The sequence below is a fragment of the Oreochromis niloticus genome, linkage group LG16 (genome assembly GCF_001858045.2).
Source record: "Oreochromis niloticus isolate F11D_XX linkage group LG16, O_niloticus_UMD_NMBU, whole genome shotgun sequence".
NCBI classification, from domain to species: domain Eukaryota; kingdom Metazoa; phylum Chordata; class Actinopteri; order Cichliformes; family Cichlidae; genus Oreochromis; species Oreochromis niloticus.
The window spans coordinates 33330551-33452908 of record NC_031987.2 but is presented as its reverse complement, the minus strand read 5'-3'; the positions used below and the strand labels follow the sequence as shown (position 1 = coordinate 33452908).

Below are 122358 nucleotides of genomic sequence, written 5' to 3'. Positions count from 1 at the left end.
TTACCCAAGTGTTCAGAACATATGGCTGCAGATCCAGTGACACAAAAACAATCAATTAACAAAAGCTGTCCAGGTCGAAAAAATGAGGCAAGGAGGCAAAATGGTTAATTTAAAGAGTTTTATTAATGCTTCTATTAAAACTGAACTAAAAGAGACAGTTAAAGCCGCTATCACCATTTAAAGAGACAAACCAAAACTCAGGCATTGGTCAGTAAACTGAAAAGTAAGTATAAAAACAGAATTAGTCACCAAACACACTCCTCTCCACCAAGCAGGAGCAATCAATCACCACACACAGCTCACTAGCTGCAACCACCAACATGGCTCTCTGGCACTAGAGCTCACCTTTCTCTGGCCTTAAGTACTTTTAATTTCTGATGGGAGTCAGCTGTACAAAAAAGGTGGACACACCCACACAAGGGCAACTTCAGGAGGAGGCCCTGCGAGGGCCGTAACAACAGTCAGATGACCCCCTATGAGCAAGTACTTTGGAAAAAGTAGAAAGGAAAAGCTCCCTTTTAACAGCAAGAAGTCTTTAAATCTTTAAGAGCCAAGAACCCATTCTCCCATCTGAAGGCACAGGAAGACAAACCTCTCATCACCTGGCAAAACCCCCAGTGTTCTGGCAGCAAGCCGAGAGGATACAAGAATACCCACTCCTGCCCATTTGCTCTCACTGAAGGCAACTTCAGACTAGAACAGAGTCTAGCCCCTCTCCAGGAGACTGGTTCCAGAGCCTCAGCTGTGTATAGATGTGAGCCCGATTATCTCTCAACCTCTCGCTCTAACTCAGGCTCCTTCCCCACCAGAGAGGTGGTATTTCATGTCCCACTGACCATTCTTGATAGCTGGGGATCAGCCTGCTAGGGCCTCTGCCCTTGACCATCGTCTGACACCCATTGCATCCAATAAAGCAGTAAAAATAAAGAAATAACATTAAATGAAAAGGTGTGTCCAAACCTTTGACATATGTATTTACATACATATGTATGTATGTGTATATATATATATATATATATATGTACTTGTACATTTATGTATACAAGTATAAGAAAATGGCCATAGGGATAGATGTAGCTATACTTAGGGATGGGAACTGCTAAGAATTCAGTGATTTTGATTCCATTATCGAATTCACTTATCGATTCAATTCCTTATTGATTCTCTTATCAGCTGTCACTGGGTTCTCATTGGCTCCACGATTGCTATAAAGAATAAAGAAATTAAATTCATGCAAATTATTTGCATGCTTTGGGGTCAAATGTTTGCACATGTTTCTTGAGGTATTTGATTGATTGATTGATCACACTTTATTCATCCCGAGGGAAATTGGATTAAGGCTGCCAGCCGTGCCAGCGCCATCTTACCCTCCGACCATACATACATTACACAAACATCACATGGGGAAGACAGGTCAGAGGGGCATAACATGGAAAAGCACAACATGAGGAAAGATAAGGAGAAAAAAATAACTCCCCCCCAGACTGAGCTCCAACAGGGAGATCAGTTTGAGAACAGAAAAAAACACCTCTGCACATAGCACATGAAAAAACTCTAATACACCAAAGAAACACATGACAAGCAACAGGGGTGGCTAAAGGGTGAGAGACAGCCAATGTAGACAGTACATCCGGGCCTGCAGCCTATGCACTGGTCTCCTTGATCCACCGTCAGCATCGGAAGGGAATAAGCGTCGAAGGCGTTTGGAGGGGGAGGGGGGATGAGTGTACATCTGCATGTGTATATATGTCTGTGTGTGTATGTGTGTGTGTGTGTGTATGTGTCCAGAGTTCAGCTGAGACAGTGTCCTTCGCCCTGCCAGGCTAAGTAAACAGTCTTACAGCCAACCCAGGTGGCCTTGCATAGAATGGGAAGAACAGTCTAAACACAGTCGTTATCAGGGTGTTGTTGTTCAGCTCCAGCCTTGAGACCGCAGCTGGCGCCGAAGGGGTCTCTGCATGAAGTGATGGTGGTTTTAACTTTACTGCGAACAGCTCATATGAATTTCAAAGCTGTTCTAACAGTCCAACACTGGTCACTCAATCTCCCGTTGGAGAGCCGCGAGCTTCTCCATGATGTTATCAACCTTACGCTCCGTGATGTTGTCATTCTTGTGCTCAAAGAGCCGATTCTGAGAACTCACGACCGCAGTGCGCTTCTCCAAGATGTAATCCAGCTTGTGCTCAGAGGTCTTGTTCGGAGTATTCACGGCAGCCGTGCGCTTCTCCAAGATCTTATCCGTGCTGCACTCGATGAACCCATTTTGGGAAACTCACGCCTCGTCCCATCGTTTCAATCCCAGCGGGCAGCCTTGTGGGGGTTTGAACAGCCGGTTCTGCTTCCTTAATTCTTCGATAAGTCAGGGCCAAGCCAGCTCCGATCAGCAAGAACCCTGTTATCATGGTTCCGAATAGGTAGATATCTTCAGCACTCAGGCTCACCCGAGCCCAGACTTCTCGTTAAGAAAAGGGTGTCAATAGCAATCAGGGACCAGTTGATCAAATCCATAATTCCTCTTTTAGGTTTTAGAGAACAGACTGTGAGAGAGTGTTCCAGGGAAAAGTAATACAAAAAACACGAGACTAGACAAGGACACAAGAGGCTAAGCAGGGAAACTAAGGGAGAGGAGGAGGAGGAAAAAAAGTGCGACCGCCTTCGCCGAGAGCAAGAGCAGTTTTCCCCTCTTTGTTATGATCATTGTTGGAGTTGTTACTCAAAAAGGTCATTATTACACTTAATACACAGAACACTTTTCTTAAAAGTAATGCAGTACGTTACTTAATTACTACTCATTACATTGCTTTCATGTTACTCTGTAAAATAGCTGAAACACTCTGTCTCATAATCACTATTTAACAAAATAAATTTGAGGCTACAACCGACACACCAACACAAATCCCTAATGAGGACACACATTTCTAAGATCTTTCTCTTAATAGAATACAAAGCTGACCGCACAAAGCAAAGATGAAAACCAGCACAAAAAAGCGATCACCACAGTGATCCTGCTTTAGAAACATGAACAGGTAGGAAGGGAGGCTGCAGCCTGACTGCTCATCTGCTTGTTACCTGTTGAAATTAAGGGTTTGGATGCTGGGGTCGGCATTCACTCAGTTTTCACACTGGGTTCTTGGCTAGCTTAGCGTTAGCATACTGTCTTGGCAGATGGTTGCAAAGCAGTTATGTTAGTAGCATAATGTGGTTGCTTCTGTCCCAGCTGCAGTTTTCCACTTGTGTTTTTATTGCACAAAACGACGAGATAAATGGTGATGTCTAGACTGCGTAGCTATTTCCTGTAAACTGAAAACAAAGTGAAATCAGCTGAGTGTAGTGCGAGTTTATGAACGGATAAGCGGGATTGATAGGCAGGCAGACTAACAGTTCCAGGGAGTTAGACTGCTGGGAACTGGTTTTCTTCAAGAAACAGTTTTTGATTCCCTAGCGATACTGAGTGATAGCAACATCAGGAAGAAATATACCAAGGGCTGAAAGAAGAACTCGAGAAGATGTGGAGGGTAAAGGCAACAGTACTTCTCGTGGTAATTGGAGTATTCCAGGGTTAGGGTTAAGGGGGCCAGTACGTGACTGCAGACTGCAGACCCAAACACAGAGACAGCTGAATGAATTTCTCACAGGCTTTATTTAAAACTATAAACAAAGGTTTAAACACAAGAAGGCATTTGTGATGTGGCGATCTAATGTAGCGAGAGCAACAGCTGTAAACATGCAGAGGGACTCGTGCCGTGATGATCTTAGCGTGCTGTGAACTGTGAACAGAGGAGAGGGTAATTACCATACCATAATGTATTTATATAGCACTTTAAAAACAACACATGGCCGACCAAAGTGCTGTACAGCAGAAATATAAAAAAATACAATAATAATAATAAATACAATAAATTACAATTAGCGGTGTCATGGTTCGTATTTGAGGAAGAGACAAACGACTGCAAGGTCCCAGTGTGTCAAAGCAATGATTTTATTTACACCCGCGTGTGGTGGAGATGAGCTCTGCAAAACATCAGCCTCGATCTCCCCCGAACAATACATCAGCAGTTGTATTTATAATATAACACTGATGACGGGCATCATGCGTCAAAGCAGATAGATAACATGCATCAGTTCCAATAATCCCAACCTTGGACACATTCAAAAAGAACACTTCCTTCCTCTGTTCCTCTGCCAGATGCATCTTGTTATTTCACTTAATGTCCTTTACTTTGGAACTAACTGTCACGTATGCAGGTAAAACAACTTTGCAGTTTCGAGCAAAACAAGTTTAGATACTGTGTATGTGTGCAGGCAAATGATGTGTGTCTTGACCTCAGTGCATGACCTTACTCTGAGTCATCTGTTGCCAGGCAGAACTCCAATGGAACAGATTGCTGAACACACAGGCCTCTATTCAGTTTCTGAGTTATGTGTGATGTATTGTAAGCATGTATGCAATTCTTTCATAACTCAAGGTCACTTTACTCAATAGATCAGTCGGACCTCGCGCCGCTGAAGCTTCCGACCATCAATTAATTGACCGAGGTTCAACTCTTTAATTAGCACAAAAATGCAATGTGTATAACATGAATACAGTTACACCTGCAATGAAAGATTATCATGTGATTAAGCTACCACCTGAAATACAGACTTGAAATAAGCAATGTCACTCCACTCGTTATATCTCTATGAGCTCAATAGTGGCCAGCTAGTGAGCCCCCTATTAAACTATTCCATCAACATTGCATCTCTTATTTGTTTTCTCATATCACTTGTCTATTTTCTACCGAATCCTCCACATGCACCCTTAACAAAAGCAAAACAAACATTAGCAACACACATGGACCGTCCCGGTGGCCAGGCGTCGGTTGCCAGGTTCCCGAGGTGCTATAAAAAGACCATAAAGTCAAGCCTCCTGTAAAAGAGTGACACTGTTTTCAACACAGAATGTTTCTCACAATATATTCACTTCCCTGTAGTATTCAACATTTTCCCAAGAACACAGTGTAATCGCATCGCCAACTCATAACGTATAAACACAGTTTTCTTCACACATAAGCCCTGAAACCCTGCAATAGAAAAACATTAACTACTTGTCCTCTTATAAATCACATGATCAAACCACATCAAGAACCGTAATGCTGTAGAGAAGAAAATGCAAATGTTAGCGCTGCGCAGATGTATACACACTTTCTCACAGTATTCTCTGTGAGCAACACACAACACAAACCCATGAATAACACACCCCTGGTAGATTCACAAACACAGAAAGTAGCACTTAAGAGTTAAATCGGTACGGCCAAAGCTCACGCAACCTCGGATGTTGCTGTCATCTTTCTGCTCCTGTAAAAGAAACACACATAAATTCATCCACCCTTTTGTCCTCTCTAGGTGGAGGTTAACCTTGAGTCGTGGTCAAGTCTTGTCAGCTTTTGTCAGCTTTTACCAGTCAGTCAGTTTGTTTTTATTTCCATTCATTCATTCTCTCTTTCTTTGCTGATAGTGGAAACCATCGTCGCATTTAGATTTCCCCCCTTAGCAAAATGACGTCATTTCAAAAAAGAAGAACTTTAGATCGGATTACCTCGCTGAATCCTTTTAGGCAGGGACTTACTTTCTAATTGTCCCAAATAAGTGGCTTTCTCCAGAGCCCATTCTAATGTGGAGAAACTCACTTGCAACAATTTTCTTGACGACGTGTAGCGCTTTTAATTCCCGACGTGCAGATCTGCTTAAAGAAAAGAAATTCACAAACAGAAATCAGTGCACTGTTCAAAAAAATAAAAATAAAATGAAAAATAAAAGATAAAACTGAAAAACAAAAATAAACAAAAGATACAGAAGCCCGGTCTTAGGACTTGTGACAGAATATTCTTTCTCTAATAGGTGAAAAAACACTAAATCTAAAACTTGGTGCCATGGTAAAACCTTCCCCATGCTTCAGAAACAAAAACAAAACAAAAACAAAAAATCTGCTAATTTCACTCATTTAAACTCTGGCTGCAGGATTCTGTTCACCCCTGTTATCATGTTCCCCAAAATAATACTAATTCAGTCGTCTATGTATCAGTTTTCAACCCACTCAATAAACCAGACAGGATGATGGTAACAGTATTACCTACTTAAAATTGTGTTTGATCCTAATGAGCTTCCTTACATGTGTGTGTTTATGTTAGTAAGGTTAATACATTTTCTATTTCTGTGGGTTCTTTATGTACCTTCCCCCTTTTTCTGAAACAAATTCTGTTCACTCCAAATTTCGTTTCAGAAACATCTAAATGAAAACCTCTGTCATAGTCAGGCACAGCTAAACCCCAAATGCTTGCAGGTTACCATCGGCAACCACGCTGTATGTTATTAACCCCTTCTACAAATACCCTCTCTTAATGTGTAACACTCTATGTATGATTTTGTGTTATCTCTAGTACATATTATATGTATGCGTGGTGTCACCTCCCCATTTTCCTAACAGTACACTTGCATACCTCAGTGCTTGTCTTCCTCCCCCTTTTGTGGTGGTCTGGACACTTTGTCAATCCTCCACTTCCAGGCAGTCGTCTGTCCCCCTGGAATCCTTAACCCAATTTGATTCCCCACACTAAAACACCAGCCTCTGTCCTCACCTGCTCCATTCTCTCCATTCTTCTCTCCCACTTTGCAGTCCAATGTCAGTCAGTCTTCTTCAGCTTTGTCCCGTGTATCTCTTTGTCCCACTGTCTCTTTCATTGCTCCAAACATGGCAAATGTCAAACTCAGACAGTCTTCTCAAAAGTCCTTCACACACAGTGAGGTTGCAGCTTACTGGAAACGCATCCCCATCCATCCAATCTAGATGGTGGATCTTCTCTTTCAGATGTCGTTTGCCCATAGTGTTGCTGGACCTCTCTGCTCAGGTCTCTGGTATTGTCTCTTGGACTTCTGTCCACTGTTGATGTTCATGCTCATGCTTCTGGAACTGCACTCCGTGTCTTCAGGGAGAGATTAGCTTCCTTGGAGCTTGCTCGTTCAGGATGAGAACGGGAAGCTGCAAAACAATTCAGCCAAAAACTCTGGCTGGGTGTTTTCTATTTTTTTTATTTCTAATGATTTTAACCTATAATTTTCTTCCGACTGCTGCCCGTGGAGAATTGATCGAGGTCCGTTCCCCACCTGTAATCGACAGACTGAGAGACTTTCATTATGCACTGTGACCACATATGTTTTCATCACTCCTAAAGCAACACATCTCTACTTATTTTGTTTTGAACTCTACTAACTTTAAACCACACATGTCAAATTTATTTGGTCTTATCCGCAAACACAAAAAATCTTGTTTATGTAGTTATTAGTTATTTTATTCACAACACCCCAAATTATGTTTTCTTTTTGTGTCCCGCAGGGGAATAAGGTGACCTCTACTATCACTGCTTCACCCAGTTGGAGACAATTTCTCACTCACACTTCCACACTTTTTATTTTCTTTGTTTTCATCATTTTCTTTCTCTTTTTCTTTCTTTTTTTTTTTTTTTACACCCACACATTAACCTGTGAACTCACTCTTCCAACCTTATTTTCCTTTCACCCCAACAGCTCTCATAGAGTCAGCAATCAAATTCTCCATTCATCCTTGAGTACTTGATCACCTTTAAATGTCACTGTTAATTTTATCAATTTATTTATCTTTGCCTTAACACTAATCCACTGTGTTAGTTTTCTTTATCTATTTTCAGTTCACTTTCTCCTATTCGATCACTAGGATTTCTTGACTATTATTATTTCACAGAAAATCAACTAATCTACTTTGTCTCCCTTTTTTGTCATCCAGTAATTCACACACATGCACAGGCTGGTCACTCGGCCCCCACCTTTCTTCCTCTCTCACAGACACACACACATTCTACTCCTGTGAACCCACCCCTCGAGGCTGGCTCACACACCCTTCATGCTTCTTGCAGTCCCATTCAAACTTTCTGCGAGACACTTCCTCTGCTGATTCAGGACAACGCCCTAGACGGCACACAGAGCGGGTGCCATCCGCTCTTATGCACCTCACAAATTATTCAAACTGCGCCACAGACTCGATACCGCAGTTTCTCTCCCTCTAAAAAAATATAAAACACAGTTTACAACAACTCGTGACAGAGCCTCCTGCCGCGATTTCTACACACCACAAACACACACTATTTTGTTTAATCGTCATACACTCCGCTTCTGTATTAAATCAGTTTCACAGCACACCCAGTTATAATCAATATAAGCAATTCACACAGCCAATTCACACTTTATTTTATATACACAGGCCTGTATCAACATGAAAAAACACCAGATGCCAAGACAAGTTATTCAACAGTTCCTTATTCTTCTTCTTATCTTTATTCTTGTCACTTATTCCTATTAAAACCTCTGTAGCATTACATCTAACTTTTCGACTAATTTAAAAGCCTCTAAGCCCAGGTCCAACCTTGCTGGCCAATTGATTCCGCTTCGGGAACGCCGTCACCAACAGCGGTCAAATTTCTAAGCCCTAATTAATTTATAACCGCTCCCCGTGGCTCGACAGAAAGCTCCACATCCAGCATCTAAGTATCACACTTGCGCCTTCAGCTATACTTAAAGCTCACCTGTCAGTCACGTTTCATGAATACGGCCGAGTCTAACTCTTTCATTCAAACAGCGCAGTAAAAATGTGGTCCCTGACCACTTTGGTTTTTAACGGGTGTCCCAAGTTTCCCGCGAGCACCACCCGGGCTAAAAAATAACCATGCGTCCACGGTTACTGGTCGCTGCCACACGCTGAACAAAACTGCGCTCCTCGGAGTCCAACTCCGGTCCTAGATTAATTTAACCACTTTTAAAAGCATCAGTATGGACTCCAAGCCCCAACAGTTTATTATCTGATGCCCGAATCTAATTCTACTGCTCAATTCGGGAATAAAATCCCTTAGCCAAATACCGTAATCTAAACCTTGCTTGGCTGGCGTCACGGTCAACAAATATAACACATTAACTTAAGCACTTAAAATATTCACTTAGACACATAACCTATTAACTTAACATTCACCCCAAAATTAACAGTAATAAATTTTGTCCGTCAAATATTCCCCAAACTTTTACTTTTATCACTAATTACCCAAAATCACCCTGGACATTTTCCCAGGAGTTCTACTGAGTGAACATTTAATTTAGCTTCCTTTCCCATTCAGCACCTTTGGATATTATTTTAATCAACAGGTGGTGCCTTACCTCTCTATTCAGGGCCCCCATCACTCAGTCGACCTGCTGGACTCCTGTCCGTCCGTTTGACACCACTGGACCCCAGCCAAACCACCTCACAAAATCCCTCCTCAAACCGGGTTTTCGGCACCAAAACTGTCATGGTTCGTATTTGAGGAAGAGACAAACGACTGCAAGGTCCCAGTGTGTCAAAGCAATGATTTTATTTACACCCGCGTGTGGTGGAGATGAGCTCTGCAAAACATCAGCCTCGATCTCCCCCGAACAATACATCAGCAGTTGTATTTATAATATAACACTGATGACGGGCATCATGCGTCAAAGCAGATAGATAACATGCATCAGTTCCAATAATCCCAACCTTGGACACATTCAAAAAGAACACTTCCTTCCTCTGTTCCTCTGCCAGATGCATCTTGTTATTTCACTTAATGTCCTTTACTTTGGAACTAACTATCACGTATGCAGGTAAAACAACTTTGCAGTTTCGAGCAAAACAAGTTTAGATACTGTGTATGTGTGCAGGCAAATGATGTGTGTCTTGACCTCAGTGCATGACCTTACTCTGAGTCATCTGTTGCCAGGCAGAACTCCAATGGAACAGATTGCTGAACACACAGGCCTCTATTCAGTTTCTAAGTTATGTGTGATGTATTGTAAGCATGTATGCAATTCTGTTTCCAACATGGGTAATTTGGCGAACTGTCTGAGAAGAGACAGCTCATAAATACCCTCCCGCAAATTGCCAGGGATTAGTCTCAGGTGAGTCGAGAATAGTTCAGAAAATGATGACTCTACCAGGGGTGGACACGGGAAAACATGGCTGTCCAGGGCGCTCCTCAGCCCTTTTCTAGGTGGGTGGCGGGATTGCCCCTGCAGCTGTCCTTGAGCTCTCAACCTCTGGGGGGCCTCTGGATGTCTGGGGCCAGGATCTCCTTCATGTCCTGGGAGGGCAGGGCTATGGCTCCCCACTACTATTTGAAACTTACAAGGAGAAACTTTATGAATACAAGTACGCCCACACACAATTCAATTTATTTATACAGCGCCAAATCACAACAGCAGTCGCCTCAAGGCGCTTTATATTGTACAGTAGATACAGAGAAAAACCCAACAATCATATGACCCCCTATGAGCAAGCACTTTGGCGACTGTGGGAAGGAAAAACTCCCTTTTAACAGGAAGAAACCTCCGACAGAACCAGGCTCAGGGAGGGGCGGGGCCATCTGCTGCGACCGGTTGGGGTGAGAGAAGGAAGACAGGATAAAGACATGCTGTGGAAGAGAGACAGAGATTAATAACAGATATGATTCGATGCAGAGAGGTCTATTAGCACATAGTGAGTGAGAAAGGTGACTGGAAAAGAAAAACTCAATGCATCATGGGAATCCCCGGCAGCCTACGTCTATTGCAGCATAACTAAGGGAGGATTCAGGGTCACCTGGTCCAGCCCTAACTATATGCTTTAGCAAAAGGAAAGTTTGAAGCCTAATCTTGAAAGTAGAGATAGTGTCTGTCTCCCGAATCCAAACTGGAAGCTTGTTCCACAGAAGAGGGGCCTGAAAACTGAAGGCTCTGCCTCCCATTCTACTTTTAAATACTCTAGGAACAACAAGTAGGCCTGCAGTGCAAGAGCGAAGTGCTCTAATGGGGTGATATGGTACTACAAGGTCATTAAGATAAGATGGGGCCTGATGATTTAAGACCTTGTATGTGAGGAGCAGGATTTTGAATTCAATTCTGGATTTAACAGGAAGCCAATGAAGGGAAGCCAAAACAGGAGAAACATGCTCTCTCTTTCTAGTCCCTGTCAGTACCCTTGCTGCAGCATTTTGGATTAACTGAAGGCTTTTCAGCGAGTTTTTAGGACATCCTGATAATAAAGAATTACAGTAGTCCAGCCTGGAAGTAATAAATGCATGAACTAGTTTTTCAGCATCACTGTGAGACAGGATATTTCTAACTTTAGAGATGTTGCACAAATGGAAGAAAGCAGTCTTACATATTTGTTTAATATGTGCGTTGAAGGACATGTCCTGGTCAATAATGACTCCAAGGTTCCTCACAGCATTACTGGAGGCCAAGGTAATGCCATCCAGAGTAAGAATCTGCTTAGATACCATATTTCTAAGATTTTCAGGGCCGAGTACAATAACCTCAGTTTGATCTGAATTAAGAAGCAGAAAGTTAGCGGCCATCCAGCTCTTTATGTCTTTAAGACATTCCTGCAGTTTAACTAATTGGTGTGTGTTACCTGGCTTCATGGACAGATAGAGCTGCGTGTCATCTGCATAGCAGTGAAAATTTATGCTATGTCTTCTAATGATGCTGCCTAAGGGAAGCATGTATAATGTAAACAGAATTGGTCCTAGCACTGAACCCTGTGGAACACCATAATTGACCTTAGTGTGTGAAGAGGACTCTCCATTTACATGTACAAACTGGAGTCTATTAGATAGATATGATACAAACCACTGCAGTGCAGTACCTGTAATACCTACAGCATGTTCTAATCGCTCTAATAGGATATTATGGTCAACAGTATCGAACGCAGCACTGAGGTCTAGCAGGACAAGCACAGAGATGAGTCCACTGTCAGAGGCCATAAGAAGATCATTTGTAACCTTCACTAAAGCTGTTTCTGTGCTGTGATGAGCTCTGAAACCTGACTGAAACTCTTCAAATAAGCCATTCCTCTGCAGATGATCTGTTAGCTGTTTGACAACTACTCTTTCAAGGATGTTTGATATGAAAGGAAGGTTGGAGATTGGCCTATAATTAGCTAAGACAGCTGGGTCTAGAGATGCTTTTTAAGTAAAGGTTTAACTACAGCCAGCTTGAAGGCCTGTGGTACATAGCCGATTATTAGAGATAGGTTGATCATATTTAAGATCGAAGCATTAATTAATGGCAGGACTTCTTTGAGCAGTTTTGTAGGAATGGGGTCTAAAAGACACGTTGATGGTTTGGAGGAAGTAATTATTGAAGTTAACTCAGAAAGATCACTGAGTTAACGTCACCTGTGTGAACACTCGTGTGTACACACAGGTGTAAAAACAGGTACTCACAGACACACACTTTCTTGGTTGGCTGCTGCCTCTAAACACATCCTTAGTCCTGTATCCTGCTCAGTAACCTTCAATATCTATTATTTACTGTTTCTTAAGCTTATGTCGGTTGTTGCTGTGTTTTCTCTACTGTCTTGTTTGCTTTTTGCTTGGTTTTTTTTCAGCAGGTGATCAAGCAGATTTTCACTGTCTTTTCTCTTTCTATCCCTCTATTTTATTTCTTTAACTCTCCTTCTGTGAACTCTCTTCCCTACTTCTCTTTTCTTCTTTCTTTTTGCTGTCCCCTGGTCCTGTCCGTTGTGATTGCAATAACTTAAAATATATAATATATATAATAATAACAAAGATAAACTATGACAGTCAAGTGGACCAGCTTACAAAAAGTCATAATGGTTTACATGGGAAAATAAACCTGTTGGGCATTTTTCTTGGCCTTCAGAAAATAATTCTGATTGCTACAGTGATGGAGGGTGGGCAACTGGACAGGCAAAAAAAATGTTTGGACACGCCTTCTCACTTAATGGTTTTTCTTTATTTTTACTACTTTCTACATTGTGGATACAACCTGAAGACATCAAATATGTGAAGCAAAAGATATAGAATCATGTAGCCAAGAAAACAATGCTAAATAACTCTAAATATGTTTTATATTTTAAAGTCCTGAGAGTAGCCACCCTTTGCTTTGTTGATAGCGCTGCAAACCCTCGGCCTTCTCTCAGTGAGCTTCATGATGTCGTCACCTGACATGGTTTCACCTCACAGGTGAGCCTGTCAGGATTCATTTGTGGAATTTCTTGCCTTCTTAATGATGTTGGGACCATCAGTTGTGCAGCAGTCAGGTTGGTGCACAGCTGACAGCCCTATCTGACAACTGTTAGAATTCATATTATGGCAAGAACCAATCAGCTAAGTGAAGAGAAACAACAGCCCATCATTACTTTATGAACTGAAGGTCAGTCAGTCTGGAAAACTACTAAAACTTTGAATCTGTCTCCAAGTGCAGTCACAAAAACCATCAAGCACTACGATGAAACTGTCTCACATGAGGACGGCCCAGGAAAGGAAGACCAGGAGTCCCCTCTGCTGCTGAGGATAAATACATCCAAGTCACCCGCCTCAGAAATCGCATTTTAACAGCAGCTCAGATCAGAGCCCAGATAAGGGATGGACATTAGACCAGTGGAAATGTGTGCTTTGGTCTGATGAGTCCACATTTGAGATCTTTGGTTCCACTTGCTCTGTCTTTGTGTGATGCAGACACGTTTGAATATTTGTTCAAGATTGAAGGCACACTGAACCAGCATTGCTACCACGGCGTCCTGCAGCAACATGTCATCCCATCTGGTTTTTAGTTGGACCATTATTTCTTTTTCAACAGCACAATGACCCCAAACACACCTCCAGGCTGTGTCAGGGCTATTTGACCAAGAAGGTGAGTGATGGAATTCTGCACAGTCACCTGAACTAAACCCAGTGGAGATGGTTTGGGATGTGATGGAGCGCAGAGTGAAGGCAAAAGGACCAACAAGTGCTCAGCATCTCTGGGAACTCCTTCAAGATTTCATGTGACGACCTCATGAAGCTCATCGAGAGAATGCTAAGAGTGTGCAAAGAGGAAAGCAAATGGTGGCTATTTTAAAGAATCTAAAATATAAAACGTGTTTTGTGTTATTTTACACTTTTTAGCTTACCACGTAATGTCATATGTGTTCATTCAGTGAGAATCTACAATGTAAATAGTATTAAAAATAAAGAAAACCCATTAAATGAAAATGTGCATCCAAACTTTTCACTGGTAGTGTACACACACACAGTCTCCTCTTGCCCTGCGATTATTTGGCATGCAAACAGGAGGGGATCAAACCATTAACCTTCCAGTTGTTAGATGACCTGGTCTACTGCCTGAGCTACAGCCGCCCCAGTGTATGCGCAACAATAAAGAGACATAAAGATTTTAAAAAGTCAAGTACAGACAGTGGCTGCAGTGGATATTTTCCTTGTTTTAACACTAGGTTTCACTTAAACACTTTTTTGTTTTCACGTTTACCTGGAGCTGGCTGATGGACCAGTAACAGCACGAGCATCGGCAGCCCACAGACAGTTGGACCACATAGTTTTGAAATGACCCTTTCTGACAGCAGACTATTTGCAGGTAGACCAACAGTCTATAACTGCCCACAGTGTTCCAACCAGCCACCACCCCTGAACTAAAATTTCCCATAAGATGTCAGGAGATGTACACACCGAGAAACGGGACAAAATAGCTATTAAAAAGGAACGGCTGTGGTTCGAGAGACCTGCTGTACCCATCGCCAACAACTAGGTGTCGCCCTGATATAATTTTTTTTCCTCAGAGGTGGACTGCTGAAATGTTTCTGCTTTAAAGATAGAGACCTATTTCAGTAGTAACATTAAAATCACAATAATAAAAAAAAAAATGGTGAAAGTGTGTGTGTGTGTGTGTGTGTGTGTGTGTGTGTGTGTGTGTTTCTGTCACTCTGTAAATTAAGAATTCCTCTTGGCATTACTGCTAAATGCCCCCCCCAAAAAAAAACATGAAATAAAAATGTAATTCTCATTTGTTTCTAACTGCTACAGTGTTTTTAGATGGTTTGCCATGAAATTAAAGGTAAATTATAATTTTAAAAAACAGCTTCATGAGGTTTCCTATACAAGTGATTTTATTATTATTACTATTGTTGTTGTTGTTATTATTAATAACAATAATAAGAACAATTATAACAGCCGAACATCGTACGTTTTAATGTCTGTCCGGAGGTCTGACCGGCAGCTCCACTGTCCCGCTGTCCTCTGTACAGGTTCAAAGGCACCGGCGGGTGATCCGTGGTATTTCTTAGCGGATTATATAAAAACGGGTTTTCGCTTTTTGTAGTTTTAATGTTTCTTTTGATTTAGTTTTGTTTAAATAGCAGCTCTAAGCAGATTATTCTGAAGCTACGATAATGTACAAGTATATGTTTAATGGGGTACAGCACAGATATAATTATTAAGAGTTTATCAAATTAAACGCATTTCTTTTTTAGTCGATTTTTAAAAAAAATAGAACTCAAAAATGAAAACACAGAAGTTTGGATTTTTTCTTTTTTAGCCACACTGTATTTTTATTACAGTTAGCATATTATGTCATAGCGACGTCAACGAAAAAAATCTAAACATGCGTCTGTTCTGTTTGTGTTCATATTCGATAGATTCATTCATTTTCATGTCCATTCAGCCCCAGGGATTCTTGTGTTATTGCGTTCTCTGAGCCTATCTTTTTCTGCAGTGTCACAATCGTATTATTAGGTTAAATCTTAAACTTGAGGATAAGGGAATTACACAGGTCTGTGAGGAAAACAACCAGCTCTAAATCATAACGCGTACTGACTGACCGAGAGGAAAGCCAGAAATAAAAGTAAATGATCGCAGCAGTAATTGTAACTGTGAAATATTCAAAGTCAAACATTTTCAATAATCAATATATAAAAATACGACTCATCATAGCTTGTTATAATAAGGCTTATTATAACAACCAAAACTATTATAATGATTAAGAATGGCAAAATGATTCGTAAACATTTTATAGTCGATGATATAGAGTTGAGTGAAGCGCTGTATTAGTTATTATCGGTTTATTTAATGACACGACTGCTATGAAGTCTACTCCTTATTGTCGTAAAGGAACGAAGAAAAGGCAATAAGTAGTCAAGTTAAAGGAGACACTGGTTTATAATCACACTATCAGTGCTTTTTATGTTGATAAAACCACAGCCTATTGGAGAATTGCTGTAGGAAGACTAAACTCAATTAGGGCATCTTAGAATGTAAAACATTACAGATCAATATTATTATTATTATTATTTCGTGTAAGACATCTACTCAGGCATCATTTAATATGAATTATACCAATTAAGTTGTTCCTTCACACAACCTCTCAGTATTCCGCTGCACAGCAGCTTTTCTATTAACATCTTGGCAGTCGGCGCGCCTGTCTATTGTGCGCATTTCTGGTATTCTATCGGCTCACTTTGCTCACACTTTGATGAAGTGTTTGGCAAGGCGACGTTGACGGAGACTTTGAACGGCTTTTCTCTTGCAGCCAGGTGATGAACGTCCGGCTCATCAGGCGGAATAAAAAATAATTAAAACCTATAAATTATCCCTCGGCAGCTCCTCTCTCTCAAAAAGAGATAAGAGCGCGCTATTTCAGCGAAAACAACACACGCTAACAATGGCCAGAAAGAAGGGGAAACAGCAGGTATGTGTGTGTGTTTTGATAGGTGGTGGTATCTAACCTGCAGCTGTGTGCAGTTAGATACCACCATTCAGAGGGAACGGGCGCATATGAAGATGTAGAAGGCGTGCGCTTTGGTTTGGATAAAACATTCTTGTAAGTGGGGAAGCAAACCCCCAAATGTCATCCTATCTATTTACGCTATGGCCCAATTAAAAGCATTTTTGTGTGCACTCGTGGCTCATGGTTTAACTGGGTCTGAGGCCCGCGTGTGTCTGTACAGTTCAAAATAAAGTAGAGGTGCGCACTTGAATTTTATACAAAAACAACAGTAACCAGCCAGTATTCTTCCGTTCATCAGCTGTATAGATGTAACAGCACAGCGTAACGAGACTGAAGGCGAGGAGCAGCGATAATCTCTTGTTTGGTTTCTCTGTGAAGCCTGCTCCCTGCGCCACAGCTCTCCACTTGGCTCAGAGACTCATGACATTATTGGACGTCGTCACACTCTGTTCCAAAGTGTCCCGGTCGGTGATTGGCCCGATACGTTTCATGCGCCTCTAGTTTGTGTGTGTGTGTGTGTGTGTGTGTGTGTGTGTGTGTGTGTGTGTGTGTGTGTGGACTTTGTGAAGAGTGTCACACAGCGGTGAAAAGCTCTGGGTGTGTGGGAGAGGTGTGCAACAGCGACCACAGTCAGTCTTATAGTAAATCAACGACCATGACCCTCTGGAGCGCCTTTGCGCAGGGAGGATGCCCACAGTTTCAGAATAATGACAACAACCAGCATCATTCCGGTGAGAAAATAACTATGTTTTAGTGCTTCCCGTAGTCATAATTTGGATACAAAATTTACCCACGCAGTGGAAGTGGATTAAGAGAACAGAAACCAGGTTCTTCAGAGAAGCACCGATGGAGGAGCAGCGGGATCTTAACAGCTCGGATAGCAGCGAGGGGGAGAGCGTTTCCCCGTCTCCCAGTCTGCCCTCCCCGCCTATATTGCCTCTACAGGTCGCCCAACAGGCCCACAGAACCACCAACTTTTTCATCGACAACATTTTGAGGCCGGACTTTGGCTGCAAGAAGGAGCACGGCCTTGGCCTGCGGGAGAGGGCGCAGACCTCCGGTCGGGAGCGCGTCCACCCGGCGATCAGCAGGCCGAGCCTTCCAGGGACGCCGTGCCAGGACTCCAACTGCAGTACTGACAGTAGTTCGTCCTCTGCTTCCTCCGCTTCTTTGGCAAGTCCCAAAAAGAGCAACGTTAGCGGCGGAGGAGCGGCAGCCGCTCCCTCTACCGGTAACGGCCATGGTGTAAAAGCAGAGGGGAGAACTGGCAGTGGGGCCGGGGAAAACACCTCGTCTTCGCTGGTGGTGCTGAACGGCACCGCGGCGCCCACACCGGAGACGCAGCCACTGCTCTGGCCTGCCTGGGTTTACTGCACCCGATACTCGGACAGGCCCTCATCTGGTAAGGCAGTAGATTCGTGAAGAAATGCAACTGTGACCGTGCGTAACTGAGGATTATTTCCACCTTAAACTCACTTAACAATTTTATTCATCAAGACTTTTTTTTAAACGTTAATATTCAACAGTTTCAATGCAACAAATGAAGAACCAATTTTCTAACAAAGCAAAGCACGAAATAAAGTTTCAGAACATTTTCAGACCTTCGTTTAAATGTTCTCAAAAAATGAAGCTACACTGACTCTACTCAAGTCTAATATCAAACCCAAATCGTTTGTTGGTTAGCAATATAATACTGGATATATGTTATTATAATGTTTCCATTGCCACATTAATTTATTTTTAAATCGTCTCAGGATTTCATGCCTCGTCTTTCCCGCTCGACACAGCACCACAATAAAAAAAAGAAAGAAAAAACCCGATTAAGACAGAAAACAGTTTAAAATGCTGGTTCATGTATTTATTTATTTCGGTTCAAAAATATTATATATTTAACATTTATATATTTTGGGATCAAAATATAAAATTCTTTACTAAACAGCTGTAACACTTTGGTGCGTTTGACGAGCAAGTTTTCTGTGGATTTCTGTTCGTTTAAAGTTTCACTTGCAAAATGAAAAAGGATTAAATAAATAATCATAAGAGCTATTTTAATTTTAATTCACGTGCATCAAAAAACACAACCAATGCTCGTGCGGCCTGTAAAAACTTCTCCCCGTTTGAATCATAATCGGTCCTGTTAGATTTCCATAAGCAGTCTTCCAGCGTTGATCCTGAAGGATTAGGATTGTGTAGCTGACAACGGAGCATATTTGACACCTACTTTGGCTGATTCCAGGAGATATTTTCTTTCCACAAAAAGCGGTGATGGCGTGTAATAGCTCCTGTGACCCGGTGTGTGAGCTGCCATCAGTAAGGTGGAATAAAACACAAAGGAACTGAAGGTAAATAAAGTCTTACAGCCTCGCGAGCCTGTTCCTCTGTACAGAAGACATTTTGAATTTATTAAGCTCGTGTTCAAATTTTACTAAAGCAACTATGACGCCGAGCAGATGTAAATAGCTAGAAGACACGTGCACACTCATTAATAAATATTTGTGTGTGTGTGTGTGTGTGTGTGAGCCATATTATTTGTCACGTGGACTTCAGTATTTCAAAGCCTAGAAGTAAAGACATTTAGTACTATTTTAAAAAGTCAATTGTACCCCAGTCACTTACACCAGAGGATTATTCAAACGATAGTCTTGTGTGGGATCTTGTTAATGAATTTAACTTTGTTCAGTGTGAACTGAAGCTTCTGTTCCAACTGGCATTATTTGTTTTTATCGTTTAAAAGGAAAAAGAGAAAAGGCCGTAAATGCATGTTTTTCTATGCACACCAAGATCTGTGCGGCCGAATATTCTAAAACATTAAAAAAGACTAAAAAAAAAAAAAAAAAAAAGGAAAATCTTATTGTCGAATATTTAGATGACAGATTATTGTGTGATAAACACCTAAACGTACGTGTGTTCGCAGTGATGTCAGACAGAGGCTCAGGCTGCTGTAGTCATCCGTGTAGGCAGTAATCAGGAGTGTGTAAGCGCGCTGATGCTCTGAAGACACCACCACACAGACATGTGCCACATAACGTTATTCTGTAAATTAAATAAAGAAATAATAACAATAACAATAACATAATAATAATAATATAATAATAATAATAATTATTATTATTATCATTATTATTATTATTATTATTATTATTATCATCTGTCATGTATCTATAGCTTGCAGGCTGGATTACTTAGAACTCCAACTCACTGGCCTTTGTTGTTTTGCGTACGCTGCATATTTATGTTTCCGCTCTCTTCTTTCGCCCTTACTGCAGGTCCAAGGACACGGAAACTGAAAAAGTCAAAAAGCGGCAAAGAGGACAAACGGCCACGCACGGCCTTCACGGCCGAGCAGCTGCAGAGACTGAAGACAGAGTTCCAAGTGAATCGCTACATCACGGAGCAGCGGCGCCAGTCTCTGGCCCAGGAGCTCAACCTCAACGAGTCCCAGATCAAAATATGGTTTCAGAACAAAAGGGCCAAGATCAAAAAGGCCAGTGGCTTCAAGAACGGGCTGGCCCTTCAGCTGATGGCGCAGGGACTTTACAACCATTCCACCACCACCATCCAGGAGGACAAGGAGGACAGCGACTGATGAACCCGACTTCCTCCTTACACTCACTCTGTACATTGTAAATATATAATATCTAATTTAACGTGGAGGATGAGGAACCGAGCTAGTGTTCGCCGCTGTCCTCTTCCTCGTCTCCTCCTCTTCAGAAGTGACTCTAGAGCAGAAGATTCGAGCAGACTGACCTGCCACCGCCAAACCAAAGATTTTATTGAAAAACAGACACTTTCAGAAACGTTAATAAGCAGCAGCACCCTTGATGTTAGACTGAAGTGTACCCTCACCCATCCATTCCTCCTCACAGCCATAACAGGCGCACACCGGCTGATGTTCTGGGGCATTTTTACTTCACTAATGGTAGTTGCTTTCGTTCTGGAACGCGCTGCTGACCACTTCCAACAGCCATACGCCTCTAAAACGAGTACTTTACTAATCCTGCGGTCAGTTTGAATAAGGTGCAACACACATTTTGAGTACCAAATGTGAACAACGCGGTTCTGTCAGTTAAAAAGACACAAGAAATCCCTTTGAATTTGTTAGGAACGTCACATGCAATCTGTTACAGTAAAAACACTTGTGGGATCTAATATAAATAGAGGATTCTGTATGATACCCTTTGAGAAACCACACAGAAAATATAATTAAAAAAAAATCAATATTATAAATAATAAGTTAAAATTGTAATTCTTGAGAGAAAGCCTCAATAAATGCCCATAGTTAACATTTTGTGAATATTTTATTGGTACAGCAGAGCACATAAAACGTGTTGTAGTCCTGTTTCAATTTCAGACATTCGCTGAAACTGAAACAACGTCTTCACACAAACACAACATCTGCAGCTTTGCCACACTCTCTGTTTGTGCGTCACTTCTTTTATCTAGTCGGCCGATCAATAAAAAGAAATAAACAAACGAACAAAGAAATTCAATTCAAATCAAATCTACGTGTGACCTGTACTCTATTTTCATAACGTCACCGTGTGTGTGCACCTGCAGCGCTTTCTTTAACGGGAAATAGTCGAACATTTTAATTGTGTTTTCTGAGCTTAATATCTCTTAAACGGACCCAAGGATTACTACAGTGCTTCTGTGCGCCATTTCCTCTGGTGTAAAGCGGCCTGAGACACTCGGCAAACAGCATCACACTATTTGAAATACATTATGTACAATTTCAAATAAACACTTTTATATTGGAACAGACCCAGTTGTGTGTGTGTGTGTGTGTGTGCAACTGAATATTCAATTAATAAAATAAAATGGAGGTGTGGCTGTCTGTGGAGAAGCTGGGGGTAAGGGGACGTCGCAGCTCATTGGTTCAAGTGAGTGGGGACAACTGAATCCATATTCATAGGTTTTTGGAAAGGAGGTGAATTTACACTGCAAGACGCATCGCTATCACGCCGTTCAAAGCGTTACAGAGCATGAAATTGCCTCTCCGTCTTTCTGTGATCACCCATTTCATCAGCCGGCTCTCTGCACAGCCTTAAACAAAAATACCAAGGTGTTGAAGGTAAACGCAGTGTGAGCCCGCCTGTGTGTGTGTGTGTGTGTGTGTCTCCGAGAGACAACCAGCAAATCGACAGGTCAAGGCACGGCCTACAAGCAGCACTAAAATAACACAGAAAGGCACAGATCAGGCAGGTGAGAGAGGGAGGGCGTATCTGATTTTTTTTTTCATGCAAATGGTTAAAAATCATACAAAGAAAATGACTGTTACATGTTCCCTACATTTAATCAGTTCGTGCGTTTCTTTATCATTTGAGCAGCCTTATCGGGTATTACTAAATACAATCCTCCCCAAAAAACACAGTTTTACTAACCCACACTCGAATAATCTTTGGTTTGGTTTGTTTTTAAATAAATTCTTTCATGTATTATTTTTGGAGTATATTTAAAAATCATGAAATAAATAAACTTTAAGGTTTTCTCGTTTGTATACAAGCTACATTTACAGACTATCGCTCAAACTGATTTTTTCACAAGATAAAAAGTGTGTTTGTTTAAAAGAAATAAATGTATCTTTCGGCCAGCATAACCTCACTTTCTTCGCTCTCCGTCCAGCTGTTGTTTTCATCCAAAGAAATGTGTTCTTATCGCCATTCTATCAGCTAGGTAGAATAGATAAATGACCTCCGGTTAATCTGACAAGTAAAATGAACCATAATTCCTTTTTGTTTGGAGGAAGGGGGCTTTGTTAGACCTTAGAGAAATATATAAACATAAACACCTTAGATCTGCGTTATCAGCTACTGATAGCAGTCCACTGTGTAATTATTTTGGACTAAATTAAACAGAATGAGTATCTTGGAAAGGAAACCAGTTATTTCCTGTAGCCTGGAGGTCATCTGTCATCTGGAGCTTCATAGTTAACCTATGGTTGTCTCTTCAGAGCCTGTCCAATGAAAGCACTCCTTACTCCTTATAAAAGAAAAAAAAGAAAGAAAACAGGCTGAGATCAATTTGTCAAAATCAAAGGTAGATGTTGTGACAAGTTGTATGGCCCTCTGCCTGTACCTGTTTTCTTCCACTCTTCTGCTGTTGCTGCTGCCAGCCTCAGAGGAAGTGGAGGGGATTTGTTATGATTCTCATACAGGCCTTTGGAATATCTATACCTATATATATGTGTGTGTGTGTGTGTGAGGGAGACCGGTAAAGATGCAGAGGGACTGAAGAGTGCAACCAAACAGCTGGTCCTGCGGCTACAGGAACAGCTTTCATTTACATGCAAATGAAGGTAATAAAGAAAGCCTCCCTGCTGATATAGAACTTTATGAATGTACATTATTAGTACTGCTGTTATTACTATCATTATCATCATCATCATCATCATTATTATTATTATTATTATTTGTATTATTATTATTAATAATAATAAAATAATAATAAATAATAACTTTTATTGAATAGAACAGGAGTCTTTGATAAACTGCTCTGTGAGCAGCAAAAAGAATTGAAAGTCCTCATTTCTCATAACAAAAAGTACACACAGCAAACCAAAAACTTCCAAAAAATTGAAAATTCCAAATCAGCAGATTGTTGTAAAACACCTGCTATGATCCAGTATTAATTAAACAACCAAATTACATTTCAAGTCATAAAATGACCAAATTTAAAACCTTCTTACTAAACAAAAAAATTTCTTGAGGAAGTGGCTGAAGAAAAGAAAAGGTGTTAACATGTGATACATGTTACATGCACAAGTGATACATGAAATTTGAACACACACGGATTACCGTGGTGTCTAATTTATTTGAATTCACAGGAATGCAATTCATGGCCAACATTTTTTCTGCTGAAATTCAAAATCTTCACATTAAAATTTGGGGGAAAAACCCACACTGTTATACAAACACACATGCAAAGGCTTTATGTATGTGTCTCATACACAGTGGTGTGCAGACTTTAACTCTGCATGCCTCTCTCTGCCTACAGTCTGTCAACAAGTGAACTGTGAGAGCCAGCAAAACAGTTGTGGCACAAATGGCCACGGTTGTTTTATCATGGGTGAGTAACAAAAGTGGCATTGAGTTGTACAGGCCTCCCACACTGTTGCTGTACACTGGGTGTGTGTGTGTGTGTGTGTGTGTTTGTGCTAAGATCCATAACTCATACATGGATTAACTGTTGGATGTTAGATGTATGTGTGCATGTGTGTGCCCATCTGCTCGGAAGAATTTGTTCGATAAGGATCACTCAGTCATTAAATGCCACATGTTGACTGCTCACCTCTGATACTCAAGATTTTTTCACACAGACTGGAGCGAGTGAAATGTTGGGTTATATTGTGTCATAAGATAGAACATATACCAGCAATAAGCCGATATATTCAACATAGAAGGACTTATCTGTAAACCAACACAACAACATCTAACTTTATTTATATTATGATTATTATTTTAGCACGGTTACAGTTAATTTTGCACATTGTGTTTACAAAAAAACAACCAAACACCTAAACACACTTTCTTAAAATGACCAAACACAGAGTACAAAAAGAAAGCTGTGTGTGTTCCCCTCAATCACTGTTAGACTGTCACTACCTCTGTGACGGTGTTATTTTAAATGGCCGATGGCAAATAGCAACTGGAACAGAAAACAATGATATAAAATTATTAGAAACAAACTGATAAACAATGAGATAAGACACCCATGAGATATGACAACAGATGCTTTTCTTATATTTCACACAATTCCTCTGTGTACTCTAGTGTATTCTGGTCGTCTGGAAATTAATGAAACTGGAATGAAAAGGCGTCTGTTTTGCATACATGGACACAAACTATACTTTGTCAGTAAGAATTTGAATCAGTAGAACTGAAATCCACATATTTATTTCCCACAGATCTGTGACAGGTCTTAGACTGAACCAGAAATGGTGGTTTGTTACGGTGGCGTGTTTGTAAACCAGCTCTTCTAAACAGTGTTGATGCCTAACACTAACCAAAGAGCGAATACAACAAAACCAAAAGAAAGACGTGTGAACATGTTGTCATCGTGTAACTGATATTATCAGCACAACTTCGCTTGTGTCTTTTGTATGATTGTGCTTTGTGTTTCTTTGTGCGTGTGTTAGAGCTGGACTCTCAACACGCCTGTGAAGTTTGGTAGAGGCTGAGTAATGTGTCTTTGACTTACAACAGTTTCGTGCTTCACGTGATTGATCGAAACTCGGCGCGTTGCTATGCCATTTAGTTTTCATGACAACTCTTTAGAGTCCATTAAGTGAAGATCATGTTGATCTCATGAAATCCCTCTGTGTTTGTAAAGGTATGAGGCCTGAAATTGGCAGAAAATGTGGCCAAAATTACACATTAAATTCAAAATGGCAGATTTCCTGTTGGGTTGAGGATGAGACTTTTTTTGTGTATCTTGATATCTGACATTAGGATGCAGAGTTTCAAATGCATAGATGAAACAGTGCAGGGACTCCTTTAAAATTTTATAGGTGGCATTGTGGAGCCATTTTGCAATATTCAATGAAAAGGGTTAGAAAACAGGAAAGCCTTCATCACATTTGAGAGTCTGCCAGGTTTGACGGCTGTTCAAGCTTTCCAAGCTCTGTGAAAACTACTTCCTGTTGATGGCGAATTGCTATTCCACCAGGGTGCGCCGTTAAATGAAAGCTCACAATTTTCACACTGAAGCATCATCAATTTCTGATGTTTATTCAGGCAGCTTTTGAGGTGTATGGGGTCAACCTGGGAGGAGCAGTACATCAAAGTATAAAACATGACATTTCCTTACAACTAGGTGGCGCTGTAACTATTGCTTACAATGAACATATGCTGTTCAGAGAGGGACTCTCATCATGCCTTTGAAGTTTGGGAGAAACTGGACAAGGTGTCGTAGAGTTATAGCAATTTCGTGCCTCATGGCAAAACACCAAAATTCGCAGTGTTGCCAAGGTTACAGGCTTTGATAAAAACTCAGTTTTCAGTGTATAAGACCAACTCAAAATTTGAGGTTGCTGGGGTCAGCTGCCTTGAAGCTGTACTCCCAAAGTGTAAAACATTACATTTCCTGTTCCCACTAGGTGGCGCTGTGAACACTGTAAAATATTGCAGTTAATATGTATTTGGGGGCGGAGCCTGATGACATGTGAGACCTTTGGTTCAGACTGGACAAAATATGTCAGCCAATTAAAATTTCACAGCTAATGATCGAAATTCCCCCACAAACACTCTGCGAGGAAAACTCAAAAGCTCAGCAGTTTAATATGGCCCACGTCAAAATATGAATCTGATAAATGATCCAATAACATCCCGAGGAGTTCAAAAGTATTCACTGGACCCGATGCATGTGCAAAATTTAATACTTCCTTAGTGTTTGAACATGTTAAGGCCCTCAAAAAGGAGATTGAAGATAAAATTAAACAGATCGATTGTAATAGGGCCTTCACACTTTTAGTGCTCGGGTCCTAATAGAAGTAGCTTGAAACTTAAGCTAGCAGCCAGCCATCAAAGCTAGCCGGCCCACCTCCTCTCAGGGTCTGTTTGTTCCCAAACATAGCATACATACAGTGTATTTACATGGTTTCCTTCTGCAGCTCCTCAAATACAACTGCCATTCAAGGGTCTGAACTTGGATCCCCTCATGTCCCCACCCCATGCTGCAGTGATGCCAATTGATTTAAGCCAGCAGGTAAGTGAGGTTCAAACCAAAGAGAGTCTCATAAGCTTTATTTCAGTTGTTTGTGCGGTGGTTGCTAAATGCTTCAGTTTGTGAACAAATGTCTCAACACACATATCAGTTCACTGACAGTGATGCCTTTAAATTACAATTGATTATATGCATAACATTCTTCCCCCTGTGCACCATCTATCACTTGTCTTTGTTTTTCATGACAATCTATATCATGAAAAAACATATTGTGGCCACATAACAGTAAGGGCCAGGGAGCATAAGCACATGCATTTGTCTGGCAATTTGTGTAATCTTTAATTACACAAGACTGGAAATTCACCCATGTAATGCACAACACACTCTCAGCTCTCACACAGTAACAGAACAGAATACCAAAACACACCAGCATTTCGTTTTCCGAGCAGAGCGGTAAAAGTCCTCGGCATCTTCTGAACATCCGCTGTAAAAGGTTACAGAAGTAGTAAAAATGACAACGCTGACATTTCCCCAAATCCTCTGTTTGCAATCGCAGTTATCAACAATTGCCAAACAAAATGGCAGCAGTGCTTACTGCGTATGTGTCTGAGCAAACAAGGATTCTGCACCAGCAGACTACATTACACTTAAGAGGGAATTACACCCCGGGAATTTATTGATGCTGTTTTTTTAATGACATAACATAGATTTGCAAAAAAAACAAAACAAAACAAAACATCAACATCAAAAATAATAATACTAATATTAATACTACTACTAATAATAATAATAAATAATAATAATAATAATAAAATACAATGTAAATGTGTTCTTTATCATTTCAGAAGCATTAAATGTAAGATTTTTGGTATGGGCTCGCAGTCAATAAACACACTAGACACATTAGAAATTAGACCATAAAAACTCATATTTACAAACTTTTTGGCAAGTCTTCAAGCCTATTTTTGCATCAGTTATTGTGCAACAGAAAGTTAAAAATACATCTGCATGTCATAATTTGCAAAGATAATTAGAGCAATGAAGGGCATGGAATCATTAAAAAATGATATCAAATGCAGGTTCTCAGAGAAAGCCTAAATCTGACATCAACAATGTATCCTGAAAAAACAATTATGTGATGTACACATGAATAGCATATTTTATTTACCAGAAGATCAACTAAATAATAACAACAATGTATCACAATACAACAATTAGCAATGAAATTTTATTAATTCTGATATGGAAGAATGTGCAATTTAATAATTAAACATAATTTAAAGGAAGATAGGTGACTTGTTTACTATAATTGTGCATATTCATAAATAAGTAGAAATGCACTCATTATTTCTCAGTTTAACTGACTTACAACATTAAAAGTCAACTCAGTTTCTATAACGACACTGAGCACTGGCCACAAAACAAGTTCTTGAACACTGCACTAATAAATATTGTCATACTAAAAAAAGGGTCACGCGACTAGACATGTAACACACATAACTAAAACGTTTACTTATAGTGAAAGAACCCATGGAGAGTTATTCCATTCCTTACTGTCCTACTGAGTTTTACAATCTTTTTGGCCAGTTGCATCAATCTTATTTAGAATTTCATTAATGATTGAATGATTTTCTCTTACATCTACCATTATGTCCAGAACACAACAATTTGTTGCTAAAAAGTCAGATTTGAAAGCAAAACCGGGCTGAGACATCATAGGCCTTCAGTCTTCCTGTGCAGGCTCATCGTATCCATCTTTCTCTCTGCTCTCTGCTCCTTCCTCTGTCTGTGTGGAGGCGTGGATATGTGTGTGGATTACCCACATCTTCTGTGGCAGGGGCGGGTCTTCCTCTGCTTCCTGCCTTTCAGTCTAGCATACCTGTGATAATTAACTCGCCTGTTAACAATCCTGGATCCTGGCTGCTGTTTAAGGAGAAAAAAGACCTTCTGTTACATATTCTATATGTATGAGGAATGATCCCTGTTTGCGAGGGTGTGTGGACACTTCTTCAACACACTCCGACTTGCCTGGTCATGCCCCACAGCTTAAATACAAAAAAGCTGTGCAGATGTGAAATCACTGGTTGCTTGATCTCCACCTACTGTCGGGTGATGTGTGTGTTTGCTTTACACAGTGTACAGTGTCTGTCCATGACTTTCGTGGTGGGGAGCCTGTCGGTTGGGAGCCTCCCGTGATTGCTGTCCTTTGGAAAAGCAGCGTTTGTTACTCCTGTTTCCAGGTTAAGGCCCTTTCACATAGGAATCGGATGTGCTGCGCTGACTGCTAGACCTGCAGGACTGTTTTGAGCGTCTTCAGAGAAGCCGCAACCACTGATTATCACATAGGCTGGACCAGACAATATACCTGGACGTGTGCTCAGAGCCTGTGCCGATCAGCTGACTGATGTCTTAGCAGACATCTTTAACATCTCCCTGAGCCACGCTGTTGTGCCACAGTGCTTTAAAACCACCACCATCAGACCTGTACTAAAGACAGCTACAGCCTCGGAGCTCAAAGACTACTGCCCAGTAGCACTTACTCCAATCATCATGAAGTGCTTTGAGCGGCTGGTCCTGAGTTACATCAAGAAAGCATACCACTCGGAGTCTGGTGGCGTAGGCGGTCAAGATGGCAGCTTGAATGGGGAAGCTCCGTTGCAGTGGCAGCTAATTTGCTAATTAGACTTAGAACATTACGCTACACAACACTTACAAAATATCACCTCAGGACAGTGGGAAGCTTGAAGACTCTCTGTGAAAGCTCAGAAATGCCGAGTCACCAACAAAAACTTACGCTTCGACGGCAAGAAGGCGCTAGCAAGGAAACGTCGGCGAAAGCTAATGAGGCGCACCCGCCCTCACCTCTAATGTCGGATGCTATTCAGACTGCTACAACTGAACAAATGGCCAAAGACATTGCAAGTATTTACATGCTACTTAAGGAAACCTCCGAGACACAAGAGAGCAAGCTGAATGCTATCCAAACTGCTACGAGGGCAGTGGAGGCTAAGCTAGCGGATATGGCTACTCGAATAAGCAACACTGAGTCTCGTCTGGATTTCCTTGAGGATGCTAGCAGAGCGCTAAAGGAAAATCCTCCTGCTACTAGTGACGAAGTGAACGCTCTACGACAGAAATTAGACGACCTCGAAAACAAAGGACAGAGAAACAATCTGCGCTTTGCCGGCTTTCCAGAGGGCTGCGAGGGTTCGGACGCTCTAGCATTCGTGCGCAACACGATCCCACAACTCCTGAAGGTCGACTTCCCGGGCGGGCTAGAGATTGACCGCGCACACCGCAGCCTGGTGAGACGCAAACCTGACGGTCATCCCCCGAGGGTCATCATCGCCCAATTTTTGCGATTCCAGGACAGGGAACGGATCGTGGAAGCTGCGCGGAGGCTGGGGCAGCTGAGCTGGAACGGCCACCGCATTATGATCTTCCCTGACTACTCCAAACTTGTCACGGACAAACGAGCGGCATTTAATCCCTGTAAACGGCTGCTGCATGAAAGGAAGATAAAGTTCTCCCTACTGTTCCCAGCGGTGCTGGTGCTGAAAATGACGGAGGGCAGACGTGAGTTTACCGACCCCAAAAAAGCCCAGGACTACATTCTGTCTTTACCTTAAGGGAGTTATTTACAGTGAGGGCTTGGATTTAAACACTACCCTTTTTCTTTTTTCTTTTTTTTTCTTTTTTTGCCCTAGCGTTAATTGACACGCCATACACGATATACTTTGCACCTCCTAACTGTTCAGTTTCAATATTATAGGGCTTCGCAGTTTGATTTGACTTTTTCGGTTGTGCTACTTTTGAGAATGCGACACAATCCACTTGGTAGAGAAGCTCACTAAGACTATTAAATTCCTCTTTTAGTAATTCAGTTGTTATGAAGCCCTTTTCAGTTTGTCAGGGGACAGTTCTAACCAACCTGCATAGAGGTTTGTTCAGTTAGCTAAGTCCTGGAACGACTGTTTTCCTCATATTACATCGACTTAATATGCTGCTGCTGCTGGCGACGGGTCCTGTTTATGACTGTTCGACTGGTTAGAGTCACGGACCATAAAGTTTATGTTTTACTTTCTGGGGCTCATAGCCCACCTGAGGGTAACTAGTGTTCTCGGTTGCCCCAGAAGTATCTGTTTAAATGTTTATCAATTGTTATTTTTATTTACTTCCAAACCCCCCCACTTTTCTTACAGCCAGCCTTCCAAATATTGTCCACTCAGCACTGAATTCCTGGTTCTAATAATAAGTTACCCCACTGTTATATGTCTGATACGTATTGCATGATGGCGAATAAGCAACAAAGGGCCCTTACTTTAATGACCTGGAATGTAAAGGGCCTTAACCATCCAATCAAAAAAAAGAAAATCATGACATTTATCAAATCAAAACAAGCTGACATTGTTTTTCTTCAAGAGACTCACTTGTCTCCCCAAGAGTCAGATAAACTTTGCCGTGATTGGGTGGGTCAGGTATTTTTTTCGTGTGGCAGCAGTCAGAGTAGGGGTGTCGCAATTTTAATTCATAAGCAGTTACAGTTTAAATGCACCCGGGTGGTTAAGGACGAAGATGGGCGGACATTGCTACTCTTGGCTGAGATTCAAGGCCATAGGATGATTTTAAGCAATATCTATGCACCAAAAATTGACGACCCCACCTTTTTTGGAAACTTGGAATGCAAAATTAGTGATATGGGCAACTACCCTGAAACATCACAAACATCAGAACTCTCTGCCTGGGAGGGATGTGAGGTGGGCAAATGAACTGAATCATTTCTTCAACAGATTTGATTCAGCCATGAGGCAGTCTCCAACATCGGCTGCAGACTCACCCACCCCCACTGCTGCTGTTCCACCTCTGACACCTCAGACACTTCACACCTCCTCTATTCACCCTGCTCACTCCTCCCCACCCCCAACAACAGCATCCAATACACACTCAACACAAGGCTCCAGCCTGTCTCTCTCAACCACCCAGGTTAGGAGGGAACTGAGGAGGATTAAAGCCAAGAAGGCAGCGGGTCCAGATGGCATCAGCTCGAGGGTCGTCAGGTCCTGCGCGGACCAACTGTGTGGTGTGATGGAGCACCTCTTCAACCTGAGCCTGAGGCTGGGAAGAGTCCCACAGCTCTGGAAAACTTCCTGTGTTGTTCCAGTGCCAAAGACTTCACGCCCCAAGGACCTCAACAGCTACAGGCCGGTGGCTCTGACATCCCACCTGATGAAGACCCTGGAGCGGCTGGTCCTGGCTCAGCTTCGGCGCCTTGTGAGCTCATCACTGGACCCACTTCAGTTTGCCTATCAGCCTGGCATTGGAGCGGATGATGCCGTCATTCACCTCCTACATCGTTCCCTCGCTCACCTGGAGACCGCTGGGAGCACTGTGAGAATCATGTTCTTTGATTTCTCCAGTGCCTTCAACACTATTCTTCCCTCGGTTCTGAAGGACAAGCTGGAGAACTCAGGAGTGGACCATCACCTCACTACCTGGATTTTGGACTACCTCACCGACCGACCACAGTATGTGAGGACTCAGGGCTGTGTGTCGGACAGGGTCGTCTGCAGTACGGGGGCCCCACAGGGAACGGTTCTGGCTCCGTTCCTCTTCACCATCTACACTGCAGACTTCTCCCACAACTCCACCCAGTGCTTCCTGCAGAAGTTCTCTGATGACTCTGCAATAGTCGGCCTCATCACTGATGGGGACGACAAGGAGTACAGAGGACTGACTCAAGACTTTGTGGACTGGTGCCAGCTGAACTACCTCCAGATCAACGCCAGTAAAACCAAGGAGCTGGTGGTAGACTTCCGCAGGCACAAACATCCTCCACTGCAACCACTGAATATCCAAGGTATGGACATCGAGGCTGTGGACAGCTACAGGTACCTTGGTGTTCATCTGAACAACAAACTGGACTGGACTCATAACTCAGACGCCCTCTACAGGAAAGGGCAGAGCAGGCTGTACCTGCTTCGGAGACTCAGGTCGTTTGGAGTGGAGGGCCCACTCCTGAAGACCTTCTATGACTCTGTGGTGGCCTCAGCCATCTTTTATGGTGTGGTCTGCTGGGGGGCAGCATCTCTGCTGGGGACAGGAAGAGACTGAACAGGCTGATCCGAAGGGCCAGCTCTGTTCTAGGATGCCCTCTGGACCCAGTGGAGGTGGTGAGTGACAGGAGAATGGTGGCTAAGCTGTCATCCCTGTTGGACAACATCTCCCACCCCATGCATGAGACTGTGACAGCACTGAGCAGCCCCTTCAGTGGGAGACTGCGGCACCCACGGTGTGGGACGGAGAGATTTCGCAGGTCTTTCCTCCCCACTGCTGTCAGACTCTACAATAAAGACTTTTGCAGCTGATCAAACACACAAACCCACACATGTGCAATAAGACTGCTATACGTGCAATTCTTCTTCTGACGAAGTTGTGTTTTTGTATTTTCCTACTCAGTTGTATATAGTATTTGTATTTCTATTTTATTCTATTGTATATATTATTCTATTCTATTTTATTCTATTGTATATAGTATTTTATTTTATTTTATTGTATTTTATTGCATTCCAGTGTTTTCTAATTTCTGCTACATAACTTTGCACTTTTGCTGTAACAAAACAAATTTCCCACCTGTGGGACTAATAAAGGCCATCTTATCTTATCTTATCTTATCTTATCTTACCCAATCCTGATAGCAGGGGACTTCAATTTGGTCATGGATGATATACTGGATCGAAGCACTCCCTCACAGCGACACTCTAGATCAGCTTCGGTCGCTATAAAAATGTGTAGGACCTTGGGTTTGGTAGACGTATGGAGAGTATTCAACCCATCCACAAGAGACTACACCTTTTATTCTGCCCCCCACAACACTTTTCTTGTGTCAAATTCTATCATGCCCTCAGCATTGTCTTGCTCTATTGGTAGTATACACGTTTCTGACCACGCCTCGGTGCTCTTGCATCTGAGCTCATTTGGTAGCCCCCTCAAGCCTCCCAGATGGAGGCTAAACTCAAGCCTTTTACATGATCCCAACTTTCTCCACTCCTTAAGAGAGCAGATCAATTCTTATATAGAAATTAACCTCTCCACAGCTCCTAGTGCAGGTGTAGCATGGGAAGCTTTGAAAGGTTTTATTAGAGGGTTCATAATCCACCGTGCCTCATATAAGAAAAGAACTGCTCTGACCAAGCAGATAGACCTGGAGAGGAAGATTGCCATAGCTGAAGCCACTTTTAAGGCAGACATGAGCTCAGCAAATCTGACCCACCTAACTAGACTTAAATATGAGTTCAACTCAATTTTGACTCAGAAAATTGAGTTTTCTCTATTTCGGGCTAGGCAGAAATACTTCGAAGATGGAGATAAACCTGGCAAACTGCTTGCAAGATATATTAAACAAAAAGAAGCTCAGACTATCATAGCAGCAATTAGAGCACAGGATGGCACTATGGTGTCAAAACCCTCTGAAGTGAATGAAGCCTTTAGAGATTTCTAGATGCAACTCTACTCCTCAGAAGTACAAGCAAACTCTCAGGAAATTAACAGTTTTCTCTCCCCCCTCAACCTCCCAACTCTCTCTAAGACACAGGTGGACTCCGTGGATGCCCCAATTTCAAAGGAAGAGATCTTAAAGGTAATCAAAAACCTTCCAATTGACAAGGCCCCTGGGTTGGATGGGTTCACAGCAGAATTTTACAGGAACTTTGCAGAGGAGCTCTCCCCTTTACTCCTTCAAATGTTTGAGGAGGCCCTGGATAAGGGCAGCCTGCCACCAACACTGTCGGAGGCACTTATTTCCCTTGTCTTAAAGAAAAACAAAGACCCACTTGACTGTAAGAGTTACAGACCAATAAGCTTGATCAATTGCGATTGCAAAATTTTAGCCAAGGTACTAGCAAACAGATTAGATAAGGTCATGACTTACTTAATACACCCCGACCAAGTTGGTTTTATTCGGACTCGCAACTCTGCCGATAATGTTAGACGCCTAATTGATATTATGTGGGCAACCCAGAATAAATCCCCTACGGGGGACTTTTCTCCAGCTATAGCCCTCTCCCTAGATGCAGAGAAAGCATTCGACAGGGTAGAGTGGCGTTTTCTATTTTGTGTAATGGAAGCATTTGGCTTTGGCCCAAAATTCATAAGGTGGGTCAAACTTCTCTAAAACAATCCAAGAGCATCAATACTAACAAACCGTATTATATCACAGTCCTTCGACCTCCACAGAGGTACAAGACAGGGCTGCCCACTGAGTCCTCTGCTTTTTGCTCTAGCTTTAGAGCCTCTAGCAGCGACAATACGTAGAGACCCTGATTTTCCAGGTATCCAGGTCCACAATGATAATCACAAATTGATGCTCTATGCTGATGATGCCCTGGTCCTAATATCGCAGCCAGAACGCTCTCTACCTGCTCTCTTAAGAATTATTAACCGGTTCTCTAATATATCAGGATATAGAGTAAATTGGTCAATCGTGGCTCAAGAGTTGGGAGTTCGCCTTGTAATCGGAAGGTTGCCGGTTCGAGCCCCGACTCGGACAGTCTCGGTCGTTGTGTCCTTGGGCAAGACACTTCACCTACCGCCTACTGGTGTTGGCCAGAAGGGCCGATGGCGCGATATGGCAGCCTTGCTTCTGTCAGCCTGCCCCAGGGCAGCTGTGGCTACAACTGTAGCTTGCCTCCACCAGTGTGTGAATGGGTGGATGACTGGATGTGTAAAGCGCTTTGGCGTTAAATTTTAATTCCCACCTTCATACTGAGGCCTCCATATGGCTCAATCCCAAACTCTGCATTAATAAGTCTCCGTTCTTCTGGAGTCTGTGGGTCCAGAGAGGGATACTTGTTCTCAGAGACCTGTATCAGGGGAGAATTCTCAAGTCCTTCAATGACCTTAAAGCACAGTTTCAGTTGCCATAGAGTCAGTTCTGGAGGTACTTGCAGCTCCGGCACTTATTGCTCAAAACCTTTGGTTCCTCCTCCACACCACCTCCAACTGTTGAATATCTCAGCTACATCAAACAACTCTTTGGGGGAGGTCGTGAAGTCTCTAAATATTACTCAATGCTTGTTGAGGGCATGAGTAAAGGGCTACCCGCCCTCCGGTTAGCTTGGGAATCTGACCTTGGTGTGGTTTTTACGGATCAGGAATGGACTACAATTTTGCAGAATAGTAAGAAGGTGTCCAGGGAACTTAGAATGAGGCTAATCCAATTCAAATTACTACACCGAATTTACTGGTCACCACACAGACTGTATAGGGCGAACCTCATACAGTCCCCTGAATGCTGGAGATGTCAGACTGGGGTGGGCACATTGACCCATATGATTTGGAGCTGTCCTAAAACCCAAATCTTTTGGACTGAGATACATGACTTTATCAAATCAACTATACGATGGGATATTCCTTTCTCACCAAGACTATTTGTTTTGGGGGACCCATCACTCCTTAAATATGCTCCGCCTAAGGCCGCTGAGTGGGTACAGACTGCATTGATGCTGGGGCGTAAACTCATTATCTCCCAGTGGAAGGCCCCTTCCACCCCACCTATCTCTGTATGGCATATTCAACTAGGGAGACTCGCTGCACTAGAACAACTCTCATACAGACTTCTGAATAAAGTGGAGAGTTTCCACCTGAAGTGGGATCCATATCTGTCCAGAATAAAAGGATCATACTAGAACTTAGAGTGGGACAGACATTGGAATTCTGAGGAAGTGCACTCAGGGATGTCAGAGTGTGGCATGCAGTAAGACCCACGTAGTCATAGGCTGGCTGTCTTTGTTTTTTTATTCTTTTTTTGTTTGGTTACTTATTTATTTATTTATTTTTTTGTTTATCTCTTGCTTTGTTCATCCCCCCTCATTTTGGTTTTGTATTCTCTACTGTTCTGCTGCTATGCTGATGTATTTTTTTCTATGTGATGTAATCTGTCTCTACAGTGGACTGTAGTGTTCTAAAAATACAATAAAATATTAGTCACAAAAAAAGAAAGCATACCACTCAAATCGATCAACGGACGATGCGATCTCATTGGCCACCTAGCCCTATCACACCTGGATCAACGTAACACCCACGTAAGAATCCTTTTCGATGATTTTAGCTCAGCATTCAACACCATCAACCCCCAACAGCTGATCAGATCCAACAACATCACACTGAGCACAGGCGCCCCTCAGGGATATATGCTGAGCCCACTACTCTTCACACTGCTGACCCACGACTGCACCTCCAGCTCCAACAAAAACCAAGTTTCAAGTTTAATTGTCATGTACAGATAAACAGTAGCCACATTTACCCATAATGAAATACTTTGGTTAGATATTTAGAGAATTTAAGACAAGTTCGTATTTACATTTTGTGCAAGAGTATTTACAGGTTATGCAAAACTTGTGCAATGAGCATTTAAGTGGCATAAGCTGAAGTTACAGTGTGCAGAGTCCTGTAATTGTAGTGAGTGTGTAATGGTTTGTATAGAATGTCAGCAGTTCAAAAGCCTGATGGCTTGTGGGTAAAAACTGACTCTGTGTCTGGTAGTGCGGGTCTGAATCCTCCTGAACTGCCTGCCGGACAGCAGGAGTGTGAAAAGTCTGTGGCTGGGGTGGCTGTGTCTTCCTCATGCAGCGCTGTCTGTAGAGATCCTGCATGGCTGGCAGTTCAGTCCTGGTGATGGTCTGTACTGATCTTACCACCCTCTGCAGAGCTTTGCGGTCCAGAGCATTACAGCTGCCGTACCAGGTGGTGATGCAGCCAGTCAGAATACTCTCAGTGGTGCATCTGTAGAAGTTTGTAAGTATTCTGGGGTTCATGCTGAATCTTCTCAGGCACTGCAGGAAGAAGAGCCGCTGTCTTGCTGCTTTTGTGATCACACCAACATGGTGTGACCAGCTCAGATCCTCGCTGATGTTGATGTCCAGGAATCTGAAGCAGCTGACTCTCTCCACCTCTGCCCCTTCGATGTGGATGGGGGTGTTGCCTCCTCTCTGCAGTCTCCTGTAATCCACGACGAGCTCCTTGGTTTTGCTGACGTTAAGCAGCAGGTTGTTGTCACGGCACCGTGATGTCAGGGCTCTCACCTCTGCCCTGTATGCCATCTCATCTCCATCAGAAATGCAGCTGATGATGGTGGTGTCATCTGCAAGTTTGATGATGGTGTTGGAGCTGTGTGTTGCTGTACAGTCGTGGGTGAACAGGGTGTACAGCAGGGGGCTGAGAACACATCACTGGGGGGCACCTGTGCTGAGTGTGAGTGTGGATGAGGTGATGGCACCGATCCGAACCTCCTGAGGTCTGTCTGTCAGGAAGTCCAGGATCCAGCTGCACAGGGAGGAGCTGATGTTCAGGTCACTGAGTTTCATGACTTGTCTGGATGGTATGATGGTGTTGAAGGCGGAGCTATAGTCTATGAACAGCATCCGTACCTATGTGTTTTTCTGGTCCAGGTGAGAGAGGGCAGTGTGAAGTGCAACTGCTATTGTGTTGTCTGTAGATCTGTTGGACCTGTAGGCAAACTGGAGCGGATCAAGTGAAGCAGGGAGTAAGGATGTGATGTGAGCTTTGACTATGCACTCTAAGCACTTCATGGCAATGGAGGTGAGTGCTACTGGGCAATAGTCATTTAGGCAGCTCACATTAGTTTTCTTAGGTACAGGTATGATGGTGGTCCTCTTAAAACATTTTGGGACAGCAGACTGGAGCAGGGAAAGGTTAAAAATGTCTGTGAAGACATCTGCCAGCTCATGGACACATGCTTTGAAAACCCGACCTGGAATGTTGTCTGATCCAGGAGCTTTCCGAGTGTTTACTTTCCTGAAGTGTTTACACACGACTGCCTGAGATATCTGAGGAGAGCAGCTGTCCTCTTCCAGCAAAAGCTCCTGAGTATTATGTTTATCAAAGCGTGCATAGAAGGTGTTAAGCTCGTCAGGTAGAGAAGCAGTTACCACCCTCACTCTGCCGCTGTTTCCCTTGTAGTCTATGATGGTGTTCAGACCGCTCCACATGTTCCTGGTGTTGGAGTTGCTGTAGCAGAGTTCCACCTTTTCTTTGTACTGTCCCTTGGCCGTCTTTATTGCTTTTCTGAGTGCATACAGGGATGTTTTGTATTCATCTGGGTCTCCGGATTTAAAGGCTGCAGTCCGCGCTCTGAGCACTGCGCTGACCTCTCTGTTAACCGACGGTTTCTGGTTGGGGTAGGTTCGTACAATAGCCCACGGTACGACGTGATTGATGCATTTGTGAATAAAGTCTGTTACATACTCAACATAACTGTTGATGTTGTTGTCAGTGGCAGTCCGGAAGACTTCCCAGTCTGTGATGCTGAAGCAGTGATGCAGGGCGCTGTCTGAAAACAAAGACGTTGCAGTTTTTAATCTCCCTTTGGAAAGCTATCCTGGCCCAGTTCATCCAGCTTGTTTTCCAAAGACTGGACGTTCGCTAGAAGAATTCTAGGAAGGGGGGTGCAATGTTTGTCTTTCCTGGCTCTTTTCCCCCTTTTTCTCCATCATTTCGTATGTCCAGCTAGCCAAGGTGAGTCACCACCATTCACAAAAACAGTCGGTTTGTGAAGGTCCGGATTGCGAGTTTTGACGAATGTCCAGGAGAGTTTGTCTGTCATAGGTGATAAAAGCATTACAGGTTGCAAAGAAACTAAGAAATATCATAGCGAACATAAGAAAAACGCAAAGTTGAGGAGAACATCGAGCAACAGCAGCCATCCTCACCAGTGCTCTTTATCTTTATCTTCTCTTTACCTCATTATCAAGTTTGCAGATGACACTACAGTGATGGGACTAATCAGGGAAGATAATGATGCTGTATACAGAGAGAAATTTTGAGAGAAGCCAATTGAGTCCAGTGTCAGATTAAATGCCATGTTGAGGCATTTTTAACATCTACATGGATGTTAAAATCACCAACAATAATTATCCTTTCTGACTTGGGGGTGTTGATTTATTTCACCCGCCGGCTCTAGTAGCCAGGTTTCTGTAAGGCAGAGTAAATCAATTTGTCGATCAATTATTAAGTCATGTACTAACAGAGACTTGTAAGAGAGACACCTAATGTTTAATAATCCACATTTTTGGTGTTGAGGATGCTGTATTTTTCTTTCTTTGTGATTTTTTAATGTTTAAGTCGTTTTTTGCTGATTTTTAGTTTGTTCTTTGTCTGTTTGGGAGCTGACACAGTCTCTATGGAGATGGGGTTTTGGGGGGATAATGGAAGGAGAGAAGCTGCAGAGAGGCGTGCAAGACTACAACTCTGCTTCCTGGCCCCAACTCTAGATAGTCACATTTTTGGGCCAAATTTATTAAATTTGTCCATATTTCTAGAAATGAGAGCTGCTCCATCCAAAGTGGGATGGATGCCGTCTCTCCTAACAAGACCAGGTTTCCTCCAGAAAGTTTCCCAATTATCTATAAAGCCCACATCGTTTTTTCGACACCACTCAGACAGCCAGCAATTTAAGGAGAACATGCAGTTAAACATGTCACTCCTGGCTCCATTGGGGAGGGGACCACAGAAAACTAGAGAGTCCGACATTGTTTTGCCGAAGTTACACACCAATTCAATATTAATTTTAGTGACCTCTGACTGACGTAACCAGGTGTCATTACTGCCGATGTGAATTGTAATTTTACTGAATTTATGTTTACCCTTACCCTTAAATGTCGCCTGCTCTGGCCCCTGGAAGACAATTGACTATGGTTGCTGGTGTCTCTAGCTTCACATGTCTGAGAACAGAATCAAACAGAGTTTGACCCCCGGCGGGTGTGTCGCCAAGTGGGGAAAAAGTGTTAGACACATGAACAGGTTGGTGGTGTACCTGGGGCTTCTGTTTAAGACTACCCTTCCTCCTCACCGTCACCCAGCCGTCCTCTTTCCCCAGCTGCTCAGGACAGTCTGCCGGGGGGTAGCTAGCATAATCTACACTACCTTCGGCTGCACCAGCTACAGGGGCCTGGCTAGCTACGGGTTCTTCAAGGGTGCGAGGACTTGCAGTTCTGGAGTCCTGGCCTCCAGAGCTGCAAACAGGCTACATGTATTACAAGTATCATTGCTGCTAAAGGAGGCTCAGGAGTAACTGCATCTGACACAATGAGCAGGAAAGTGCAGGACGGACTGGGGAAGAGGCCATGCTGCTAGTGAGTCTGCTACGAGCTAAGCTAGTGAAACTCTAAAGACACACTAAGTGAAAACTGTGACTATAAGTTAGCGAGAGAATATGCAGAGTTTGTGCCTCGGATAAAGCATGTGAAGATTACACTATGAAATAAGAAGTCATCTACAAGTTTTTAATTAATCTGCTACACATATAAGCTACACAAAAACACCACTGTGTTGGAACAGGAACAGGAAGTGATACTCTACCTCAGAGAGAGTGAACACCAAGTGACAGTGCCACCAACCTCATCTGGCAGGGCCTGGATTGGTTGGCATGTAAATATGTATATTTGTAAATAGTTTGTTGGGCTGCACCATCTCCTCATGGGGTGTGTTTAAGAGTTACCCCATACATATGGAATAATGGAGTGGAGAGATAGTCCCTCACTCAGAGAACCAAGTTTACAATGTAACCATAAATTCGCGTCTGCACATTATTTCTGAATCACCTTCTGATGTGAGTCACTGAGAGAGGATAGAGTTCTGTTGAACCGCTTGAACTTGATCCCCGTGATTTTTTGACTATTTTTCATTCACATGCATTCATTGTTGAACATTCACTGTAATTAAACACACTGAACTTGATCTCCCGAGTCCATAACTTGAGGCCCCCACATTACCTAAGCTGTTATGTAAAGAAGTTTAGGTGTGGCTAACCGAAGTGTGACAAGCTGGGATGAAGAGTTGTAGCATATGGAGGTTGGGTAACAATCAATAGTTTGGAGAGCAAGTAATAGTTCGGCAAGGCCTGAAGTGTCATAATGTGTTTCTAAGTACAGACTCAGACAGAGAGAGATATGTAAAGAGCAGTGGCTGCATTCATCCCAGGAGTTCAAGTTACAACTGAGAGGAATTTTGGGAATTAAGCTCAGTGCAGACCGTAGCTAACATTTTTAACACCAGGATTGTGTGTGGTCCCTGCTGAACATGTGCATGCGTGTGAGAAATGGATTGCATGTGTCTGAAGATGTACCTGTGTATTTGATGGAGGGAATTTAAGTGAAGAAGTGTAGTAGTGGTCTTTTTGGCTGTAAGCATCTCATATGGTGATGGTCATTAATGATCTCCCATCCATACAAGCTGTATTTCAATCCTTTCTCTACATGAGAGCTTTGTCTGTAATATTCACACTTATTCATACTTCACTGGATGTACTGGATAGCAACTCAGGGTTGTAATCTCGACCAAAGATATTTGGCATACAGACTGAAGCAGCCAAGGTTTGAACCAGTAGCCTTCCAATTAGTAGCTGACCTGCCCTTACCTCCTGGGCTGCAGCCACCCCAATTATCATCCCAGTTACTTTCAGTTACAGAAACAATTGTAAATGCTAAAAAATGTAACGCTAGTGAAAAAACAGAAATGCAGAGACGTGGTTGCCTTTTATTTTCACTTATCTTAGAATTTTAAGTCAGTCTTGTTAAACAGTGCTGATAGCCACAGCAGGGCCGTACAGAGATGTTTACAGGTGCAGGGCTCAAAGTTAAAAAGGGGCACATAGAACCAGGCTGAATAACAACAGCCCACATTCATCAAGCATCTAATAATCAGATCACATCATACTATATCATTATCATCAGGTGGGGACAGTGCGAAGCAAACGTAGCCTATGTTTTACCTGATGGGTACAATGTTACTGCTGCTGATAGTGCAGGGCAGGGCTGTGCTGATCTCAGATTGCAGACATTAAAGGGTCCACAGGAGAGATGGGAGCTGATTAAACAAGTGTTATGAGATAATAATAAAACGCAAAGATGTGTTATTGTGACCTGTGCTCTTTGTAATCCAGCTGCTGAGGGATCCACTGCCTCACACAGCACCTTCTGTCACTGTTTCCTCCTCATTTACTTACAGTGCAAGTCTGGACAATGTTGTATCATGAGTAATAATTAAAAAATCTATAAACATAAAACATGCACACGCATGCACATACAGTGACATTTTACACCTTCTTCAGAATACTGTGTATACTATGGCCACAAGTTTGCTTCATGGTGCTGATCCAGAATCCTTCCTTTAATATTTATTCCTAGTGCTATAATAATAAAGTAATGAGAATAAAAAAACAAAGTAATAAATATAAACTAATATATTTATGATGATTCAATTTGTTTGACTATCCACTCTGTGAAGGCAGAAAGCTTATTAAATGTTTAAACTGTGGAGATAATATAATTTTGCTGTTGTAAAATCAGCATTTTGTCATATTTGAAATATAAATCTAATATAAACTGTCTCTTAATGTATTTTTTAAATACAGTGTTTTTTCATAATTATAATAATCCATGATTATGTGGATATGTATATTAAATAGTTTTTAGTGAAAGGCAGGGAAAGCCCTGTAACTTACTTTAAACTAAGCATGTTTCCTAAAACAGTGGACCGAGCTACAGACCCCTGAAACCCTTTCCCAGTTAGCCAGCAGCTAATGACCAGCACACCAGTTAATAAAAGGACAGGTAATGTTTATTTCAATTAATCAGTAAGCTAATACTCGTGTGTGCTATTGACTACAGTGTACACTGTACACCTGCTTACTGTGTTTTTGTTGCATCAGTCTCGATCTCCCAGTTAATTTATGTTTCTCCTACAGCTCTGCACCGCTCAGGCGGCAAGTGCTCTTTGCAAGCTCGTTCCCTGCTCGTAACCAGTGCCCTGCCCTCTGCCATCAAGGGCGATGGTTAATGGTAGTCACGTGACTGATGCAAACCACATCCTTTTATTTAACAAAACTGTGATTAATAGTTAAATGTTACTGTTGAGTGGCACAGGCAGGACTCCACACACACACACACACACACACACACACACACGGAAAAAAAAATAAAATAAAAATTTGTGTCAAGAAATGGCCACTTGGGGAACCCATCAGCAAAGGGGCAGGTGCCCAAGCCCCTTCCACCCACCCCCACCCACCCTGCACGTGTGGACTGTAGACTTTAGTGGTGCTCATATTGAAGTCATGAAGTGCCAGGCAATATTTTTGGACACCCATGCACATTGGCAGGGGACAGATGATCTTACTTCCCAAAGCTTCAGCAGTCATAAATAAACAACTTGTTGTCAGTGATCACTAATAAACCCTGTACTGCCTGGTTTAAGTCACTAGACTTAAACATCTTGAAATTTTTAAGGAAAAACACCACAAATAAACTGAAAACTCTGCGGGGGGGGGTGTACAACATAATACTGTGAAATAAATTACAGTATGGTGAATTTTCCAGTAAAGTGTTGCCAGTATTTTTTTTCAAGATTTACAGGATTTTTCTTACACTGCTAAATAACCTTTTAACAACCTGATTCTGGGTCGAAGCACGGCTTGCCAACAGACTAACAGTCGGACAGGTGCACACTCCACCAGCACTTTCAGATTAGGATCAATGAGAAATCACCTGGTTAAATGTGTTAAGTTTAGCTGTTTTGCTAATATCCTGTCTTCATGTATTTATTAATATCATCAATCCCTCTCTATATGTTAATAGTTAAACAAATTTCCCACCTGTGGGACTAATAAAGGTCATCTTATCTTATCTTAACTGTGTCATGCAGTGTTCAAGCATTTTAATCCAGGACTTCCTCTGAGCTGATCATCATTGTTCCCTCTTCAGAAAAACAAGCGTCCAATAGGGCGAGTTTCAAAGTGCAGAAGAAAAGAACGTCTTTGCACCTTAACCTTCGATTTTGTTGGGATAGTGGCAAAGGGCTCTCACAGTTAGGATGAGGTTAACGGTTTTAGAAACAGGGCACGTCTGACTATGTCTAATGTGGTACACACAAACAGTAATGGCCTTTACCTGTCTACTGTGCTGGCACTGCAACTGTCAGATGAAGAGAACCCTCCTCTTCTTCACCTTGAACAACAGCAGACACTGATCCTGATTAGTACTATTCTCTCTCTCTCTCTCTCTCTCTCACACACACACACACACTGTACAGTATATTGTTATATCCTCACATTTTTTATATAAACACAAACACTCACAACTCATACATGCATACTGTATGTATGCACAAAACAAACCATAAATATCTGTTTATTCAAACACACATGACCTTCTTGCTGTGAGGCAACAGTGCAGTCTGTACTTTCTTCCTCTCCTCAATTCAATTTTATTTATATAGCGCCAAATCTCTCTTACATCTTTCTCCATCTCTGAGTCATCTCTCATTCTTTTACTCATTACTAAACCAAAACTAACAAGCCTGTCTTGAAAATGTAAGCAGTAAAAAGTACAGATATTTGAGTAAAAAAGTAAAAGTTGTCAGAAGGTGGTGTCATGACCCTGTGCCTCCTCGGCGATCCCTGTATGGCTACAAGTATGTTGCGTCTCTCTCTCTCCCTTCCTGTGCACTGCGCTCTACGGGGCGGAGTCGTGACGACTCCAGCCCCTGGCTCAAACACCTGCGACTCATCAGCTCATCACCACGCTCACTTAAGGCGGCGGCTGAGGAAGCTTCTTCGCTGGATTATTGTGTAACACTCGTCAGTGTCACTGCTAATCACGCCTTTGTCTCGAGTTTCTTTCGTGCTGCGATTTACCTGTTCTTCCCTCTGTGCCAGATTCTCGCCAGCCTGGGACCACCACTGGGTGAGCTAGCCGGAGTCCGAGCCAACCTGAGCCGCTGCAAGGATCGTGTACATAGCCCCTTTCCCTTCTGTGCCTGTGTTCTCCGGAGACCCTCTTCCTGTGCCCCCTCCTCCTCACCTGTATATATTCGCACCTGGTGTCGGTATTGTGGAAATAAATTGTGAACTCAAGTAACGGTCTGCCTCCGAGTCTCTCCAGAGCCTGACAGGTGGAGCCTCAACCTTTTGCAACTTGCAGTTGGAAGCTCCACCTTGAGTACAAAGAGAATCTTTTGGACGTCCCTGATATCCAACAGATGCCCAGTTCGACTGGTATCTGGGGGATTTAGAGAGCAAGTTAGCAGCATGATGCACCGCGTATTCTGACACCATTATATCAGAACCAGAATGAACTTCAAAAATGATTAAGCCTTTACTTATCCATGTAAACTATCACCCATTTGGAACAATCCAGATATTTGTAAGAAAAGGTCAAAACTACATTTTTCATCACATGTTATCCAGACGGAAACGTGTTTCATTTGAAGAACGCAAAAAGAACACACTATAGAGGACAAAGGACGTTACACACTGAAACATATGCACCTATTGCAAAGACAACTCTGCTGAGAACTATATGCATGCTATACGCTCCAGTGTGCTTGTTTAGAGGATCTGGCAAAGGACGTGTGAAGACCTATTGACGAGGTTTAGTTGCTGTATCCCAACCTCATCCAAGCTGTACATTTTAGGGGCATATGCGGATTAGAAATGGAAGCAAAAAAACTCAAAAAACCAACTGGATGAGCTGGTTTCTCTCTGGTCCCTGTGGTGGTCGGCTGTGTGCCTCACAGGTGGATTGCCAAGATGTGCAGCCGCAGGTCTTCTGTACTATTAGAGGCTGCCGATGGCCTGCATTTTGCCTGCCTCAGTCTCCTGGGGGCAGTTATTGCAGCTTCCCGTGCTCATTATCATTATCACACACACACACACACACACACACACACACACACCACAAGAAAATTGCTGATTTATGTGTCTATGTAATTTTAGACTTTTATCTTCCAGGTGCTGCATGTTTTTTTCCCTTTGGGTTTCCTTACAGATACAGTTTGTGATACATCATGCTTTTCTATTTGTGTTCAATCCTTTTATTATATTTTCTTCTACTTTCTCCCCCATGTTTTGTTTTTTCTGCCGGTCAGCTTAGACATCAGGCAGCAGTGGTGGGACGCCATCACATGTAGACAAACTGGAATCTAACCATTGTGTGAAAGAATGAAGGGGGACAGACGTTTCAAACACAGCAAGTGTACAGCAGGTATAAATAACAAACAGGAGAAATATATACAATCAAGAGGAACATATATATATATATAGGAATGTATATATAAATGTGAGTGGCCTTAGTGAAAATGGTCACTTAGACCATGGCTCAGGTTGGTGAGGTGAGTGCAGGGGTGGGATGTGGGGGAATAGTGCTTGTTAACAGTCAGAATGGCCCAGGGAAAGAAGCTGTTTGAGAGTCTGGAGGTGTGGGACCTGACTGACCTGAGGTGCCAACCAGAGGGCAATGGGTCAAACAGGTAGTGGGCAGGGTCACCTGTGATGGCCCTGGTTTTTCTGAGACAGGAGGCTCTAGCGATAGCCTCCATGGGTGACAGAGGGCAGCCAGTGATTTTTTTGGGCACCGTTAATTACCCTCGAGCAGCCTTCCTGTTCTCAGCTGTGGCCCCTGCATAACAAAACTCAGCAATAAACAGTTATTCTGTTGAATCCCAATGCCCTGGCTACTGGGGTGAGAGGGGAAAATACCTGGTTTAACAGGATGTACCTCCAGATCTTTTATTTAAATATAGGGGTATCCACAGAAACGTCAACATCTCAGCTAAAAGCTCACAAAACCATTTCAACAACCTACAAACAGCTAAAACAGCAAATGAATAAAGAGCAGGTAGACAGATTCTGTAAAAAGATGTAAACACAAAGCATCGATGCTTCCGTCATCCGAAGGAACGTACAGACATGCCGTCGCGTGCTAAAAGCCGACATCTCACAGATTCCAAAACTGCAGGTTTGGTCACTCTGCGACCAAAATTCACGGAAAGCGTAGCAAAAAAAGACATTTGGAAAAGAATTAATTTTGTCTCACCTTCGCTGTCTCCTTTCCACCACAATAAATTGCACTACTGCCAAGGCTGTTTCTATACAGGTTCTTAGTGAGGCCTGTTATTAGAATCATTTTCTTATTTCTTATGCTGGTTAAACTTACACATATTAGTTTTTAATATTAGAGATTATCTTCTGATCCCTGTTAAGCATACTTTACTATCAGCAAAACACATATGGTTCCGTGTTCAACCACTAATGCCCTTCCTTTTATTCAAAATCATGTGTAATAAAGATTTGGCAACATATTCCTTAGCTTCCACATTCCCATTTACTCAGGACCTTCTTGAGGTGAGGTTCTTCTGCTTCCCTGGATGCTGTGTCTGTGGGGATGGTGTTCGCTCTGTGTTGTAGAGCATGAAATACCTGAACCAATGACTTGGTGGTGTTCCAGGGTAGGATAGCAAAGCCCTCTTTTCCACTTCTTCCATGTACAAATTGGCCACGATGGGTGAAACTGGGGAACCCATGGCACACTTGGTGGATGCTGAGAGTCTCTTACGGACTACCTCCAACGCTTCCGTGACTGGGATGCAAGTGAAGAGAGATGTAACATCGTACGAGACCATGGTTTCATCTGCCTCCATAATGACATCTCTCACCTTCTCAACACAATCCAAAGTGTTTTGGATGTGGTGTTCAGAGCTGCCCACCAGCTGGTTGAGGACTGAAGCCAGAAACTTAGAGATGTTATAGGTGACCGAGTTGATCATGCAGACAATCGGTCTTAAAGGTGCACCCTGCTTATGTAACTTCGGTAAACCATACAGACTTGGTGTAGGTTCCCCTGGGTACAGCCTGTGGTATGAGGTCCGGTCGATAGCCTTGTCTTGTTCTAACTGCTTCAGACAGTCTATGACCCTCTTCCTGTAGCCACTTCCTGGGTCTCGTTTCAGGAGCTAAATAAGTATTTTTGTCACTGAGGAGTGACAAAATTTTCTCATTAAAGTCTATTATGGAATGAGGGGACAGCAAATGGAGTACTCCAAAACCAGCAGGTTAAACTTAAATCTAACTGTAGATTGTATACAGAGGTCCACAGAGGGAAAACGAAACAGCAAAATCCAAGCTTCTTCAGAGCCACGACGCACAAAGGTGAAGATTAATACACAACCTTCACATAATAAATAACACTGAAGGACCACACTGAGGGAAAACTGGGGGAACAATTTAAACTCTATAATCGCAATTACATTAAGTGTATACGTTTCATGTGGCTCTATGAAGGATTGCTGCAAAGTCTCACATGTGACACAAAAAAGATAATGTTGATTGTGATTATAAACAAAACAGCTCAGTTTTTATAGTGAGAATTACATTCTAGTATTTAAGTTGCCCTCTGGTAATATGCCTCACTTTTCTGTAGCCCTTTATGACAGATAGATAACATTTTAGGTCGAAAGGTTGATTCTGTTCATCTGGACGAGCGTTTTCAGTGGGAGAAACATTTTGTCAAACTTCTTCAGTCTTGGATGGATAAATCAGTCTAAATCCAAAGAGGTGTGTGTACTGAATGGTAACTATTGCGTGCAGGAACCATGTAAAACTGTTAACATCACCTTAGTCATTGGTTTTGTTCACAAACCAACTCTCCTCTTAACAGAGGGAAGAGTTGGTTTAATAGCCTAATAGTCTCTGAAGCCTTTGTTAACTATATGTGATATGACCGGTAAGAGATAATACAATGCCAAGCTGGAGTAAAGACAGTGTAGTATGTAAGGACTTGTAATGGTCGTTTTTTGACATTTGCAGTTGTTCTGCATCTATAGTGCTTATCCAATAGTAAACAGTGCTCAATGGTAACTTTAGTGTCTCCAATGGGAAACTGATTTGCAGTATGTCCACACATCAAGCAACACATACATTTTTTAAAAAAGAAAAAGAAAAGAACAGCCCAAGTTTTATCAGTAGCATCAACAAAGTGCAATGTGCAGTAGTAATGTCAACAACACTTATGGTTTAGTGTTATTAAGCATGATAACAGCAGCAGGTATAGGAGACACTCTCTGTCTCTTGGTCTTCACTGTACTTTATACCGGTGACCGGAGGGAAGCAGCTGGTCTGAACATAACATGACAGAGGTTGCCTTCCCCTTAAAAGTCCGTCCTTTATAAAAGTCCACAGCTGGAGCTGAGAGCTCTCTGAAATCTGACCAGCCTCTTTAAACAGGTTACAAAGTCTGGTCTTATTGGTCAAAGACAAATTACCATAACAAGCAATGATACAAAACATTAAAACAGACTCAATAAAACTTTTATAAAAAGGGTCATCATTTCAGATGAAACGTTAAAAGCTTTCAATCTCCTTCACAAGTACAGCCTGTGTTGGACCTTTTTCACTGTAGCAGCAAAATGTGACTCAAAGGACAGAGCATTATCACATTTAATATTTACTGATCAAACTGAAACTAATATGAAATACACCATCTGTAAATTTATCATAATTATACTTTTTGACAATTTACTAATATTTACAGATGTTTTATACCCATAAAAACATTTTTATATTTTCTTGAATCATTTTTGTGGTGTAACGTCTATACTTACACAACATAGTGGTTAGCTAACACATTAATCTATGTACATTACAGAAACTTTTCTTCTTTTACTGTAATTTTTATTTCATATTTACTCAATGCACTAAAATGTGGATATTTATTTACAGCATTAAACTGGAATAAAAGTTTTAGCCTTCAACTAAATATCGTCTCATGTCTATTTGCAATTACACGTTTTCATGTAATTTCACATTTGACATGGTAACTTAGAGCATATTCTTCATAATTTTATTCATATTCGATGTATTTTAAAACAAATTCTGTTAAATTACAGATTTCTTTACTTTGTACGTTCTAACTTATTTTCATTCCAAACTCTAAATAACAATTGTCTCTGGGTATAATTTTATGGCAAAAAACCAAATTAATAAATGGAACCAAACACACAGAGTTGCTTTACTAATCCGGGCTAATGTCCGATATATATATTGCTTTCCACAAACCAGTTCACACATGTCTCAGCATCCAAACAATACAAATAAAAAGCACACACAAATTCTGAGCTCGAAGAATTTTTCAACATGCGGTTGCACTTTGCAAGCAGTGACATGCTGCTAACGTGCTGCAACTACTGTACTGCTGCTGGGTGAAGATCATCCTGCCCAGATTCAGCTCTGACTTCATGTGAAGGGAGTGAACATTCCTGACCATCAGTCACATACAGGCAGCACCTCATCAAGCTTTATGTCTCAATCCAGCTACTGTTACAAAATCTGTTAAACGATCAGTGGTTGTTGCCTGAGGCAACGAGCGGGCAGTGATAGATGAGTTTGAATTGTTAGCAAAGATAGCGTCTGAAAAATCTTTTGTTGTATCTTTCAGATTTGTAGTGGTTGGAATTAACATTCATTTAACATAATTAACATAATTTAAATTATTATTATTAAATTTAACTTCAACATTTTGCTAATATCAGAAGCAACATACCCAGTCTTGATAATCATAATGTCACAAAAGTGGCTGCCTTACCCAGGCAGAGTAGGCAAAGCTAGTCCAGATGGAGGATATAATTTATAGAATCGATTTGTAGAATACCAGGATACCTGTGGTGGAAGCGAAGGAATGACTAAATGCTTTGCAGTTCAGTTCAATTCAGTTTTATTTATATAGCACCAAATCACTACAACAGTCACTTCAAGGGTGTTTATATTGCAAGGTGAAGACCTTACAATAGTACAGTGAAAACCCAACAATTAGATGAACAAGCATGATGCCTGGAGTGGCTGTAGCTCAGGAGGTAGAGCAGGTCATCTACTAATAGGAAGGCTGGTGGCTCGATCCCTCGCTGCTCCAGTCTGCATGCCAAATATCCTTAGACAAGATACTTACCCCAAGTTGCTCTCCGATGCACCCATTGGAGTATGAATGTGAATGTTAGATGGAAAGCACTTCAGTAGAAAAAGCATAGAAAACAAGTGCCTATATGACTGGGTGAATGAGGCAAGTTGAATAAAACGATTTTAATGCTCAGGTGGAGTAGAAAAGTGCTATTTAAGGACCAGTCCATTTACACTTGGCAATAGAGGGAAGGAAAACCTCTCTTTTAAGAGGGAACCTCTGGCGAAACCAAGCTCAGGGAAGGGCAAGCAATTATTTTTAAATACAGTGTGGTGTATTCAATTCAATTCAATTCAATTTTATTTATATAGCGCCAAATCACAACAACAGTCGCCTTAAGGCGCTTTATATTGTACAGTAGATCCTACAATACCAGATAAAGCACAGGGTGAGTGAACTCATATAGCAGTAAAGGAGACCATTCACACGATATACCATGTTTGGAGGAAGAAAAATGCTGAAACATTTCTTGTTTCTTGTAGCTACTTACTTGTTGCATTTCTTATAGTTGAAACGACAAGAAATGCAACAAGTAAGTGGCTACAGAAGAAACACAGATAGGTCATGGAGTGGCCAAGCCAATCTCCAGAACTCAAATCTATGGAAAATCTGTTATTTCTCCCAATAACATGCAAGTTACCTTATGTAATGTGTTTTTCTGGCTAATATGTCTCTCTCTCTATATATGCATACTGTGCAGGGGCATATCCTGCCATGATGGTTCCTCCTCTTTCTTGGGTTTTTGCTGCCTGAAGTATTCGGTCGGTTGGGGCCATCTTACTGATGTGCTCTTGGATGTTCGTTGTCTCATCCTGGACCGTGGTGCTGACGCTCACTAGTCCCCAGTCTCCTTCCTTCCACTTAGCGTACAGCCTCAGGGTGCTGGACTTGTCTGTCTTGTCGTCTTTGTGGTTTCCATTTGCCTGTGGGACTCCCAGGTACTAGCAGTTGGTTTATTTGTATTGCCAGATGCTCGTGGAGTGCAGTCAGCTTCTTCAGCCAGTAGGCGTGAACCATGTCGGGGCCTGGTGCTGTCCAACTCTTCATACTGGAGACCGTTTCTTGGATGTCTGCCACTGTGATGGTTACTGGACCCTGGTCTGCTCTTAGATCCACTAGCCACTGAGTACTACCATTATGGGTTGCGTCCATCTCCCATTTGCTCTTCCAGTATTGCTCCAGCCTCGGTGGTGCTGTTCTCATATTGTTCCCCTGCCACAGAGAGTACACCTTGGCTGGTTCTGTGGAGAACAGCTGGTTTATTCTCCTGCCTTGGTGTGCTTTTTCAAGCAGCTCGTCAAGGCTGTGAGTCTTTGCTTGGCATTTTCCAAGGCCTCAGGTATGGACAGCTTGCTGTACTTCTTAGGCACCTTCTTCATCGCACCTTTCTGCAGCTCCGATAATTGGCCACTTCTCATCAGTGTCCTGGTTCCTCAACACCTGGATGAAACTACCATAAAAATTTGAGACTGCTTTTTTTGTTTGTTTTGTTTTGTTTGTAAGTTAGTTATACTCAGCATCTGTGTACTCTTTTAATAATTTTGTTGCAGTCTCTTATTTTGCTGTTTACCTGAAGCAGGTGATTAGTTGTCTAGCCAAGTCTGAATATGGGTGTGATATGAGCAATGAGAACTCATTACCCATGTAAGAGTGTTGAAATACTGACTCAGTGTGTCCACTGGTCTCACTCCAGGTAGAACGTCACAATATTTTTAGCTAAATTTTTACATTATTTTGTAAATTCAAGCTTTTAATCTTAGCAGGTCTTTGAAATGGTGTTTGTGGATTATAAAAACATAACATTGTAATATTTCATTTGAAAATACAACATTTTTGAGTTTTTGTTTTAAAGTTATGTTTTTACACTTCATCATCTTCTTATCAACAAAATTCCCCTAAACACCACGGTCTTTGAAAAGCCACTTTTGAGTTACATAGCAAAATAACTTGCTTTGGTTTATTGAGTTAAATGAATATATAGTGGGTAATTCTATTTACTGCATTTACAGTTTTTATTTCAAAATTCTAGTCATTTAAAACATTACTTTGTCAATCAAACACAAAGTAATCCAAAGTTAAGCACTCCACAAAAGACCAGTATAAGTTAAACCAAAGGACGCTGGTTTAAATTGTTTGAAAATGGGATTTATGAGAGAAATGCTTTTAAATATCATGCTGAATGACGGATATTTCACTTGGAAATACATTCTGTGCTCTGTAGGAGAGGGGAATCATATGGATTAACTGTGTGACTATTAGGAGTTCATACACTCAAATCAGACCTGACATGTTGGAAAATGTCAGAGGCTGAAGTTCAGCCAGAGTTCAGAGGGCTGCATCAAACATCCAGGGAGCCTCGTTTCCATGTGTCACTCTAATATGGCAAGAGATGGGGAGCTGCTCCTATCCAGCCTGTCGTCTGCTGGAGCCAGACACCCAGTCTGACAGTGTGTGTGTGTGTCTGTGTGTGTGTGCGTGCGTGTGTGTGTCCGTGCGTGTGTGTGTGTGTGTGTGTGTGTGCGTGCGTGTGTGTGTGTGTGTGCGTGCGTGTGTGTCCGTGCGTGTGTGTGTGTGTGTGTGTGTGCGTGCGTGTGTGCGTGTGCGTGCGTGCGTGTGCGTGTGTGTGTGTGTGCGTGTGTGTGTGTGTGTGCGTGCGTGTGTGCGTGTGTGTGTGTGTGTGTGTAGGTGTGTGTGCGTGTGTGTTTATATTGTGTATCTAATGTGGCTGTGAGTCTTGTAGTTGTGTGGTGGTAAGTTAGATTCTCCAACCTGCAGTAGAGTTATCATCAGAAAAATCATCATGGACATGATTGTCACTGCTTTTAATGATTTCTTTCAACTTAGTTACTTTGAACAAAAACTGTGAGCGCAAGTTTGTATTTTGATGTTTTTGTAATCTACACAGGCTCAAAAATATACATAAATTTGGCTGCATGCCAAATATCCTTGGGCAAGATACTAACCCCATGTTTGCCTACTGGTGGTGGTCAGAGGGCCCGGTGGCGCCAGTGTCCGGCAGCCTCGCCTCTGTCAGTGCGCCCCAGGGTGGCTGTAGCTACAACGTAGCTTGCCATTGCCAGTGTGTGAATGTGTGCGTGAATGGGTGAATGACTGAATGTAGTGTAAAGCGCTTTGGGGTCCTTAGGGACTGAGTAAAGCGCTATACAAATGCAGGCCATTTACCATTTACCATAAAGGCTCAAAACAGCTACACTAATACTTGGTGAAATATCCTTTACCAAGTATTACCTCAAATAGACATGTTGGCAGCCAGCAACAAAGTTCTGGCATAATTCTGTCCAAATATTTCACCAGTTCATCTAAACTGGTTGGTTTCCCACCTAGCTTTAAAGGACAGTCCACAACTTTCAAAATGCTAAAAGACTCGTTTTAAAAACATTAACTTCTTATAATTTACAACTAAAGTGCTTAACTGAACAGTTGAGGTGACGGGGCTGTAGGTGTGGTGTACTCAGACTACTGAGACAGTGAGTTTTGTACTGGTTTATTTATAATCATACACATTAAACCTTCCAATGTGTTCCTATATGTCATTTTGGGCAGAAAAAGAAGAGTTTAATTCATTATTTTACTTTACACACAAATGATAATGGTGTGTTTTTTACAATAAGACAATCCGTCTCTATGAAAGAACTGACTATTAACTCATGCTTGCTTTAACATTGTTCTTCTTTCAAAACTTCCAATTTTTCCGTATGCAAGCCAGCAGCTTTGTGCTACTTTCTGCAGGAGAGGCTGGATCTTTCCATGGTTAGAAGCCAATCAATGACGAGGGTGGCGGAGCCCCCCACAACTCTGAATTAGAGAAGTGAGAGAACACGGATGATCCCTTCTTATGTGTACTGCACATTTTATTTATGTATTCCATGACCACTTTCTTTCCTATCTGAAATATTTTTGTATATTATATATATTATATTATTTATATATTATGTACTGTCATCCAAATATAAAACGTGCTGTGAAAGAGGGTCCTCTACACTCCAAAGCAAATCCAATATACTCATGTTTATTATTATTTGAAACTTTTCAAAAACTATTTTAATTAAATGTGACATTCAAAATTGTGATTAATGATAAAATAACATTTTTATCATTTAATTTAAAATTTTGATAAAGTCATGTTTTAGCATTTTGCATAAGTGTTTCCAGTTTTCCAGACTTCCTGATGCTTGTTTTAATCAGTTATCATTGCCATGGGATTAAATTCCAGCTTCTTGTACAGGACCTGCCAGGAAACTGATGACTACCAGGAAACACCTGCCACAGGTGTTTCCTGGTAGTCATCACTGTTCTTTAACCTCCTAGGACCTGGAGTCCACATATGTGGACATCACATTTTGGGTTGTCTAGACCAAAATACTAAATTTTGCTCTACAAGGGCCTGATATCCACTTACGAGGACGTTATACCGTCACTGTTCTATCAAAATTTAAAGTGAATGTCCTCATATGTGGATCTCATTTTTTTAGAAACAAAAATCCTGTAAAAAAAAAAAAAAAAATCACGAAATTCTTTGTTTTTACATTCATCAGGTCCCCATCAGCCCAAATGGCACAGAGAAATTAAAAATGCCATGAAAGAGTTCGGGTCTCAGCAGGTTAAGTTTGTTTTAAAAGGTTATTAACAACTCTTTCTATTTATATTCTATTTCTAATATAAATAGAAAGAGTCAGCTCTGTTTCCTTCTTATTAAACAGAAACTGATCTTTCTATTTAATAATCCAGAGTAATGAGCCAGGATCACAGGGACTGGTGGGGATTCCTGAGAAAGCCCTGCAGCTTCGGTGCACGGTGACTTCCCAGTGCACTACTGCGTCAAAAAATGGAGAGACCAGACCAGATTATCAGTGGGCCAGCCAGCCTCCCCCTGAGCCTGCTACACAACCCACTCTCTGCAGCCAACCCACAAACCAAGGCCCGGGACTCCACTGGTCCAAGACTTACAAATAATCTAATAAATTCATTAACCACAGCACCAATATCATTAATTTTTATATCAATATTAGTGAAATACACAGGGTCATTTAAGGACCTAGTTAAATAATATTCCTTTTTACATAACTTGACAATAGTTGTTCATTTATTTTTTTAAATATATTTTTATATTTAATTTCATCCTCTATACTTTAGAAATTCTCTGTATATGATATTTCTTGTTAAATATGTTTTGTAACACTTTTGTGATCCGTGGCACGCTGCATAATATTGGTTGTTGCTGTCTTGCTTTTTTGGCCAATGCCTTCAGTTTTCCTAAGAATCTCTCATTAGTTTGATCAGTATTTTTTCCACCTCCCCATTTTGCTCAAGCAGGTCACTTTTAAAAGCATTTATGACTCCTCTCTTCTCACGTGTTTCTCTTTTAATTTATTTTATTCTTTGTCCTTCCAATAATTGCTTTATTTTGCTGCTGCAAATAAAGGGAACTGATCACTGATGTCATTATTAGAAGGGCACTTACAGTTTTGTTTTCTATTACATTAGTGAATATATTGTCTATTAATGTTGATGTCTCAAGGTGTTTTATATTGTAAGGTAGACCCTACAATACTACATACAAGAATTATATATTCAATGTTTTATTAACCTTCTCCTTAAATGTTTCCATGTTTAATGTTCTACATATACAACTCACAATATGTAGAACACCAAGATTAAACAGGGTGTACACCGCCTCTCGCCCTACGGTAGCTGGGATAAGCTCCAATGAACCTCATTAGCATTTTTCCTGCTCACAGAGTGGGAGGCCTAGCCACTCCTTTTTTGCATTGGTAGCATGGTCACTGTAATGCTGAAAGACCCATCCACGGCCCATTTTCTCACTGAGGGAAGAAGATTCACTGCATTGATTTTATGGTACACGACCCCGTTCATGACCCTATGTGCAAAGAAGACGTTCTCTGGTGTTCTGTATGTATTATTGTGGGCTCTATCTTACAATATAAAGCACCTTGAGGCGACTGTTGTTGCGATTTCAGGCTATATAAATAAAACTGAAATTGAATTGAATTCTTTGAGTCAGCAGCACCATGTTTGTGGTGAGTGTAGTCCCAGCTACCTTCAGCTCATTAATAACTCCTCCTGTGTAATTTTGGCTGATTAACCCCCTTTTTCACAATCATCTTCACCCACTGAGGAAAGATTTTGGATGGAACTCCAGACTGAGGGGGATGATGGTCAGTTTATTTTTCTCTATGTCTGAAATATTGCACCAACAGTTGTCACCCCAAGCTTCTTGCTGATTGTCTTGGGGCCCACTGCAGCCTTGAACAGGTCTACAATCGTGCATTGATTGATTGGTTATAATTTATAATCAGCCATCTGCTGAAGCCGTTTCCTTCAAATATGTAACGTTAACTGTTTTAAAATGTTTCCACTTTATATAACTGCTGTGTATGCTTTTCATAGGTCATCCATTTGAAGGTTAAAGTGATTTTTGCATTGCATTATAGTATTATTGATCAAAATGATCATGTAATAAATAAGTGGTGTAGAGCTTTAACAAACAAAGCTGTTCCTCTAAGGTGCAGTTCCTCTAATGGCCACTCAAAGCAGCAAGCTGAAGCCCATTGACATCCAGGGAAACGTTGGATCCAACTTGCACGGTGTGGCAGAGTCAATAGTGCTTTATTTACAATGCTTTTGTGTACATCGGCAGTTGTGCAGCTTTTCAGCTTCTTCGGTGAGCACACGCTCTCTGCAACTGGTTCCATCCACTTTCCTCTCTGTCAGTTCCCGCAGTTCTACTCAAATACGGGAGGCATGATGAGATGATGGAGATCAGCTGTGTAGGTCAGCCTCTTCTGACTCCACACCCTGCTCAAGGCCTCTTCTAGAGCCGAGCCACAAACCACACTCAGCCACAATGACAGTGACAATAAAGACATTCCATTGTATTCTATTCTATTCTACTCTACTTGATTGTGTTTGTGCCAAAAGCACCCTTCTATAGGAATTATCTTTAGCATAAGACTTTCTGTGTGGTATAGTTATCCAAGAAGATTTTGCACATGGACAGCTAGTATATATGTGTGTCTTTGAGTTGCACCTGTACAGTTTACCAATGCAGCTTGTCAAGCAGGCTTCACTAGATGCCAAAACCAAAGGCTGACATCATGATGTCCATCTTTTATACAGAATCGTTACGGTAAACTGGGGTCTCAAGCACAGGACTCTGATACTTGGAAGAATACAAATATTTATTTAACAATCTCCAAGTGATGTGTACAACAGTGAAAGGTGCTATATACAATACTGCAAGGGTCGGGGCTCCGGGGAGTCCAAGGGAAGGAAACGGGGAAAATCACTCTCAGTCCTCTTCTACCACACACTGCGCTCTGCTCTCACTCTCCACTCACTCATGAATAAATCCTCTTAACAGGAACAGGTCCAGCAATTCTATGTACAAAGAGAAAACACATTAGAACGAAGGCAAAATCCACAAGAGCTATGAACAATCTAAGAGTTGGGGTTACACTGACGAGAGTCATACAACGATCCAGCGATGAGGAGCCTCACTTCTTCCGCTTAAGTAGTGGCAGGATGCCACTGCCGCTGAATGATATAAGCTTCTCTATTAGAGGAAGAAAATGTTCTTTAAGAAGAGAGCTATAATTTTTGGTTATTACAGTTTCCAGGTAGGTGATCTTTTCAGATGTCACTTTGATGGTAGAGTTTTCAAATTTTATGGGCAATAATTGACTTTTCCTCCAGTTTATCCTGTAACCTGCAAAGGCTCCAAACAGAAAGAATTGTTGGGACAGAAGTTTGTGTTTGTGTTTTATATAATAAGACGTCATCAGCGTACAGTGATACGGTATTGGTAGTGTACGCTGTGTTGTAACCATGTATATCGGGGTGAGTGTGAATCGTCTCTGCCAAGAGTTCTACAGCAAGAGTGAACAATAATGGACCTGTTACCTAAAATAATAATGTTGTGATAAGTTACATTAAGTACATTTTTATAAAGCTGCTGCGCTTACCCAGTGTATGTTCCCTAGTATGGGATTTGTCTAAGGAGCTAACACTAAGTTGAGGTTATTAAAGTAGCATTTGCTGTGTATTTAATCAAGTTAAAGACCTTTCTATAGAGTTCTGGATCATCATAATTAGGCCCATGAATATTCAGAGAGTGATTGGAGTGGCGTGCATTTCCCCGGTAACTAGGATGCATCTTGCATTTTTATCCGCTATAGTAGATGTTTGTCTGAAGGGCACATGTTATTTACCTAGTATAGCCAGTATAGTGGTATACTTGGTTAACCCGTTTGCATCAAAGTTTATTAACCAAGCTGAACACATGAACAGTGCATCCAAGCATATCAGTCTCAACTAAAAGTAAGAAAAGGAAGGCTAGAAGGATGCCGGCATAAAACCTAAAATTATTAAGATACTTTATCTCTAACTTCCTCACTATAAATGTTGCTCGGTACCTAATTGTGACCCATTTACATCAAAGTGAGCATCACTGGTCCAGAAAATGTAGCAAACACAATGGACACATTTCAACGCAAATGAAGCCTAGATAACGGAAAACGTTTTGCTTCGGACTTATCCCTGTCAAGGTCCAAATTGTTCTTGAGCACAAGCTCTGTGCGTCAACCTGAGTTTGGCAGGATATAAAAGTCCAAATTTAACTCTGAGTTTATCTCGGAGCAGATTCCTAGCTGGGGTGAAAGCTGGGAAGCGCTTCACTACAGCCTTTGGCAAATCTTGAAAAATCTGAATGTGATTGTCACCATGTTTCAAGTTCTTTGTTTCGAAACTTTACATAGTATTTCTTCTCCTTATGTTGTGCCTCTTTGAAAGTCCTTCCAAATCTATACTCCACCACAGAGTTTGACGTGCTTGTAGCAGAGTCTTTAGTGTCTTTAAGTTGAACAATGTGGTTCTTCATCTCCCTTCTCAAGGTGGAGATGGCCACATCTTTTTCTGCGCAGCAATCTCCCCTTGCAGCTGTCACAAATGTCCACCTTCATTTGGGTCAGTTTGGCATCTAGACAGGCAATTGCAGTTAGCACTTGTTGGTTGCCTCAGGTGAGCACCTCATTAGCAGAGCTGGCCTCATCATCTTCCCCCGAGGCTTCACTGAGGCCCACCGGCTCAGACCCCGTGAGCTTTGCCTCTGCCTTTTTTTGTGGCATTTTTAATAAAAACATTATATTTGCTTGGAGTCGAACTATAATTGTTTTATACAGTATTGTCTCACTTTGATGGCTGTCAAAACTGTAACAAAACAGCTGTAGGAGCCTCAAACATTGAATTCATTTAAAGCAAATACCAAAGGTGACCTGAAATTTTGAAAGCTGTTTTCATATCCCCTTTTTTACCTCTCCTATATGTTATAAACACTGTAAATATTTGTGCAGGATAGATTTGCAAATTTTCAAACCATAAAATGAAGAACAGTACTAATTCCTTTTCACTTCATATAGCACACAGCTTCACTGTAACGGCACATTTTGCATCTAAAACCACATTTCTTTTTTAACCACAGTTCATTTTTGTTTTATCTCTGTGGCTCAAAGTTCACAGTTGTTGCTACCTGCCTGGTAGAAAGAAAAAATCGTGTGCTGAGAGAAAAAACAGTAGGGCGGTGAAGACATTCTTGTCCTGCTGGGGCTTTCCAGGAGAAGGAGGTGATTTTTCATCCCTTATCTGAATAACATCTGTGTAGGTCGCCAAAGAAGGATAATATCTTTCTGGTATCCTCCTAATAACAGTTCTTCTGCTCTTCCTTCTTAAAGGTCATGACTAATACACTCCATCAGCCAGGTTGACACAGTGTAGGCAGAAAGAGGCCATAAAGCAATAGAATATGAAAATCCAAAGTTTTATGAGGAAGGGCTATGGACTTTACATTGGTTTCAAATGCAGCAGCCAAAAAATGGCATGCCTAATTAAAGCAGGAGCCTCCAATGCTCACCTTCAAAGGTCGGGGTTAACAGCTTCCAAGACGGTAAAGTATGACGTGCAACATTTAATATCATGCCAGGTAAGATGGCAAATAATCTTCCTGTTTTGGGGTCCATGAGCAAGACGTTTTACCTGCTCAAAGGATGATGCTGACATTTTCACGGGAGAAAGCTTTATTTTAACACCACATATCGTACAGTTTTTCTCACCTGTTTTAGCACATTTCTTGCACCATTTTTCCCAGTAAAACTCATACATAGTTTCTACATAGATTTTACTTTATAAAGAAAAGAAGCAATTTATTTTTTTTATTGTGAGGAGAAAACATTTCTTTCAGTGGTCACACAACTGTGACTATCATAAAACCATAAAAACAGCTGATAGTTAATTTGCAGAGCAGATTTACCCATGAATCTGCTGAAGCATTCGCAAAGCAAACATTTGCATTCATGATAGCGTCATTGTGCATGTGCCTGCGGAGTTCTTTGTAGGTGGGTTATTGAAATCACATCCAAGAATTTAATCGCATCGAGTGGGAATTAATACCTGCGCCAGTGAAATTATTTGCCCAGGACTGCAGTTTTCTTGAACCCGACTTTTGACATAGAAATAATTCTATATGGGAGAAACATTGTCAGATGAAACCAACAATGAAGCAACTGAGTTGTCTAACCAGTCAGGAGAAGCACATGAAGTGACCGAACCAGTCTCCAGACCTCAGTCAGATAGAAAATCTAGGGAGGGAGCTGAAGCTTTGAGTTGTCACGTGGCAGCCAGGCAATCTAAAGGATTCTGTAAACAGGAGTATGCCAATGTCCCTTCTCAAATATGTGCAAACCTAGTGATCAAAAAACATCTTGTAGGTGTTTAGGCAAGCTGTGCTTGGAGAGATAGTCCAACTCCTCCAGGATGACACATCAGTACACACCATTGCAAGAAAGTTTTCTGTGTCTCGCAGCACAGTCTTGACACCATGGAGGAGATTCCAGGAGACCAGCAGTTACTCTAGGAGAGCTGGCACAGAGTCATAGAAGGTCCTTAGCCCATCAGCAGGAACAGCATCTGCTCGTTTGTGCAAGGAGGAACAGGATGAGCTCTACTAGAGCCATAAAAATGAACTTCAAGAGGGCAACTGCTGTGAATGTCTCTAACAAAACAATCAGAAATAGACTTCATGAAACAGACTTTCACCTGATGGCCCGACGTCCTCCAGCACACCCTACGCTCACTGCCTGGCAAAGCTTGTTGCCAGACCAACTGGGGTTTCCATAGAACACCAGAACTAACAGGTCCATCACTGGTGCCATGTATATTTGACAAATAAGAGCAGGTTCTCCCTGAGAGAGACTGAAAGGGTCTGAAGAAGCCATGGAGGACATGCACTCTGTGGCACTGTACAATATGACCATGGTGGTGGGTCAGTGATGGTCTGGGGAGATATATCCATGGAGGGATGCACAGACCACTCCAGGCTAGGAATGGTACCCTCACTGTCATTAGATATTGGGATGAAATCCTTGAGCCCACTCTCAGACCCTAAAATAGTGCAGGGCTTCTCCAGGTAGACAACAATGCCAGCTTCATGTGCGAAGAGTATGCAGACAGTTCTTGGAGCATGAAGAAATAGATATCATTGACTGGATCAACACTCACCTGACCTAAATCCTGCAGAACACCTCTGTGACATTACGGTCTGTCTGACACTGACAGGTTATAACTCAAACAGTCCAGGTAGTCTAGTCTCTGTGATGCCCTAGTCTAGATCTGGGAGAAGATTTCCCCAAGACAACATCCATCATCTCATTAGGAACACTGTCAGGCATGCACATAAGCCCATGGGGACCATAAAAACTACTGAGTACCATTGCTGCTATTGCTGTTGCTGCAATGAAATTATGGTTTTCTTTTCCATCTGTTTCACTTTGACTCAGAATTCAGCCCTCTGTAGGTTAATGATTTTAATTTCCATCAAACAATGTTTAGATTAGATTAGATTAGATTAGATTAGATTAGCCTTTATTGTCTTCTTTGAGACCTTGGACAAGTAAGGGAAACATCATGAAAGGTAGCACAAATATACAAACACATACAGAATTTCCCTAATTTCATTGATGATGGTACGAGAGAAAATATAAAACTCTTTGACTTTAAGGGTTTTTTTTTTTTTACCTATACCGTTTTCCCTGGGACATCAAATCATACTCATTATAAAGGATGTGATTTCTGTCCATTGTTATTATTATAGCACTCTTCAAATATTGTCTGGAGTGAAAATGAAGAGAGCATCCCAACTATGATTCAAACAATTCTAATCAAATTTTACATTTGGGATCTCATCTTGCCCTCCAGCACTATCAGCAGCAGGAGTGCAGCAACCCCTCAACAGCAACATTTTTACCTCATCAGGTAAAACACAGGCTACGTTTGCTTTGCATTGTCCCCACCTGATGACAATGGTATAATGCGAGTCCATATTAGATTCTTGATGAATTTGGGTTGTTCTTATTCAGCCTGGTTCTATGTGCTCCTTTTTAACTTTGAGCATCCGCCCCTTCAGACATCTCTGGAGGCCCTGCTGTGGAGGCCAGGCCATCTGGTGTAGCACTCCATCACTCTCTTTCTTGGTCAAATGGCCCTGACACAACCTGGAGGTGTTTTTGGGGTCATTGTCCTGATGAAAAATAAATGATGGTCCAACTGAACACAATCTGGATGGGATGGCATGTTGCTGCAGGATGTACAGTGTGCCTTCAATTTTGAATAAATCCCCAGCAGTGTCACCAGCAAAGCCCGCCCACACCATCACACCTCCTTCTCCATGCTTCATGTTTGTAATCATGCGTGTAGAGATCATCCGTTCACCTTTTCAGACACACTGGGTGGAACCAAAGATCTCAAGTTTTAACTCATCAGACCAAAGCACAGATGTCCACTGGTCTAATGTCCATTCCTTGTGTTTCTTGGCCCAAACAAATCTCTCTGCTTGTTGCTTTTCCTCAGTCGTGGTTTCTTAGCAGCTATTTGACCATAAAGGCCTGATTCACACAGTCTCCTCTGAACATGTAGAGATGTGTCTGCTACTGGAGCTCTGTGTGGCATTTATCTGGGCTCTGCTCTGAGCTGCTGTTAACTTGTGATTTCTGAGGCTGGTGACTCTGATGTATTTATCCTCAGCAGCAGAGGGGACTCCTGGTCTTCATGTGAGACAGTTTCATCGTAGTGCTTGATGGTTTTTGCAACTGCACATGGAGACACATTCAAAGTTTTACCAATGTTCCAGACTGACTGACCTTCAGTTCTTAAAGTAATGATGGGCTGTTGTTTCTCTTTACTGAGCTGATTGGTTCTTGCCATAATATGAATTCTAGCAGTTGTCAGATAGGGCTGTCAGCTGTGCACCAACCTGACTGCTGCACAACTGATGGTCCCAACGTCATTAAGAAGGAAAGAAACTCCACAAATGAATCCTGACATTTCAGGTGACTACATCATGAAAGCGCTGTCAACAAAGCAAAGGGTGGCTACTCTCAGGAATCTGAAATATAAAACATACTTGGAGTTATTTATCATTTTTTCTTTCCTACATAATTTCATATATCTTACTTCATATTTCTGATGTCTTCAGCTTGTATCTACAATGTAGAAAGCAGTACAAATAAAGAAACAAAATAAAATGAGGTGTGTCCAAACTTCTGACTGATAGTGGACATACATTATGATCATTATAGTGATAAACTGGCTGCATCTTTGAATGTATAATTGGGGCCAGAAGTTTACAATCATTGTGGCCATAAATGTCACGATAACTTGGGGATCCGTATGCTATGTATTTCTGATAAAAGCAAAAGTTATTATATGAGGCAGTAAAATTAGATTTAAAAAACTTTGATAACTAAATTAAATGCTTGCCCATTAAAGGATTTGTATTTTCTGGGAATATAAGCATTTCAAGGCAGTTTAGTTCTGGTCTCACAAAGCATTTAGAATAAGCCCTGTTATCAGTTGAGGATGTGTTAAAGGACGCCACACCAGATGATCAGCGGGACTCTACATCCTCCTCTTTCTTTCCAGACAGCAACAGACGCCTGTTATTGTCTTCAGGCAGCCCAACACCACATCCTTAGTTTCCCATAAATTACTGTGCAAATATCAGTTGTGTCAGGAGGCAGATCCTATCAGAGAACCGACTTCTGTACAGGTGATGACATGACGCTAAATACCCATCATGACCCCAGTTTGTGACTGTGGTTCACAATTAGACACACCCATTGAAAAAGGGACAGGGAGTGGTGGAGTAATACCTGTGACTGTCATCATAATTTATTGGATTATAATGCTACAGGCAATATAATATATCTATGCAACAGAGAGCTGTCAGAGTTTGGGGTGCCACTCAGGTCTCTCTCCTGACATATAAGATTAGTGACATATAAGAATGTTTTACCATCTAAACCTCACACAGGATGCAAACAGATGAGTGCTTTTCACCCTAAACATTACAGGAAACAAACCTATAAACCACAGCTCTCTTCACAAAACTCAAATGTATTCACACACAGGAAACAACAGTCATCCAACAATGATTCTTTTCTTCAACAGTTTCTTAACTTAAATATAGTCCATGGCTCGTGTTTGATTCAGTTCAGTCCCCCCAAAAAATAAAAACAGGGAAAAAGGGAAAAGGTAACAGTCCATGTTCCATCACTCACAGGTCAGCTCCTCTGTTGCTTTCCACCGGTGCTTTTATTTTGAAATTGACAGTGGGGCATTCTAACCGGAAACACTGGGCTGGTTTGTGTTGGAGGACTTCCACTCCAAACTGAATTGGGGGTGTGGCGGTGAGTTTTGTGGTTGTAAAGACTCACCTTTCAGCACACTCACTTCACCAGATTCACTCACCTTTGACTGGGTGTGGTGCTTGCGCTTAATTGCACTCACCTGTCACACGTTATATAAGGACTGCACTCACCTACAGCTCACTCTTTCTTCACTCCTACATGGGGCGCAGCTGAGGTGAGTTTCTGTTTGGGTCTCCTGAGTTCACGTATTATTTTAAGTTAATGAGTGACTTAAATCACACTTTGTTTCGTTACAGAGTTAGCAGTCCATGTGTGTCCTTCAATACTGATTATTCCAATAAAACAAGAAACCTGTAAGTGAGTGATGACTGTTTATTCTCATTGTGAGCGGATGAGCCCACGATGGTAACAAGCTCCCGCTTCCTCTGAACCTCGTCCTCCTTAACATGGGCCTTCGAGGAGGAGTAGTGTTATTGTCGTGATTCAGAGCAGCCGTTAACTGAAGGTTTCCAGTCGTGACAGTCGACCTCCTGCTTACCTGCAACAGTATGATGTTCAGTATCCTGGAGCTAGAAGTGCTAGATGTGAGACAGGGTGTCAAACAGAATGTCAGCATATTGACACAGACACACATGGGCTGCAGGATCCTGACGGAGAGGCAGAAAGCCGACCAGAGACACGTCCCGCTCCTTTACCTACTAACCAAGATGAGGTTTTGAGGGAACTCCTGATGATGATGAGGGACCCGCTCAGCCCCCACAGGTTAGCCGTCATTCTGGTACAGTTCCTGCTGCCAGCTCTTCTACACCGCATGCATCAATATTAGATGCTGCAGTTCTTTTAAGTGGTTTGCCTAGACCAGTCCGGCCACACCACTGCAGGGTCCCCACCAGATTTCATGTGTTCACCCTGCTACTCCTCCAGTTGAAGATGCTGCTCAGCCACTCATTTGCATTCCTGAACAAAGGCAGCACCCTCCTTTAAAGCTACAACCAGCTACATCTGATGGTTTGCATGAACAGAAACCTTTGGTACCCATTACTGCTAGCTCTAGTCACCCTGTTACTACCAGAACACGTGTGTGTGTGTATATAAGCTTGAGGGTCCTTCTTTCCCAGGCCTCGTCAGAGAAGATGAAATGCAGTATAGGATGTTATGAATGGCCCTTACAAATCTTCTTTACCCTCATGAGCCAGAGCACTTCAAATATCATGTCCTTCTTGATTACTTGAAAGTAGACCAAGCTAAACGATTAGCTCTTGCCTTTTCCTGTGCTCCTGACCCATACACTCAAGCCATCAAACCCCTTGATGAACGTTATGGGCAACCAAGCAACTAGCACTGAAAGAGCTAAGGAGCGCCCTCCTTATCAGAGCAGGTGAGAGTCAGGCTCTTGATAACCTCTCTCTGGTAGAGGACCCAAGCTTGAAGGACAAAGACCACCCGCAGGGGCGAGAGGGGAATATTTTACCAGTCAAAGGTTTGGACTCACCTTCTCATTCAGTGCTTTTTCTTTATTTTTACTACCTTCAACATTGTATATATGAAACCAGATATCTGAAATTATGTAGCAAAGAAAACAATGATAAATAACTCTAAATATGGATTCTTGGAAGTAGCCACCCTTTGCTTTGCTGAGGGTGCTGCAAACCCTTGGCCTTCTCGCATTGAGCTTCATGATGTAGTCACCTGATAATGATTTTGACTTCACAGGTGTGCCTTGTCAGGGTTCATTTGTGTAATTGCATGGCTACCACAGGATCTTGCAGCGACATGCCATCCCCTCTGGTTTGCATTTAGTTTAGACCATCATTTATTTTCCAATACGACAATGACCCCAGACACGCCTGCAGGCTGTGTAAGGGCTATTTGACCAAGGAGAGTGATGGAGTGCTGCACTTGATGGCCTGGCCTCCACAGTCACCTGACCTACACCCAATTGAGATGGTTTGGGATGAGATGGAGCACAGAGTGAAGGCAAAAGGACCAACAAGTGCTCAGCATCCTTCAAGACTGTTGGAAAACTATTTCAGGTGATGACCTCATGAAGCTCATGGAGAGAATGCCGAGAGTGAGCAAAGCAAAGGGCGGCTATTACGAAAAATCTAAAGTATGAAACATGTTATTTCACTTTTTTGTTTACCACATAATTCCATATGTGTTCATTCATAGTTTGGATGCCTTCAGTGAGAATCATAACTACAGACTAAAAAAGACAAAAAGACCTCTCTGATGCATCCATCGAAGTCTGAATGTGTGTGAATGTCATTAGAAAAGCACTCAGTTTAGAGACAGTGCTTGTGGGAATGGGTGTGATTGGGTGAATGTGGCGTGTTGTATAGAGCAGTTTGAGTACTCCGGGAGAGTAGAAAAACGCTATATAAGAATCAGTCCATTTGCATTTACTAAAAGACTGAATTGCTCCTTTAAACAAGGATTTTATTAGTGTTGCTTTTCTTCCATCAGAGGTAACTGTACGGAACGAACATCTTGTAAAATGCCCCATTGGACTAATTAGAATATCAAACATGTCTCCTAATCTCCATCATGTTTTAATTGGCCAGCTCATTTTCTCATCTCACCTCAGGAACATGTATACTGAGAAACAAAAACAAATCCAGTTAATGAGCAGACACTGAACTACAGACTGCTGCTAAATAGAATACATGTTGTTAGACTATTTTAAGAGTGTTAAATGTTCTGTAACAGGATTACATGTATTAAAGTATTATTATATACATCAATAGAAACCCCCCCCCAATATATAATATAAACAATATATATAGATATATATCAGAAAACAGGTAGGTCTTCAGCTTTGTATTAAAAACTTCAGTTAAACTTTTTCACAATTTAAAGCAAGCATAGGAGCAGCATGATCACATTTACATCAGCCAGTCAGACTGCAGGCTGCTGCATTGTGAAGCATGTGCAGACCACTAAAGCTCTTCTCAAGCAGTCCTAACAAGAAAGCATTGCAGTAATCCAACATAGATGTTCACTGCTAAGACAAACAGGCCTGTCAGCTCAACTGGCCTTTAAAGCTGCACTTCAGCAAAGGTGGCAAATCTGCAGAAAGCCGGTGTGTGAAGCTCACGCAGGCCTCTGCTGTTACTGTGTTCTGTGAACGCGTTATACAAATATTTTGATTCAGAATAGATTTCTTCCTCATGCTGTTCACATTTTGTATGTGTGAGAGAGAGACAGCAGAAAAAAGAGAATAGCTTTTTACAAGCTAACTCCCTGCTCTAATGAATACAAATGGGCTCTCATCGGCTCCACTTGGATGTCTGTTGGAGGACAGTTTGATATCAGCAGGCTTGGCTCCGTGGACACTTAAGGACCTAATCATTACCTCTTTAGTAGCTATCTATCACCAGGCTAGTACTACTAATCTCCCTGTGTCTGTACATGATGAATGTTTGCCACGTCTTACGCCCGCTCGCTCGATCATACAGATTATCAGAAAGAGAAGTGAAAGCATATCTCATAATTATGATCCATACAGACAAATTAATACAGAGGATTTTGATGCTCTGCCTCTCTGATGACATTCATAGGCACTGGTCACTGTAAAGATCCTGTTGGTAGTAATAAATGAGTTGTGGCAACGGGCTGAAAGACAGATGAGAGGTATTCAGCTGGGAAACTGAGGCTGCTGTCGGAGCACAGGTTGTGAGCCAACAGAAACACCAAGTACATCACTACATCAGTGTTGAGTTATTGAGAGAGAAGCCTAGCTTGTGCTATTAAGCCCAACTTAATCTTAAAAGAAGCTCTTCTTTGATGACAGCTGAAACAAAAGCCTCTAAAATGGCAGAAATGTATTCATCTAGTAGAGAAAGGTGGGTGATCGAGTAATGGGAAACAAGCCAAACGAGCCTCTTCCTGAGTCTAAGCCATCATACCAGCTTGTTAATTTCCCTCCAGGTCAGTCGTTGTTGATTCCGGGACACTCTCTCTCACCTGGATCAGGGTGAGAGGGAGTGTAATCCTTGGCCTTTTCATTGGTCTATGATGGTTCTGGAGCTCGGCAGCTAATAGGACATTATCAGCTCCCTGGCTGGCTGTACAGCTGATTAATGTCAGAGGAGATGACACAGGGCCCAGCTGGGGCCTGATAAAAGGGCGTTGGGATTGGAGAGGGCAGGATGATGAACGAGCTACAGAGTCTACACCCGTGTCTCATTAGCGTTCCTCTGCTCTTTGGCATTGAGCTAATGTAGCGCATCGGTACTGTGGCCAGAGTGGCCAGCTTATGGGAGGAATGTTTGAAGCTCTGAAGAGCAAGGAGAGCTGAAGGAGGACGTTAACGTCAGGGGGAGGGACAGGGGGATCAGGGGTGTAGTGACCTGTCTGACAGCAAGTGCTAATTTTCTCTCTCTCTCTCTCTCTCTCTCTCTCTCTCTCTCTCTCTCTCTCTCTCTCTCTCTCTCTCTCTCTCTCTCTCTCTCTCTCTCTCTCTCTCTCTCACACACACACACACACACACACACACACACACACACACACACACACACACACACACACACACACACACACACACACACACACACACACACACACACACACACACACACACTCTCTCTCTCTCTCACACTCACACACACACACACACACACTCTACCCCCTCCCACCCTACATTCTGCCATCATTACTGTGTGTTACATAACACCTTGACCAGACTAAATCTTTTTTTCCTTGTGTTGGATGCTGTAATACACTTTACTATATATGTGTCAATCACATTATTTGGAGCAATTTTCTCATTTTTTCATTATGATGCAATTTTCTTCTGGTAACCTTTTATTGCTATCCTAAAGACCCTGAAAGTATCAGATTATCCCAACAGAACAGTAGTTTCCAAAAGTAGAATAGGAGGCGAAGATTTCAGCTATGAGGTTTCTCTGTGGGGGCAGTTCCCAGCTTCTGAAGACAGACACTGTCTCTACTTTTAAGTCTTCCAACTTTCCTTTTTTGATAGATTCTATTAGAAACTGTTGAAGACAGTCTGGAACTTGGAAGCCCAAAGTATTCAAATGGCTTCTAAATTCCAGGAATCCCAGTCCCATTAATGTGGTGGAAGAACCCAGTTCCACACAGGGCCTACTCTGCAATCTCTATGACCAGGGTCAGGATGGAAGATGCCAGAGAGAAGGCAGTCAGACTAACCTCTGGAGCGCATTCTGGCCCAAGCGCTGCATTATTTATTCTGTGGGTAGGCTGGCCTCTGTTGTGATTTTACAAAAGTAGATTGGGAGGCCAAGGTTTTAACTATGAGCACTGGGGTGCAAGTTCCCAGTCTGAATTCAGAATTCAGACTGGGAACTACCAGTGCTAGGCACCACGTGAATTTTCATTATTGTTTGTAATTTAGCTGACAGAAGCCTTGATTCATGGTCATGGGCATGCTCTGAGCTGCACTCTGTTTGGCCTTCCAGTACCCATCAGCTGCCTCAGAAGACCCGTGAGCCAACCAAGCCTGATAGGACTCCTCCTTCAGCCTGATGGCTCCCTTCACCTCCATAGAGTACCGTCTGGTTTGGGTGTTATCACCACAACAGGCACCAACAACTTTGAGCTTGGTGCACAAACGGACTTTCCTTCCCAAGGACCTTGTAAATAGAGACTTTGAACTTGTCCTTGCTTGAAGATTTTGTAAATAGTTATCTTTTCACGAGTACGATCTTCTTAGTCCCACGTTGCTTGATTCACTCGTTATGACAAAACGCTCAGCCACAGATGAACTAAAAGGACTCAGATGTGAATTCGTCACTCGCTCACCTTGCAGAAAGTCCAGCTGGAAAACCACAAAGCCACGCTACGTCAGCCATTCGGACAATGGGCTCTTTTGATCCAGTGGCATTACTGAAAGTGAATCAGCTACAAAGTAAATGGTAAATGGCCTGCATTTGTATAGCGCTTTACTCAGTCCCTAAGGACCCCAAAGCGCTTTACACTACATTCAGTCATTCACCCATTCACGCACACATTCACACACTGGCAATGGCAAGTTACGTTGTAGCCACAGCTGCCCTGGGGCGCACTGACAGAGGCGAGGCTGCCGGACACTGGCGCCACCGGGCCCTCTGACCACCACCAGTAGGCAAACATGGGGTTAGTATCTTGCCCAAGGATATTTGGCATGCAGCCAGGAGGCAGCCTGGGATCGAACCACCGACCTTCTGATTAGTGGCTGACCTGCTCTGCCACCTGAGCCACAGCCACCCACAACCCACAAAGGGATTGCCTCTGAACTGAATATACTTCTCGAGCAGTTACCTGAGTTGTAAAACAGTTTTAACAGTATGTTGTTGAAGCCAGGTCTAAGTCATCCACAGTTAAAGAAACACAATAGCTGAATGGAGACTATTTTGCCATGAAGATTGTCTCAGGTCTGCTTCCCCTCCAGGTACAGCTCTCACCTCAGAACTTGATCTGTCTACAGAACCTTCTACTTACCACAATCTAGCCAAAGTTTTTCGTAAGGGCCTGGCTCTATCGCTTTCCCAACACTGACCATATGACAGCACGATCAAGCTCCTCCCTGGTGCTCCTCTTCCCACTAGCTCGTTGTATAGCCTAACTAAACTAGAACATTACTGACTCTCCGTCATTACCTGTCCATCTTCCTCTCCTCTAGAAGTTGGTTTCCTTTTTGTGGAGAAGGATAAAACCTTATGACCATGTATTAACTCTTAAGAACAACATTAAGAACAACATGGTTTGGATCAAAGAAAGGGATGAATGGAAAACTGCATTCAATACTCACTTCAGTCATTTCGACCACCTGATGATACACTTTGGTCTCACCAACGCATCTGTTGTGAGAAATTATCTCAACTGGTTTGTGTTAGTCTGTCTAGACCACATCCTGGTTCTCCTTCTGAACAGGAGCCTCACATCTACCTGATGTTTCAGGGTCTGTTGAAAAATTATTCATCAAAGGTGAGAAGGTTGAGATCCACACCGACTCCAGCCTGCTTCACTGGTTTTGACAGACATGTTTTCTCTGTATTATTGTTTGTTCTTTACCTTAAACTATAAGGCGAGTTGAGGCAACTGTTGTGATTTGGTTTATTGAAATAAACCTAAATTGGACTGAATTGAATTAGATATTATCAGCATGTGTCTAATTTTAAGCTGTTCTGTTTGTAAGCTTCAGTGCAGATATGGTTACATGTTCTCTGCACTTAATTTGAAACCTTAAATGTAACAAATGTTTTGATTTTGTGCCCGACAAAAGACTAAAACACAGCTGTAACAGTCTGTAAATGGACAGTTACACAGATCTGATCCTGAATTTAAATAATTGTCAGAATGGTTTAAAAGCATTTTTCATGTGCTACTGTTGTGTGATACAGCTCCTATATGTATCCATTATTTATTGCCTCCAGTTGATTGGAGCACAAGCTCACCTAATGCCACTCCTCCATCGCCTTTCCCTCTAGTGTATGAACAGAAAAAAAGCCAATTAAATCCAGTCACTGATACTTATATTATTTTTAAGGGTATAATTGTTTTGTGACTGAGGGGGAAATGCGACAACATCTGAGTGACACCAAAAGTGAAGAAGGGGGGCTAAACCAGGCTAAACCTCTGACCTGGCACTCATCAGAGGGTCAGAGAGCCAGAAATGACAGATTGAAAACACACTGTGCCAAAAGCTAAAAAATACTTTGACATTTAAATAAGGAGAATGTGCTCCATCTGCATTTGGTCCTAGGGCCACACGCACTCATTACCGCCTTCTGCCACAACATCAATAGGACACAGATATGGAAACAGGAAAAGGAGCAAATGCTCAACAACGGGTATAGTTCATTATGAGGGATACCTGCCAAAGAAGTCCAACTTTGCATTTAGGACATTTGTATTTATTTATTTACATACATCTGTATAGAAAGAGGCAATCTGATAGTCTAAAATCTCTGGTGATTTCAATTTTACCGTACAGATTGCATCGTTAGTAAAACAACATATATCATTCCTAAAAAAAAAAGTTGAATAAACTCAGAATCCAATGATTTGCAAATCTTTTAAAAATATTTTGGATTTTTAGAATCTTTTAATGGTATTATGCATTGGAGATAGTGAGATATTCAAAGTCTTTGCAATTATTCTTCTTATTATTACTACTATGCAGGTTAGCACTTTATTGCAGGGCTAACATGGAGAGACAGTCACATTCACACCTACAGGTCTGTAGAATCGACAATGAAAGTAACAGCGCATATCTTTGGATTGCAGGAGGAAACCAACCAACACAAGTACAAAAAGAACACGTCGACTCCACACAGAAAAGCCCTGGCCCTAGTATTATCATCATTATTATTATTATTATTATCATCATGCATCTATTCTCTTCCTTGAACCATAGGGCAAGAGGCATCATTACCTGGAATATCCCAATAAAGCACTATAATATGATAAAGTACTTCTCTATATACTTCTAATATACCTATATATTACTCATTCCATAAATCTGCAGCGCAGGGACTGTGATCCTGTGTTTTTACTTGTTGCAAAGTCTTTGAAGATTCAGAATTGATCAGTGGCTCAGCAGATGCAACATGAAGTGGTCGTTACCACAGTAACATACATTCACGGCACCCACAAAGTCTTTTAAAAAGACATCAACTAAGAAGAAACAAACACTGGTTCTATGCGTCTGTTAGAAGGCTAAATGTGCAGCATGTTTCCCTCTTGTAGCTCACCACTGTGGGTGGCAGCAGGGCAGCACAGTTGTTTAGGGATATATGGCCCCATGGGAGTGAGGGGTGTCAAAGGTTTATTAAAGAACCAGTAAGTAGTTCAAAATACAGCCCTGCTTAAAGCCTTGACCCACTGACCTCTCTCTGTCCCCATCCCCCACCTGCCCTACATACACATGCTTGTGCAGAGCACCAGCACATGTTCAAATGCAGTGTTGATGGGATCTGGGCATAGATCGCCACAGCTTTGTACTGCAGATGTTACATAGTTCCCATTTATAACTCCATATATATTTGTACATGCAGAGGTACATTACATTTTCCCATCTACATTTGTCTTGTCTTGTTTGGCTCTTAAATTCAAAGTATAGGAGCAAAGAGTAGTCACAGCTGTCACTGTTAATGCTTTTTACAGTACACAGTTTATTTTCATGGCATGTATATGTAAGGTATAAATTAGCCACCTCATCCACACAGCTTGAATTAAAATGATAAATTTAGTATAAAGAACTCAGACATTTTTTGTAATATTCTGTGATTCTATTTAAGTTGTACATTTGCATAAAAAAATAAATGGATGGTGACCTTGTTACACATTTATGACTTAATTTCAGAAACAGTAACAGGACAGGAGCAAATTGTAAGATGCTCAAAAAAACAACGAGTGATGAAAAGAAAGCAAAATATCTCTTATTATTATTAAGCAACCACCAAACATTATCAAAAATACATACAATACATGAATCCTTTAAGAGCTGATCCACCAACTATGCCATTGTTGTACGTTATGGCCATAACACCCTGAGCACTCCTGATAATGAATTTAAAGGAAGGGATGCAGTCTGACAAAATCCATCTCATTAAAATAAATTATATAAAATGAAAAAAATATATAAACCCCTCAAGTTTGACAGTACACACACATGCACCTACTGTTATCTCAGTTCAGAAGCCTTCAGTGTGGCCAAGAATCAACTTTTGGTTTACACTATTTTAAATGAAAGCTCTTTAAATGTACAATTTATTATCCACCTGCATGCAACTTAAATCCAATGACATATTTGATAGAAATGAGTGGGCAGTATCACATGTGACCCTGCTGTATCACATGTCTGGCATCGAGTCGTATCAGCAAGGTTGAGCTCCAGTTCTATTGTGGATCTCTGAATCTGTACTCGCCACCTCCGCCTCAAATACAAAACAACTTTCCCATCCTAATGTCACCAAAAGGTGGGGGTGGCAACAGTTACTCAATGTCATACTAAAAAGCACTCTGCAGCAGTGATGTCTAGACACATCCTTTCCCATGAAAGATTTGGAGGCCTCATCCCTCACGCTCATCCTCTCCTCCCTTTGTCTTGGGCCTGTATTCCTCTGTCTTCCCTGCTGGCACAGGACAATTACCAGCCAGCACTACTTCCTAAACGTGTCATCGGGGGCAAGCGATTCCCCGTCAGGCTCCAGCAGCCAGGGTCCGAGGGTGGGACCCCCATGATCGGCCATGCAGACCCATAGCACAAGCGTAGCTGGCTGCTTCCCAAGCCATGACGGATGCAGGTGTCAATCACAGTCAGAAGGAGGACAGTGAGAAAAAAATCCTGGGCTGAATATTTATCTGGGACGACCATGAACAGCAGTCATGTTATAACTACATTTTGTGTTCGGGCGATGAAAATGAAATGAAGAACCCTACAATAAAAGGCAGTATAATATATTTTGATCTTGATTAGAAATCTTTCTAATGAGAGCAACATATACACCATAAATGTAAAGCGCACAGCATCTGCCATCTCATCTTTTTTTTCCTCCCAAATTGGATCCTGTGTTCAATCTTTTGTGCCTCCTCCCTTGGCTTATCAGTAGCTAATGACTACATAGGGACACCAGCGAGGGGGAGGTCCAATAGTGTGTCTAGGTCTTTTCATGCCAGAGGGGCCTCGGGCACAAAAGGCTGTCTACAAAAGACCCCTCTTATTCTCTCATTATTGACACCCTTAATTGTTTTTTGCTGTCTGATAAAAGCCCTCATAGCCTCGCCGTATCAGCAATAACCTTCTGTTTCAGCTGTATGGGGTGGATTCAGGGGGCGGATGCTGTCGCCTACTGTGATTCTGAGCCTTATCCCACTGCTGGGGGACTGAAATAAATGTCGAAGTATTAACAAGGATTTTGAACTGTTCCCTGCGCCACTTTCAAAAGGTTGAATTAGTTTGTATTCAGAACCATTTTTTGCACAAGCACATTGGAATAGTCGAAACCTCCAGAGGTGGTCAGGAAATCCCATTTCCATATTGTTTATTAACAGCTTTGTGTGTTTGCCAGCACTGCCATTCAAATTCCAGCGGCCGGCAATATTGTTGTCTTATTAATTACATCTGGGGGTGTAAATACAAATCTCTTGAAACATCAAGCGTAGTCTTGAAAATGCACTGCTTTATTATGAGAAAAAACCTGAGCCATAATTAAATGGCACACTTTTATTAGTGCTGTGTGTCACGACGGCCTGGGCTCTTGTCAGCAGTGAATGGCTGATGTTGGTAGTTATTCCAGTCAAAAAAAACCAGTCTAATCCCATTTCAACTTATGTAATTAGTGCTCTTGTCATTAGTTTGCCACAAATTGCCCACTTACCCCGTCTTATAAATATTTCACACAAACTCCTTATAAATTGTTAGGACATTGAAAGGATTTTGCCTGAAAGGAAATTAATAAGTTATTTATGAGGAATGTTAATCAGTCATCTTTTTGAATTCATAAGTTGGCAGTTGTGTATTCCTAATTATCAAGATCAGCAGCCAACAAAAACAGTCCAGCTCAAACTTTTAGCCACTATAAAATAAAGCAATTGGCCAAGTTTTCTTTTGTTAAAGGCTGTCTGATCACAGTATGCTCCCTTATTCTATGTGGCGTCCATCATTTCTTGAATTTAAGTGACGTCAGTTTCATCATCAGCTGGAGAGTGCAAGGCTCTGAGCAACATTTTTCTGTGACCAGGCAGGCATCCATGAAGACTTTACATTACAATGCTTCACACAGACTTCAACGAAGTCACAAATGACACAGATGGAAGGTAGCAATTCACATTCAGTCACATGACTGTAAATTTACTTTTTTAATTGAATCTATCATTGTGTATCATTATGTAAGTAAGCATTGTCTGAAATACTGTATTTCTCTGTATTTTAAATAATGTCACGTACTGAGTAATAAAAAAAGAAAACAGTGAATGACAACCCTGCACTGGACATTACTGCAGTGATTGACAGGCAGGAGAACAAACTAGTGCTAAAATGACCAGAAAGATGGAGACAGTAAAGTCTAGCACAAGTGATGCAAACACAGCTGGAAGCAACGCTGCGAATAAAAACTAGTATAGCGCTACAGAATAGCACCAATCTTTTATAATTCTGACTATTAAATGTTTACATCGGTAGTTAAAAACATATTTTCATTTCATTTCATTTTAAGAGGCTTTGGTCATATAAGCAGAAAACATCAGTGAATGACATTGTTAGTTTTGGTTGGCAACTAATTAAAAAATGACATCAAACAGACCATAAAGAGTAAATGTATGTTTTTACATTATGTTGTAAGTAATTTGTTAAAGAATAACTTATTGAACATATAGTAAAAGATGTTGTTTAATATGTTAGGTGGACTCGAGAACTGCAGTTGCGGTCTATTTACGTGTAAAAAACAGATACATTTACACAGCAGCTGTAACGTGTGAAACATGAAAGCATACTTTCCACTGTTTTTGATAGCCTTGCTCATATCTTCAGCATTTCTGTCTACGAATCACAAATTATCAAATGTAAAAGACGAAGTACAGTGTGTGCAGAAAAAATCATCTATGAAAATAAATATTTTAATTTTAAATATTTAGGTGTTTAATCAGCATGACATTGATTGATATACTTGGTAAGACACCTTTCCTGCACAAAATTAGCCAAAGCAAAGACTTTTGAGAGAAATTTCTCTGAATTAACAAAAAGTTAAACATTTAAAAATTTGGCGTAGTTACATCTGGCATAAAACTAATACAGAATTTCATAAAAAGAACATTCCATGGACAGTTAAACATAACGGTAGTGGTGTGATGGTCTGGGGCTGATTTGCTGCTTTAGGACCTGTATGGCAGTTCATGGAATAAACTGCAAGTGCACTTGAGTTATGCAGCCAAGGCAGTGATTCAAAAGTCACCAGCAAGTGTGTGAAAGACCAGACTTAACTCCAGACTTAACTCCAGTTGAAATGCTTTGGCGTGACTAAACAGACCGTTCATGGCATCCATGCTCAAAAATCCTTCAATTTATAACTTGTATTTTGCATTTACTTGGGTTATTGTCGTGTCAGGTTAGTTTGATAATCTGGAATGAGTAGGTGTGACAAATGGGGTGGTTGTAGCTCAAAATGAAGAGCAGGTCATTGACTAATTAGACGGTTGGTGTTGATACTAAACCCCACGTTATTCTCTAATGTGCTTTTTTGGATTGTGAAAATGTACGATTGTTAAATAGAAATCACTTAGATGCTGAAAAAAGTGCTTGTATGAATGGGTGAATGAGGCATGTTGTATAAAGCATTTTGAACGCTTGAGAAAAAGACGTATATAAGAATTAGTCTGCTTACAATTTACAAATATGCCTAAGCTTCTACATCCCATATCTTAATTCTGGATAAAATTATGGAAAAGCATACAGTTAGGGCTGAATCAGGTGACCTTGATTCCTCCCTTAGTTATGCTGCAATAGGTGTAGGCTGCTGGGGGCTTCCCATGATGCACTGGGCATTTCACCTTGTCTCACCCCTTTTCACTCACACAACTCTGCATTTAATCATTAGTTATTATTAATCTCTGGTGCTCTTCCATAGTGAGCCTTAGTCTTCTCTGCCTGAACCAGTCGCAGCAGATGGCCCCGCCCCTCCCTGAGCTTGGTTCTGCTGGAGCTTTCTTCCTGTTAAAAGGGAGTTTTTCCTTCCCTTTGTCGCCAAAGTGCTTGCTCATACGGGGGTCATCTGATCTGGGGAGTTTATTGTAGTATCTTTACCTTATAATATAAAGCACCTTGAGGCAACTGTTAGACTTGTAGTCAAGACCACCTAAACCAAGACCAAGACAAGACAGACCGAGTCAAGACCAAGACCAAGTCGAGACGAGACCAAGACCGAGGCCGAGACAAAAAACTCTCTAAACTGCAGCCAGATGCTGCTTCGCTTACGGGTCTCAGGCATATTTATGTGTTTTTGCTTTTGCACAGCCCTCCTCACCGCTGTCTACTGTCTCACTCACTTACTGAGAGGACAGACTCACGCTCCACTTGACTGTCGCGTCTCTCACCCTCTCTGTTTTTCACATAATGATATTATCCAATATCCTCGCTTGTGATTGGCCACAATATGGAGGGATTGGAGCATTGCTGAGCTACTGTGTGAGAGCTGAGCAGCAAAAGGAATTAAGTGAGGAGCCGGCTCTCGCTCAATGGGAGTCGACTCTCCTGATTCACTACAAAGCGCTCTCTAAACACGGCTCTTAGAGCTGATGCTTTTGCGCATGACACATTATTGAATGTTACGTATTTGAATCTCCTGACCACTATGTCGATCTGAGACAGCAAGACCGAGACAACGAGACCAAGACAAGACCGAGGGATCCGAGACCAAGACGAGACCAAGACCAAAGTCCGTCGAGACCAAGATAAGACCAAGACCACGTAAAAGTGGTCTCGAGACATCCAACTCTAGCAACTGTTGTTGTGATTTGGTGCTATGTAAATAAAATTGAATTGAACTGAATTTGCTTTACTGTCATGGCGCATTAGAAGATTATTTGTAACATTAATTGCTGTTTCTGTGCTATGGTGACCTCTAAATCATGATTAAAACTCTTCAAATAAACTTTTCCTCTGCAGTTGATTGTTTTATAACTACTCTTTCAAATAATAATAATACTCAATCATTTATAGAGCATTTTTCCCTGCTATGTTACTTATCAACATCGATATTGTCACAACCCGGCTCATAGGAAATGACAAACAAGTGGGAGACCACACACAGGCTTTTAAAGGCTGTAAGACATATTTAATGAAAATAAGGTAAAGCAACTTAAACACAATTTAAAGGACATAACAGCCATAACTGAAACTTCCAAATGAACATGATGGGTGCCACAGAGAGAGAGCGAGAGCCAGCGAGTCAGCTGGTTCAGTCAAGGTGTCTTTATATACACTAGGGCTGGCCTTCTCAGGTGTGCTGCATCTATAATAGGATCAGCTCCACCTACCTGCAAAAACAGGTAACAAAAAAAGCAAAACACAAGGCCAGCCCTCTGGCCGTCACAATATGAAGAGCTTTGTCCTGTTTGAGCTTAATCAGCTTATATTTAACATGTTTGATGACAGTGTTTATACTTTATAAATGATGGATTAACTATTATGTCCTGTCCTGGTTGTTTCCTGTTGTTCTTGCTTTTCTGTCTCTCTCCTTTGTCTTGCAGTATGTGTTGTTTGCATGTTCTTTACTTTTTCTCTGAGGCAGCACATACTGGTTTTTCCACCTCCCTGCCAGTCACTCACCTGTCAACAGGTTGCTGATATACTCACCTGCAGCCTATCAGAGGATCAAGTTGTTACTTAAGTCTGAAGCAGTCACTCAGTCGGCGCCAGATTGTTGTGTCAGCCAGGTAACGTGCTCGGCCTCAGTCCTGTCACGTTTTCCCGTTTACCTTTGCTTCTGTGCAAACCTCTTTGCACAACTGGAATCCCCTGAGCTTAGGGGACTGTGAGTTTGTGTGTGTGCCCTTTGACTGCCTGCAGTACCTCTGCTAGCTCACCTGGAAATTCTTCATATCACCAATACTGCCACTTCTGTGTTATTCTCATTCTGTAAATGAGAATGATTCTGAGTGGGCTTTGGCATCATCAGAGGCCTTCACTGGTGAGGTGGAAAAAGCCCAAGGCAAAACATATGATCACATGACAAATCTCATCAGAGGCAGAGTGTTTCTGTGGGCACAGGTAGTCATACATTGAAGTGAAAATTTATTTGTTGCTGAGTTTATCAATAAATTTAGTTGTGCGTTTGTGGTAGGGACCAGCTCCAATGCTGCAGCACATTGCATGTTTAATTTGAAACAAGGAAAGCATTGTGCAGCAGACTTTTCTGTGGACTTCTGGGTACAGCCTGGAGCAGCGTATACCTCCACGGCTTCAGTGACAGCATGACAAGTGAGCTGGCTGCTAAAGATTTATCTCTGTCCTGTGATCAGCTGGTTTCATTGTGTATTAAGCCAAATGATCACCTAAGAGAAAACAGGCATTGCAAAATCGCCGGTGTTAAATTGACACTAGAAAAGAGTCTATGTGTGCGTGTGTCCACTCTTTTGAGTGTTAAATTAACACTTTAGACAGCATTATATTTTTAACAGTAACAAAGTCAGCGTTAAAGATGAGCAATGACTAACACTGAGCAGTGTTGATTTTCTAACACTGGAAAATAACTAAAGGTAATTTTTCAGTGTTACAGTTTGGAGAGGTAAAAGAAATGATTTGTCCAAGATGATAAAGACAATAATCTAAACGTGATGATACAAATGCATGAATCCTTTTTTCCAGGTTAGCTGAGGAGACAATATGTCGCAATTTAGAAATGTTCCTTAGAAAATGGAATGAGACAAAGATTTTACATGCAACAAGAAAAACCAGAGGAGAATCAAATATATTATACTAGTGGTGCAATGGCTCACGGTTGATCCGTAATCCGAACCGATCCCACTCCACGGTTCGGCACGCACGTGATCCGAAGATTCGAAAAAGAAGAAAAAAGTATGTGTATGGTGCGCGTGGTCAGTCTGTCAAGCAATAGCTATGGTCAGTGCTAGCGGTCCAAGTGGAGGAGCAGAGGAGTTTGCGGTATTTAAGCAGCCCTTTGCTGCCCAACCTGACCGGGCTAAAGCTATTACAAAAGCTATTGGGGTGTTTAGCTGCAGACGGGACGCCGTATTCCGTTGTGCAAAACAAGGGGTTTAAACTAGTCAACGCGTTAGTTAACGGATTGACGTCGTGCAGCCCCACGCAGGGGGCGATCCGCAGTAACTAGTTAACGGAGATGCAGTTATGGCATTAACGTCATTTTAACGAGATTTACACTGACAGCACTAGTTTAAACTATGATGAACGTGCTTGAGCCACGCTATGATATCCCGTCGAGTGTCCACTTCAGTGACAAGATCGTACCCAGGCATGTATGAGCAGGACAAGTTTAAAGTCATGGCTGAACTGTCCCAGGCATCTTCTGTTGCCCTAACTACAAATGGGTGGACCTCCAGGGCAACGGAAAGCTATGTGACTGTGACCGCTCATTATATCACAGCGGAGTGGTAGATAGAAAGCCCTGTACTGCCCTATATTGCACCTTAATTTGTTTTTATATAATTGTGTGGAATGAGTCTTGAGTTGAATGTTTTTTAATGGGCAAAAAATACTTAAATAAGTAAATGGCGAGTTAAATTTTTGTCTTTTTTTCTTTTTCTGCTGATCCAAAAATTCAGTTTTCAGTTTTCAGTTTTATTTGTCATATGCAAGTTAGCACAGGGTCAACATCGCAATGAAATGTGTTTGACGAGCAGCGGTCTCTCAGCAGCATGATACAGTAGGAAAAAATATAATAAAATATAATATAATAAAATAAAATAACAAATAGAAAAATAGTAAAGAACAAAATATTAGAGAGACATGGTAAAAGAGAAAAAATGACTAAATATATATGTATCTATAAATATAAATATATGTACACTAGTGATTAAATAAGAAAATCTTGAAAAGAAACATGACGGGAGGGCAGATGGGATATTGCACAGGAATGAGCAGCAGAAATTTACAGTATTGCACTTTTTAAATATAAATTACAATAACAATAAAGTGAAGTGACCAGTGCAGATTAATCAGAGTACTTGTGAAGCTGCAGGGTAGCTTCTGAGTGCTGTGTTGTGTGTGTTTAAGTGTTGTGGTTGAGGTGTCGTATGGCTTGATGGTAGAAACTGTTTTTAAGTCTTGTAGTCCGAGCAGGCAGACTCCTGTAACGTCTGCCAGATGGTAACAAGGAGAACAGCTGATGTGCTGGGTGGCTGTGGTCCTTGATGATGCTGTGTGCTTTACGGAGGCATCGCTGGTGATAAATGTCCTGAATGGCAGGAAGCCTCGTGCCAGTGATGTGCTCTGCTGCCTTCACCACCCTCTGTAGTGATTTACGGCTGCTGGCAGAGCAGCTTCCGTACCAAACTGTGATGCAGCTCGTCAGCAAGCTCTCAATTGCACACCTGTAGAAATTTGAGATGATGCTGGCGTTCATGCCAAACCTCCTCAGCCTCCTCAGGAAGTAAAGCCGCTGGCGAGCTTTCCTGATAGCAGTGTCTGTGTGAAGGGTCCAGGAGAAGTCCTCAGTGATGTTGACTCCAAGGAACTTGAAGCTGCTGACCCTTTCGACCTTGACACCGTTGATGTGGATGGGCTGGTGTTCCCTGACTGGTCGTTTCCGGTAGTCCACTATCATTTCTCTAGTTTTGCTGATGTTGAGAGTCAAGTTATTTTCCAGACACCACTCGTACAGTGCCATCACCTCCTCTCTATAGGCCGTCTCATCGTTGCCTGTGATGAGGCCTATGATGGTTGTGTCATCAGCAAACTTGATGATGATGTTGGACTCATGTTTAGCAACACAGTCGTGTGTGAACAGGGAATATAGGAGGGGGCTGAGCACACAGCCCTGGGGCGTACCTGTGTTAAGGATGAGTGATGAGGAAGTGTGCTTACCAACTCTCACCACCTGGGGCCTGTTTGTGAGGAAGTTTAGAATCCAACTGCAGATCGGTGTTCCCAGCCCAAGGTCGACGAGCTTCGTGGCAAGTTTTGAGGGGATGATGGTGTTAAATGCCGAGCTGTAGTCGATGAAGAGCATTCTTGCATATGTATTCCCTTTCTCCAGGTGAGTGAGGGTGGTGTGTGTTGCCAGGGCGATGGCATCCTCTGTGGCTCTGTTTGTCCGATAGGCAAACTGAAGAGGGTCCAGTGTGTCAGGGAGGGAGGAGCAGATGTGACCTTTGACCAGCCGCTCCAGGCACTTCATGATGACGGATGTCAGTGCAACAGGACGGTAGTCATTCAGACAGGAGACCACTGATTTTTTGGGAACGGGAATGATGGTGGATGCTTTGAGGGACGTGGGGACCACTGACTGCCTCAGGGAGAGGTTGAAGATGTTGGTGAACACCTCTGCCAGCTCGTCTGCACACACTCTGAGTAGCCGGCCTGGGATGCCGTCCGGTCCTGGAGCTTTGTGAGGATTGACCTTTTTAAAGGTCCATCTCACAGCTTCTGTTTTCAGAGTTAAAGTTGCAGCCTCACTGTCCTCCTGAGGGTAGAGGATCTGCTCTCTGTTGTCTGCATCAAAACGAGCATAGAAGTTGTTAAGCTCGTCTGCGAGAGATGCAGTGGGCTGGACACTGACTGTGTTGACCTTCTTGTAGTCAGTGATGCAGCGCAGTCCATTCCACAGTCGCCTGGTGTCAAAGCTGTGGTAGCTGGACTCCATTTTGTCCCTGTAGTCCTTTCTGGCCTTTTTTATGGACTTACGGAGGTCATACCTGGCTGCTTTATATGCATCAGCATCCCCGGAGTTGAAGGCAGAGGTCCGCACTTTTAGCTTGGCGCGAACGTCTTTATTTACCCAGGGTTTCTGATTTGGGTATATGCGGACAGTGGTTTTTGTGATGATATCATCCATGCACTTTCCAATATATCCAATGACAGAGTCTGTGAGTTCATTGATGTTGCCATCAGCTGCATCCACAAATATCTGCCAGTCAGTTGTCTCAAAGCAGTCCTGCAGGACCTCCTCAGCCTCACTGTCCCATTTGTAAATAACCCTGGAAGCTGGTTTTTCCTGTTTTAGTCTTTGTCTGTATGCAGGCAGCAGCAGAATGGAACAATGGTCTGCCTTACCAAAAGCTGGGCGGGGGAGGGGTTTGTAGCACTCTTTGAATGGAGTGTAACAATGGTCCAGTGTTTGATCACCTCTTGTGGGGAAGGAGATGTGCTGATAGTATTTGGGGAGAACCTTCTTCATGTTGGCTCTGTTGAAGTCCCCCAGCACAATAAAGGCAGCTTCTGGATTTTTGTTCTCAAGTCCAGTGATGATGTCATACAGTTCGTCCATAGCCGTAGCTTTATCAGCGTGTGGTGGAATGTAAACAGCTGAGAGGAGAACTGAGCTGAACTCCCTCGGGAGGTAAAAAGGCCTGATCCCATCCTTGACGAAAAAAACGTGATCCAATCCGAACCGTGAGACTTTTGATCCGTTGCACCACTATATTATACCAAGATTTAAAATCTTGGACTTGGTAGTTGAACAAAAAGAAGCAAGAACCCGATTTTAGGGTGTAGCTCAGGAGCTATAATCACGGTCTCAGTCTTGTTGGCGTTACTAGAGAGCCAACCAGTAACCTGATCTAAGCAGTGGACTAGGGTGGACAGCCCGTCCAGCTCATGAGGCTGAGGTGATACAACTGAAAGTCATCTGCATAGAAATGATAAGAAATGTCATTAAAAAATTAAATAATGCCAGCTAAAGGAAGCATGTAGAAAGAAAATAAAAATAAAAAATAAAATGTAACACAATATTGCTTCAAGTCGATTGTTAATAGATGTGGAACCAATGTCGGTGAGAGTCCCCGACAGAGCAGTAGGAGATAATATATTTAAATTGTTAAGCCCCAGGGGGTTTTCTCAGGTTTCTCTGTAGACATTTCTCTGTAATTACAAACTCTGTGTAAATTATCTTGGTATGAAATCAAATCTGACACTAGTGAGACTTCACGAGAGATGCAAGCATCACAAGCAGAGGACACTGTGTCAAAGTAACTGATGTTAAAACAGAAAAAATATAAAGGACTTTTTCCAGGTCTGGTCTTTTATAGCACATAACCCCCTTAAAAATAGGCTGAAGTCGATCATATGAATCAACATACATTACCTGTGCAAAGACTGATGCTGCTGAAGCAAAGTTATAGAGACATAGCCAAGCATTTTCCAATTTTGGTCGGAGAGTGACGAAACTTGCAGTTTCAGAATCTGTGAGATGTCTTCATTGGGGTTCAACAGGCTAAGGAGCATGATGAGTGTTTCATCTTACCCATTACTGTAGTTACGTCAATAGTTGTGTAATGGGAGAAAAAGAAGTAAATGACTCGGGACACTGAGGACCATCTTCATGAGGGGACCAACCTGAGGATTCTCAAGTTAATCACTTCATTTAGAAAGTGATTCAGAAATGTGTCATGATTATTATCAGGAAGTAACACAGCATACTGAGTTGGAGGAGAAACAATACCATCAGTCTCCAACAATACCCTTAAATTATTCTTATGACAATTTATGAGATTAGGATGAGATATAGGAACAGATCCTACAGAGCATACAGAGAAAATAATAAACCGAATCAGTTTTGGTTATATATTTTATTAATATGTCTTTACCACACATTTGACTAGGTGACGGTACTGTAGGTGCCCGGTGGTGGTTCCTATACAATTTGAGCTGCTTTGAGCAATACAACTTTTTAATTCAATTTTATTTATATAGTGCCAAATCACAACAGTCACCTCAAGGTACTTGTTATTGTATGGTGCATGATTCAGAAAAACCCAACAATCAAATGAGCGCCTATGAGCAAGCATTTTGGTGACAGTGGGAAAGAAAAACTCCCTTTAAACAGGAAGAAACCTCCGGCAGAGCCAGACTCAAGGAGGGGCGGGGCCATCTGGCTCTACTGGGCACACATTAGCATACTACTATTAGCTAGCTAGTACCGCTGCGATGTAATATGTAAGCTAACATGATTGTTACTCCCCTCGAGTCTTAATAAAGCTCAACTTGTTCTTTGCGTTTAAACTGACATTTATTTCGGACAGGAGGATTCTTCGACATGCCTTAACATGTAATGATGTCCAACCACAGCCGATACAATGCCGTCAGAACTAAAAAGAAATACAAACTTAAATGAATATTCTTAATAAAGTCCTTAAGCATTATATATGACGAAACATTCTAACAAAAGGATCAATAAAATACACATTACACTTCACACTGCAGTAATTGCACTGAAATATCACACAACGCTAGCGTATTTACATACAACGATAATAAACAAAATAAAACAATTACCTCATTGGCCTCACTCAAAGGGAATAAAACTTTCATCTTTACGTCGTGGGGAGGTCCAAAAAGGCACTCTTTTACAACTTTCTGTAGACGTGCAAACCTCGTGGCTCGTCTCTTAATTAGCTTGCTGAGTGTGTCAGCCAACAAAAATGCCCTCTTAGCAACAACAGACGGAACTATAGAAAAGGTTCCTATCTAATTGCACAGTTAGCACAAATAACACATTTAAACATATAAATCCAATCAACAAACATGAATTACTATTTATTTATTATTTCTTAATATTTCAACTACTAATTGTTTCAACATTAAATCCAATAAAATGAACTTAAATGCGAGAGTTGCCTTTGCAATGATGCTACCATTAGCCATGCTAGTGCGTTACTTTTAACAGGTGCTCAGGCTGAATCCACGGTACACACTCAGATGGTTAGCTCTCCATTTCACTAGAGCGTCCCTTCATATTCTTCATACATGTTGGACAGAGGGTGAATATCAAAGCTAAATGACCTTTTTACAAGCACACTTCTTAATAGTGTAAACCTATTGGTGCAAACAGTAACGTAGAAATATCAAGAAGTCAGCCTGTGTCTCTCTAACTAATCAGAGAGCTTTGCCTTTTCTCCAAGGACCCAAAAGAGTCACGGAAATGCTAAATGATATACCTAACAGTTGCAGTAGAAGATAGCTAACCTGTTAGCTAATTCTGTACTTACTCATCCCATAGTTAAACCAAAGCTAATACATTTGCTAATACCATAGTTCACTGTTCACGGCCTCGCTGTTTCGGGATTTTTCGTAAGTGCAATTTTGCAAGCTTTTTTTAACAGCGCATTGTGTTCTGCATCCTGATTGGCTGTAGACCATTTTCAATCACCAGAAGAAAAAAGAGCGCCACCAACTACCCATGATTATGTTCTTATCGTAGGTTGATCGTTAAAGTTAAATTCGTTAGTTCTAAAATCCGTCATGATTATTTATAGGAAAACAAATATACTGTATGTTTATTTCTCAAATAAATGTTTGGGACTGAAAACAGGGTTTGATCTTTGGTTTCGTTTTATAATACTGGACTTTTGTTTTTAGGAAGGTTTGAACTTTGAGAGTGTTTAAACAAGGGAGAAAAGTGTGAAAATGTTCATGCCTGTCTGAGAAAAGTGTATAAAGTGTGTAGTGAGGGGTTTTACAGCCTTAAATTATCTATAATGATTGTAAAAAAAAAAAAAAAAAGCTGGCTACTTCACAGATTTCACTTATCGCGGGTTATTTTTAGAACGTAATACCTGCGATAAATGAGGGACCACTGTATATTATATCATAGCTAATCCATTACTTAACAGGAAAGGAAAATTCAGTGAAAATATCCATATCCATATATCCTTTGGTTGTTTTGTGTGTCTTTATAGTTGATGTTTAATTACAACAAGATATGTTTCAAACCCAGGCATCTGAACAAAAGGGGCTCCTGCATCTGTAGAGTAGGCTCTTACATACAACTGAGATAGACACCGTGCTTGTGTAGTATGTTAGGTCGTATCTACTTAAGCACAAGTGTATAGAGCAACCAGCAAAGGTTTAGCTTTAACACTTCAAATTGGCTTCAAAAACATGCAGAAACACAGTACATGCTCTGGATATTCCACCCTCCTACCCTCCCACCAACCTGAAATGTGTCCTGTGAGCTGCTTTCTGCTCCTCCTGACCCAGCTCAAGGTCCTGTGCAAACCTTCCACATTGCAGACAGGTGCAGGGGTAAGGAGCTGTAAGGAGTGGAAGGAAGAGTGGTCCTTTTAAAATGACTACGTGGCTCTTCTGTCCCCTTTGCCTCACACCCCTGACCCTCTCAGACCTCTGAGGCACCTGCATAAGCTGCTTCACAATAAGCAGACAACCTGCTGCCATGCACCATCACACCTGATGCCAGGGTGAACATGTGTACATTTGTACACTGTACATTTGTGTGCTGCAGATTAAAGTTTATATTGTACAAAGATGGGGAAAGGTTTTCTGACAGTTAAATAGACAGTGTATGTCATCATTACTTCCACAGCCTGTAAAACCTTTATAACCTTCATTTATGTATCACATATGTATACACTTTAGCATGTTGTGCACATATCAATGGTCTGAAAAAGAAAAAAATATTCAGCAGCTTGCACTACTCTAGGAAATAATGCGTTGTTTATTCGAGAGGTCAGAGGACGGAGAAGGAGGCGACAGATAAACAAATACCCAGGTGGACAAGTTTAGTCTGATGAGTCTTGGTTTCTGCAATGTTCAGATGATACAGTCATAATTTCAACATGAAAGCTCGGATCCATCCTGCCTTGTATCTATGATTCTGGCTGATGGCGGTGGCGTTATGATTTGGGGGATATTTTCTTTGGGACCTTTTGGTCCTTTAGACCCAACAGGGCATTACTTGGGTATTGGTTAAATGGTGTTTAAATACATAATATTGTAGCACTTAAACTTCCCTTCATGAGGGTAGAATACCGAAGTATTCCTCTCTATCCCTTTGTGACCACAGTATACCCATCGTCTAGTAAATAGACTGATTCTTATAAAGCTTTTCTACTTTCCCAGAGCACTCAGAGCATTTTTATACAACATGCCTCATTCACACAAGCACCTTTTTTCATGCTAAAGTTCACACAATTCATACTCTGATGGACGCATCTTGGTCTTATCATGCCCAAGGATATTTGGCAGTCAGGGATCAAACCACCAACCTTCCAACCAGTAGATGACCTGCTCTACCTCCTGAGCTACAGCCAGCCTTCTGATGGCTTTCAGCAGAATAACACACCATGTCACAAGTTAGTAAGATGATCTCAGACTGTTTTATTGAACATGAGTTAACTGTACTAAAGGCAACTATTGTTGGGATTTGGCATTATATAAATAAAACTGAGTTGAATGATTCCTCTACAGTCATCCGACCTTAATCCAACAGAGTACCTTTGAGGTGGAACAGCAGAATTGCATCATGTGCAGCTGACAAAACTGCTGCAACTACATATTGCAGTTGGTGAAATATCAGTATTTCAAGGCAAAACAGGGTCAGAGCCCGATTTTTATCCTTGATTATGCGGCAGAAAAGCTGAAAATTCAAATATATTTAAAAGATTCTCTTTCCCTGGAAAAGACTCATGTTTTTCACAAAATGACCATTATAGAGATGTAAAGTGTGAAAAGTATGTATGTATGAAATAATAACATGTTCAAATGTGCCATGTTCATACACTGTGTTGTTTCTCTATAACAGAAATGGAAAGTGCAAAGTTACCAAGACCTACAGGGCTACAATCACCCCAATAATACAAAACTGTCTTTTGTTTGCACAGCATTCACGCGTCTCTGCACTGAGTCCGTGTGCTGTTTGTTGGGTTTATCTTACTTTCAAAAAGGAAACTCATAGCTTTGAGACTGACCCAAAAAGAGTCACATTGGGTCCGTAAAAGCAAAGCAGTGAATAAAAACATGCTGATAAGCTTTGTGTGCTTATAACGCTCTGCAAATTAACTGCTGATTGACACCTAGCATGTAAACGTATTTTCTCCAGGACAGAAGTACTGTTATATCTAAACAGAAAATATGCATTTGTGTCACAGCTAAATATATACAGACAAATTCCAGTTCACAGCAAAACACTGTCTGTTGTCCTGCACTCTGGGAACATCTGATGGGACACCAAACTGAAGCCACAAAATTAAAAATGACCCTTTAGGCCCTTCTCTTTGTTTTGACTTCAGTTTACAGTGTTTCTTCTTTCTTTGTGTATTTATGTATGTATTTATTTATCAACAAACACATCTGCAATGCATAAATTCATTGCAGATTCAACAGACGGGACAATGATTCCATGTAGAGGCATGGATTAGATTGGGTTTGGGATATCAGGGCGCCATCAGGCCTCCTGCTGTGTTTCTCATCCAAACTCATTTGGATGTGTGACTGGGAACGAATCAAGGAGAATTACTTCTACTCAGCTGAAAAGGTATCTCACAAATACAACCACATACCCCGTCATCTTTCATGGTTTTTCTTAGGATTTTCTTTCACGTGAAAAAGCACTGTTCATGAATAAAGTAAATGTAAATGTTCTCTGATTCATTTAAAAGCATATTTTGGGTTGTTTGGCTTGTTTTTAAAGATAATGTACCCCACACCCTACCCTGAGGGAGTCATTAACCTTGATCTTGGCCATGATTATCAAAATAATTAGTTCTTGTGGGCTGGTGCGCAATTTAGTATCAGATATCACAAATAATTTATGATAGCTTGAAGCTTTTATTGGATTGAACTGTAACTGAGATCGATCACAAAGGTGCAGGTTTGGTAAAAAGAAGCTGTGGAAAAGACTAGATTTAGCTGATGCCAGAACAAAAGATCAGGAAATGTAGAGATATTTGACCCTTCGAGTCAGGCCTATAAAATTAAGTTAAAAATTTCAAATGATGGGAGGTAACAAAGACAGCTGGAATACAATATTTTGCATGTAAATTGGAAATATTTTTAAAAACATCAACATCACTTTAAAAGCTTTGAAGGTGATGTAGCTTAGTCCAACAGCACCTGGGCATCTTTCTCTGCAACAAGACTTGTATGACATTAAAGGCAACATGTGTGAACTGAATAAGTGGAAGACAATGGATGGATGGATGTTGGCCAATTTTAAATTAATAAATTACAGTGTAAATTTAAATTACATGGTAGATACCCTTCCACTTGATCCCTCTGATTCATCAACCATTCACATGTGGAAACTGCCAAAAATGCTGTTTGCTGTTCACGTTGGAAATTTCCACCCTTTGTTAATGTGACATGGATACACACATGAAAATGTCAACACTGATTCCCATGGATCTGACTCAAGCTAGCGTCCAAAGACACTAGACAAATGGTCCCGAAAGATGTTCATTTATAGGATAAATGCAAACAACGGAAACCTGCTAGAACTGTAAGGGAAGAGATTGCTTTAGACTATATGGACAAAAGAACTAGGCTACATCTCTCTCTCTCTCTTTTTTTAAATTCAGGCATTTTCCCATTTTGAACTTAATTAGAGTGTTGTGTTTTGGGTAGTCACTGTCTGCACTGCACATGCTGATGTAGCATTCTAAATTGTATAAATATGTACGTCACCAATACTCTGGTGACTCAGTTACTGCAGTTTCAAACCTAACTGGCAGAGATTTCATTAATGTCAGCACAAAAACTGTATACTGGGAGTCTCATGGTGTGGGCTTCCATGGCTGGGGCTTTAATTAATTCTAAGGGCAGCAAGGTGGCACAGTGGTCAGTACTGTTGCCTCACAGCAAGAAGGTCTGATGTTCAATTCCACCATCAGGCCATGACCCTGAAAATGATAAGTGGATATTCAATTCAATTCAATTCAATTTTATTTATATAGCGCCAAATCACAACAAAAGTCGCCTCAAGGCGCTTTATATTGTACAGTAGATAGCACAATAATAAATACAGAGAAAAACCCAACAATCATATGACCCCCTATGAGCAAGCACTTTGGCGACAGTGGGAAGGAAAAACTCCCTTTTAACAGGAAGAAACCTCCGGCAGAACCAGGCTCAGGGAGGGGCGGCCATCTGCTGCGACCGGTTGGGGTGAAAGAAGGAAAACAGGATGAAAGACATGCTGTGGAAGAGAGACAGAGATTAATAACAGATATGATTCGATGCAGAGAGGTCTATTAGCACATAGTGAGTGAGAAAGGTGACTGGAAGGGAAAAACTCAATGCATCATGGGAATCCCCGGCAGCCTACGTCTATTGCAGCATAACTAAGGGAGGATTCAGGGTCACCTGGTCCAGCCCTAACTATATGCTTTAGCAAAAAGGAAAGTTTTAAGCCTAATCTTGAAAGTAGAGATAGTGTCTGTCTCCCGAATCCAAACTGGAAGTTGGTTCCACAGAAGAGGGGCCTGAAAACTGAAGGCTCTGCCTCCCATTCTACTTTTAAATACTCTAGGAACAACAAGTAGGCCTGCAGTGCAAGAGCGAAGTGCTCTAATAGGGTGATATGGTACTACAAGGTCATTAAGATAAGATGGGGCCTGATTATTTAAGACCTTGTATGTGAGGAGCAGGATTTTGAAATCAATTCTGGATTTAACAGGAAGCCAATGAAGGGAAGCCAAAACAGGAGAAATATGCTCTCTCTTTCTAGTCCCTGTCAGTACTCTTGCTGCAGCATTTTGGATTAGCTGAAGGCTTCTCAGCGAGTTTTTAGGACTTCCTGATAATAGTGAATTACAGTAGTCCAGCCTGGAAGTAATAAATGCATGAACTAGTTTTTCAGCATCACTCTGAGACAGGATATTTCTAATTTTAGAGATGTTGCGCAAATGGAAGAAAGCAGTCTTACATATTTGTTTAATATGTGCATTGAAGGACATGTCCTGGTCAAAAATGACTCCAAGGTTTCTCACAGTGTTACTGGAGGCCAAGGTAATGCCATCCAGAGTAAGAATCTGCTTAGATACCATATTTCTAAGATTTTCAGGGCCGAGTACAATAACCTCAGTTTTATCTGAATTAAGAAGCAGAAAGTTAGCGGCCATCCAGGTCTTTATGTCTTTAAGACATTCCTGCAGTTTAACTAATTGGTGTGTGTTACCTGGCTTCATGGATAGATAGAGCTGCGTGTCATCTGCATAGCAGTGAAAATTTATGCTATGTCTTCTAATGATGTTGCCTAGGGGAAGCATGTATAATGTAAATAGAATTGGTCCTAGCACTGAACCCTGTGGAACACCATAATTGACCTTAGTGTCTGAAGAGGACTCTCCATTTACATGTACAAACTGGAGTCTATTAGATAGATATGATACAAACCACTGCAGTGCAGTACCTGTAATACCTACAGCATGTTCTAATCGCTCTAATAGGATATTATGGTCAACAGTATCGAACGCAGCACTGAGGTCTAGCAGGACAAGCACAGAGATGAGTCCACTGTCAGAGGCCATAAGAAGATCATTTGTAACCTTCACTAAAGCTGTTTCTGTGCTGTGATGAGCTCTGAAACCTGACTGAAACTCTTCAAATAAGCCATTCCTCTGCAGATGATCTGTTAGCTGTTTGACAACTACTCTTTCAAGGATTTTTGATATGAAAGGAAGGTTGGAGATTGGCCTATAATTAGCTAAGACAGCTGGGTCTAGAGATGGCTTTTTAAGTAAAGGTTTAACTACAGCCAGCTTGAAGGCCTGTGGTACATAGCCGATTATTAGAGATAGGTTGATCATATTTAAGATCGAAGAATTAATTAATGGCAGGACTTCTTTGAGCAGTTTTGTAGGAATGGGGTCTAAAAGACACGTTGATGGTTTGGAGGAATTAATTATTGAAGTTAACTCAGAAAGATCAATTGGAGAAAAAGAGTCTAACTTAACATCGATGGTACTAAGAGTAGCTGTAGATAATATTACATCTGTGGGATGATTATTGGTAATTTTTTCTCTAATGATAAAAATTTTATTTGTGAAGAAGTTCATGAAGTCATTACTAGTTAACGTTAAAGGGATGGTTGGCTCAGTAGAGCTCTGACTTTTTGTCAGCCTGGCTACAGTGCTGAAGAGAAACCTGGGGTTGTTCTTATTTTCTTCAATCAGTGACGAATAGTAAGATGTTCTGGCTTTGCGGAGGGCTTTCTTATAAAGCAGCAAACTATTTCTCCAGGCTAAATGATGATCCTCTAAATTTGTGACACGCCATTTCCTCTCCAGCTTACGAGTTATCTGCTTTAGGCTACGTGTTTGAGAATTATACCACGGAGTCAGGGACTTTGGATTTGAGGCCTTAGTTTTCACAGGAGCTACAGTATCCAGAGTCGTACGTAGTGAGGAGGTAAAATTATTAACAAGATAATCGACCTCTGTTGGAGTAGCGTTCAGATAGCTGCTCTGCTCTATGTTGGTACAGGGCATTGAAGATGATAACAGTGGGTGGATTATATTCTTAAACTTAGTTACAGCACTTTCAGAAAGACATCTACTTTGATAAAGTCTACTCTCCACTGCTGTGTAATCAATTATTGTAAATGTAAATGTTATCAGGAAATGATATGGATGGATGGATGGATTTTGTTTAATTAATGGTCTAACTGAGCAAGCATTTCTTGCCTTGCTTGTTTTAGCAGATCGCCCATAGCAATCGTGTTGTAATCAAACATTCCTGGTCAGTCTCCAGATTCTGCCACTGTAAAGTTTTTTAAAAGGAAATAAAGTATAAGTGTTCTAGGAGTTCTAGGAACTCCCTGAAGGTAGCTGTCCACTAGGTACAGTTCCTCGTGAACTACATATCATCCATGACATTTTTCTTAATCTGTTTACTTTCCTTGCACCAATAAGAGGTGGTAGACAGTTTGTGTAAGGCATGTTGAATCAAGCTCTGTGTTTATTGAGTTTTATGGAATTTTTGATGAGAACAAAGTTGCAAAGACGTGGTTTCTGACAAAAATTGTTGCACAGCTATGATGCTACATGTGGCAAAGAAAAGACTGTCAGCTTTTCTCAGAGATAGCACATTCGGCCTTACCTTTAAGTTTATTTTGCTGTTTCATCTTTTCATTGCACCTGTGCATTCTTTTGTGTGTCAATGTAGAAAGTATTTATTGATTTCTTTATAATCTCAAGTTCATTGAAACAGCTAGGTACCAGGCTAAGCTAACCACATCCTGAAACTTGCTAATATGAGTACTTTTAAGTAGAAGTACTTTTTTCAGTCAACAAGTCAATAAAACACTTCAAGTAACTTACAAACCGACCAACATACCAACTTTCATGTTTTTAGGATATTATTCCTTCTTGTGTAGTGACAAGATAGTCACTTTGCTGGTTCTCTCTTTATCTACATATCCTATAAAACAATGTGTATTATATATTCTAAGAATGCATTCATCAATAAATATTAAGCCTTATTAAGATCACCAACACACATTTCATCCCAGTTATGATTGATTAGATCTTTGTTTTGGTATCTTAATCTTAATTATTTATAGAATCGCTCACTCACATCAGAAGAACATTTAACTTTATTTCTTCAGTTCAATTCAGTTTTATTTATACAGCACCAAATCACAACAACAGTCTCCTCCAAGCACTTAAAAAAAATAAAAATAGTAAATGTAAATGAACAAATCAGGTGCGTAATCGCAAACTCCCTTTTCCCCCATAAAGAAGTCTTCTCTCTAAAAGTCAGTCTCATGGCCAAGTTATCTAATGAAAGATAGATTTCCATATTGATTTCAACTCTTTAAAAATTAAGTTGTATTAAGTGATTTATATAGTTCTTTTTATAAGTCATAAAGTCACCTGGAAATACCTGGAGTGCTGACCTTGGACTTATACAGGGGATGTGCAGATCAATAGAACTGATCGATTAAATAACTAAATACATGTTTTACTCTGTGCTGCAGTCTTGTGTCCTTCAGCCTCACTTTAGCTCGGAAAATCGCTCGCCACCTTGTTGCTTCCAAAAACCAACACAAGCAAGGTGAAGTAGGTAGCAATAATACAACCTGCGACTAAGGAGTAGGTACCATTGAAATGACAGTGTAACTGTATTTACATACAAATACTTACAGTTAGTTATACTAGAATAACGGGGTAACAAGTCAGCTTTTTACAGGAAACAATGAAGCAATTACACTTTAAGTAATTTTAAGTATGTCGCAAGTAAATTTTATTATACTGTAAGTAATTTCAAATACATTGTAAGTTAATTTATTTATTAGGTAATTTCATGGAACTTTCAAGAAAAACAAAATTTATTTGAAAATCTTACAACATTGTACTTTTTGGGGTGTAGGCCGTGTTAGGCAGCTATTTAATCTTAAAAGCAAAAGAGACACAAATTACACTGTAAGTAATTTTAAGTACAGCATAAGTAATTTTTAGTATGAACTAAATAATTTTAAGTACAACATAAGTACATTTACTTACTGGATAATTTCAAGGTAATTTCAGGAAAAACGACGAATATTTCCACATCTTACACTGTAAGTACGTTCTACCTTTTGGGTGCAGGTCATATTATGGAGTGACTTAACCTTGCCTAACGTCCAAGAGCACTAACCACCACTCAGTGTATTCTGGAGAGCATCCAAATTCTCCTTGCTGTCCTCCAGGGTGTTTAAGCTTCAAAAAGGTGTTTGTTTAATTCTGAGCCACCAATCAGCTTTTTCCACCGAGTCTCCAGCCTCCGATGTCACCTACAGCATTTCCATTTGCTCTAAAATAGATGAGTCAATGTCCCTTCCTATTGTAGAATACGAGGTTAGACCACAACTTCTGGTCTCAGACATGTTTAAAAACCTTTAAAATGACTAGAAACTCCAATCTACACTTAATACATCTTGCATAGAGTGCACTATACAGGTCAACGGATGTTCAGGATGGGTTCTCTAACACCTGCTGACACTGTTAATTGTCTTACAAATCTATGCTCTTTGGTTCTGTTCAGCTGTTCAGAGATATGTGAAGACTTATTAGCCTCCCCTTCAATGTGCTTGTTGGGCAACCTACAGTTTGTCTTTATGGAGACGAACATAGTTCATGTGGCTCTCACCACCTTATGCAATGCTATGAAAACTGTCCCCGTGAATTGGAAAAATAAAAATCACAACACATCAGATCAGCAAGGGGGCTGTGGTCCTGACCTGGACGGGTGCATGTGGTGCAGCTGAGGGGGTCTGTGCTGGTGGACGCTGGTGAGGTTGGGTCCTGGTTGGTGTGTTGCTGAGGCTGTGGGTTGGTGTATACACTGGGGACCATTGGTGAAACGAAACATATACAATTTAAAATTGAGAGGTGGGCACCAGCACCAAAGGTCGCCTCTGTCAGTGCGCCCCAGGGTGGCTGTGGCTACAACGTAGCTTGCCATCACCAGTGTGTAAATGTGTGTGTGTGAATGGGTGAATGACTGGATATGTAAAGCGCTTTGGGGTCCTTAGGGACTAGAAAAGCACTATATAAATACAGGCCATTTACCATTTACCAAAGGTCAGTCTGAATGAACAGACCCCCCTCTGGACGCTATTCAGTGTGCCCACCCCAAGACCCCATGTGTACGTGTTGTGAGAATGTACATGATGAATGTCTAAGTTGTGGAATAAAACTGGGACACAGGCGACAATGAGGGCACAGAGAAGGAGGACCTCCCATACACCTCAGTGACACACCTGCACCCCAAGGCCCTGCATGTGTGGTGGGAGGAGGGAAGCAATTAGGGATGGGGGGGGGGGACCAGGGGGACCCAACAGACACCCCTCCACCTTTGGTAGATCCCCCCACCTGGAGAGTGGCCTCTTCAGCACATTGTTGGTTCTCAGTGTCCAGGGCCTGGTACTTGGGGGTGTGCTGGCCCACTCCTGGCAGCTGCTTAAAGGGGCCTGGGCCTCTTTGTCCCTTTTTAATCAATCAAACTCAAAGTAATGTGACGTGCTTACATCATCGTCATCAGACGCTCTCACAAACAAAATCATGGTTTAGTAACGCAGTAATGCAGCGTGCTTACGGGAAAGTAACAGTAATCTAATTAATTTTTTTGCAACAGAAATCCCTTATTTAACTCAGTAATAGGATTACAGTAACACCTTACTTGTAACGCCTTACTGCCCATCTCTGCACACAGGGCAAAAGACCGTATAAATAAATTTGGTAAAAATAACATGAAATGAATATCTACAGTTGAAAATAATGACTCTAATATAATAACTTGTCCCATGAGGTGTGCTTATCACCTACATAAGCGTGGACTGCAGTCTTCAGAGTCCGGTTGATGCGTTCAGTAGTGTTTGGCTGTAGTGGCTGTAGTGTGTCTGTGCGCCAAGCCTAAGGCAGAAAATTTATGTTCAAAACGTTCACTCACAAAAGGAGACCCTCTGTCAGAAATCAGGTTAGTGGGTGTACCACGTCCAGCAAAAATGTCAGTGACAGCAGTAGTTTTATTTGTGAAGAGCACATTAGCTTACAAAAAACATAGCTAGCTAGTACTGTTGGGTAATATCTTCATAAGATAAGATGACCTTAAAATAACGGGGCTAAATGCGGTGATGCTAGTGTTAACCATGTTAGCATGTTACCTTCAACAGGTGGTCCACAGGCCCACACTTGGAGGTTCAGCACTCTGTTTTACTGCAGGGTCCCTTCATTCTCAACATATCCATGTCGGGCAGAATGTATGGCTCTCCAGAAGCAGGGGCACATGCAGACATGATGCTGAACAGAGAGAACTAATTGCTCAACTTCTTTGGCCGTCTTTGGTTAAAGATGGTAGAGATGGCCACCAGAACAGACATTGGAGGAACGTCGAGGTAAGATTTATTCCAGAGTGGAAGGTGAATCTTCCTGTGTGAGCTCAGTAGATAGTTTTTGATCTGACTCTTGTGGAGACATACAGTTGGTTAGGAGGTCCGTTACCTGGATCTGGCCCCCTCTGCTTGGCCCTGCAAACCTCGGATTCAGTCTCCCAGGTTAGGGATCCAACTGTGAAAGATGCAGGCAGAATAGTCTCTTCCTCAGGTGAGCTATCTAGAAGGGCAAACTATCTGGACAGGGCATCAAGCTTAAAATTACAGGAACCAGGTCTGAAGATTATTGAAAAATCAAATTGTGAAACGAACAGGAACCAGCTGGCTTGACGCAAGTTGGGCCATTTAGCTGTTTGAAGGTATGCAAGGTTCTTAATTATGAAAAAATGCCCTCGAGCAAATGCCTGCACCCCTCTAATGCCAGTTTGATGGCCCACAGCTCTCGATTCCCAATGTCAACATTTCTTTCTGCAGGAGAGAGGCGACAAAAGAAAAAAGCCCATGGATGCACCTTACCCAAATCTTGCTGGAGAGAACAGTTCCCACTCCTGAATGTGAGGCGTCCAGTTTCACTATGAACTGTTTACTCACTTCAGGTTGAATGAGAAGGGCCTGTGGCAAAGAGATGTTTTAGCTTGTCTGGCAAGTGAAGTCTAGGCTGGCTATGATCAAACCAAAGGGCTTAACTCATAATGACCAAGATCTGTGTTGAATGCTGTTTTCCATTTGTCTCCCTCCTTAATTCTGACCAGGTGATAAGTATTGCAGAGATCCAGTATAGTAAAGATGGTGGCACCTCAAAGCAGTTCAAAAGCAGATGTGAGGAGCGGTAAGTGTTTTAACAGCTATTTTGTTTCTTCCACAAAGAAAAATCCAGCACTAAGGGGTGATGAAGATTGACAGATTGTGCAAGCTGTGAGGGAATCTGGGATATTTTTCTCCATGGCTTTTTATTCAGGTTTTGACAGTCTATAACAATGGCTATTGGGTAAGAGGTCTATAACGCAATCATACGGATGGTGAGGTGGAAATGAGAGAGCCAGGTCTTTACTGACTACCTCTTCAAGGTAGTGATAAACTGGAGAACTGAGGAGTTAGGGTTAGGAGACTTAGAAACAGGACTGGACTTAACTGAAGGGGTAGCAGACTTGAGAAAAAACTAACAAAAACCAGAGATGCAGTTCTTTTGCCAGTCTATGTTTGGATAGTAGGTGCTTAGCCATGGGTGTTCCAGCACCGGGTATGTTTGAGGAGACTTGAACAAAAAAAACAAACTGATTAGTTCGGTGTGATTTCTGGATAATTTCAGTGAAATCAATTTGGTTCTATGGGTGACATCAGGTTACTGGGAGCCATTTAATACAGACACAGGCAACTGGTCAGGGATTATTGCATTCACTCAATCATGAACTGCATATACCAAAGTATGTCTTTTAGATTTAGCTGAAGCTTAGCCAAAACTGTATCATGCAACTGGATGATGAGCTCAAGAAAAACATTAGCAGTTATCTCAAAGAAGCAATTGTTGCTGCCCATTAACCCAAAAAGGGCTATAAGGCCATTTCTAAACAATCTGAATTCATCATTCTACAGTGAGAAAGATTATTCATGCATTGAAAACATTCAAGACCACTGCCAATCTTCACAGGAGTGGACAGCCTAAAAAACACTAAGGTCAGATCATACAAAGCTCAGAGAAAACCCTAATAACTAAGTCTTTTTCTCATTTTCATCCCCTCACCCCCAAATGGTCACAACAGATGGCTGTCCCTCCTTGAACCTGGTTTTGCCCGAGGTTTTCTTCCCACTGTCACTAAATGCTTGCTCAGATGGGCTGTCTGATTGTTGGGGTTTCTTTCTATTACAGTGGCTTGCAAAAGTATACACGTGAGAAGTGGAACGAAAATCATACATGATTCCAAACATTTTTTACAGATAAATAACTGCAAAGTGGGGTGTGCGTAATTATTCAGCCCCCTTTGGTCTGAGTGCAGTCAGCTGCCCATAGACATTGCCTGATGAGTGCTAATGACTAAATAGAGTGCACCTGTGTGTAATCTAATGTCAGTACAAATACAGCTGCTCTGTGACGGCCTCAGAGGTTGTCTAAGAGAATATTGGGAGCAACAACACCATGAAGTCCAAAGAAGACACCAGACAGGTCAGGGATAAAGTTATTGAGAAATTTAAAGCAGGCTTAGGCTACAAAAAGATTTCCCAAGCCTTGAACATCCCACGGAGCACTGTTCAAGCCATCATTCAGAAATGGAAGGAGTATGGCACAACTGTAAACCTACCAAGACAAGGCCGTCCACCTAAACTCACAGGCCGAACAAGGAGAGCGCTGATCAGAAATGCAGTGAAGCGAGATCGATCAACTGTAGACCAGACAACAAACGACGGAGGCCCAGAAAAGTACAATCAAACGATGAGTTTATTGACAACGGAGAACAACCATCAGCATATGGCCTTTTTTGCTCTGACGAAAATACACTGAGTTCTGGTTTTATAGCATAGAGGATCACACCCCCACATACACGTCAATACAGGTCAAAAATACATTATGTCCAGTCATTGTTTACAGACAAGGGTACATCTTGTACATCTCTAATAACTATGAACAGACATATAACTTCTCTCTTTGATAACACCTTCCTTTTAAGGTAATAACTTCAAGCTTCAGGGCCTCTAAGGGCTAATAATGGACCCTCGTCCTCAATCACTAAGTAGACTGAATTGGCGCAGGTCTCAAATAAGAAGCAGAAGACACTTGGGCCTTCGCTCAGGCCTGCTACTAGATTTATGTGTATTGTAAGCATGCATGCAATTAACCTGCTATGTTCTCATCTTCCTTCAACATGTATCACCTGGACACTCTCACCAGTGAAGCTTAAAACCCTCTTGGATAGAACATCAACTCTAAACAAGCACAGTTATGCATTGTGTATAGAATGAACTCAACCTGTGAATAGAATGAATGTGATGACAAACATATTCAATGCAATATGAACCCTGTAAACAATATTACTGATAAAATAATACTGTAGAACATGTTATTAATGCATTTATCATAAGGCAGAGTATATGGCAGCAATAAAAGAATCTCTAAATCCCAACATTCCCTCTTTTGACATTCCAACAAGGAATGTCACCATACCTCATGTTGTATCACTCCCTGGCCCACTCTATGTGTTCTAAGTTCATCTGGTAGATGCCCTCAACCCAGCCAGGGTTAGGAACCCTCGCCATTACTTTTACCAACAATCCTCTGACACAAGGAATGATACAACAACTAGCGATGACCAGTATTCCCAAAAGTACAGTCAAAGAAAACATCACTGACATAGCCACACCTTTCCATTGTCCAAACACAGATGTCATCCAGTACGCCAGCAGATTTTCGATACCTGAGTGTTCATGCATAGTTTTAGACAATTCGATTTTGCTCTCCCGTCAGTGAACTCGGACCCAATTGTTCTGCGAACCCCATCATGGCGTCCCTGGTTTGGTTAGAGAGTCTCAGCAGATTGCAATGAAAATAGTTACTTTCAAATTCTACCACTATCAGATTTACCAGCTTGTACTCATCTGGAACTCTCCTGGGCACTCCAATAGAGTCTAGGTTGGAGAGTTTAACCTAGGGTCATATGCATGTGTACCCTGGGTCCCTCTTTCGGCCAAAATATGTCTCTTACCTCTGGCGGCTAAGGTACGTGTGTTGTGTTGTGGAATAGCCTTTACCTGCCTAACTGAAGCACAGGCAACACAGTCAGATACATGTTGTTCTCTAGCATTTTGAGCCACCCAATCAAGCCAGAGGTTACTGTCCTTGAAACCGGTGGCACGCTTTATCAAATCCTTAGGCTTCAGTCTGGAGTAATCTGTCGTCAGAAGTAATCTCTCTTTTGGTTCCTGTTCCTTTTGAGCTACTGTTCTCGAAGTTACCATCTGATCAGTCAGAATGGTGATTAAGCTTTCTGCGAGCGGCTTAGACTTTGCATCAACTAAATTTGCCCTAAGCATATCATGGGGTGATTGCAGACCCATACATCATACGCTCTCCAGCTACTACTAGCTCCTGTACACTTAATAACGTCACACAAATCAAATGTGAATGAGCTGGTAGACCCTTTACCATAATTCAACTCTATGCCATTATTCATGCTGAGACACTCATCACCTTTACCTGACACCTCGCGCTTTTGTCTTTTTACCGATCCTGTTTTAGCAACTACAGTCTCAGGAAGTGCTGGGCTGGACTGGCCTCCGTGTTCAGACAAGTGGTCCAGAGTGCCCTGCAAAATATAGACAATAAACAACACAGCCATAGTTAATATCATTGCATACAATAAACATGTAGTTGTAAGGAACATTCTAATCAGTTTTCTCATTATGTGTCTCTGATTCGTGTGTTTGCATCATGTTATATAAACTTTATATCCTGGAATGAAACTCCCCTGCTTTTGTGGAGTCCTCAACTTGTCACCGCTCCTTTCTGCTGGCGTGGCGACCTTCTGCGCTGCTCCTCTTCTCTCTTCGGCCTCCCAGGTAGACTACTGGTTGGCCCGTTGCACAGGTGAGAGGATTTATTTTGCCTCTGCTCGTTATCGTTGACACCTGTGTTAGTTAAAGACGAGTTTTCCTCTGGCAAGCTCTCATGTGCTGGCGCACACTGCGACCAATGATACCAGGCATCGCCTTTCCCTTTTAGTTGACCTGCTATAGTTGTTCTGGCAACGACCTCATAAGGACCCGTCCAGCGTGGCTCCTTCCACTGCTGGAGTTCCTCGTGGGCTCAAATTCAGTTCCTTGTTTGCAGACTATAGCATAGCCTGCTTTCGATCCTTCTTCATCACGATGACAGCAGCCATCTCTGAACCAATCCTCAGCTCCAGGGATAGGTTCTGCTTTTAAATCTTCCCTGACTTTCCCTTCAACTTCTGCTTTCTTAGTACAATCATGAGGTTCTCCTGATCCCATTAAATCTGCCATATTGATTCCTTCATGTGTAAATGTCAGATTTGGAGCATCTAAAACTTTACTCAGTCTCTGTTGTGCTAATGATGTCATAGTTGAACGCCTGCGAGTTCACATATGCCACCACACTATGTGTAGTCAGAACTTTTAGTGGGTGTTCTCTCACTGCATGTGCTGTTTTCTATATTATTTTGGCAACCCCTGCTGCATGCTGTGCGCATGTAGGGTGCCTTGCTTCTGTTGGACTCCACCTTATGCTGACATACATAAGTACCTGTCTTTCTTTATTCAATCATCTTCCGGGGGTGAGAGACCTCTGCAGAGCTCAAACGCCAGTTGCAAGAGCTCTCTAACATTAGAATCATCAGCTGTGACTTATATGGTGTTATTTCGGTACTTTACACGTCACACAGGCTTGAACGTTGTTTATATGGGGAGTTCCTCTTTTTTGTGTCTATATCTATTAATATGCCTTGTGCACTAAAACTTCCTGTTTTTCAGTCTGGCTGAGCTCTTGTTTGTAAGTCAAAGGTGGCCTTGCTCTACAAGCCTTCATTATTAAAGTACATAAAACAGGATAATGAGCAGATACACATTAAAAATATTTCTTTTATTCCTAACACCAGTCCCCCTTTTTCATTTTTCACTTGAGAAATGAACTAATTCCTAATTTATCACATTAAGTTTACTTCAATACAATTCAATTGAATTTTATTTATATAGCGCTAAATCACAACAAAAATTGCCTCCAGGCGCTTCATAGATACAGAGAAAAACCCAACAATCTTGTGACGCCCTATGAGCAAGCACTTTGGCAACAGTGGGAAGGAAAAACTCCCTTTTAACAGGAAGAAACCTCCGCCAGAACCAGGCTCAGGTACGGGCAGCCATCTGCTGCGACCGCTCGGCGTGAGCCAACAGAGGCTTTGAAGAGAGAGACCTAATATTTAATAATCCACATTTCACTGTTTTATTCTTCGGTTCAGATGTGGATTCTGTATTGTTCTTGCTTTGTTACTATTGATGTTTAAGTTGTTTTATTGCTAGATTTGGTTTGTTGCTGTCTGTTTGGGAGCTGACATAGTCTCTATGGATAAGGGTGTTTGGCGGGGTAGCATCAGGAGAGAAGCTCCAGAGAGGCATGTTCCCTGTTAAAGCTAAAATATAACAAAAGAAATTATGCTAAACAAACAAAACCTTTCAATTCCCCAACCCTATCTGTCTCCTCAACGGGTTGTATGTTTTCAATGTTTAAAATAAATCAAACAAATAACTTAAGCTGTGTGACGGCACCTTGCGTTTACGCCAGGCTGTGAGCTGCCCTAAATCTACTTGCTACACCCCCTTTTCACCTAGTTTAATTTTTTTTCAATCCTAATTTAAACTATTCCTGACTTCCCTCAGTGCACACTGTAAAGTGTAAAAGATACAATTAGCTTTCTCCTGGTAAAAGGTCCTACATTATTTTCTCGACCTTTGGAAACCTCCTCTATCGAGTTAACCCATTTCATTTTCAAACTTAGGCCTGATTTCTTCGCCCCCTTTAACGGGTAGCGCATATCCAGTCTGAACACTGTGTTTGGGCAATTTACGAATTGTTGCAGGATTTCTATGTTATGTAAAGTTCCTCTCATCCCTTTTATGCTTCCATTATAACCTATGTCTAACAAGCTTTTGATCTTCTTTGTAATATAAACAACTAGGTGTCTTTGTGCTCTGTTTCTCTCCTTTCTCTGGTTGGTTCCGTTCGATCTCAGGCTTCCAGGATTCTTGCCACCCCTGTGGTCGCTGTGGTCCTGAAATCTTCTCCTGTAAAGGATAGAAAACAAAAAGCCTCTCTCTGCTACACCTCACTAATCTACTATATTCATCTAAGGTTCCTTTAATCATTCAAAGTTGTTTCACCATATCATGTTCTGGGCTCTGTCCTTTATATTAACTTTACTTAATCTCCATGCCCTTCGTGTGTGAGCAACACTTTTAGTTTTATTAAACACGCCCAGGGTAAGATATAAACCATCACCATCTGAGCATAGAAACAGATCAAAAGAACCACAAAACAATTTCTATATCTAAATTATCAAAAACCCCAAACGTCATAAAACGATCCTAAAACCCATTTCAAATTAAACCTTAAATCCTGTAACTCCCCCTTTTGTGACACATCTTATGTGTTACAAACTCAAAATCCTTCACTCGAGCTTAGGAGATTAAAAGAAAAAGGTTAGTCATATCATATTAAATATTCATGCTCCGGCCCTTCAAACCTGTGTTTAAGGAATGAAATCAAATTAATCATTATGTCCAATCTTTTCTTGGCTCCATCCCCAGCCTGCATCCTTGGAACTTCCTAGAAACAAAAACCTGTATGTTAACCAGAACTTCACATTTCATACTCAGTTTTTCCTCACTTATGATCCAACCTGTATTATAAGAAAGGAAACTTAAACCAGAACAGTTATCAGTCATGTGTCTAACCTTAGTCCAGTCTTTATCTCAGTGTCCAGTCGGTCCAACCTATGGTCTGCCTCGTCCGTCCAGTCACCATCCATTTACACACATTCACTCACATGCATTAACATCAGGTCTTGCTGACAGTGGAGACTATCTCGCAAATAATCAGAGTCTTCACTCTCAGCAACATCAACTCATTTACTTGTTTTACTTTGTTTTTAGGAAAATAGTTCTTTCTGCTTTTAGACTGGATTGGCTCGCGGCAATCCTTTTAGACAGAGACTTAGCCTTCTCCTCTGCCTATTGTAATCTGGAAAAGGTCACCGAGAATTTTCAGCGCTGTTATCCACTCTTTTGCAGGCCTGCTTAGAACAAAAATGAGAAAAAGAGAGCTGATTATTAGCTCATCCAAACACAAAACAAAATCACCTGACAGGTTTTTCTAAGTGCACTGTTACAAAAATGATGAACCCCCTTAGACATGTGCATGTTTGATAAAACTCCCTCTATTAAAATAAGAAAACAACACAAATCTAACCGATAGAAGTAACCCATCACTACAACAACAACCTCAACAATCTTAAACACAGAACATTTTGCCACAAGTTCTTCAGGGTCCTGACACTCTCAGGTCAACTAACATCACCTCACCTGCTCAATACACAGAAAATCTCGTTAAACACCACACAACTTGCACACCATCAACACTAAATTCTAAATTTTCTCTTCTGAAAACTTACTACACACTAAGCGAGTTGGACAACATGATAAACAGACTCCTATGCTAAACCTGCTATCTGATCTTCATGAGCTCTTTTTATTCAAAGGTTAACGCATTTTCTATTTGTGTGTGTGATTGTGTATATGTTTCTTTTCGTGGTTTTTCAGACTCCCTCACAAGGTTCCACTTAAACAGTCAGTTTTTCTCTTTCCCAAATTTGATCTCCCTCCTTAAATAACAACATTCCTTGTCCTCAGCCAGAAGTTAGAGCTTGATTTTCAGGTTCAGGGAACAATTCACCCTGAAAGACAGTGAGTGTCTCCCCTCTTTGGCTCATCACTCGTCATTGTTAATGACATTTCCCCCTCTGCCCCAGCGGCTTTACCCTTGTAGTCCCGTCTCCTCCAGTGAGTCCAGCTCACTTAGGGACCTAGGTTCAAGCAATCGTGACTGCGCCTTGCCTTAGGTTGTCCCAGGGTTTCGAGGTGGGATCTTACCCGTCATGGGCTGTCCAGCCTTCCATGCTTCGCCTGATATGGGGGCCAAGTGGGCACGGGTTCTATGAGGGGAGGAGACACACTGACTCTGGAAATCAAAGGAGTGTAAGCTGCTTTCTTCATTTCATCAGTATATTAAGCTATCTCACTTCTTGATTATTCCCAACATTTCACCTGTAACAATTTGTGTACGTGTGTTTTCAATTCATTAATGTAAATGTTAGTTCATGTATTTATTTTCTCAGTTTTTCTTTTTCTAAAACATGTAATTAATATATTTTATTACTTTTTCTTAAGACATTCAGTCTCTAATTGCTCTGTTTTCATGCTGCAACGTCTCTCCCCAGCTATAATCAGACTTCCTGTTTGACGCACACACACTCTCTCAGGCCTCCTCTATTCACGCACTCTCCTATGAGTTATTATTACTTATTTATTATTTTGTACAAATCACACAGAATCATTCAAATCAAGTACTCACAACATTCACACACTTAGAAGCACTCAAAATCCGCTTTCCTAAGAGTATTTTATCAAACATGCTTGCTTAGAATCAGAAAGAGCAAGTAGACAACACTCAGTGCGTCTGTCCTCTTAAAAAGAAGAGAAATAAACACATATGGGACAATTCTCCCCATCTTAGACGAAATGTGACCTTAAATGTCCGTTTCCAAGTCATGTTCTTCGCTACACACGACTCTTGGCCTCCAGGGCATAAAACTTTGAGCATAATCTTTTACTTTACAAGAACCCTCATACTAAGACTAAGACTGCTATATGTGCACTTCTTTCTTTGACAAAGTTGTATTTTGTGTTTTCTTACTCAGCTGTATATAGTATTGGTATTCTATTTTATTCTATTCTACTTTATTTTATTGCATTCCAGTGTTTTCTAATTTCTGCTGCATAACTTTGCACTTTTGCTTTAACAAAACAAATTTCCCAGCTGTGGGACTAATAAAGGTCATCTTTATCTTTAACTAGCCCTAACCTAAATCCTGTCTCATCCACTGCTGAAATTCTAGTTCAATGAACACGTGTTGCAGTTTAAAATTAAAAGAGGAAGTAACTCACACCCAAGTACTGTGTGTGTGTTAATGTCTGTGTCCCTTTAAATGAAAAAGGTGAACACATGTGGTGAGTTTTCCTCAATTTACACAAAATATGACATTAAATATCCTTTTCTAATTCCTGTTCTTCTTTAAACACCATGAATGACCTCCTGGTCATAACCTTTGGACTTATAACTCTGATATAAGTCCACACAGCGCACCAAGCACAGAGAAAATTCAACCTCAGTGCTTCAGAATTCTCCTCAAAATTCAGAAACTGTTTCTGTCATTTATCTCCCCAAGAACTTCATCATATGGACCTCGCCGAGTCCAGTAATCTTCAGCACATGTATCTCACTGCAGCCAGTGAAGATTTAAAAACAGTTTATTGTCTCAGTTTACCCAGTATTCACTTATCAGGTGGACCGCAGCCGATCCATACATCTCAACACAATCGTGTGTCCACATTTACACAACTTATTCTTTACTTGTATCACAACACATCTAGTAATATCATCAGAATTACTTCAACATGGTAAACATTGATTTTCCTTTAAAATCAACTTACCATTAAAACTCGAGATCACAGCTGACTCGATTCTCTGAAATCCTGAGTCAGTTAAAACACCTTGCTCAACTCACGGTGTTCTTTTCTCGGACCCCTTCGTCCGAGCTCACTCTTTTTACCCCGGCATCTCCCCCAGATTGTTACGAGATCTTCATAAACCCAAAAGTAAGCATATTATTTCCCTAATCAAAAGTGAAGCCGTTCCTTACACAGTAATTCTTCACCCAACATCCTTTGTGTTTTGAAACTAAAAAGAGGAAGGAACTGCGCCCAATTTTAAACTGTGCATGTTGTCACTGAACAACACACACACACAGACACAGACCCAGGGCAATTCTTCCTGGATCATTTATTAACGTTCGAACAAACACAGTCCGCATTGATTATTTTCTGGACCTCAGCAGATCCACCAAAATTCATATAAATATATCAGCCATTAACCGATTTATTTCTTTTCCTCAGACCACCGGATCTGTTACTTCAGCACAATAAACACTGATTTTCCTTCAAAATCAGTTTACCAAGAGCCACAAAACCATTTCTGACTCGATTTTCTGAACTTCTGTGTCACTTAAACATCCTGACAGCCCCAGGTGTTTCTGTCGGACTTCCTCGTCCGAACTTAATCCTTTTACTTACAAATAAGCGTCTCCCAAAATGATCCTCTTGATCATTAGCTATTCACCGAGCCCACAACTCTCGGCAACACCACCTGACGTATGCCCACGCCGGAGCTCCTCTTTGAAGTCTCAAAGAAGTACAGGAGTTTGACACTTATTAAACCATAAGCTGACCAATAACTCTTATATTCTTCTTTATTCTTAAACATGCATTGGTCTCTTTTTCTTTTTTACCATGAAATACCATATAACCTTTTAACTCAGTACTGTCTGTTTCTCAAAGTTTCATTATCCTTGCTTCAAAGCTTCTCATTACTTCCAAGTTACTCATTCATTACTTCGACGTTTTACTTTATTCTCGAGAATTCAGTTTTACCCCTACTGCGCCAATTTAGTAGTTAAGATCATCTACTCAGCGAACAGATAATTTAGAATTCAGCCAATTTGCACAAATTTGCTTATTGAACAGGTTTGTGCATACTTCTTAATCTTTTTTAGACCGGTCTTCTGTTCGCCTCATATCAGATCCAACCTTCGGCCACATTAGTTCTCTCTGATTTAATCTAGAAACTTCACGGTCTGCCGTACACAGAATCTCTTTTCCCTTTTCTTTAACAAGAGATACTCAAAAATTCTGCAAATTCTCTCCACTCAGGAGGAGGCTCACAGCTTTATTTATTACTCTGTTTCTTGTTGGATTAAAATAACTCTTATATTAGAATCACCCTGTCCAGTGATACTGTATTTCAAAATCACCAAAGGCACGCTCACAAAACAGGAAAATGCTTCAGCAGCCTTAATGGGATCCCCGTGGGCCTCTCACTGTCTATTTCCAAGCACCTGTAATGAAACACCGGCACAATGAGCATGCCTTTTTATCTACCCCTCATTTAATCAATGTATCTATTCTTTGTTAAAATTAAAAGGGGAAGTGACCGCACCCAAATTTTAACTGCGCACTTTTCCCCAGCAAAAAAGAACGGAAAAAGAGACTTTTACAGCCCCTCTCACACACAGCCTGCAACCGGCTGGCACTTAAATCATTGCAGACAGTTTCTTACGTCACGGTTTCCAGCTGTATGAGTGGGTCCCTACGACCCGGATATACACACCGCTGCTCGTCTTTAAGAGACGTCAACAGGTCTGCAAATTCTCCAGGAATATCAACAAAAACACAGCTTTTCTCGGCCCACGGCGGGTCCACAAATTTTCACTGACCACGGCGGGTCCACAAATTTTTCACTGACCACGGCGGGTCCACAAATGCATAGGTAATACTTTTTAATCGTCTCTCATAGCTCACAGTATTTATTCTCAGAGTTACTTCAACACAACAGACCTTAGTTTCACTTTACTGCTCGGCTGGCTTTACTGCAAAACCTCAAGCTTACGGCTGACCTGAGTTTCTCTTAAATCATATATCAATTTCCTCGGACTCTTGCGTCCGGTATTTTACTCTTTTTCTCACAATTAAGTGTCTCCCTAACAATGATCCTCTGCGATCACCAGGGCTATATCTGAGGCCACAACTCTCAGCGGGGCCCTCCCCCTAGTATAATCCTAGGAAACGTCTTTCCCAGGGAGGGAGTTCTTCAACTCCTTGACTTTAGACACTTTTAATCTCTTTTAATCTCTCTTATTTCCTTAAAAACAACGTCTCTAGTTACTTTTAGCTCAGTACTGCTTTTTCCAAGCGACCATGAACACAACACAAATTACTTTTAGCTCAGTAGTGCTTTTTCCGAGCGACCGTGAACACAATACTACTCTTAAGTTTCACTTTCGTTGCAACAAAGGTTTTCGTTTCAAACAAAACTCAAAACAGAGATCAACGGATGACCACTTGACTACATATTCTAGAATTATAATCCACTACAGCACAATTTCAGTTTAAGAGGTTTGTGCCTTACCTTTTTGTGGGCCCAATAGTCAAGCCATCACCGTGACGTCTGCCGTTCGATCACCTGATCTGGCCTCGACCTCCGCCGACAACAAACACCTGTAATTCTTTCTGCTGATCTTTAGTTGCCCTGCATCCTCCACCAAATGAAGCGAGATCGATCAACTGTAGACCAGACAACAAACGACGGAGGCCCAGAAAAGTACAATCAAACGATGAGTTTATTGACAATGGAGAACAACCATCAGCATATGGCCTTTTTTGCTCTGACGAAAATACACTGAGTTCTGGTTTTATAGCATAGAGGATCACACCCCCACATACACGTCAATACAGGTCAAAAATACATTATGTCCAGTCATTGTTTACAGACAAGGGTACATCTTGTACATCTCTAATAACTATGAACAGACATATAACTTCTCTCTTTGATAACACCTTCCTTTTAAGGTAATAACTTCAAGCTTCAGGGCCTCTAAGGGCTAATAATGGACCCTCGTCCTCAATCACTAAGTAGACTGAATTGGCGCAGGTCTCAAATAAGAAGCAGAAGACACTTGGGCCTTCGCTCAGGCCTGCTACTAGATTTATGTGTATTGTAAGCATGCATGCAATTAACCTGCTATGTTCTCATCTTCCTTCAACATGTATCACCTGGACACTCTCACCAGTGAAGCTTAAAACCCTCTTGGATAGAACATCAACTCTAAACAAGCACAGTTATGCATTGTGTATAGAATGAACTCAACCTGTGAATAGAATGAATGTGATGACAAACATATTCAATGCAATATGAACCCTGTAAACAATATTACTGATAAAATAATACTGTAGAACATGTTATTAATGCATTTATCATAAGGCAGAGTATATGGCAGCAATAAAAGAATCTCTAAATCCCAACAGCAGCCAAGAGGCCCATGGTGACTCTGGACGAGCTGCAGAGATCTACAGCTCAGGTGGGGGAATCTGTCCATAGGACAACTATTAGTCGTGCACTGCACAAAGTTGGCCTTTATGGAAGAGTGGCAAGAAGAAAGCCATTGTTAACAGAAAACCATAAGAAGTCCCGTTTGCAGTTTGCCACAAGCCATGTGGGGGACACAGCAAACATGTGGAAGAAGGTGCTCTGGTCAGATGAGACCAAAATGGAACTTTTTGGCCTAAATGCAAAACGCTATGTGTGGCGGAAAACTAACACTGCACATCACTCTGAACACACCATCCCCACTGTCACATATGGTGGTGGCAGCATCATGCTCTGGGGGTGCTTCTCTTCAGCAGGGACAGGGAAGCTGGTCAGAGTTGATGGGAAGATGGATGGAGCCAAATACAGGGCAATCTTGGAAGAAAACCTCTTGGAGTCTGCAAAAGACTTGAGACTGGGGCGGAGGTTCACCTTCCAGCAGGACAACGACCCTAAACATAAAGCCAGGGCAACAATGGAATGGTTTAAAACAAAACATATCCATGTGTTAGAATGGCCCAGTCAAAGTCCAGATCTAAATCCAATCGAGAATCTGTGGCAAGATCTAAAAACTGCTGTTCACAAACGCTGTCCATCTAATCTGACTGAGCTGGAGCTGTTTTGCAAAGAAGAATGGGCAAGGATTTCAGTCTGTAGATGTGCAAAGCTGGTAGAGACATACCCTAAAAGACTGGCAGCTGGAATTGCAGCAAAAGGTGGTTCTACAAAGTATTGACTCAGGGGGTAATTACGCACACCCCACTTTGCAGTTATTTATTTGTAAAAGATGTTTGGAATCATGTATGATTTTCGTTCCACTTCTCACGTGTACACCACTTTGTATTGGTCTTTCACCTGGAATTCCAATAACATTGATTCATGTTTGTGGCTGTAATGTGACAAAATGTGGAAAAGTTCAAGGGGGCCGAATACTTTTGCAAGCCACTGTATTGTGGGGTCTTTACCCTGTTTGATTTGGCACTATATAAAGAAAATTGAATTGAACTGAATTTCTAGGCCTCAGTGGGGATGTTCCCTGTCATGACTCAGATGTGAGGCCACTGTCAGGGTGCTGGGTCATTGACCCAGAATTCAGAGTTCATCTTGTATTTATGATTATTTTTTGCTGCATTTTGGAGATGTTTAAGTTCAAGTTTTTACAGAATTGAGATTAGCCCTATTTATGTCTCTGAGTTCATTTGTAATTTCTGGTTTATGTTCTTATGTCTATTTGTGCCTTTGTCTTTGTCTGTGTGTCTCACTCCCAGTGTTGGGAAAGTTACTTTTAAAATGTATCCCACTACAGATTACAGATTACATGCCCCAAAATGTATTCTGTAACGTATTCCGTTACGTTACTCAATGAGAGTAATGTATTCCGAATACTTTGGATTACTTAATATATTATCATGCTTTTTACAGCTACATAAATGTACTATTGCTGTGTGATTTATTACTAATACTGAAGGCTACTCGCCATACCAACACCAACTAGATGTTTAAATCTTAATATAAATGAGTAACAGTAGGTGGACATTAGGTAAGGCTGCACTTTTTGCAGCGATCTCGTATAGAAAACTATTCCGCGCGTATATAAAACAGGTCCGCGGCTCCGAACCGTAGTAAAGGGACCTCTGGCTAATACGTCGGGTTCGTGTCGGGCTCGTAGCCGAAAACTAGCTTTACTTTGTTGTCTGGGTCAACTTTGCTAGCGAGAGACAGAGAGAGGCGTTGAAAGGCTGCTCCAACAGAACTTATTGTTTGGGAGGAAACACGAACACAGTGTACAGTCGAATCTTAACAGTCGATTATTGTCAAGGTGAAGAGCAGTCAAGTTGAGCCTGTAACACTCTGCCTATTGCTTTCATATTAAAGAATTTTTTGAATAATAATTTTAAAAATATTTCTTCACATCATTATGCGGCCGCAAGTAGAGGTGACATGGGCCGCGAGATTGAGACACAGGCATTAGAGCCTCTTAATGCGTGGCTCTAATGTCTGTTTGGGTTTCCACCGGCGTGGAATTACCACAAATAGAGAGGGCATAGCTGAACATATGAAACAGGAAAGTACCGCCGTGTAATCCATTTATTTCAACAAAGTAACTGTATTCTGAATACCACCTTTTTAAACGGTAACTGTAACTGAAAAGTTACTCATATTTTGTATTTTAAATACGTAACGGCGGTACATGTATTCCGTTACTCCCCAACACTGCTCACTCCCTCGCTCTGCAGGTCCTAGTCATGTCGTTGTGTTTCATCTCCCTTTTCTGTTCCCATGTTCTCCTTCCTGTGTGTCATTCGATGTCTCCCCTGTCTGTCATGTGCGTCCATGTGTCCCCGCCCGCCCCGTCAAATCTCTCGCCTTCTCTGTGTCCCTAACTCTCTCGCCCTCTCCCTCTCCTCAGTTTGACTTGTTCCCATGTCTGTTTCTCCCCTAGTCAAGCCCGTGTGTCCTAGTCTGCGTCTTAGGATGTTTCCTGTTTCATTTTGACAGTCTGTGTCCTGTGTTCAGTGTGTTCAGTTTCAGTTACCCTGTGTCGTTATGTCTATTCGTGCCAGTTGTTTTCCCATGTGTTTCCACTCTCCCTAATCACCCAATCAATTGTTTAGACTTTGTGGCTTGTATCCACGATCTCATTCTTTCAGTCAGTACCCAAAGCTCATGACCATAAGTGACAGTTGGGGATATAGATGGGCCGATAAATCAAAAGCTTCCTTTACACACTCGGCTTCATGTTGACGGATCAGTGAAACGTCTGCATCAAAGCAGCTGGGGCCCCAGTGCATCTGTCAATTTAAACAGATTCCATTATCTAATTTTATCTTATCATCAATGTCCTTATCTTTCATTAGAAAGGACTTCATGGATGGATGTCATCACCCACAGTATATATATTTTGAAATGATCCCATTCTCATCTGGGGTCAACAGATCACATGTTCCTCATTCTTCTTTTCTTTCCTTTTTCTTGAAGTCAGTTAGGCTTTTTCATATCAACTGTGATTCCATGTTTGATGAGTGTCTATAGCAGTCAGCCTGAGTGTCGGTTTTTTGTCCTTTTTTTTAATGATTTTCACTCCTGTAGAAACACTTCTTCATGTATTCGAGATGCAGGCTTCTGTCTTGCAATATTCTCACTACTTTCTCAGCTTCACCTGGAGATAAACGTGTTTCCTTATGGAGAGAAATGGTAGATCGTATGCAAATTGTATGGAGATTGCACAATGCCACAGGTTATTCTGATTCACTAACATACTCATGGTGGTGAGAAGAGAGTAGGTCTGTATGGACATTTGATAAATCCAACAGTAATTTTGCATGCAAATAAATTTTTGGGCACAGGGTAAGAACGTTTCCATGAAAATACTAGTAAATGAGGTGCAATGATCCTGAGCGCAGCAGCAAATCTACAACAACGCGACTTAAAAAGAAAATGTGTTGCTGTGGCAAAGTCAAACCCCAGACCTCGACCTGATTAAAATACTGTGGTGGGTGCTTAAGAGAGCCGTGCATAAACAAATGCTCAGTGAACTGAAATTAACCAAAACACAACGTCTATAATGAGAACACACCAAGTTTGTACAAGAAACAACATCCACTGAACCTCAACTTCTTCTCTGTCTGCTCCCCAGCTCATTAAGGCTGCAGCTGAGTGCAGTGGGTTAATTGAGTGAATTGTCTAACAGTGGACAGAGTGTTCACAGTGTGTCTGTGTTTGTGTGTGCGTTTCACCATGCAGCTCCAACATGGTCCTCTGAATTGCTGCTGGAGCCCGGCTCCTGACACAACCACCCTGGGCCCTCAGCGCCTAGATAACGAGCTCTATGCCTGACAGGTGTGTCGACATTAGGGGAGGGAGGGCTGTTCCCTATCAACCACCACCCCCAAACACACACAGAGCCATTACCCACCAACCCGCCATCATCCTATCCTCTTACAGTAAACATCCCCATCAGCCTGCCTGCTCGCTTTGGGGAGTAAAAAGAGAGAACATGTTTGACATAATTAATTGGCTCTTTCTATAAAGTGAGTCAAAAGAGATGAAAGGGGTTATCAGTCTGAAATAATTAATTTGGAACTAAATTCACTGACAGTTGGGTTCGCTCAACAATTCACCTTTTTTTCTCTCATCAGTGCCTTTTGAATGGCATACAGCCTGATACTGAGGGCGTTATAATGAAATATGAATGAAAAGGAATTTAATTAATTTGACCCTGCAGAGAAGGTCCTGCTCTTATACATTTTTGTAGATTATTGCCTTTCATTATGACGCTAATGTAGCAAGCATTTTATTCCAATTAACTTGAAATGAAAGAGGAAATTACATGAATTAATAACGGTGGGGGTGGTTACACACATTTCCTCAATTACCATCAGGATAATGCCGTATCCATATCTCAGCATCGCAGTAATTAAAGGGTTTCAGGAGGACTTTTTAACCAGTCGGTGAAAAGATATTGCTATCACGGCTCAAGGCAGAGAAGCATTGCTTTTGAATGAAAGGCCATGACAAGATCACAGAGGTTCATTTAGGCAATGTCCTGGACTGAGAAGACAGGCAAAATTTGCTTGTTTGGAAGCTAATACTGATCTGCTGTCTGTTGGAGGTCCTTAACAAACATTGGATTTTTCCCCTGTGTATATGAGTGCTAGCACAGTACATCCTTCACAATATACTCTGTAGTGTAAAAGCGTGTATGAGTTTGAGACAGCAAGAGGAGATGTTGAGTCTGTGACTGCTGCTGTTAAGTCCGCCACCATTTTCTCTTTTGGCTTCAAATCTCTACTTAAAATAGTCGATAATGCCTGGGAGCCTCTTGTCTCTATTAATACTGCAGATATGTTCACTTTAACAACTTGGAAGATGCTAGGAGATATATTCCTGAAAGAAAAACAACTAGGGTTTTTCTTTACATCACCAAAAGAAGAGAGCATGCCTTCATTTACAGTAGGCCTACATTCAAACCCAGTATCATTATATCAAGTCTCTTAATTGTTATGTTAGTGCACACAAAGCCTGGCCCAAATATAATTCTCTGAAACTTTTCCAAGTGTATGCATTGAATAATTTTAACCATACTGATTGATAACTGACTCTGCCAGTGAGCTTTATTCTATATCTTTATACGACTAAAAGCTTTATCAAAAAGAAAGTTTTCAGGCTAATCTTAAAAGTAGAGAAGCTGTGTCCCAAATTAAAACTGGGAGCTGGTTTCACAGAAAAGGAGCCTGAAAACTGAAGGCTGCCCCTCCCTGAGCCTGGTTCTGCCAGAGGTTTCTTCCTGTTAAAAGGGAGTTTTTCCTTCCCACTGTCGCCAAAGTGCTTGGTCATAGGGGGTCATATGATTGTTGGGTTTTTCTCTGTATCTATTATTGTAGGGTCTACCTTACAATATAAAGCGCCTTGAGGTGACTGTTGTATTTGGTGCTATGCATATATATATATATATATATATATATATATAAGCAATACAGAATCCGTATTCTCATCCATCAGCGGGACAAAATATGGCATATACAGTTTCACATTTCACAAATTAAAATACAAACACAACAATACATAAATAAACCACTGCACTGTAAAATGCTTCAACATCACACCACAGCCTGATAAACATTTTTTCATGTGAATGAGCTACAACTCCTCCCCAGGGAGCTGGTCCATCATCTTCTCTCTTTTCTATTATTGTCACCCCAGCCTCCTGTTCTCCCCTCACCCCTCTCAATGAGGGGTGAGGGGCTCAAGGGGGCCTCTGAAAGGATGTTGGGCCAGTCAAGCAGTACTCCACAAGGGACCCTAACATATTGCACATTTCTCTCTGGAGCGTCCATATAATTGTCACTGGTTGCTCGTTAAAGGACACAATTAATCAGAATGGATTGGCCATTACAGGTCAGCAGACAGGGCACCCTAAAACAGTTGGCCTGTGGTTCATCTCACATGTGGCTCTAAATGAAGACTCACTGTAGCATGACTCCATAATATCTATTTGATGTGCCATTAACATTTATTACTGCAGAGAAGAAAATGGGGCAGCTGTAGGTATCAACATGGGGGAGAGACCATGTAACCATGTATTTGGAAAGCTGCTTCATTAAAAACTCGTTTGTTCTCTATTCTGCCACTATCCTGTGACTTTTGTTTATTATAGGATGTTATGAACTGGCATTTATATTTATATAAATTTATTTATATAAATATAAATAAATTAATAAATACATTTATATTTTTCAGTGCTTTAGCTACCTTCCATCTTCCATTCCACACCTACAGCCAATTTAGAGTAATTAATTAACCTAGCATGAATGTTTTTCAACCAAGTGGATACTGAGAGGAAATTCATGCAAGCGCAGTGAGAGAACTGGTGGATGTAACATGTAACACTCCTGATCAAAGGATCAAATGAACCTGCACAAAAGGCTGGGCAAATTATTCACGAAGTATATAAAGTTTCTCTTGGCACAAGTTTCCAGATGGCACAAAAAAATTGTTAAAAACATTATATTGCCAAAAGTATTCCCTTGTCTGTCTTCACGCCCACATGAACTTAAATGAGATCCATAGGGTTTAATATGATGTGGGCCCACCCTGTGCAGCTCTAATTCTTCTGGGAAGGCTTTCCAGAAGGTTTAGGGTGTGTTTTTTTTACCAATCTTCTAAAAAACATTTATCAGGTCAGACAGTGATGTTGGATGAGAAGGCCTCATCTCAGATGTGTTGAGGTCAGGACTCTGCAGGCCAGTCATGTTCTTCCACACCAAACTATTCACATCTTTATGGCCTTTGCTTTGTGTGCTGGTGTGCATTCATGTTGGAACAGGAAGGTGTCACCCTAAAACTGTTCTGCAATGTTGGGAGCATAAAATTGCCCAAAAATCTTGGTACACTGAACCATAAAGAGCTCCTTTCACTGGAACTAAGCCCAACTCCTGAAAGACGACCCCATACCAGACCGTTCTTCTGGCTCCTGCTAAACCCAGACTCGTCATCACATTGCCAGATGGAGAAGTGTAATTCGTCACTCCAGAGAACACACTTGCTGCATGTTGCAGTAGCTACATGCTTCACATCACTGCATCTGATGCTTTGCATTGCGTCCGTTCTCTCTGTTGCTCTCTGTTCTTGAGCTGATCTGGAGGTGTTAAAGAATTTTTATATGTATTCTGCTCTATTGTAGTTAAAAAACCCCTAGTTGTTTAGCTTCATTTAAAACTCCTATTTCACTGTGTTTCATGACAAAGCTTGCATGAGGAAATACCACAGGTGCCTCCACCTTTGCTGAGTTTGCTGAGATAAGCTTGACCGGTTACTATTTTTAACAGTTTAAATATGTTTCATGCTTATCACCTTGTAAGGAGTTGTTTTACACACAAGGGGCGCCGACCTGACATATTTTAGGAAGGAGCAGTGTATAAATAAAGAGGGAACTGATGTCTCAGTGTGAGTCTCCACTGAGATCACCCATGTATATACATGTTTGAGTTGTGTCTTTCTTTGCTTGCTGAAACAATTCTTTGACATAATTTTTGGTCCTTCGAGCCGGATGGGAAATAACAACTGTTTTGTTGTGACTCCAAAGCAGAGATCTACACTGATTCCCGACACCGTGGGGAGCCCGCACTGAAGTCTGTCGACAGCCCTCTCTAGGTAGAGGTGAAAGCCCAAGAGCGTAAAAAATTCGGGTCTTGGCCAGTGTTTTTATCAGTGGTCCACGGCGGTGGGATTCAGTGGAACGATCTAACGAAACCGGCTGCAGCGACGTTTCAGTGAGGTAAAGAAACCCACACATATACACTCGCGTAAAACGAAGATAGGTTTCACCCACCGAAAGGGTTGGAGAGTCTGATCCACTGCACGGATCTAAAATAGGACTAATCTGCCGAAAGGATTTGAAATTTAGGGCTTGCCCACCGCACGGGCTGGTAGAAAACTTAGGGCTTGCCCACCGCACGGGCTGTTAGACTGATCCGCTGAAAGGATCTGCGCGACTGTATATTATATATTTGTGTTTTGTGTGTGTGAAGAGTAAATCATTTTTAACAGCACAGTACGCTGCTGGATTACTCTTTTGTTCTGTCATTTTGTTTCCTGTCAGTGGCCAAAGTACTGGTGAGTAGAGGAGAAAGGTTGTGTTCATCACGTAAAACTTACACCGCTCCACGAATAGCGTAGGAGTAGAAGGGCGTGTTAGTTACCACTCCTGACTCTAATACCAGAGACGGCTCTGCAGTTTTGTTGTAATGGGTAATAAAGCTACAAAACTCACTGCTGATGAGCAGTGGCTAGAGAAAAAATGTCCAGGCGCCGGACAAATTAGTGCATGCAGATGGAGGAACCCAAAGAAAACTAAATGTCCCACATGGGAGGGAAAATGTAGCCCCTCCGCATTGACTAAATTAAAAGAAACCCTCCAAGCAGAAATAAATATTGAAAAGGATCCTAAAAAGAAAACAAAGCGTTCACAAGAATTGCAATATTTTAAAGCATGGAAAGAGAAATGAAGTGGAATGAACAAAGGTTAAATTAAATTAGAGCTTATCCAATGTGTTCAAACTAACAACAGGCAGGAT

At 41.5% G+C, this 122358-nt stretch overlaps 1 protein-coding gene and 1 long non-coding RNA gene across 3 annotated transcripts; both read left to right on the top strand.

Moving 5' to 3' along the window:
- Positions 1–17106: 17106 nt before the first annotated feature.
- Positions 17107–21330, top strand: en1a (engrailed homeobox 1a). 2 transcript variants are annotated; one of them, XM_003456214.5, is made up of 2 exons: positions 17107–17971; positions 19836–21330. In XM_003456214.5, exons 1-2 carry the CDS (start codon positions 17416–17418, stop codon positions 20153–20155), a joined length of 876 nt encoding a protein of 291 aa, XP_003456262.1. In that variant the 5' UTR covers positions 17107–17415; the 3' UTR covers positions 20156–21330. The 2 variants fall into 2 exon arrangements, with proteins under 2 accessions (XP_003456262.1, XP_025759263.1); XM_025903478.1 differs by having other exon boundaries at positions 19833–21330.
- Positions 21331–65955: 44625 nt separating this feature from the next.
- LOC109197393 (uncharacterized) lies at positions 65956–71576 on the top strand. The gene is made up of 3 exons (XR_002058518.2): positions 65956–65975; positions 66058–66523; positions 71203–71576. It is a non-coding gene; the product is annotated as an uncharacterized LOC109197393 (long non-coding RNA).
- Positions 71577–122358: the final 50782 nt, after the last annotated feature.

Bases quoted from the DNA above. Each gene is read 5' to 3' on its own strand.
- en1a (XM_025903478.1), top strand. From the start codon at position 17,416: ATGGAGGAGCAGCGGGATCTTAACAGCTCGGATAGCAGCGAGGGGGAG. The intron at 17,972-19,832 runs GTAAGGCAGTAG...TCGCCCTTACTG, and splicing joins CTCGGACAGGCCCTCATCTG to CAGGTCCAAGGACACGGAAA.